The sequence below is a fragment of the Podarcis liolepis genome (assembly GCF_965112155.1).
Source record: "Podarcis liolepis genome assembly, chromosome: 2".
NCBI classification, from domain to species: Eukaryota; Metazoa; Chordata; class Lepidosauria; order Squamata; family Lacertidae; genus Podarcis; species Podarcis liolepis.
Genome location: NC_139555.1, coordinates 59,424,223 through 59,568,401, shown reverse-complemented (window position 1 = coordinate 59,568,401; position 144,179 = coordinate 59,424,223). Strand labels below are relative to the sequence as shown.

Below are 144,179 nucleotides of genomic sequence, written 5' to 3'. Positions count from 1 at the left end.
AATCAAAGTACAGAAACTAAGTGAGAAAGTGATTTGGTCAGAAGCAGAACACCCTGTCTTGGAAATAGAATTGAAAGAGAAGTTGCTGAATTACAACATATTACTAAACTGAAAACTATGGAGAGACCTGGTCTGAATAGAGATATTGGATTCTTGTCTCATTACACATGCTAAAGCTATTTTTGGTCATCTGCATACTATCCCTTGCTTGCCTTTAGGACTAATGGCAGTCGTTAACAGTCACCAACAGGTTTACCATACCCATTGAGTCAATCACCCATCTTTTACTACCCTTCTGAGAAATACCCCACCCCACCCTCCCACTGTATATAAGGGTCTGGTGACTTCTGCTTCAGTGTATCTGAAGAAGTGTGCATGCACATGAAAGCTTATACCCAGAACAAACTTAGTTGGTCTCTAAGGGGCCACTGGACAATTTTAATTTATTTATTTATTTGGCCTAGTTGGGTTCATGATTTGTTCAGATCTGATGCATACATTCAGGAGGGAGTGGCCATGCTACCAGATGTGGGATGTTGAAAAAACATCAGCTCAGGAAGCAGGGAAAATCTTCCTCTCTCCTTGATATGAATCCCCACAAAAACACTCTTAGTCTTCTCCCATTAAAACCTGAGATAAATTAAAACCCATTAAAACCCTGATTCTGCCATCCTACGTGGTACCTTTTTTCTTTTCTTTCTTTGAGGATAGGTGTGGAGTAGTGGATTTCTTGTGAAAAAGTTTGATAATAAAACTGTTGTAGAGTCTATATCCCAGATTTCATCTCTAAATGTATTTAGTCATTTTAAGGTTTTTTTAATGGCTACTGTATAACAACATTCTAAATAAGGCTATTAAAGTAACATTTAATGTTGGAAGGAAAATAAGCTCTGCACAATGCTTGCATTTATGCACAGTATTTTCATCCGACAAATGAGCTGTAACAACATATTGGTTTACCAAGGAGCCTGCACAATTAAAATACAAAGTGTCTGTTGCTTTTTCCTACATAGAGGGTCCAGCTATGGAAAACTATCAGATATAAGGAGCTTTGTAAAATTATATTGGAAATGGAAAACCTCTTCTCATATTCAGGGAATTTTGATAAAAAATATGCCATATCTGAAAATAGCCACATTTGAAGACTAAAAGACATTGTAAGAGAAGTACAGTGGCCTGCTGCCGCCGCGCCACCAGAGCACAATTTCTGTTTTCATCCTGAAGCAAAGTTCGTAACCTGAAGCACTATTTCTGGGTTAGCGGAGTCTGTAACCTGAAGTGTATGTAACCTGAAGCGTATGTAACTTGAGGTACCACTGTACTGTTGCTGTCACTTTGTATCTTTTTGATTTGCAACATTTAATACAAATGAAACAGAATCATGATGGCTTTTCCCCATCATACCTAACACCATTAGCCAGTCGGGGGCAGTGAGATGCATGTTGCAATGACGTCACATCACCAGTTTTTGGCATTAGAGTGCTGGCAGCTTCACCTCTCTTATTGGCTCTCAGAATTTGGTTGTCATATCTCTGGTGTACAGAAAAATGTCTGCATGCATAATGATCCATTCCTATTGCACTACTGACTCCCTAAATTGGCCGTGATTTCACCAAACCTTCAGGACATGTAGACCCCATTTATTTAATTAAGCATGAACTTCTCTTTTGAAATCTATGAGCCATGGAAGTACAGAATGCTTAGCTGGATCAAAGATGTGCAACATGTCGGCAACATTTATGATAAGCAATTTGCTTTCAGAACCTCCTGGAGAAGCAGCATCTTGGACATTGGATCTTTAGTGGGGGATTAGATGGAAAGGGGGAAATTGATGCTCAATAATTTCCCTTGCTCATTTTCTTCCCAGAAAAGAGGGGATATGTTCTGCAAAGGAATGGAATTTGCAGAGAAGATTGGTATGGAAGGAAAAAGCATAATGGTCAATGTATATGGACCCAAATGGTGAATAGCTGAGCTATATTGTATGTTGCTAGCTTTAAGGATATTGGGTTTTCTCTCTTTAATTTTTGCTTTTATAAGCATTCTAATCATATAGGTTGCAGTGTGGAGTGTACCTGTTCAGCATTCCTGGAAGCCAGCCTTGCCCTTTTTCCAAAATACTCCGTTCCATTCCCTACCAACCTATTCCATGGTCACTGAGCATCCTTAGCTCTTTTAGGTTCCCTGCTTACTCATTTTCCTTCAAAGCATTTTTGCACTTTTGCAAACCTTGACCTGCTAATACCCCCCTCTTTTTACTGTGCTTGAAAGGTGCCATTTTGGCTACATAAAGGTCCTCACTCTGAGAATGATGTCGCTGTTTAGTATATAGGATGTAACTTGTTGACAACTGAGGATGTAACTCTGTGTTATATGTTCTTGGATTTTTCTAGTCCAAGAAAGTCAATTTCCTTAAATGCCACAACAACTTCACATTCAAAAATCCATCCTCAGTACAGAAGAGTTCCTGGTCCACAGAAATCCTAATGTGAACCTTCCTTTTTATTTCATCTCCTTGTATACAGCACTCACTGATACAATCTAGACAACACTCCCATCACATAAAAGCACTTTTTGTTTTAGGCTATAAAGCTTCTCTGCCACATTGCTGTTGTGACAAGTGTGATGGATGTTCAGCACCTTTAATCCCAAGGGTTTCCCCTCCTTTAACCAATTTCTGCTCTCACCTGTCAATGGAGTTTGTTGATTTGTTGCAAATACAGAATATATAAAGCAGCTTGTTTCAGGCTGTCCAGTTCAGCTCAGGGACTGAACCCCAAATCTGAATAGGCAATACTTTGTGTCTCACCCATTCACTATTGGGGGGGGGGACAAGTTTAACTTTTTAGTCTTCTTTTTGATAGAATTAAATGAAAGTTGCAACTATAGTGGTTCCTCCTGAGTTGATAACACCTGCCAAATTATAGACAAATAGGTTCAGAAGGCTTTGTCTGGGTACTTCAAAAACTTGATTTTTCAAAAATGGACTGTGCATCACTTTATAAACTTATTTTGACAGTCTTGGATGAAAGTGGCAAGCATGATGTGATTAATCACATCACAAGTGCAGTGGTATTCCAGCCTTGGCGAGCTACAAAGGTGAGTCCTGTTTTCAGGGCACACTATGACAATGGGTGAAGTTGCTCACTATAGAGAACTGTGGGGGAAGGAAGTGCTTCCCTTTGTTGCCTAGGCAACAGGGGTGCCATTTCCCTTTGTTTCCACAACATAGAGTACCGTATTTTTTGCTCTATAAGATTCACTTTTTCCCTCCTAAAAATTAAGGGGGAAATGTGTGTGTGTGTTATGGAGCGAATGCAGGCTGCTCAGCTATTACAGAAGCCAGAACAGCAAGAGGGACTGCTGCTTTCACTGCGCAGCAATCCCTCTTGCTGTTCTGGCTTCTGAGATTCAGAATATATTTTTTTCTTGTTTTCCTCCTCCAAAAACTAGGTGCGTCTTGTGGTCTGGTGTGTCTTATAGAGCGAAAAATACGGTAGGTGTTTCGAACCTCAGGCCCAGAGAACTAATATGTCCTCTCTTCCTGGCCCTTTGAACACTCCCTAGGCCACTGTCCTTGCTGTTGCCTGGCTTGAATGTATCATTGAACTCATAACTTCTCTTGTTTTCTGGGTGGAGGACAGAGAGAGATGTATGAAAAGCCAATACAAAGGTAAAACTTGTATTCATTGCTCTACTTATCTTTGCCTTTGGATCCATTTATCACCAGCATGTGGCCCCTGGAAAGTTGCCCAGAAGGGTATGGGCTGGCAAAGGGTTTCCCACTCCTGGCATAGAATCAGAAGTTGAATAAGTTACTTAGGCAATTTTGGAACAAACCGCTTTGGAAGGACTAGATCATTCTGGCTGCAAACAGCCACAATAAGACATACTAGGCTGCTGCATTTCATGATCCACAAACCCCTCATGTCATCCATCACATTTCTAAAATTTTTTGTTGTTGTTTACATACAATATAAATTACGCAGTTGGATAGTTATACTTAATTTAACTTTAAACCGGCTTTAGAAACATATTGTGAGTTAGAAGCCCCCCCTCTTTCTTCTGAAATATGTATGAAATTAATGCAATCAGCGAGAAGTGAGAAACTCTTTGCATGCTCAGGGGCATGCATCTTCAAAAGTAACTCTGAAAACCGGTTCTGGGTCTCAGCATGTGCTCAAATGAATCTCTGATGTTTACACACTTTAATATATAAATGGTCTTGGAATTTCTTTGTCTAGTATTCCTGTACCGTATACTCCATTGTAAATTTGAGATTTGAAAATAAGTGCCATAACAAGGCATGCCCCCAGGGAAAGTTCCCCCTCTATTTTAGGCCCTAGACATTATTTTTGTCATGCAGATTTCACACTCCACACTTTGAACTCACACCATTTCCCCCCCTTGTTGAACACCAGAGTTGACTCACAGTAACCGCGATTTGTGTCACCACCAGCAGACATATTTAGATGAAAGGAAAGGTGAAGAATTAATTCTTTTCCTTTCCTTCTGACTGCAGTGCTGAAAGCACAAAGGTAAACTGCCAAGACTGCAATCCAGCTCTGTTAAAAGTCATAGGAGTTTTGTCACTGGTATTACTGGGAGGTGGATCACATCAGTAATCTATATCCCATATTTTCATTCTGCCAAGTTTGAGGAAGCACTTGAGAGGTTATTATTATTAGCAATGTTGACAGTAACAGGTGTGCTCATTTCACTTTGGAACAGGACAAATACTAGAAGGCAAGCAAAGGGCATGTGTGGATCAATCAGCCAGTCAACCAGTACTTAGTGTTCTGTAATCAGGTTTTTCCAGATAAAGCTGTTTTGAAGCCAGTATTTTATGGATAAAGAAAAATTCACAGGAAAAACAACAACTGTACAGGTGGACTCTTTCAAAACTGCAGTGATCTTGAGTCTGGTTTTGGAGACCCCTGGAGCAGTTGTCCTGGAGGGCTTCAGCATTCACACTGAGTCTGCCTTTAATGACTATCTCCATTTGGTACCAGTCCAATTTACAGAGCAAGACACATACTCAATTTACTCTTTACCTCAGCGTGTGAGATGGATGGTCTGGAGATAAGGGGACATTGACATAACTCCAATGTTAAAGTCAGGCCAGCCTCTGGAGAGACAGTGAAGAGAACAATAATGGATGATGCATTCCATTAGAAAGTAGAAAGTGGATTGTGGCTGAAATCCTAATCCCGCTTAGCTGGGAGTAAGTCTCCTTGAATTCAGTCTGATTTATTTCTGGGTAGACATGGTCAGAATGGCAGTCTTAGTGCATATGTTTGGCAACAAACAACATTTCAGAAACCAGAAAAGCAAAGAGGCACCTGCATACGTCCATAAATATGCAAAGCAATTTACATATTTATTTCTCTATTTATGTATAATATGTGCATGTTAAAAATAATTAATTGTGGAGAACTAAGGTAAATAGCTTTCAAAGCAAGGGCTTGATAGTCCATTTTCAACAGATTCCTCCTCTGACATCCCTACCAGAGAGGGTTTATTTCTGCTTTATATGCCACAGAGGAAGAAGGAGAGGATGATGTAGGACAGAAGATGTGGTAGGTCGACACCTGTGTGACAGATTTGGAGCATAGCTAAAGGTTTACAGAAAGAAGTGGAATGCAGAGGTTCTTCTCAATGCTACCCTGTGATGAACTGGACTCAGACACTACATTTGTTGGCTTCTGGGAGCCTACTGTCAAAAATCTTCTCTGGAGGGTTAGTATACCTGTTATGGTGTTAAGAGATGGGACTGGGGGTTAGAGTGAGAAGCTCTGTTAGGAACCATTGCTTGATTTAAGTCCCTTTTGTACAGTCTGGATCCAACCCTATGCACAACCACTGGCCCTGGTCCTGAGTTCTTATGAATCAGAGCTGAGAACACAGTGAGCCTTGTGTTTATTAGTGATTTGATAAACAGTGCACTGATCCTGGGAAACTCTAATTTAAAAAAACAACAACATCCTGGCTGGGAGGTTTATGAGTCTTGGGGGCTATCCCATTTAACAATAGTCTCGTTCAAAATGATATTGGTAAGGTGCCATATTGCTTCCTATCTGAACATTTATTGCATCAGGAGGAAATCCAAGAAGTTATAATCATTCATCTCTTTGTAAACATAATATATATTATCTGTAACTTGTGATAAAGGCAGAAATGGCCTTCAGGCACCACATTTCCTCCTGTGCTCCTTTCAACTTGTAGCAAACAACCCATAAAGCTTTCATTGCTGTAATCTTGCAAGCATGAGGCCATCTGCCGTTCTATTCCCAGAACATGTGATTTGCTGAAACATATAGTAATCTTAAATATTAACAATCAAGAGCGTTGCTGTTTTCCAGTGTGTCCACAATGCAATATCCTGTTATATACAGGTCTTCAGGAGGGAATGGGACTTTCTCTGACCAATTATATCTCTAATAATCAAAAAGAGGTGGGTGTAATTGTGATTATTGGATTGGCGTCACATTTTAAATGCAGTGTAATGTTTGCATTTATGTTATTTACTGTCTTACGTGTAATTTTAAATTACATTGTGCATTAATATATGTGGAATTGTTTTTTGGGGGGAAGAGTAATTATGTTAATGGTATTTTTGTAAAACAAAATAAAAAAATATGTTGTAAATAGTTGGAGTAATAGCCAACATTAGTTATACCCAGAGCAGAAACATTAAAATCAATGGACTAGACAGTACTCAATGCCCTCATTTTGTTAGCACAAGCATAAATCTTTGTGCTAATTAAACAAGAGCCTTAGTACTTCTTTGTGTACATAGCAATATTATTATTAATAATATTGCTTGGTTAATAATGGGTATGAATAATATGTGCTTCTTAAACATTGGGCTGTTCAAAATTATAGCAACCTATGCATCATACATATTCTACTGCATATGCCGAACTGATTTTACAGCAGCTTCTATAAAATTCTATAAAATAAGCCCTCCTCCCTATGTTGAAGCCATAGCCAAAAAACCTGGCCCTTAGGCAATATAAAATGCTCAGTATCCTTTGTACTTTCCAATTCTCATGGATTAACATGCCTTATTGTTCATTACATGCTGCTGTTGTCATTGTTGTCCAGTCTTAACCTGCTGTTTTAGAGAACTAGTGGATCAGTGCTAACTTTGCCTGGAGATTATTGAAGTGACGACATCACTCCAGTCATGACAGAATGTAGGTTGGCTTTTGTGGGGGTTGCTGTACCAGCTCCAGGCAGGTGGGGATGGGGACAACAAATGGTTTGGTGTAAGCTATGATGGATCCATAGACAGTCAAGGTCCAGCTCCTGCATCCCAAGAGCATCCCATTTTGGGGGTCCTGAGCCAGGCAACTACCACCAATGGGAGGAACATCAGCACCAGCTGGTTTGGGTGGAGGTCAGGCCTTTGCTGCAGTGGAGCCCTCCTCTCAGTGGCACTCCTCTCTGCCAGCACAGATGGTCTACACTTCATCCTAACCACTAACCCCAGGTATCAACATTGGTGGGTTGAAAGTGTAGCCCAGGGCTGTGTATTCACATGTAGTCTGAAGGAGCATTTCCACCCTCATCCAAGGCCCAGTATACCTGACGGAGCGTCTCCACCCCCATTGTTCTGCCTGGACACTGAGATCCACCGCCAAGGGCATTCTGGTGGTTCCCTCAGTGTGAGAAGCCAAGTTACAGGGAACCAGGCAGAAGGCCTTCTCGGTAGTGGCGCGCGCCCTGTGGAACGCCCTCCCATCAGATGTCAAAGAGATAAACAACTATCTGACATTTAGAAGACATCTGAAGGCAGCCCTCTTTAGGGAAGTTTTTAATGACTGATGTTTTAATGTATTTTTAATCTTTGTTGGAAGCCGCCCAAAGTTTCTGGGGAAACCCAGCCAGATGGGCGGGGTATGTATGTATGTATAAATTATTGTTGTTGTTGTTGTTGTTGTTGTTGTTGTTGTTGTTGTTGTTGTTGTTGTTGCCTGATTATCCCACAATAGGCCAAGCTTTACACTGGGTACAATGAAAATATCAGGCACAACACTACAGAGATGTTAGGATAACTTGCAACCTCACTGGTATTCTGAAGATCTTGAATAAGATACATACTGTTTCTTCAGCTTTTTTGATAAATTGCAGCACTGTGGAACTGTGCCTTTGTCAAGGAAATGGATTTCCTAGCCATTTCAACACTGAAGAATTAAAATGGGAGTCAAGGAGTTGAACCCTAGTAAGTTATCCTCAGAACAGATACATTGAAATTAATGGGCCTAAGTTAGTTGTGACCATTAATTTTAATGGGTCTAACCTGAGTATGACCGATACTGGAAATAATCCAGAGACATGCAAGCTTAATTTATAAAATTGTGACACTGTCTAATGGACTTTAGTTGGGTCATGTTATGTATAGAGGTGATCAAACTGAAATCCAATAGACAGTGCCACATTTTTACAACAATAATAATTGATTCATTATTCTTGTAATGTAGGCGTAATATAGAAGAAGGTTAGTTAAGTGTAATGTTGCAGATACTTCTCTAGTATATAATGCAACAATGACATTCCTGTGTTACCATTTCCATCTTTCAGACCAGCTCTGGTTTATTTTATTTTTTAACAAAACTTATAGACAACATTTTATTGCAGTGCACCAATTGTATATTTCTATTTTATGCTTAGAAATCAAAACAGGGAAAAAGGAACGTTCCATCAATTTGTCATGTCTTTACAAACTGCATGTTTTGCATATCTTTATCTCCTCTTCTGTCCTTGTCCTTGTTTCCTGTCGATATTTAAATTGTAAGCTTTGGGAGAGTTATATTTCTTCTCTGGAAAGCTCTTAGTTTATTTTAAGTAGGGCTGTGCCAAAAGCAATTTTTGTGACTATTTTCATTTAAGGAATTTTTCAGGGATGGGTGTAAAACAGGAATGAAAGTGTTCGCCTCAATCAGAAAGCATTGCCCTGAATAGGCATCATTTGAGGTTCTGTGATTGTCTAGGATCATCCATGCGACTAGGACAGGAAACATTGCCCTGTATCTCAGTCAGGTTTTTCGCCCTCAGTGATGTCAGCTTGAAGCCAAATCTGATGGGCCACAAAGCTTTCTCCCACCAGAACATCTGTGATTGTCAGAGACACCATAATGGCTGCTATGTGATCCTGATTGATTGGGTCACTAAGACTAAACTAGTTGTTTAAAAAACATAGAGGTAGATGGGGAAAGAAATGGTGGTAAGTAGAATTGAAAATGGTGAATAGTCTCACTAATTAAGGGGGATTTGGAGAAATGTTTATTCAGCCCTCCCCCCCCCAAAAAAGCACTAGTTTCATCCTGGAAATGGAAATGGGTGAACATTTGGCACAACCCACATTTTAAGTGTGATACAAATAAATAAATAATCATCTACATGTTTAAAATCTCTTACTCACAACCCCCTGCCAGTTCAATACACAGAAAATATAATGCATGGAATAATCAGGCCCTTAGCAGTTTTATATATGAAAGTTGGAAGATATAGGAAGAAGACACCAAGTATTCTATTAGAATAGGATGTCAGATGCAAAAGATGATAGGGCTTCTGTACCTTTAATAATTGTGCAGAACAGGTAATTTCATCACTTCTAGCCTCCACAACACCTTCTGAAATTTCGTCTTCTACACCACTATTAAAGGTGCAGGAACCCTGTCTTCTTCTACATCTATTCAAGATTCAGGAGAATGCATGCAGCATAGCATTTGTGGAGCATTGAAGCTCTGGAACTGCCCCCATCATATCCAATTCCTCTCCAAGATCAAGATCAAGCTCTGGGTTTGGGAGGGGAATGATTTTAAAAGCTGAAGCAAACACTGGCAATTATAGAGCACAACTTGGTTGCCACTGCCTGTGATATCGTCAAGACACTTCCTTACACAATGGCTAGAACAGGTTTACTATTTTTACTTGAGAAATAAAATAAAATGAAGGATGAATATGGTGCTTTGAATGGATCTCAGAAGTCAGGAAACATTGGCAAAACTGATGGCTGACCCAGGGTTAGCCTAGACAGAAGATACACCTGTTTTGTAGATGATAATCCTGGAAGAAAGCCATGCTCATCCCAAACTACTTCTATTCAAATATTACATCAGTTTCTTTAAGTTAGGGAGAGAAGCTTGCTTAAATAGATTGAAGGAGGAAATGAGGGTTTCTTAACTTGGTGCTATAGGTTGGCAGACTGATTGTAAGCATTAACCTTGGCTTGAAACTATCATCTTTCAGCTGTTGTATACCAACACCACTTTAGGCCTGGGTGCAGTTGGTGGTTGTAGCAAAGACAGCAATCACTACCAATGTGCTTCAAGCTACGATTTAATTTATATGGAGGATGCAAGATCTGAAACCAGAAAGGGGAAAAGAAAGCAAATGAATGAGAAAAATAAGCAGAATTGGGTGTCCTAATCGGCAGCAAAAGAGAGTGCACTTCAAAGGCTATGCAAATGTTACACCAAGAGCTTGACTGAAGTGCATTTGGAATGGTGAGTACTTTTTGCGCATATTTTTTATTATTACTGTAAATATTGGCGCTACAACCTCTGGCGTATTCCTCTGCTTCAAAATTAACTCTGATGTGTAGACTGAGGTAAATCTGAAAGTGTTTCTATCTCAAAGTCTCTCTAGCTATTAGTTTTGTGAAACAATAACATGGGCATCCTGTAGTGATGGCACAGAATTTCAACGTTGCTTGTATCTTAATGAGATAACAACGTTGCTTGTATCTTAATGACTTAGTCAAAGGCATATACAGGACATTAATCAATAATAATAATAATAATAATAAATAAATTATATCCTGCCCTCCCCTGCCGATACCGGGCTCAGAGAGGCTAACAACCGTAAAGTAACACAGCATTCTAAAATCAATTCATTATAAAATCAGTTCAAATGAAATTAATGGCAACCATTGGGCTAGAGTTTTGTGAGGATTACCAAAGAAGGGGTCAGGCTATGCCTTGGCCAAAGGCATGGTGGAACAGCTCTGTCTTGCAGGCCCTGCAGAAAGACGTCAAATCCCGCAGGGCCCTAGTCTCTTGTGAGACTATGTTTCCAGAGGTTTCATTTATTTCAATGAAGAAAGAAGTGGCAGGGTGGCAAAAAGCTCATGAAACAATCACAAGAGTGGTCAAGAAACCCAAACAGGGTTTTTTTTTTTTTGGGCAGAGAAAAAGGCCTGTGCTAAGCTGACCAGAGGCAGGACAGATCTGGAAAGTTGAGGGTGTTTAGACCATGTGACTTTAGCGAGTCATCTTTGTTTTTTCTATACAAATAATTTAGAAACATTTTTCAAACTGAAGTTGAACTCTCTGTCTTTTCTTGCTGCTGTATGAGAAAGCACATGAATCTGACCTTTGAAGAGTTTGTATATTTCCATGCTTTACTTTACTGCATGTTTTGTGATCCTAAATCTCTGCTGGGGTTATCTTGCCAAAGAGTTCTTGCCCCAAACCTGGATCTCGGCATCCAGTAAATTCTCATTTTATCACACCATATCTTTGTTCTTTTAACTAAAATACAAAAACCAATACCTGATTCAAATTTATTTCTAAGCATTCTTGAAAAGACTTCTGAGGATTCTTGAAAACACTTTCTCTAGTTTCACTCAAGCGCATTCTGATTTGAGTTTTCCTATTGCTAGCGGCAGCTGATGCAGAGCTGATGAAACTGAAGGAAGACGAAGGACAATGCGATGTGCAAATTGCTGAGGATGCTGGCAGGCACGCAAGGACTTACGATACTCAGAAAGCAGAAAGCAGAAGACAATGTAGGAATTGTTTCAGTTCTGGAGAATGGTCTCACTAGGGAAGCCACCTGGCACTTTTGTGGATGCCATTTTGGTGAAGAACTTTTTTTATTCTCCCAGACTTTTATAACATTTTAGGCCACTGTAAAAGTTTTATCTTCTGTGTTTTATTATGTTTGCCTTGCTGTTCTGTTGTTCTGATATTTATTGATTATATGAGGTTCATGATATTGCATCTTTTATTGTGACTCATCCTAGGAGCTCTTGTTGGGGGAGGGAAGGAGGGAGGGAAGGAAGGAAGGAAGGTGTAAAATGGCAATATAGTGTTCAGTATACAGTGTTGCTCCCATTGCTCGGACCCTGCTCCTGCCAACCTAGCAGTTCAAAAGCACATCAAAGTGCAAGTAGATAAATAGGTACCGCTCTGGCGGGAAGGTAAACGGCGTTTCCGTGCACTGCTCTGGTTCGCCAGAAGTGGCTTAGTCATGCTGGCCACACGACCCGGAAGCTGTACGCCGGCTCCCTCGGCCAATAAAGCGAGATGAGCGCCGCAACCCCAGAGTCGGTCACAACTGGACCTAAGGGTCAGGGGTCCCTTTACCTTTACCTTTATACAATGTTAGTACAGTGTGTAGTTGAGGATATTGAGAAGACACATGCTGTGTGTATACAGAACAGCCCAGGTTTAATCCCTGAGAACTTCAGCCAAAGAGTCTCTGGTAATAGTACAAAGATGCCAGGGATTAATGCCAATTAGGGCATGGATAGACTAATGGTCTGTATCAGTATATGGTGGCTTTATTGATTCAAATGTAAACAGTGGGTTTTATACAATGGGACAGGTTTGAGGTTGTGACTGGTGATCATGAATAGCACATGAAGTGGAAATAGATGTGCTGGCGTGTAAAATTCTACTGTCTGTTGCTGGATAGAATAGCATTGTGCTCTCAGTATTTCCGGGAATTACCTAGACTTTAAACTCTGTTGTCAGTCAAACTCTTATAGAGGCCTTAAGGGTCATTATATTGACACAAAAGGCATCTTTGCAGTCCCCCCTGACCTTGCTCATTGCAAAAGTCCTATGGTGTCAGTGCAGAACAATTGTAGCTGACTTAATGAGAGTGCATGTTATAAAGTACAACCACTAAGCTTGTTTTTCTATTTCACTTCTGGAGCATCTTAAGTAGATGTGTGCATTTGATTTTATCCTTACAGGGTTATTAATTACACAAAGGAAGTTCACCTTTAGTGCCAGCTTGCTTTAACAGATAACACTGACATCACCTCGGGAATGCATACATGAATCCACTTTGAATAAATTGAATCTTGCTGGTCTGGAACTTTTTACAGTAAATTGCAGGAGGAGGGAAGAAACCTACGGAGACAAAACTTGATGGGATAAATAAATAAATTCTCACCAACGTAACGTGTGCAACCTTTTTCATAGCTTTCACAAACAGTGAATTTCAAACACATCTATAATCTTTGAGAATTCTTGGCGAACTGGTGAGGTCCCTGCAAACTGGAAGTGGACTAATGTTCTCCCCACCTTCAGAAAGTGGAAAAATGAAGACCTAGGTAACTACCAACCAGTCAGCTTGATGTAGTCATGGCTAGGATTCAATCCATACAAATAGTATTTGGGATTTAAAATAATGAGCTATGCCTATAATGGTGCGGACTGTAATTAGACTGTATCTGTTCTCCCCTGCACTCCCCTTCCTTGTCCCATGTCCTCTTCACTCTTGCAATCTCTTCCTGACTTCCAGCCTTTGTCTGCCCCACCTCTCTTCTGCTGTTCTGCTTTGATCCTGCAAAAAGTTGGTTTATCATCTCACCTGCTTATGTTTGACATCAAGCTGTTGTTGAAAGCTAATTGTCTGTGCCCTTGTCTAGCAACTTGTGATGTGCTAACTCAGTTAGCCATGTTTGTGCAAGCTCTCCCTCCCTCCCTCTTCCTCATACAACAATGTAACTCTCATACCCAGCAGTAGCATCAGACTGAGATAGGACAGCTGATGGAACTAGGCAGGGTTAGCACAGGAAAGAAAATGAAGACCAAGGACAAAGAGTGGAGATGGAAAAGTGCTAAGGCTAAGCTTCATCCAGGACTGTCACTAGACATTTTGCTGTCTCAATGGAGCAGCAAATGGTGTCCCCATCTCAAGCTGCCTAGTATCAGCTGTGAAGTGAAGGGGTGGAACAGCAGCAGTGTTGTTCTAATGATGGCAATGTGCTCACTGGGGTGGGTCAAGACATGGTGATGGCAAGATTGCAGGAGCTCTGGTTTGGTGGCAGTGGGATGAGAACAATGCTGCAAGACCACCACCACTGTCAGTCCAGACTTCAGTCACCCTCTCTGGCAAGTGCAAACAAGAATGGCCCTGTGTCCTGCCAATTGGTCTTCCTCTCTGAGGCATGGTAGGCAGCTGCCCAAGGCTTGGCTCTGTTGGCCTACTTTCACCTGTGGTGGCAGTTCTGCTCTCTGAGAAGCGCAAGTGTCCTTGCTGTTGAGGGTGACTTGCAAGCTTGGTTGAATCCACAGCTCAGGCAAATCTATCCTAGGCCTTGTGTTGCCTTCCTTTCTAGACTACATCAGTAGGTTGACAATGATGCCCCGAGGCTGCTAGTAGATATGGGCTAGATAGCAGCAGATACACCACAAGCACAACATACTTAGTATTTCATAATTATTATGCCTTGTCTATATTCTGACAGATGCTGTGCATTCTGGGAAGTCACACTGACGCCTTGTTGATATATTTTTGGAAAAGAATTAGTGCCCACATGACTGCACTCGAATGACAGTCCCATTAGGCTGAGTTGAAGGGAAGCTGTTCCAGGAGTGGGACTTTTACCAATACTGTTAAGTAGATATTCATGATGGGGAAAATAATAAAAATGGAAACTAATGTGCCAAATTAAATCTGAGAGGCAGACATGCTGAGGAGCAAAAAAAGAGAGGGCATTCAACGATATTTATTTTTCTACCCATTCTTTACATTTATGTAGATGCATTTCTTTAATTGAAACAACAATGTTTACTCTGGGAAGAAGTAACTCTTGACCCACTTTTTATATTCCAAGTAGGAGCAATTTGCAAATGGTAAATCTTCCAGCATCAGCATGTGGTTGCATGGAATGAGTGTTTTATTTCTCTAGCACTTTGTATGATTAGGAGCAGGGAGAGCGGGTGTCTCTCTCTCCCCCCCCCCCCTCCGATTAAGGGCTGAGATCACTGCAGCCACGGCTTGCAAAAGGACTGTGCCACCATTTTTTATTATTATTATAAAACAAATCCTTGAAACCACTAAAACAACAGAGTCCCCAAACCCAAGAGAACGACAGCAACAGCCAGCATTACGTAAGCTACCAGATCATATTTATCCACTCAACAGCCAAGACCCTTCCTTCAAATAAATATTTTTACACATGTAAACCATAAGAGAGTTAGTCAAATGACTCAACTTCCTTTGATAAAGGGTGCCATGGCATGGACAGGAAGTATCACCACTGAGGAAGCCTTGGAGTCCACATAGACCAGCTTTTACTTTACATTCTAACTCCTTCTTACTCAATTTCATATCCTGCTGAGCAGAACTAAGTGTCTCAATCTAGTATGGGGGATTTGTGAGTGGAAACAGTTTTCTAAGGGTTGCATCAATGAGCAGTGAACATATGAGCATTGAAAGAAGGGAAAGGTAGTGATGACACAGTGCATAGAGAGGAGCATCGTTTAAGCAGGACTCTCGAGGACGTCTTTTAAATCCGAGGAACATACAAACATAGTTCTAGGGCCTTCTCGGTAGTGGCGCCTTCCCTGTGGAACACCCTCCCACCAGATGTCAAAGAGAACAACAACTACCAGGCTTTTAGAAGACATCTGAAGGCAGCCCTGTTTCGGGAAGCTTTTAATGTTTGATGTATTATAGCATTTTAATATTCTTTTGGAAGCTGCCCAGAGTGGCTGGGGAGGCCCAGCCAGATGGGCGGGGTATAAATAATAAATTATTATTATTATTATTATTATTATTATTGGAACATAAGTGCAGTGTGTGTGTGTGTGTGTGTGTGTGTGTGTTATAAATAGTCATAGTCACAGATGTGTAGGATTAGGGGCAGCAGGTCTATATCACTTACCTGTCACTTAACTGTCAACACTTACCTGTCAACAAACTGCAATGAATTCAGTGTTGGGCTAGCTATGGTTAGGATTGCACTGTTATAAGAATATCAACATTTACAGTGGTATGACCATTTCCCAACCAAAAATATCCTAAAACTTAAAACTAACACACACACACACAGAGAGAGAGAGAGAGAGAGAGAGAGAGAGAACACTCATTTTGATAGAGAGGAATAACAAAAACACATCCCATCAGGAATTGATAAACTGTTATTGGGGTATTACTATGAAGAGCAACAGGCAAAAGACACAGCAAAATGGATTCACAATCTCTGGATGCCTATAACTTTTGATATATGAGAATTTAACTGGATGTCTGGTGTGTGTTTTTCTCTTTGTCTTGAAAGACAACTGTGCAGATGGTACATAACTCAAGGTACTCTTTGAAAAGTAATAATCTCTTAGAGTATCGTATGTTCCAAGTGCAATAGAGAAACAGGTGCCTACTTTCATACGTGAGGCACTTGCAAATTTGCACCATTGAGAATTAGTAAGCAATCCTTGAAGCTAAATTACTGAACACATATATTTTGAAGTGTAAATCTTTGTTTTAGCATAAACTGTGTTCAGGCATTTGCGGGCAGGGAAGGGCACAAAAACCCCACCCCTAAGGTTCCTTGGCTAAAAGGCTTTGCGTCAGAGAGTTTTAAGCATGCTTAATTGACTGTGCTTAGAAACCCTTCCACAAGGGGGACCTTGTCTTATTGGGGTTTCTGAACAATCAAACATGCTTGAACTCCTCTTTGTGCTAATTGCACAAAGGTCTGAGGAGCAATCTCTGTACCAGAGGAGACCAGCCTATTACAGCTAATGGGGCACTGCCCCCCACAAATCCCAGTCTGCTTTAAGGCAGCTCCTATCTGCCTGCCACCTTGGTTCTCACTTACAACAAGCCAAGGAGGTAGAACTACCTACCAGCTTCCTCCTCCTAAGTGTTAGTGTTCCCCCTTGTAGAACTCAGCCAGAAGACGACGAGGAACAATAGAATTTGTTGGCTTTGTTTGTCATTTACAGTTGGTCTCCTCACCTTCCATCCTACCAGTTCCTATAGGAACCAGCCCCCACTGCTATGAACCAAGGAATGTTGGGGGCGGAGTTTGCATCCCTGCCCTGTTTCAGGTTTTACAGCTCACATGTTCAGGCAAATAGTCATTGCTCAGTGACAAAGATTCGCAACTCTAGGTAAGCATGGAATAATCTGTATGGACTCTGGAAAGCTGCTGTCAATGAGTGTCAGCAATAATGAGATAGATAGATGGATAGATGATAGATAGATAGATAGATAGATAGATAGATAGATAGATGATCCAGCTCATTATAAAGCAGTTTCCTATATCTGTACCTAATAAAAAGAAACAAAACACTGTACTAACGCATTATTGTGAACTATAATCTTACATGAGCATTGCCTGGGGGTGGGGTTTCAGGCATGGGGAGCCAGATCTTTATCTCCCCCTTACCCCCATGGGCCACCTTTGACAAGTGATGTCATAAAGACATCATGTGATTGACAGATGGATTGCCCCATCCACCTTGCTGCTGTGCCTGACCCAAGCAGGACTGAACTCCCTGCACGTCAATTGATTTTGGCAATCAAGCAAGCAAGTGAAAAGCGTGACAATTAAAAAAGAACCTTATTAAAGCATGAAAATAAAAACCAAGAAATAATGTGTAGCCTCCACGCAAACAAATCAGGATAACCAATAGATAAAGAAAGGACATAGTATAACCTCCAGGCAGGCTTTGTGTAAAATCAGAATAATAGACAGATCATCTGAAGGAGTCATGTACCTTTCTGTGTGATTTGCAGGTTTGAACACTGGGTTCCAGTTTTCCTCGAAATTCATCCACTCCCTACTATTACGGCTCATTGGTATCATTTGCCATCAATGGAAAGATTTTCAGAAAACCGTTTGCTAAAATGCATACATTTTTGAAAGTAAAAAAGGAAAGAAAAAAGAAAGAATGGCTATGGAATGTCAATCAACTTTATTGTGTGCTGCAGGCTGCTTGAAGCTCATAAAATATATTTTTCTCTGTCTTTTGCTCAGCAGAGCAGGAGCTGGAGTTGTAGTGGGAAGTCTTCAATGAACAGTAAGTAGAAGAAAGTACGTAGTTTCCCCTTAAAATTATAGCAGATGTGCTGTAGGCCACTTGAACAAAGGGGGAAGCTGACGATTAAAAGATAAAGCAGATCAGAAAGCTCTGTAAAAGGAATGCGTAGCAAAAGAAATGAACTTTTGTAGACTGCCAGTTCAAGAGTTCTATTTATTACTCAGGCTTAGTTGAGCAAACACCCGCAGCTTATTATCCAGAGCTCATGTGTACATGGGAGTCCTGCTGTGGGACAAGAAAGAAAATCTGGCAGATTGGGGGTACTTTTATTTAATTAATGAAATAAGATATAACAGAATTTTAAAAAGGGAAATACAGTTAATGTCATTTGTACACTTTGAAAAGAATCCACTAATTACGAAACAAATATTCAGTAACAGTCTACCTACCCTGCTAGATTACAAACATCCCATTCAGGAAGAACCCTTATTGAGGAACTAACTCCTAACTTCTGTCTGTTACTTTGTTTTCGAAGGGCCCTGTCCTCCAAGTGTTTTGGACCACAGCTCCCATCATGCCTGACCATTGCCTATGCCAGCAGAAGTTGATGGGAGTTGTAGTCCAACATTTCTGGATGCGATGCCACCTGGTTGGGGAAGGCTATTCTAGATGTTGAATGGAAACATTTTAACCAGAGTCACAGTTTGGTATTAAGAGAGACAGTGTAGCGTGTAGTGCTAAGAGCAGGGGTAGCCAACGTAGTGCCTTCTAGAAGTTGTTGGGGTCATCAGCCCTAACAAACATGGTCAGTGTTTAGGGGTGATGAGGGCTGTAGAAGAAGAAGAGAAGAGTTTGGATTTGATATCCCGCCTTTCACTCCCCTTCAGGAGTCTCAAAGCGGCTAACATTCTCCTTTTCCTGCCTCCCCCGCAACAAACACTCTGTGAGGTGAGTGGGGCTGAGAGACTTCAAAGAAGTGTGACTGGCCCAAGGTCACCCAGCAGCTGCATGTGGAGGAGCGGAGACACGAACCCGGTTTCCCAGATTACGTGACTACCGCTCTTAACCACTACACCACACTGGCTCTCAACAACATCTGGAAAACAGCATTTTGGCTACTCACAGGTTAGAGGGGGGAGGACTTTAGTTCTTGCCCTGCCATGAAGCTCACTACACGACCTCAGGTCAGTCTCTCTCACACACAACCTAACCTCCCTAACAGGACTGTTCTGATTATAAAATGGAGGCGGAAAAGCCTTTTATGTTGCCTTCAGTACTTTGAAGAAAATGTGGTGTGTATTCATAAATGCCTGTATGTATAAATAAGGTGGTCAGTATTATCTCTGAATTTAGATGTTTTACACAAGGTTATGGCATGCTAACCCACCCAGGCATGATCTCAACAGCCTAAATGTTAGGAATTCATTATACCATCACCTCAGCCTTGCAATGAGAAAATACGCTCCAGATATGTAATATACTCTTTAAGTGTATAATCAAAGAGGAACCCAAATGAGGGAACAAAAAGTCGCCAAGGGACCCAAGTGACTGGAGATTTTAGAAACATATTAGAAGAGATTGTTGGGAACATGGCATAACATCTGATGAGAAAAGGCAATGGAGGGAAAGAACACGAAGGGAAATGAAAAAGAATTCGAAGGTAAATTAATATATGCCCAAGAGAAAGAATAACCATCTGGCAATCTGTGTATTGCATCTGCTTTTGAGGGGAAGAAAGGGGAAATATTATCTGGGTAAAATGAAAAAAAATGTGATTTTGACTTGTATATGTGGATATCATTATGCAATAGTAGCACATAGTGGAATTGAGCAGTGGTTTTGTTCTTCCAACATTAGCAACAGTAATACTTTTTAAAAATCTTTATAATAATAATAATAATAATTTAATAATTTATTATTTATACCCTGCCAACCTAGCAGTTCCTGCCAACCCAGCAGTTCAAAAGCACGTCAAAGTGCAAGTAGATAAATAGGTACCGCTCCGGTGGGAAGGTAAACGGCGTTTCCGTGCGCTGCTCTGGTTCACCAGAAGCGGCTTAGTCATGCTGGCCACATGACCCGGAAGCTGTCTGCGGACAAACGCCGGCCTATAGAGCGAGATGAGCGCGCAACCCCAGAGTCGGTCACGACTGGACCTAATGGTCAGGGGTCCCTTTACCTTTACTACCCTGCCCATCTGGCTGGGTTTCCCAGCACATACACCAATTTCAGAAGAGAGACTGGTAATTTATATCCCAACTAACTTTTCTACTTTCTTTGGCGATCACTTGCAGCCAAGTAAGATTGTCTTCCATGAACCTGGTCTTAACAGTGTGTCCATAAGTGACTGTGGAGGCCAATTCTGGATCCACACCTCCTTCCACAGTGGGGACATATAGGTTTCCGGGTGGGAGTTGACCATGATGAGGGTTTGTCAAATGTGCCTTCCTCTTAGCTGGTTTCTCCCTTTCATCCTGAGTTTGAGCATTTTCAAAGTCCATGACATCTTTGGTAAAGGTTGTTCTCCAACTGGAGCGCTCGCAGGCCAGTGTTTCCCAGTTGTCTGTGTTTATACTACTTTTTTCCAATTTGCCTTGAGACAGTCTTTAAACCTCTTTTGCCGATCACAAGCATTATGCTTTCCATTTTTAAAGTTCAGAATAGAGTAGTTCCTTTGGAAGACAATAATCAGACATCCACACAACATGACCAGTTCAACGAAGTAGATGTTGAAAAATCATTGCTTTGACACTGCTGATCTTTGTTTTCCAGTACACAGGCGTTAGTTTGCCTGTCTTCCTAAGTGATATGTAGCATTTTTTGGAGACACTGGTGATGGAATCCTTCAAGGAGTTGGAGACGGCATTTATAAGTGGTCCATGTTTCACAAGCATACAGTAAGGTTTGTAGTACCATACCTTTGTAAACAAGCATTTTGGTTTCCCTGCAAATGTCCTGGTCCTCAAACACTTTGTGCTTCAATCGGGAGAAAGCTGCACTCACATTTTTCTTGAATTAGATTTGTGGTGCTGCAGAGGGGTTGCTTTGTGCTTATTGGTGCAGCACTTCGGATTTTGAGCAATAGGCCAAGGTTTTTGTAAACTTCTGCGAAGATATTTAAGATGGTTTCGAGGTCATCCTCGGAGTGTGCACACACCACGTCGTCATCAGCATACAGAAGCTCTACGATGGAGGTTATAGTAACCTTACTCTTTGCTTCCAGCCTACTCAAATTAAAGAGCTTTCCATCTGTTTGATATATGATTTCTACTCCTGCGGGGAGTTTCCCTTCAACAATGTGTAGGATCATGGCAATGAAAATAATAGAGTTGGAGCAATAACACACCTGATCCTACTGTGAATAGATCACTTTGAGAGCCATTGTTATCTGTGATTGTTGCTGTTGTTATCATGGAGGAGCGAAAGGATCTTCACAAATTTATCTGGGCAGCCGATTTTCAGAAGGACAGTCCACAGGGCATTACAATTTACAGTATCAAAGACCTTAGTCAGGTCAATAAATGCCATATACAGGGGTTGGTTTTGTTATCTGCATTTTTCTTGAAGCTGTTGAGCAGTGAAAAGCATGTCCACTGTCCCCCTGGAAGGTCAAAAACCATTTTGGGATTCAGGAAGGGTAGCCGCGGATATGGTTATGAGACAGTTTGCTAAGATCCTTGCAAGAATTTTGTTGGCTGTAGCTAATAAAGAGATGCGTCAAGCATTTCCACAATCCACTCAATCGCCTTTTTAAAAAACAGTTGATAATTTTGGCATCCCTAAAGTCTGCTGGGATCTCCTCTCTCCCCCAGGTTTTTTCGGTGAGCTTGTGAAATTGTTGTGTAAATTCAATTCCGCCCACTTTGAAGACTTCGGCAGGTATCCCATCAGGTCCACTGACTTGGTTTATTTTTCATTTGGTTACACAACTCTCTCAGATTTGGAGATACTACAAGCTCATCTCTAATTTGTTTTTGCAGAGTTTGTCAGATGACTTCAGCATCTATGGGGGAGTTGCAGTTAAAGAGATGCTGGTAATGTTCTTTCCAGCGCAGTTTGTCAGATGACTTCAGCATCTATGGGGGAGTTGCAGTTAAAGAGATGCTGGTAATGTTCTTTCCAGCGCAATGCAATAGCTTCTTTATCTTTTGGAAGTGTGGTACCGTCTGTTGAGCATAGGGGGAACATACCATGATTTATTGGCCCATAGATGGTCTTTGTGGCTTTAAAGAAACTCTATGCATCATGAGTGTCGGCCAAGTGCTGGATCTCTTGAGCTTTTTTTAATCCCCCAGGTGTTCTGCTCTGAGATTGGGGTGGTGTGTAATGATATAAATTATGCAAAATACTGGTATTTCCTACACAAAAATTATCATTCATTTCAGCTCATTGTGACTATAAATGGAATATTATTCCTAAAGGAAATCCCCCAAGTGCACTAGAGCACATACTGATCGAATGCTACATTTTCATAATATAAAATATGGTTTGAAGAAGATCCTAATATGACAAAAATAAATTCATCTAATTTTTTTAGCATTTTGTGTGCCTACAAAAAAAATCTATTAGCATATAAATTACTCTCCATCTGATATGTGTTAATAGTAAAAACTGAATTTTCAGGCCTGTGATTCAGACAAGGCAGCCATAACTCATTCTAGAGTTAGTGGGTGATCTTCCCTCGCAGACTAAGAGAACATTGGCATCAGGAACACTGAGTGCCTACCTGCCCTGATTAATAATAATAATAAACTTTCTGGGAATCTCCAGCAGTACTAAGGATAAAAGTAATCATTACCATCTAACCATTAGATTATTTATTTATTTATTTATATAAAAGTATCTATAGATTATGATAATTATATGGAAGGATTTTTTGTTTTTTTTATACGATAGAAAGGTAACAGTGTAATCACCCCTAAAATCTGCTCTGATGGGTTTAGGAACCCTGTAGAGCAACTTTTTTGGGATATGCAGGGGGCTGGAGGGGGGGGGAGAAACCAAAAGCCCTGTGGATTTCTGTCAGGTAAGCAGGTAGACATCATTTGATGTTCATATTGTGTTATGTATTTTAACCATTGATTGAATGGATAATGTCCTATCACATTATGCTGTGCATGGCCCTGACCTCCTACCGGTGGCATGTTGATACATAAATATGATACATAAGCCCCATTGTATGCAAATGTCTGGGCAGACATAGGATCAGACTGCCAAACATGCAATGTTACTGCTTTGTTCAGCATCCTCAGATTACATGGTGCTTTACAGAAAGCATCATAGCCACAAAACACGCACACAAAGACAAGTGACAGGGAGTTATAGTGCATAAGCAGAACGTTAGCTTGGTTTTTGCTGATAAACTAATAATTAACTAATTATAATAAATGCCTTCTTAGTTTATTATGAGGTTATCAGCAAAAAAAAATATACGCCACTGCCAACTTTTGGCAGTCCTCAGATTACAGCCTTCATCACTTTCCACACATGGTGGCTTGAAGCAAATGTAACTGTTGTTGCATTTAGAAGCTAAACATTTGTAATACACATAAATAAAATTTGGTCAACCCATCACATTAGCAAAATAAGACATCATATCTGTTGCACATCACAGCATTTAAACATGGAGCTAAAGACAATACACAAGAATGGATACAGAAGGCTCTACTTATGGGGCACTTCCACTGGAGGAAGGGTGGAGGTGATTTAATTTAAACAATTCAACCTACCTCCTGCAGTCACTAGTGCCCCCTGAAAAGTTTCTTGGGAGCACTGAGCTTCCCTCCAGAACAACTCTGGAGGTGGTGCTGAGGGGTGGAGGGCAAGCCACTGTATTGCATCATGAAAGGAAGGAGGAGTTCTGTTCACAGAGGGGTGACTCTGGATCCAACTCAATGAAATTGGCCTTTTCTAGAGTACAGATGCAACACACCATGCACTAGTTCCAGATATGTACATATTTTAAAATATTACCTTCCGCCATAACAACCTCTGGTGAGATGCTGGTGGTAATGCTTTCCCCTTGGTACACTGCTAGCGATCCTTCTTGGATTTGCTATAGCCTTCACTTTTATATTATACTACTGGAATGCCTAAGCTGCCCACCAAAACAAAATTCCCATTGCATTGGGGTTGGGGACAGCGGGAGCAGGAGAGAGATTGGAGGAATCCTAACACTTTGTAAAAATGCACTGAGCTTGAAAATGTGCTGTTGGTTCTAGGATGAGTCCTAGAAACTGACAATGAAAACATATTGTTAGTCAATTAAATCATTGAGGGACACACAGAATGTAGAGAAAGAGCCATGATACTGATGATTCTTGAAAAGTTGCCATTTAAAGTCTTGTCATCTTTTTGTGGCTCTGCTTTGCTTGAAAGAGTCCCTGATTCTTTGCCTTCCTCCCCTTCAGTATTACAGCATACTAAGTAGCCACTGTTATGAAGAGGAGATTGTGTTCTGCATATAAACTCATGGAAGCCCTTAAATCCTCAGAGGATTAGATGTGTGAAGGCAAGCATACCTTTAGAAGGATATTGGTTACTCCGCTAAATCAATTTCCCTATAATGAGGAATAGGCTTACAAGGTTATTTAATAGGTTGACAAGACAAAGGAGATTAGGAAACGGGAATATGTGGTCAGGTAGTTTTATGTTGATAAAGGAGAGGGATGGGAAAGGGAAATTATACAGGTGTGAATTGGACTTTGTGGAATGTGGTCTCCTAGAAAGACAGATATGGGTGTTTCAACATCAAAGTCTGGAGACAACAATTGGAGCCAGCTCTGAGGTTTGGGGTGGGATTACGGTTAAGATTACTCTCTTTTTTTTGCTCCTGTGAGGCTTGGAGTTGAACGACCAGAGAGGAGTGTGGCTCATCTCTAGCTTTTGCCTTTGCAGCCTAAACTATCCTGTTGGGCAAAGTAAAAAAGAAAGAAATGAAAATTGCTGTGAAAGGTTCGGATACTCGAGATAATCATTAAATGCAGCTTGTATGGGAGGCGTGAGTGCTGTAAAGCCACAGATGGCTGCCAAAGTATCATTTCATACCAGGTATTTTCCTTTGATGTTCCTGTGACGCTTAACAGGAATGTTTCCCTGCATGCCTATTTTATTTCCCAGGCAAAACAAAACAAAACAGCTGTAAGGGATCGTTCTGGACTGAATGAGGGGGAACTTTTTTTTTTAATTACATTATATAATAATTGAAAACAGAGGAGTGTAGATGGGTATAGACGCTGCACACATAGAGCAGGTCTGGGTCAGGCGAGTAGGATGGGAGGGAGGGTAAGCTCTCTCACTGCCAAAGCAGCCAGCAAAAGAGCAAGAAGAGAAGGAAACCACACATCAGCCAGGCACGGTTAAATCCCTAAGGTTCCCTGGGAAATTTCCTCCGTCGAGCGAAGGTGGTAGCAATGTTGCAGTTTATCCGTAGCTCAGCGTACTATTGCTGCACGAGGGACAGAGCCGCTCAACCTTGCAGCTTCTGCCTCTGAAGGGTCCCACTTGCCCAGATTAAATAACATTTTCAGCACCACGGACAGAGATTCGCCGACCTGAGTGACAAGCATGGAGCTCGCTGAGCCTGCCGTTCAACCTTGGACTCCAGACATCTAGAGGGGAAAGGATCCCACGCCTCGGATGATAAATGTAAGATGGGGGATGCTTTTCTATAAGGCATAGGGGATGGGTCTGTGCTGCTGTCGCTTTTTAAGGTGAAATGCAACTTGAATCAGTTTTTAATTATTGCCCAAGGAAATATTTCCTGGTGCCTTCTAAAGTGCAAATTCTCTCTCTCATAAAGGAATCTTGTGAGCCCTTTGTCTGAATGAAACCTAACTTTGTGTAGATTAACAATGCAGATTTATTCTCAATAGAACACAAAAGGGTAATTTGACACTTCTTAGCAATGTCTGGCTGTTTCCTTGCTTCTTCAATGTGGGCTTTTACTTCTAAAATAAAATCAGTGCTAGGTACACTGGATAAGGAGAGATGATGTGGTGCTATCCATAACCTTAGGGCTGGAGAAAAGTGCAGTTCTGCAGATCTTATTTTAATTGTATTTCCTTCAAACTTTTGGAAAAGGAAATTGTTAGTTAATTAATCTGATGTTGACTAGTAAAAACGGGTTTACAGAAACATTTATTGTGAATATTAAGGATATTTAGAGAGGCTGATATAATGCCAAAATTATGCTGCCATCTACTGGAAAAAGATAATTCCTGTGACTATTATAAAAAAGTAAAATGTTTGAATAAACACTATTTGTACTCTGATAGTTTGCAAACTTGGAGGATTTTCAGGGGAAAATATATTTTCCAAGTCCAGTTTCACACAGAACTCAGTTTCTGTAGATTTAGCATTACTTTCAGGAAGTCTTACTATAGCAGCTTAATTAAAATTGGTCACTTGGGGGGACAAAGGGAATTGTTACATTAGCTTCAATGTTAAAGAAGACAAGACTCTACATTTTCAACAAAAAATAATAATCCTAGTAGTATAGATAGTATTTTGCTATATGTTTAAATGAGTAGTTTAAATTCCGTATCTGGGTTCTTTCTTATTCTCAGTTCTAATTTTTAAAACTGGAATTTAATTTTAAAAAACTTTTAAAAAATTAGCAGATGGGTAAGATTTGAAATGACAGGAAAATAAAAACAAATGATCCAACTGAAATAATTTATCTTGAAATTTCTATATAAAGCTTGGATCTCAAATAGGATCCATTTATGAAAACCTAAGATCAAGTCTTACGCTGTCAGAGCACATCATTAATTAAACCAAGGAGGAGAGCAAAGCAAACTGAAATAAATGGGCAGCTATAACCTTCAATGAAATGAGGCAGAAATCTTGGAAGAGTTGCAATAGTTTGCACAGGAACAAGAATTGCTTGAACAGTGGCTTCTGGATATTGCTATTTGTATAGCATTTCAGAATAACAACATACTGCTAAGTTGATACTACTATTTTTGTTAGTGGGGCTTATGCAGTACATGAATCCACCTACACCCTGGAAGTAATAGAATGTGCACAGTTACAGAGTGCAAAGCACCTTATATGCTTACATGGTTATTCATGGCAAATTATGAAGGCCTATAGCAAAGTGCTGTTGACTCTGCACCCACAACTCATTGGCATGATGATAACTTAATAGCAGTAAGTGTCCGAAAGCTTCAGTTCCAAATGATATCTCTTATAAAAATCAAGGGCAAATGAAAGAGCATGTAAAAGTGATGCATAATAGTAGTCAGGATAATTCTCTATTGATTCAATGTACAATGTGAATCCTAATCATGTGGTTTTTGAAGGCTTCATTGTAAAGAGTGGAAGGCTTAAAAAGGGGAAAGGGGTATGAAGAATAGAAAGTTGCTCTCAAATAGTTTATGGGGAATAAGGCCAGGTGTAACATGAACAAGCTCAAAGATGCTTCTCAACTAGGGTTGAAGCATGAAGTAAAACCTCAGTTATTCATTGCCGAAGAATGAGAATAAGTATCTGCCAGGCAAACTGTAGGTAGGTCAAAAAAGGGGAGGACTGAAATGAAATTAATGGGTTTCTGATAGCAAGTATGACATAGATTAATTTGTGAATCTTATCTTATTTCCTATGTACATAGACTTTGGTGAATATCCATCAGTGACATTTGTCCAAGGACTGATGAGTCCTGCAAAGTCAATGAATATGAAACAGCCACATATTTGCTACTGGCTTTCTTCCAAAATTCCTATGCTTTCATTAGAGGCATTGCCTTCACAAGTGAAGGAGGCCCAAGCAAAGTTATCATGATGGACTACTTTAAATAGACATATATGCCTATGTTCTTCATGATGGATAATTGCTAGACAAATGAAACAGGACGTACACTGTTCTGCAGGATTTACTGATAAGCTGACCCTAGGCCCAATTGCCAATATTTGTGTGCATGTCTGAAAGTACTTACACTGAATCGTATTCCTAGAAGCTATACAATATTGGAGGTACAAGAGTTAGAATGGCTGTTGAGACACCTGGAAGGCAATGGGCTAGGGTTGCTAGAATGCTTGGCAGCCTTGTTCTTCTCTCTTCTCTCCATACCATTTTCACTCACCACCACATACATGCACTTTTCTCCCCCCCCCCCCCATATTTCTACCTCCACACAGCTGTGTCCCTGGGATCTCTTGGGGCTAGTCCATGAGGACCTATTTAATAGAAACTGAATGATATTTGACATTGTAGCGCAATGACAAGAGCTATGATACTTGTGTGCAAATTATACACTTTCGGTGAAAAAATAGGTACCAATGTGCTGCTTTTTGCTTTTGTGGATATGTAAGCTCCTTGGGTTCTGTGTGAAGCAGAGAAATGTAGAATTTACATTTTTTTCACTCTTTTGCACATACATCAGCAGAAGGGACAACCAAAAATGATGATTTTGTCCCACATGCGTACAGGTTTGTCCTACATGCTGGTCAATGCAATATCCCTTTTACTACTACACTCTTTTCTTTTTTAAAATAGTTGCGCCGTGTCTCTGTGACACTCTAGGAAATGAAGATGGTGGCAGTAACAGCAGGGGGTTGGTGGACTGATGGAGAAAGCAGGGCAGGAGCAGCAGAGCTGAAAAAGTGGCGCAGCACATTCCCTCCCCACCCCCAAAAGGGACCCTTGTATAGAGATTTTAGTCATTTTCAAGTCATTTTCAAGAAGTGTCAGTGAGATCTAATATACAACAGGCCAATCTGGATCATGTGCTTTGGGTCTCTCTCAAAATCCCATCATTTTGGCAACAAGCAGAAGGGGAAGATAAACCAACCCCTATAAGCTGATCTTGCTATCACCTTGTTCTAAGATTATATTCATGCAGTTTTGGTCCATGCAAAATGATGCTGAAAAGGGGAACTCTGGAGGTGCTTTGTGGCCAAACAATCTATAGTTTTTAGAGTTCTTGAAGTGTAAATAAGTTTCATCAATAAAGATGTGACTGGACATCAGGTTGGACAACAAAAATGAAAAATTATATACACTAGGCATGAAACTTTGGTTATGCATGATCAGATCTGGAACAAATATTTAGAATAAGTGGCATGTGGTGGAAACAAACACATGTCTGCTCAGAAACAATCCCTGTTGAGTCCAACCAAGGAAGTATGTAGAGTCCCTGTTCATTTCCCTCTTTTATTTTCATTTAATAGGTTTAGGGATAAGGATTGGCACAGCATCTATGATCTTACTTTATATTTATAATTGTTTTAGTATGCTATCAATTTGAAAACTAATTACATTTACAAATTGCTAAAGATGATTAGTTCATTCAGGTATAAAAAAAATTATTGGGGGAATTATGCACATGCAAATGTCATTGAAATCAGTTGGTCAAAGGCATGCATAATTTGGCACAATATTGTAGTCTGTATATGCTAACTTTACATCTATGGATGTGGGTTCTCTGTAGGAGAATAGGAGATGAACATGAACACTCAGAATGGATTAACAGTTAATCCCTCTTCCCAGGGAGCTCTGGGAATTGTAGTTCCGGGAGGGGAATGGGGTCTGCTCACAGCACCCTTAATAAACTACAACTCCCATGATTCTTAGGGGAAGCCATGGCAATTTAAAGTGGTGTCATAGTGCTTTAAATGGATGGTGTGAATGTGGCCTAACTTAAGTCTTCGGTTTCAATTGGTCTGTTCTTAGTAGAACTAACGCTGAATATAGCCCTATGATCTCTTCACATGGAAACTCCTCACTTGTGAATAACTTTGACCTAAAGGTAAAGGGACCCCTGACCATTAAGTCCAGTCGTGACCAACTCTGGGACTGCGGCGCTCATCTCGTTTTATTGGCTGAGGGAGCCAGCGTACAGCTTCCGTGTCATGTGGCCAGCAGGACTAAGCCACTTCTGGCGAACCAGAGCAGCGCATGGAAATGCCGTTTACCTTCCCGCTGGAGCGGTACCTATTTATCTGCTTGCACTTTGATGTGCTTTCGAACTGTTAGGTTGGCAGGAGCAGGGACCGAGCAACAGGAGCTCACCCTGTCGCGGGGATTCGAACCGCCGACCTTCTAATCGGCAAGTCCTAGTCTCTGTGGTTTAACCCACAGCGCCACCCACGTCCCAACTTTGACCTAGGCAAAGCTAATAAAAAAGTCAGATTGTAATCAGTGGGCTTTATGATCCTATGCAGCAAGGGAGATTCACATCTTGTGTGAAAGACTGTACATTGTGACTGCTATGTAGTCCTCAGTGTACCTGAGAAATGGAGCTGATATTATTCTAGCAACAAAATATGACTAGAGCAGGATTGGGAGAGTACTGTTTATCACAATATTGTTCACCAGTGCCATCAAATGTCAATACACCATTCCTAGAAAAGTACCCTATCTTAATTGCTGTGTCTGATGAGATTGATCACTAGCAGCCTTCATAAAATATGCAAATACAGTGTAATTTAAATGCAAAGCACCATTAAACAAAAATGTTAAGATAGGTGCAATCAAGTCACAATTAGTTGTTTTTTTAAAAGAATGCATCATGCTCACTCTATACATATGATTAGTTCCCAAACCAGGGCAAAGCAAGAACTTAAAAACAAAAAAACATAATAGCATGCAGATCTCCTGTCACTGACTTTACAGTTTGCCCTGTTAATCTCCAGTCATAATTCAAAGGCAACTCAAATATATTTTAATAGAACATGAATTGATGGCTAAACATTATGCCTGGAAGTGTTCAAAGTTAAGAAAATCATTTTCTTTTGAAGGCTCCCCCCCCCCTTAGCTAGAGCTGGAGCCATAATTCATTCATCTCTGTAGTTGGGCTACACTACATACTGTGATAGCATAAATCTTTGCATGTTTTCGTGGAGTCAGCAGGAAGTCCCATAGCATCCAATGGGATTTAATCACCTGTGTGTTTTGGTCAGGTTTTTAGCCTGAATGTTCAATTTCAATAACAATTTTGCTTGAATTATTTTAGCTTCATGTTGCCTTACCACACTAAGGCGACAGATGTTTTGTATGGCAAATGCTTAGAAATGTAAGGAAGAACTGTAGAAAAATAAATAAATGTGGTAAATATCACAGCTATGTACCAGGCATGTGGCACCATGTGAGTGCATAAGCAGTGAAGTCAGAGAGAAAGGCAATGCATTACATAATCTTCTGTATATACCTGCCAAATTGAGATGACATTTGATGCATTCCATGAAGTTGAGTCTAGTCCAGAAAGCTTTATACCTTATTCTAATGTTGAAGAAGTGGATCTTTTTAATTTTTTATGATAAAGGCAATATTCATTTGTGGATAGTCTTTTTATGGGGTCACATGCTGGCTGTCAGTGGAGCAAAAGTCAGGAATAAGGCGAAGCCAAAACCAAAAATGGCTGGCTTCATCCAATTTCTCTCTCTTTTTGCCTTCTCTGTCTTTCTTTTCACCCAGCAAAACTCCAGAGCGGGGACAGGTTGATTGCTCTTGACAGAGGTCTGAATTGAACACTTGCAGGGGGGGTTTGTTGGTAGGCTGAGGGCCTGAGGTTGCCCATCCATGATTTAATAAATATATTGGTCTTGAAGGTACCACAAGGCTCTTGGTTGCAAGAGCAGCCAGTACAGCATGGTGCTGTCCCAACAATGGCAATGCTGCCGCCATTTTCCTTGATGAGGTGCAACAGGGCAATGGTGAGGTTGAGTCTGCCCAGGTGCACTGGGAGACCAATCCAGCACTCTCACCAGTGCACCTGGGCAGCCCCAACCCAACCATTGCCCTGCCCCCCTTCAGCTAAGTGTTGCCAATCAGGAGAATGGCTCTGCAGTATACAACTGCCCCACGCCTGCAGCCCTGCTCTTCTGCTTTAGTGTGCAGACATTGTGGGGATATAGCCTAATGTGGGATTTCTCCTTGTAGAGTGTAGAAAGCTATCAATAAGTAATACAAAACCTGAAAAGTGATAAGCAATTGCAAGATAGTGGACTTAGTCCTTATTGACTTATTTTTACCATAACTTTTGCTTGTCTGCTTTTCCCCACTTCATTTCAGTCAAACTTTTTCTCAGCTCCCATGAAAGTCACCTATTTAAGAAATTACCCCTTTGACAGGATGGTTTCCATACATTCTGCTCCAGCAATCTCCTTGTTTGGGATCATATGTAGGTTTCTCCCTAAGCTCTGGGGCTGTCATTTGCTTTTCTATGTAGTTCCCAACAACCAGAGCTTCCCACATGTCTGCAGCCACACAAAATAAGCCTGCAACCTTATTCAGGTCCTGTGTACCTTCTCATTGCAGGAGGTCCAGGAGGCCCTTGTCACTGAGTCCCCTGCTGAAGTCTGGGCCCTTGGCACATGCCCAGCCATGCTGGTTCTTGGCTCCAGCTCTGTTCAAGTCCACACCTGGCCATTGTTTCATTAAAAGCTCACCACCACTTTTACTCCTCGTCATTCAGTTAGGTCTCTTTTGAATCTGTTTGGCTTTGTTGTTCATCCTTTGTGATTTGGAAAGCTACAGAAATGTTCTAAACAGCCAACTCATCTGACAAGTAATTGGAACTGAGCCTCCCAATGCTTTGAAAAAGTTAGCCATAAATATTGGCATTTAATTCTCAATGGGAAATGGCTGTGCTGATGGCAAAAATAAATTTCGCTGCTATCAAATTCCTCCCTCCCTACCCCTCCCACCTCTGTTGACCTGGTTTAACAATAAATGTGATTATGGAAAGTAATTAATATGTCTGGACCCTTTGGGGGTGGGTGCTGAGCACACCTACTTGTTTATATCTCTTTGACACTGTCTACAATGGACCAGACCATAAGTTAGACTTGCCATACGTCAGGAAAATTCCTGACATGTCCTGGTTTTCGGGTGTAAAAATGGTGTCAGGGCTAATTTTGCTGAATAGTCAAAATGTCAGGAAAAAACCCAGATGTATGGTAATTGACTATTCTATCAGCTTCCAGGGAGCTGTGTGTCTGAAATAATCCCATAGCACAAGATAGATATTCTAAACCATCCTGGTTGTGGTGTGTTCTTGGTTTTTTAAAGAATTAAATTATATCAAGCATTTAGAAGTAAATAATTCCCTTTTTCCTAGACATCAAACCTATGATCCTATGTTCACTGAGGGCATCCCAGAGACTGTAAGATCTCCTGACATGCTCCAGTAATTTAGGACAAAGTACTTCAGCCTCAGAGCTGGTTTGGTTTATTTCTCTCCCACTTGAATTAATCAGAGGGAAGGGTGTGTGTGTGTGTGTGTGTGTGTGTGTGTGTTTAAAATGGAACAGGAGGTATCAGTCTCACCCAACGTCATCTCCGCTCTACCAGCATGGACCTAGCATGACACAGAGAAGAGGTAGCTCATTCATATTGGTTCTCTATCCACTTTCCTGTGATAGATAGAGGAAAAATAAATACTAAAATAATATAAAGCAGATATTCTCTCTCATTTGCAAAAGAATTTCGCCCGATGATTACTATTGCAATTCCAGGATTCCACTGGAGCTGCCTAGCCATTTATCATCTAAATCACACTTGAGCACTAAGTGAACACCTGCATTTTGATGTGATGTTTCAGAGATCCCTAGGGATTCTCCAGGAAGGAAATCTTCTTAATAGGTGACCTTTGGCAATCTTTGGTTTTAAATTGTGACATGAGATCTCAGCGGAGAATATACGTTCAGATGTAGGAATCTATTAGGGAGATTAATGACTTCAGAGAAGCGACGTGGCTTATATATTACTATTACAGTTTCAGTTTTCAAACAATATATTGTAAAACTGCTGAGAACCTGGAAAAGAATGTTGCCATGAATTATTGAATCTTGTGCCCTTCTTTCATCAGTACTTAATTGCCCCTGGAATGATTCCAAGTAGTATTGAATTATTGACCATACAATTTACTGTGGTGAATTCCACTTTGTGTGAGCCTTTGAAGGTGTCATCCAAAATGCAAACATTATTTTTTGACTTTATTGAGCTCTGAATCCAAATCCCAAGTTTCTATGTAATTAAAGTGTGCTGTGATAGTAAAATTCTGCTTAAAAAGGAAAATCTCAGTGAAACAAACCCAGATATATGCCTGATCCTTTAATGACCACTTCATAACTTTGGATGATGCAACAACAATCACATCTGTACTTCACCCTATATGTATGACCAATATTCATTACAGGTCAGTATATTAAGATATAGGTAAATCCTTTTAAAACATGCCATGTTGACATGTTTTTGTGTGCCTGCTTTAGAAGAAACTTTATGATTTAAAATAATGGATATGATCCAGTTGAAGTTAAGCTCAAACTAGATGTTACTTTAATTGCATAGTTAGTAGTTACAACATGAAATTATTATTTTTATTTTAAAGTTGGACAGGGTGGACCATTTTTCACAGGAACTGTAGTGCTTGAGGAGGAGAGGTTTAACACAGCCTTCCTTAACTCTGCTCTCAAAAATATCCCACCGTCCCCCAGAAATTAACCTTAAATGAAATCTCCAATTGGTGCCAACTAAACTAATTCTACTTTCAGTCTCAGAAACCTTTAAGTTCCTTGGGTTGCTTAGAGTAGACCCACTGAAATGAATAGACCTAAGTTATGCTCATTAATTCCAAGGGGTTTATTCTGACTATGACAAACATGTGTTTCAATAGCAGAGTTAAGTACCTAAGACTTTCTGCTTGACTCTTTTATGGATATCAATGGGAAATAAAAGTCAGATCAAGCACAAGGTAATCAATAGATGGATAGCAGACAGACAGCATTCGCCTTTTAGAAATCTACTATATTCTGTTCTTTCCCCCCAGGCTTGAAACACCACATATCTGAAAATCATGCATCGACGGCACACCACCCTCCGGGAGAAAGGGCGGAGGCAGGCCACCCGAGGCCCAGCCTACATGTTCAATGAGAAAGGCACCAGCTTGACACCTGAGGAAGAGCGCTTCTTGGATTCAGCAGAATATGGGAACATCCCGGTGGTACGGAAAATGCTGGAGGAATCCAAAACTTTGAACTTCAACTGTGTTGATTACATGGGACAAAATGCTCTGCAGCTGGCAGTGGGCAATGAACACCTGGAAGTCACTGAACTCCTTCTGAAGAAGGAGAACCTGGCTCGCGTTGGGGATGCACTCTTGTTAGCCATCAGCAAAGGATATGTGCGTATTGTGGAAGCAATATTGAACCACCCGGCCTTTGCACAAGGACAACGTCTCACTCTCAGCCCCCTCGAGCAAGAGCTACGAGACGATGATTTTTACGCTTATGATGAAGATGGAACGCGCTTTTCCCATGACATTACTCCTATCATACTTGCTGCTCATTGCCAGGAATATGAAATTGTTCATATATTGCTACTGAAAGGGGCACGGATAGAAAGGCCCCACGACTACTTCTGTAAGTGCAATGAATGCTTTGAGAAGCAAAGGAAAGATTCGTTCAGTCATTCGCGATCGAGGATGAATGCCTACAAAGGATTAGCAAGTGCTGCTTATTTGGCTCTTTCTAGTGAAGACCCTGTTCTTACCGCTTTAGAGCTAAGCAACGAACTGGCAAGACTAGCCAACATTGAGACAGAATTTAAGGTAATACAAGATGAAAATCTTTTCTCCCCCTCCAACACACACACACACAGATATCATAGAGTTTACAAAGAAAATGTAAGACCAAACTAAACTACCGTATTTTTCCATGTATAAGACTAGGTTCCCCCCCCCCAAAAAAAAATATGTCCAAAATTTGGGGGTGTCTTATACATGGATAGATCTTCCCCTATTTTCTTAAATTGGAGTCCCCAAAATTAAGGGGCATCTTATACATGGGGGCGTCTTATAGACGGAAAAATACTGTATATGTTAAATGTATGTTTTTAAAATGTCTGCATTTTGTTTTTCAAATTGCAGCCATGATGTTGGGGGTGGATTAGGATCAGAACCATGGTAGGCAGGGGAGGGAAATGATCTGTTCCTCACGTGCTGAGATCCCAGTGAAAATCCCTCCCCAAACAGCTCTTCATCCTTAGAAGAGAGATGCTATTAATGTCGAAGTGGCAAATTCAGAGGCGTGTAGGACGGCACCATGGAGGGAAAGGGTTAAAATTATTTTCATACACACATGCACACACGCACACACTATGGTTGCATCTCTGCTTGGGCTCTTGCAGCTTCTATTTGATAAACAAAACATGCGACACCTTAAATGCATACACACATTTAAGGTATCTCCTGGTCTGACCATTTGAGAAAGCACATGTATCAATGACTGGCAGGACTCCAAGGAATGTGTGGCAGAGGCAGTGGGGTCAGAGGCTGGTCCAGGGGAAGCGAGTAGTGATTTGTGCAGTTTTGTGCCTCTTGAAAGGCAGCAGCCAGGGCTGGAGGAATGGGAAGAGTCTGAGCAGTCAGTGACAGAAGAGGAGGTGCAGGACACAAGGCTGGGGCTGGAGGACAGGGAAAAGTTGTAGCAGCTGGAGCCAAGGGAAGAAGCGCAGAAGTGGATGAAGAGATGCACCTGAGGGGGGGGGTGGAATCCCATCCATCCCTTTCCCTGCTGTCCCCCAGGACCAGGAGGGGCTTAAAGAGAAAGGCCCAGCAGCAACTTCCACGATGGTTGCTTGCGTGCATCCTGTCAGATGAAGGTACTTAAGTTTAGACAGAGGCATGGTCAAGTTGTTGCCCCAGAAGTCCAGCTTGGAGCACAAGCCTGGTGAGGGGATGCCATCTATTTAGTTGTCGGAAGTGTGTGTGTTCCGTGCATCTTAAGAGTTATCGTAAATGTGCGCTTTGTCAATAAAGAATTAAGCTACCAGCTATTTGTCCTCCCTGGGCTTAGCTGGCTCAGGATAACATTCTAGAAGTTGTTATAAAGAAATCTTATTTCAGACTAGATTGATGGTTTTAGATGTATGGATGAAAGAAGCATGAATCAATTTGATTTGGGTCACTCATGTAACAATGATCACCAGAATGTGGAAACGAGAACCCTTCTTCGTTCTGCTTGGCAGGTTGTTAGAATCTGTGGATGTTTCCATTCCATGCCAGCTTTGCCTACACTTAAAATCATGGCTCTGTTCCATCCTATAATTTTGGCCAGGGACCAATGGATGAGGCCAATGCATTTCAAAATGTAAATGGAAAAAATATCTCCCCCATCCCTATTAGAACCCAACGTATTTTCACATTTGAACCAAATCCTGAAAAGCTAGTTTCAAACATAGTATCTCAAATCTTACTGGAAAAGTCGTTGACGTTATTCATGCTTCTGTTAAGAAGTATAGAGTTCTAGCTATGGTTTCTTGGAGGGTGCTTGAAATGGTCATAGTCTGATGCTTAATCCCCATCGATCTAGTATCCTGTTCCCAAATGTCTGTCTTTGGGAATGTAGTCGTTTCAGTTTCAGAAGTACCATGATGCCATACCTTCCAAGCTCTCTATCAGTTTTGCTTTTGGGTTCCTGAGAGACTGTGCACACTCCAGCCCTTCCATTCAATGGGTACATTGGCTCTGGTGATACCTGGAATCAGGTACCATCAATAGGTTGCCCTCTGTAGGTATCAGAAATCCTACAGTCATGGTGCGTACTACTTAGTTCCTTCACCCGCTTTTCCCTGCCACTGAAATTCACCTGCTGCCTTTAAACAAACAAACAGAAAACCCTGATATGGTTCCTCTGCACATTAAGTCTTTGCAAAAGTGTTTGGGGCCGGGAGAACAGCTCTGAAAAAGAAAAGAAAAAGCCCTTTCTTTTTTGAGTGTGTCAAGATGTCAGCACCACTGATGGATTGGTTCCAACCTCTGTGACTTCAGTACCTGGGAGTTTGGAAGGAAGGGGGATAAGACAGAAAATGGTCCTGACCACTGCTAGAGGCAAGAATCAATATGACAGCTGTATTGCCTTCATTTTGAAAAGGAAACCACCAAGTATCTAGAATTGTTAATTGAAGTAGGAATAGCATTTGCTTTGAATGCACCCATATTTCTGTTAGCATGCCTCTGGCTGCCAGAGGTGTTTTAAAGATTAATAATCAATCCAGATAAGAAATGAGTTTCAGAAAGTGTGTAATCATCAAAAACAGGGGTCTGAATTGCAAGGAATTCTACAGTTATATGTGGTGGACATGTTGACTGCTCATAGGGAAAATAACAGTAAAATATATTATGCAATAGACATTCACCTCAAATTAGATATTGATTACCCAGCCATGTTTCTTCTAATGAGCATAGGTGTTAATCCCATCAATACTTAATTGAGAAATCAGTATTTGATACAGTGTAGGATTTCCAGCTAGAACTATTTCCATGAATACTATTGCTATTTATTTATTTCTAATATTTTTATATATTATTAATAATATATTAACAAACAGATTATTAACCATTACTATATTTATTAATACTTTATTTGTTTAGTAATATATTACTCACTGCCAAAATACACTTCTAAACATTTTTTAAAAAACACCAACTGCACAAAACTATTGAAATACATAACAATTAAAATACACCATAAAACAAAAATGAAAGAAGTAGACAGAGAGAAGCCATGTATGCAAAATATAATGGAAAGATTTTGAAAGACTGATTCTCTAAGCAAGAAGACTTTGAGAAATAGTCGCTTTATTGATTCTTTTCTAACTAGTTGTCAGCCTAAGATATACGGAATAATGATTCATTTTGCCTTTGCTTATGGATTTGGGCCAGGGTTCATCTTGAGTGAGTTGACGGTCAATGTTCTGACCAATAAACACTACCAGGGAGGGCATTTTTAAAATAAAAAATATCCCATATATCACCTTCTTAAACATCCTTAGAGAACAGTCAGCAACAAACTTTGAGTTCTCTTGCTCTAAAATGTTACAGATCAGTCTTCAGCAATTGATGGGCACCTTACAACAATATGATTGTAAGGACATAACATCACCCCTGAATGGAGCCATAGCAGGGAAAGATAAGCCTGCCCGTAGAATATTCAATATCAAATTTGTTTTAAAATCCCACATCTGATAATCTAAAAGACAGATTTCAGATGCATGTGGATATTCACCGATTCACATGAGCACACCCAAAACAGATATCTCCTTGCTTCGTGAATTTTCAGACCAGCCAGGACAGTTGTCTCGTCTTTTTCCACTGCTGCAGTAACTGGCTAGTATAGCTGAAAGGCCTGAGGATCAGGTCCCTCAGGTTATCTATGGACTTAGGATCCAATGGACCCAAAGTTTTCAGGGCATCTAGGATGGCCATGTATCCCAATTTACAGAGGGAAACTTTCTAATTCAAAGGGCTATGGTTATTTTTAAAAGCATCATTCAGATTTTAATTGTTATTTTAAAGCATCAGACAGAATTGTCTTAATTTCTGTAAGTGAATTCTTCTTGAAGTTCTGATCAAACTCACAGTGAGACTTAAGATCAAATAAACAATTTTAGAATGATGTGGTGCACTTCCAATTACTGTACAAGTTCAGAAAGTCAAGTAAACATGTTCTCATAGACACCAAGGTTACAGTCCATGAAATGCAGTTCCTCCTACACATATCCCACTGAAATGAATTAAGTTTTGATTTAGGAGAGGTTGAACCCTAAACATAACATTTAGAAATACATAATTACTTTGACCTGTGTGTCACAATATCATTCGGCAGGTGCATTTCAGAGCAGCTGACTGCCATGTAGCAAATTAAAATTATACAGCAACTTGGTAAAAAATGCAGGCATTTGTTCTCTGATTCACCTTAGAAATGCCTTGTTCTATTTAATTTAAGAGCAGCAAATTCTCATCTTTAACCAGAAAAGACATATTCCATTCTCAGGTACAAGCCTCCTTGTCTCAATAATCAACAGAGTTCCTGAATATGTTTCTTTCATGAGTAAGTTGATTACATATTCTGTAAGAGCCTGGAAATTTGTCACTGAGGAGTAAGAGACACAATTTGACCCAATGCAAGTGGTATAAATTGTCACCTTCATATGAAAGAATATGCAGATTTCCTTCACTCCCCTCCAACAGGTAACACCTGCAAGCAAGCAGGAAGCTCATTTCGTAAATAAGGAAGTGAAATAAACAAGAGCATTAAGTATAAAATGGCTGGATGCTCATTGATCATCTCTTCAGGTGACCATATTTTTAGCAAGCGTTCTGACGGCAATGCCCTTGTAAATAATGTCATACAAAATGTCAAACCTTAGTGCTTCTAAATGAAAACCCAGAAATAAACTACACAATGCCGAACAGAAATTGAATCATGCATTCTTCTTATTTCTGAGCGGCAATATGCCTCTCCTTGTTTGTTACCTACCTAAATCTATTATCGTGCTGAGTACAGGGCCTTCCCCTTACGCAAGCGGCATTCGGTTTCAAGATCACGTTGAGTCCTTGTGATAAAGAAAGCAACATCCATAGCATTCCATTTAGTAATCTAAATTCAATTACAGAATTGCACAGAGGAACAGGATGCGGTTCCACCAGTCAGAAATGTTATTATAAGATTTCAAGTCACACTCATTAGTACGTGCTACTCCTCCAAACCCATGCCAGCAGAGTGGAGTCCACACTGTTTATAAATGCCACCATCAGGAATGTATGCTAGCATAACCTCATAAGCAGCTCTTGATCTTAATTAAATTTAGGATGCAATCCTAACTTTACTTCCCTGGGAGTAAGATACACTGAATACCGAGTAGATGAGTTTAGGATTGTGCTGTTAGTTGAACCTCAAGTGGCTTTCGCCTTCTGAAGTCTCCAACCTCCTTTTTCTATCGTGGCTGTTAATACATGGTCCAAAATTCTTTACAATGCAGTTTTAGTGTTCATAAAGTGAGCTAAACCCTTATGTCAGGCAATGTGTGACAGTAATAGTCTCAGCAAGGCAGGGTCAGAGGAATAGTGAGCAGAAACAGGCATGCACGATAAATAAGCATTGAATGCCAGCCACATTTACGTTGATTTATTTCTTAATAAAATTTCTTTTGCACTCTTCACCATAAGGACTCAAGTTACAACAATAAAACATACAACTATGTAGATGAAGAGCAATAGCAGAACAAGGGATTTACACAGAAGCAGAACATAGTTCGCCTTGATCACATGACCTCCTAAGATTCTGCCCATGTGGATTGGCTAGCTGGCTTCCATGTGGTGGTCTGCTAAGTAAGGTCCTACAGCCTGACACCCAAGGCTTTTAAGTGAACTCCCACTGTGCTTAACAGGTTATGTGGTGTACCTTCATCATCCATTGCATGCAAGGGCCTAGATATCTAGTGATATCTGTGGGATTTGGGCAGATGAACTATGAGGAGGATTGCAATCCTTTGTGTTTTCAAAGTTTTTAGACTGCAGAATGGCTTCACTGACTTTAACAAGATTACTTGAGAGCAAATGATTTTATGATCGGAACCAAACTCCCTGGTGGCTGGAAATATTGGTTTGAGGAAAAATAGACTATGGGTAAATTGTAGGCTTCCTGGAGGTATTTAATTATATACTGTGTATTGCTTCCAAGAGAGCTTCCACAAGCTGACAATAAAAAACACCCCCAAAAACCTGAAGTTGTCTCAGCAGGCCAGCTAATGAAATGGGGATATAGAGAGAATTCAATAAATATTATGTCCAGGTAATGGGGATACATAGAGAATTCAATAAATATTATGTCCAGGTAATTTGTAAGAACCATTCAGCGAAACAGTTTTGTAATATAAAGGCAAACTAAGGTAGCTCATTATGACAACCAAGGAGATACAGGGAGCACTATGGCAAAACTTCTGTCAGCACAAGCAATTAAGCTTGTCAGATGGAAGACCCCTTTCTCCTTTCCCTGTGTGTTGTGTTCTGGAGGTTGGTTGGGGTTATTTGCAGGGAAGAGAGAGGGGAAAGCCTTGTTGCACTCCTGTCTATTGATTCTTAAAATTTCTTTCTTCTGCCTACAATAGAAATGCATCACATTTTAAACTCTGTGAAACCTATTATGCTGCCCTTTGCCGCCACCTAATATATTGTGGTCAGCTGGCCATTTTAGCCAGCGCTTCTCAACCTTGGGTCCACAGGTATTGTTGTACTACTAATCCCTTCACCCCTGACCATTGGCTAAGGCTGGGTGTGATAGAGGTTTAGTCTGACAACATCTGAGGACCCAAGGTTGAAGAACATCGTTCTTGGAAGAGTTGTTGGGCTGCAAGCTGGTATGGAAAAGCCATCTGCTGCTGTAAGCACAAATGGGGCAGGCTTTCAATTCTTTTCTTTACAATTAAAAATAAAATAAATGTTAGGAAGCTCTGTGAAGCGAAGAAAGGATGTATTCTTAAAAGGCTTTGTGCCACAAGCAGAGCGGAACCACAGAATGTCAATGAGTTGAGCTCTGCTTATTAAACCTTTGCATTGCTTGTGATTGGGTGATTGGGGGGGGGGAGAGAATTTTACTTTTCTTTTCATTGCTCCTTATTGATTACTCTGCATTCTTTTTCCTAGAACTTCCTCTGAGCACAGTTCAGCCCAGATAGCAAATATACTTTACATGTTCTGGTTCTAGACTGCCTTGCCCCACCATTCTGGCACCACTGTCTTCTAGTCTAGTTCTCTACCTGTTCATCTTTTGGCACCTGAGTGAACAGCCTCTTGGAACTGGCCTCACCATTTCTCTCCAAAGTTGTGCCTCCCCCCCCCCAAGACCCCACCTCCACACCTTACTGTGCAGTAAAGGTAAAGGGACCCCTGACAATTAGGTCCAGTCGTGACCGACTCTGGGGTTGCGGCACTCATCTCGCTTTATAGGTTGAAGGAGCCGGCGTACAGCTTCCGGGTCATGTGGCCAGCATGAGTAAGCCGCTTCTGGCGAACCAGAGCAGCGCATGGAAACGCCGTTTACCTTCCCGCCGGAGCGGTGCCTATTTATCTACTTGCACTTTGAGGTGCTTTTGAACTGCTAGGTGGGCAGGAGCTGGGACTGAGCAGCGGGAGCTCACCCCGTCATGGGGATTCGAACCACCGACTTTCTGATCAGCAAGTTCTAGGTTCTGTGGTTTAACCCACAGCGCCACCTGCAGTATCTAGGTACAAATCTTGCAAATGTTGCAAGTAGGGTAATAATATTACCTCTTTCTCTCCAATTTTGCTAGTTATTGACAACTTTTTTATTATTCTGGCAGGCTTTTTGCTATACACAGTAAATACTGGTTTTTATGTTTCAGCTATTGAACCTACCTCTTAAGTAGGTCGATTTATATTTCTTTTTATTAAACTGTACTTTTTAAACATTGGAAGTTGGTCTTAGTGGTGGTTTTGCACCAGAAGAATGGGGATAAAAAATATTTTACATTTTAAAAAATGGATATTCGAACATTCCCCTCAATTCTGGATCACTAACCAGCTTGCAACAGCTATGAAAGGTACACCTAGGCCAAGTGCATATATTTATTATTTATTTTCTATTATTCTGTTGCCCATATTTGAACTGAATATACTTTTGTGGTATAAGTGCAACTATCATAGTTTGGGTTGAATCCAACATCTTTCCATCTCATTTTGAGACAAAGGTCCCTCCCCTTTGTTTTAAGATGGTGTGAGGAACCTCTGTTGCTGGACCTCAGGGATCATTAAAATTGTAGTTCAACATCTGGACTACTACAGATGCTCCTGTGCCTGTATAATATGAAATACAGCTATCCTTAGTAGGGTTGCCATAAAGTGAAACTGGATATTTTTGAGCTATTTCTGAGGTAAATTGGCAAAAACAACACTCCCGACCCTATATACAGTATATGTACCTATTTATCTACTTGCACTGGTGTGCTTTTGAACTGCTAGGTTGGCAGAAGCTAGGACAGAGCAACGGGAGCTCACCACTGTCGAGTGGATTCGAACCACGACCTTCAGATCAGCAAGTCCAAGAGGCTCAGTGGTTTAGACCACAGCACCATCTGCTGCGGTGGGAAGGTAATTGGCATTTCTGTGCACTCTGCCACTCGTCATGGTGTCCCGTTGTGCCAGATGAGGTTTAGTCATACTGGCCGCATGACCCAGAAAGTTGTCTGTGGACAAATGGCAGCTCCCTCGGCCTGAAAAGCGAGATGAGCGCCGCAACCCCATAGTCACCTTTGACTGGACTTAACCATCCAGGGGTAATTTACCTTTTACCTTACAGTATATGTAAGTGTCATAGAATTCAGCATGCTTATTGCTGATTACCAATTTGTTTCCAGGCCCAATACAAGAAGTGCTCATGTTAGTATTTAAAGCCCTAACAACCAACACCCCAAATATCTGACAGAGCCACCATGGGATCTCTAGGTGAATGAAAAGAAATCTAATCTAATCAATAATAATAATCTTCATAAACTTTTCCATTGTGGGAGGTCATTATACCAAAGACTGTCACCTTACCCTACTCCATTGTAAGGAACAACCTCCCTAAGGCCCCATTAAGTTCCTGAGTCCTCAGCCACCTGTTTTCTTCTCCCACAATGTCTTCAGAAGCTTCTGCCTCCCACTCTTCTGTCTTCTGGAATGGATATTGATTTGCAAATGTGAACACCCCTGAGGTATGACTTTCCCCAGAAAAACTAGGCAGACCACATTTTTTACATGCATATGATTTCCACCCACTATGGGGAAAAATATGTGCCTAATTATTGATTCTCCATGACACACTGAAAGAGAGGTGAATAATTTGCAGGAAAATGAATCTTGCATATAAATTTAAAGAATGTGGATTTGATTGAAGCTGAGATACTTTCACATATCATTCAGCAAATATGCTATTTAATATTGCACAAAAACATTTCCTGCAGTAATTGATTTCCTACATGCTTCCGTGTGCTGTTTTACTCACTGGTCAAATGCTGTCTGGGAAGCAAACACTCTGTCAATGTATATAAATTAGCTGTGTCTTAATTATTACAGTCCTCAGCAATATAGGGATATGTGCAAAATTCAAGGGCAAGCATTATTCTGCATTATGGCAAAATTCATTTTCTGAAAACGTGATATTTCTGTACTTCGACCAAGCCAGGAAGGCAGGAAGAGAAGTGGAGAAGAAGCAGACTCTAAATTCCAGGCGGCCATACCACGCTAAATGCTTTCTGATATGGAAAGTTCAGATTTTGTCAGAGAAATGGTATAATTGTGGGAGAAGGGGAGAAATTGTCAGGCTGGACCTTTCTGTCTGTTGGGACCTGTAACACCTACCTTAGCAGGCAACAGCTCTTAGGATTTCAGGCTGAGGTATTTTTCAGCAATCTGAGAGCCTTTTTGTGTGAATCTGGGATATTATGTATGTAGAGACTGTGCTCTACCACTAATCTATGATGATGGATTTCCTTTTCTTTCATTATAAGGTTTGGCTCAGATTAGTTATTAAGCTGAGAATAGGACTGTAAATCTCGGCTCGTTCATATAGTTAATTCAACCCCTGTCTTGACATTTCTCATCAATGCATATCCATACCTTCTGCTTTCTGTCTTAGAGTAATATCTGTTGAATGTCCAGTTCAAGTAAAGAGCAGAATGCTCATTCTAACCCACCATGAATGCTTGATAGCAACCTTTAGAGCATAGGTGGGGATCCTGTAGCTCTTTGGATGTTGCTAGACTACAACTCCCATTATCCTTGAATCCGCTGTCCGTGGTGAGTGGAGCTGATGGGAGCTGGAGTCTGGAGGGCTGCAAGTTCCCCTGTTTTAGAGATTGCTTCCACTTGGGTCCTGCCACCTTTGGCTCCGCAGTGACCAAGGTAACATTTCACTAGAATGAATGGAACCTAAAGCTGGCATAAATACATTTTTGAAAATGATGATTGAAGGGGTAAAGGAAGCTTTTCCTGAAGCCTCCCCAAATGATTCACAAGTGGAGCCAAACACCTGGTGCAGCACATAAGAAAAAAATAGATTTATTTATGCCTCTGAAGTTATGTCTTTTCCTAATCATATGAGAAAGTTGTCATTTTCTCCTGAACTTATTCATCCCCAGGTGTACAGTTTACTGAGCCCATAAGCAAACTACACAATCTTCCAGACTCCTGATCTAATGCTAATGTATAACATACCCGTATACTCTTCCCTTCTATAAGGTAAAGGGTTAAAAGAAGGAACTGAACATGTGAAGGTCAAAAATTGTTACAAGGGAAAGCTCTGAAACATAGAGAGGGAGTGTGGGGCGGAGGACATGTTTATAGAAGACTTCTTTATGCGTATGCATTCTAACTAATGGTAACAAAAATAAAGAACACTTTTCAATGAGCCTTCGTGCAATTTTACTTCAATCCACCTGGCCATGGGAGGCATGTTAAAGTGATTTTTCCTGCCAATATATACCAGATGTTTTATCAGTGCACAGTTTAATAACCTAATTTTGTCAGTATGAGTTCCTTGGCTGAGGGATGTTCGTTTTTGAGTGCGACAGATACTTACTGGAACACTTCATTTTACCACTGAGGCTCAAGCACTTTTGCTGTACAAAACCTTGTTACAAAACTGTTCAATGCATTCAGACTTTTTATATTGGTTGTGGTATGGAGGTGGGGCAGAATACACCACAAACTTTCTGCAAAAGTCTTGTACTGAGAAAGATCAGTAGCACATAACTGAAAATGTTCATTAAAGCTATGGTAGCATAGTTCTTAAAATCAATGTAGTCTACGGGTTAAGAATCTCTGACTACCTGGGAGACCCAGATTAAAATCCTCTCTCTGCAATGAAGCTCACTGGTTGATTTGGGGTTCAATCATTATCTCTTGGCTTATTGTACTTCACAGGCTTGTTGTGAGGATAAAATGGGAGGGTGAATTGTGTGTGCTGCCTTGGGCTATGTAGAGATAAGGCAAGATATAAATGTAACCGTTAAATGAAATATAGGATTTATGAATACAAAATGTTGAAGTAAAAATATGTAAAGATGAATGTCCATACCAGTTTGTATGGGGTGAAATGGGGTGGCATTTCTGTAGCTTCATCCATTTCATTTTCTAACACAGAGGCACCTCATAGTGGTTGTACCTTATGGAAGTGCTGAGATAGAACATATTACAAATTGTCAGCTTACAGAAAATCCCAAAGCAATTCACTGTTATTTAAAAGCAGAAACAAAATGGGTAGACTTATAGTTGCTACCAACTTCATAAAAGCAGGTGAGGCTGTGCATTGCTGAACATTGGAGGCGGCCTGAAATACAGAATGGTTGAAGAAAATTGGGAAATTGTTTTACAGTACTGACAAAACATAAATAGAATTTAAGAGCCACACACAACATGCAATATAATAACTCATATTGGAAAGTAGTTATTTGCTTTGAATTCAGGAAAATATTCAGCTTTGTTTATTCTTTATTTCTATGCTTTAAAAACCGGCCCCCTTTTATAGGATACAATGGCAAGCTACCGGTATGTGTTGGGCACGACTTGCTTAGCAAACCACTCTTATTTTAGGATCTTTACGTCATAAACAGATGAGCACATTTGTAGACCTTTGTCAATGAAAGACCATCTTGACTTTTATTCTGTTTGAATTACTTACTTGGTTTCTAAAACTTTGTACTCCTACTCAGCCACAAAGCTCACAACGATGACCTTGGCAGATCACTGTAACCTTGTAGGGTTGTGAGGAAGATAAACTGGAGCCCCCCACTTTGAGGTCCTTGGTTGAAAGGTGGGATAAGAATGTGAGATAGGTGCAAAAAATGCCATGGGAAATGTAGAAGCCATGAGAATTACATTTCCCATACTTTATGGCAGGCATCCCCAAACTCGGCCCTCCAGATGTTTGGGGACTACAATTCCCATCATCCCTGACCACTGGTCCTGTTAGCTAGGGGTGGTGGGAGTTGTAGTCCCAAAACATCTGGAAGGTCGAGTTTGGGGATGCCTGCTTTATGGCATCTTCAGATCCTGCTGCAAGCATGCCCAGCAGTGTCCTTGACACCAGGAACTATGGGTTACGTCTTGCCATGATTGCTGATATCCCTCATAGGCAAATTTCTTTGGCTTTCAGCAGTGGGGGTACCTGAGAATCTATTTAACATGCTGTTACCATCTTAGAGAGTGCTCCAGGGCAGGAGTGGGGCACATTTCCTGGGGAGGCTTGCTGTGGTCCTGGAGTGGGTCGGGAGTCTTTTTTAGCCCAGTGAATCTTGCTGGGACAGAATGCAGTTTGCTAAGGATAAGGATAATTTGTGGGTTCTCCCCCATCTTGTACTTTGGGTCCAACCTGAGAGAAATGCATGAAATAAACAAGATTTCATGTGCTCGATATATTGGACATGATGTACTGAAAGCAGTTATTAAAATCTCACCCAACTACCATGGTCAGAGATGGAGAAGGGAGAGAGAGACAGGGGGAGGGAGAGAGAGATTTCTGAAATGCATTTTACCAAATCTTGCAAATCAATAACTTTCTCTTAATGTAGATTCTTTTTTACAGATTAAAAAAGAAAAATAATTGTTTGTCTCTCAGCAGACATTGCCTTGCAAATAAATGTCATGTAGCTGGAGGGTGATTCAGAAAAAGAAACTGCTCTGTTTTAGCAGACATTTTTATGTGAGAAATATTGTGCTTTTTATTTCCTGGAGAGTTGAGTATTGGCACAAATAGCATGGCTGGGCGCAGCAATTGATTGCTGGCTGCTCTCTGTGTTAACTCTTCCCCCCCTGTGCACTTGGGTGGCTGGTGGTTTTCCATCTGCTTTCCAATTTGCTTTACTGCTCCCACCAAGATAGAAGAACATCCTTGCCACACTTAGGCTTGAATAAGGCTTCCTTCAGTGAATGGTATCTTAATGCTGAGGCATAATAGGCACCAATTTCACTCACTACAGAGCCTAGCAACCACAGGTAATAGCTTGGGATGAAACGTTTTCCTGAGAGTTTTGAGGTACTTTGCAATGGTGGGTTATCTAGCAGAGAGATGTATCAATTGAATGCAGGACTCGTGAAGTGAAGGTCTTCTTTGACTTTGATCCTACTGTCACTCTTGAGCTAATTCAGACTGAAATCCTATACTCAGTTATCCAGGAGTAAATCCCATTGAACTTTGCGGAGTGTGCATATAGGATTCTACTGTCAGGCAGTTAAAGGGGGTTTGCATAAAGTAGGAGTAGCTCGCCCATGACACTCCAGAAGTTGTTAGCCTCTCTTTAGCCCCAGCTGGTATGGCCAATAGTCAGGAATGAAGTGAGGTATAGTCCACCAGCATCAGGAGAGCCAAAGTTTAGGCACCTTGACATAAGGTTTATACTGTTTGGGGAAGAACACTTGAGGCAAGGGAGCTGGTGGTTTACATAAGCAACTACAGCACATGATTTGTCATAACTTGATTGCTGGATATTTGATAGATTAGCTATCTATCAAGAATGCTTGATAGTGTTTGAGACAATGTGAAATGATGGTGAGGTTCTTTTGTGGCATTTGATCTGTATGTCTTTGTTTAGTAGGCAGGCAGTGGGCTGCCCAGTGAGAAGCCAATGCTGGTGGGAGTCTCCTCAAGGGGGAAACACCACAAGGTTTTAGCCTTGGGTGTCTCCCCTTCTGGGATGCCACTGAAGCCAAGGACAGCACCAACATGACTGTGGTGGGTCGGTGGTGGAAGGGCCCTGAGTGCGAGGCAGGGTAGTGAAGTTATTCCAGGGTAAGAGTCTGGGACAGAGAAGGAAAGTTCCCAGGTGAGAGCTGGGTGAATCTGTCCTTTTCTGCGAGGGGTAGAAATTAAGAGCTTCATAATTGTGTTCTTTTGCACGGCTTTTGTACTTTAGATATCCTGCTGCTGATTTTCCAGTCCCTACTTTTAAACTATGACCATTGGATATATATTATAATTGTACCTGAGATTATTAGGTAATAACTCATGTTATGAGAATCTGCATTTTATCAAGTTTTTATTAGTAGAATTGTGTTTCTATAACTGGCTTATTTTTGTATTTATTTTTGTATTGCATAGATATGGTGTTGTATATTGGCATTTTTTGTTATGTTCTATGTTGCCAACTGCCCTATGGTCTTTTACTTAAGGGTGCTTTATAAATTTAATTATTAGTAATAGTACTAATAATCATTATTTCAGCCCACTGGGTTTCACACTCATGAGATACCTATGTTCTGTGGGTTCCTGACTCTCAGTCTCCATTCATGTCCCTATGATTGGGTTGATTAGGGTACTTTTCATAGCAAGATGCCATGAGACTTGCCATTTTTGTTGGGAGGAAATATCTTGAAAGGCACACTTTACTCATAAGGCTACAGTGGATTGTCTTTTTTTCTCCTCCTCATCTGACTTATGTAGTCTCCATGCTAATACTCAAATTCTTTTCCATGGCTGGGGTCTGTGTGATGGACAATCATGATGATGGTTTAAGCATGATTATTATATTAAAGGTAAAGGTAAAGGTACCCCTGCCCGTACGGGCCAGTCGTGACCGACTCTAGGGTTGCACGCTCATCTTGCTCATGAGGCCGGGAGCCGTCGCCGTCCAAAGACACTTCCGCGTCACGTGGCCAGCGTGAAGAAGCTGCTCTGGCGAGCCAGCACCAGCACAGCACACGGAAACGCCGCTTACCTTCCCGCTATAAAGCGGTACCTATTTATCTACTTGCACTTAGGGGTGCTTTCAAACTGCTAGGTGGGCAGGAGCTGGGACCGAAAGACGGGAGCTCACCCCGCCGCGGAGATTCGAACTGCCAACCTTACGATCAGCAAGTCCTAGGCACTGAGGTTTTACCCACAGCGCCACCCGTGTCCCAGATTATTATATTACCTGTTGTGAAATTGTGGTTGCCAAAAATTCTTGATTTACTACATCACCTGGAGTAGTAAATTTCATCTGATCCCTTCATTATACACCTTTAGGTGCCAGGCAAAAGCGTTCCTCTTTAACCAGGCCTTTGACTAATTGACATCTGATGCCCTTTCAGATGTGTTGTGGAAGGGGGTTGTATTGAGTTGTCTTTGTTCTTATTTTTATTATGTATCTTGTGTTTTTTATATTGTAATTTTGGATTGGGAACCACCCTGAGATCTATTGGTATAGGGTGGTTTACAAATTCTCATCATCATAATCTAACTCCTGTATTCCAGAATCTTCACTATCTAGCCATTGATTGGTGGCCACTATTTATGGACCTATAGAATCCCAATTGACTTTGGCTGGAGACCGCAATATCTGTTAGGGCTGTCACATGCGGGATGGAGCAAGCATGTTTTCTCCTGCTCCAGAAGCTAGGACCCAAACCAATGGATTCGACTTACAGGATAGGAGATTCTGAGTAAGAGCTGTTTTACAGTAGAACAGACTCCCATGAGAGGTGTGGACTCTCCTTCCTTGGAGCTTTTTAAGCAGAGTTTTGCCATGTATGATTTAGTTGAGATTCCTGTATTGCAGGGAATTGGACTAGAAGAGTCTCAGGGTCCCTGATGACTCTACAGTTTTATGATTCTGTGGATCATTACCCCAAGCCCTAAAGATGAGATGGGCTATACTTCAAGTACTGCCTATAGGTTGATAGAGTGCTATTCTTTGAGCATATACAAGTTTCTGAAGAACAAGTTATAAATGCATTGCAGGTCTTGTATACATCACAGCCACACAGATCAACATGTTAAGCTGCAGCACTAGAGCCAGTGTGGTGTAGTGGTTAAGAGCGATAGACTTGTAATCTGGTGAACTGGGTTCACGTCTCCGCTCCTCCACATGCAGCTGCTGGGTGACCTTGGGCCAGTCACACTTCTCTGAAGTCTCTTAGCCCCACTCACCTCACAGAGTGTTTGTTGTGGGGGAGGAAGGGACAGGAGAATGTTAGCCGCTTTGAGACTCCTGAAGGGGAGTGATAAAGCGGGATATCAAATCCAAACTCTTCTTCTCTTCTTCTTCTTCACTACACTGTGGGCAATGCCATTATGTTGTAGGCACTTGAATGAAAGGAGCTTGAATGGCCACAAAAACATAATCCCTTATCAGAAATTAATTGTACTTTATATAGAACGAGAGGTCTTTTGTTTAGATGCCACTGTTAAAAAGTCAGATACTAAATCAGGAATTTAATCGCCATTTAATCATGAAGGGAAAAGAAAAGTGCACATTCGTTTTCTGTGCTCAGTCCTTCCCAATGAGCTGCACACGTTCTCTTCCTTCCAGACTGTGACGATGGACAGATTTCCTTGTGTCAGTAAGATCACGCTCATTTCTTTCCTCAGCTTCATACTCTGAAGTATTCTAGAAGGCAGAGCAAAGGAGTATGATGCTAGAAGAACGCTCCCCGTGTCATCCTGCTCATGCAGGACAGATGGAAGGATAAGTTCACGAGGGCCTTGGGGAACAGTGCTCAGCTGCAGGCTTTCCTGAAAATGTAGATATGAGCAGCACATGGTTCCCTGTGTGCCTATTGCCAGATGCCCGCAAAAGCACAAGGCAAAGGAAGAATATGGGACATTGCCCATCACTTCCAATTGGATGGAGCTACTCTGCTAAGCTGTGGCTCTTGGGTTTGCAGCCCTAGTGACTACCTCTCAAAGCAAACAAAATATTGGAGCAGAAGCAGATGAGCCTCTTTTGCAAAGAAAAAAAAGTTGAGTTCTTAGATAAAGAACTCCGTATGCTTAGTTGATTTCTGCTCCTTGACTGGACTTTATCCTATAAACCTAATGCACATGTATTATTCTTTAAAAAAAAAAAGCTAATTGGCAAAGTAATAAATAGCAACCAATCAAAATAGCAGGACCCACTGGTTCATGAAATCCTCTTCCGTGCTCTAAAATGTCAATGCATTCCCAACAGATCTCTTTCCAATTTTTGACTGAAAAAATCTCCAAGGAATGAAATTGTACAGGCCTCATGGGACCTGTATGGCATGGCTGAACTTTTCTTACAACATAGGTAAAGGTAAAGGGACCCCTGACCATTAGGTCCAGTCATGACCGACTCTGGGGTTGCGGCGCTCATCTCGTTTTATTGGCCAAGGGAGCCGGTGTACAGCTTCCAGGTCATGTGGCCAGCATGACTAAGCCGCTTCTGGCGAACCAGAGCAGCACACGGAAATGCTGTTTACCTTCCCACCGGAGCGGTACCTATTTATCTACTTGCACTTTGACATGCTTTTGAAGTGCTAGGTTGGCAGGCGCTGGGACCGAGCAACGGGAGCTCACCCTGTCGTGGGAATTCGAACCGCTGACCTTCTGATTGGCAAGTCCTAGGCTCTGTGGTTTAACCCACAGTGCCACCCGAGTCCCAGCGCCACCTGCATCCCCACGTTTCTTACAACATGGTGCCCTCCAAATGATCATGGACTCCATCTCCAGTCAGAGTGGTCAATAGTGGGGGTTGTTAGGAGTCACAGCACAGCAAAATCTGGAGGGCATCATGGTGGCTACCTCTGCATTACAGTTACAAAGTACCGTATTTTTTGCACCATAACACTCACTTTTTTCCTCCTAAAAAGTAAGGGGAAATGTCTGTGTGTGTTATGGAGGAAATGCCTACGGGTGGCATGCCTACGGATTTTCCTCCTCTAAAAACTACGTGCGTGTTATGGTCGGGTGCGTGTTATAGAGCGAAAAATACGGTATTTTCTGGTTACAGATAGGTAGCCGTGTTGGTCTGCTATAGTCAAAATAAAAAAAATCCTTCCAGTAGCACCTTAAAGACCAACAGGTTGGTCTTTAAGGTGCTACTGGAAGGAAAGTTTTTTCTGACATGCAAACTATTGCCCACAGAACTACAGCCTTCATGCTGAACTGATAGTCACAAATAATGCCTAGAATACATTTCTACATTCCAAAAAGAAATGAAGTATCTGAGTTTGCAGGCAATGTCTCAGGGTGATGAAAGCTGAGTACAAACAACAGTGGGCTGTGAGTATGTTGGGAATTAAGGAGATAGTCTTATTTTAAACACAACTTTCTTGGTTTAACTTGGGAAACTGCTTGACCTAGGACAAAAAGCAATGTATTTTGCAGTACAGCGTGGTACTATTGAATTTCTTGGAAGGCCTTTCTAAGAGAACAGTTGAACCTAGAGACTGTGGGGCCTCCTCCCTTGACAGTTGATGAAAAAGCTGCTACTGCTTCTTCATGGCAAGAAGGATTTGGAGCAAATCCCCATTTAGAATTGTTCTTTGCTATGAATCTGATTTTGGCTAATTAGACTGTTGCTGTCCACTGTAAGTGTTGAGTAAGGTTGTCTGAAATGTTCCCATCCAAGCTTGCATCACAGAGCGGTGAAAAGTCTCCATCCAAATCTTCCCCAGGGTATACTCTGTTTAGGAGAACATTGCTGAGCCCTTGCGTGCTGTAGTCTCCCTGGCTATGAAGTCATGTCAATATTGAAATTGTCACTGCAACCAGGCAAGGGGTGGCATTGGTCATGAAGAGTGAGGGAATTGTATATCTTCATGATGTCACCTGGATACACTGAAGGCAGGGAAGCTGCACTCTATCATCACACAATATTCTTTGGCTTCATTTTCAAAAGGTGCAAAGGATGCCCGTTACTGTTTGGCAGCAGAGGTGTACCTCGGGTCCCTTGCACCTTTGACAAAGAGCTGTATCAGTGGCCCCCTGAAAAATCACTTTACCACAATAGCCACATTAGAAATCACTACATTTTACACAACCCAATTGAGGGTGAGGTGAGGAGGAAGCAGGGGTGTACGAAGGAGGGGAGGCCAAGGGGGCGGTCCACCCCACGTACCACTTTGGGGGGTGACAAGATGGCCCGCTGCCTCCCCCCAGCTGTAGAGCGGCCGAGGCTGTGTGTGCAGTCAGTATGGGCGCCGCTCGTGCGGTGACCATACTGCTGCTGCTTGCGCACGGCGTCCATACTGGCATCCGTATGGGCTTCTGCACATGCGCAGTCCATAGGGACGTCGCACAAGTGCCACCAGGCAGTTCACCCCACCCCTTGGCGTCCCGCCCCGGGTGCCTGAGAGGGTTCCTCCGCCAATGGGAGGAAGGGTAAAAAATAATAATCACACTTCTTTGTGCCATGGTATGATATGGATGGACAGCTTTTGATCTCACCACAACAGTGGTGGTGCATTTCCACACACACATACATCATATAATCCATACTCTCTAGTGGTCTACCTTCATACTGGCTTTCCATTTTTCCTACTGCTCAGCTCCCAGTTCTTGTCTAAACCAGCAACTTTACTCAGATTTCTGGGGTGATTTTTGTGCCCCCTATGGGGGCCAGTTTCACCAACCCCTAGGTACATCCCTGTTTGGCAGTGAACTAAGTACACAGTCAGAGTCAGGTCGCCTATTCAGGAGGGAGAAATAAGCTGCCTCAGGTGCAGTGGTGGGGGGGGGGGTAAATTTGGTTCAGTTCACATTTAAAGACGAACCTACCTAACTCACACTTCCTAGAGAAATACTCAAACTGAAATGCAACCCTCTTTCAAAATCCATGCTTCTCCAAATTTTTGTTCTCCAGTCAACTGGTGTGCACAACAAGGCACATACTAGGGTAAAAGTGTGCATTAAAATGAATATTATGGTAAAAATAACATACCTGGGCTGGATCTATACAGATGAAACACTACAGAAAGAAACATAAGAGCTCATTATTGAAAATCCCATTGGCAACAGATTATTGCTCTACAGCACCATCTGGTGCCACATGTTTATAATGCAGTTATAACAATGTATTTGACTAGTGTAGCTGAGTCCCAAGATGCATCATATAAACTACCTGCCCAACATACTATATACAAATGTGTAGTAGGATAAACTTGTATTAAAATATTGGTGAATTCCCATGAGGACTTTTAAAAAATGCTAGCTGATGTGAAAACATGAAAAATTTAAGTTAAACTTGGAAAAGGGAGAATCAGAAATAAATGAAAACTGACATATTCAGGTGGCACCATAAGTGGAAGATGAAGGCAGGTACTGGTGTCTGAGTGGTGCAACCAGTCTTTTTTTTAAAATGTCGAGCCTAGTAGGGTGCAGCGGAAACTGTGTTATTTTGGCTCTTCTTTCCGACAGCAAAATGTCATGAGCTGGCACCCATGCCTAATTTAATTGTAAGTGTATAGCTTAGCTCTATTGAACTCATTTAAATACTGATTGTGTTTTATTTACTCCGACCTATATCAGTGAAACATCAATACTGTCAAGCCAGTGAACTACTCTTTTGAGCTCTGTATATTTTTCCCAGTGGAAAAACGGGATGCTATTTCAGACCCTGAAAATTCGATACAGAGATGAAATGTTTTGTTACAGCTATAAATATATCACCAGCTATATCAGGATTGGAATAAAACTAATCATTTTTTTCTTGAAAGTCTAAGGACTGTGTGTTCTCTTAAGAGCTGAGCTGTATATGAAGGGCCTTTTTTCTCCATGCAGGGTTCAGGGACTGGAGGCTATGAAATTAAAATGGTCACTTTTGAGAGCAAAATTCATTGCAGAAAAATATATATCAGCATAGTTTAGAGAACCATTTGCTGCCTAGTGCGTCATTTGCTTCTGCTGCGGTCTCAGGCAAGAAGTAGACTTCTTTAGAATTGAGAAAGGGAGGCCAATAATTGGACTTATTTCCCAGGCAAGTGTGTATAGGATTGCATCCTTAGTTGCATATTGAAATCCAAGGATGGCATATACTTGCCATCACATTAATTTAAGTGGTGTAGTGTCTGATCACACAATTCACACACTGAACTTTTAAGTGCCTTCTACAACTGACCACTAGTATATGCAATATGGTGGCACATGTGTTGTGGGAACATTTTCAGTACAGTCAAACTTTGGTCGTCAAACGTAGTCTGTTCTGGAATCCTGTTCAGCTTCTGAAATGTTCAAAAACCAAGACGCGGCTTCCAATTGGCTGCAGGAGCTTCCTGCACTCGAGCGGAAGCCACGTCAGATGTTCAGCTTCTGAAAAAACGTTCAAAAACTGGAACACTTCCTTCCGGGTTTGTGGTGTTCAGGAGCTGAAACGCTCCAAAACAGAGGTGTTTTGGAATCGAGGTTTGACTGTACCACTACCAGTTTTGCTCTGAACTTGACTTCACGCATGTCTACTCTTATTTTGATCCTGTGATGGTCTGACTCAACTGCCACAGATCAAATACTATAAATATTTTTCATGTCACACAACATTTTCCTTTATGGAAGCAGTTCATGGCTGCAACTCAGATTCAAAGGTATCTCATCATGAAATATGGGCTAAATATGTTCGCATAGGTGCATGTGTGAATCATCTGGAATGACAAATCATGTAATGACTACCTACCTTTGACCTTCCTGATGTTGTTGGGCTACAACGTTAATCTCCCCTGACCATTGGCCATGCTGGCTGGGGCTGACTGGGTGTAAGTCAGGTTCCCCATCCCTGAGCTACTGTTAAGTTGGAGAGTCATATATTATCCTGCAAACTTATCCACAATTCCTATTAAATCACTGTGCTTCTATAACTCAGGTGAATCATTAATCTTTTTCTCTAGGCATTTATTCACAAGAAGCACACTTTTCTTTTCTTTTTAAAGAAAGGTGGATATTCCTATGTATCTTGAAAACAACCCAGGAAGTCCTGACAGTTAGCAGAATGGATGATACAAGGCCCCAAGGGAACAACACCCGCTTTGTGCTCTTTTAATGGTATAATGTGCATGAGATGCAAAATGAATTATGCTCAATGAATGTGGAGATTTGTTCGATCTTTGCATAGCGGAGTGCTTGCCTAATGCACTCTACACAGCTTAAGCTTGATATCCAGAGACTCTGTTGTTTATCGGCTAAAAACAGGTGTTTTAGCATAAACACACAAATATGCTTGGAGATATCTATAAGAGAGAAAAGCATTCTAATTAGCTGGAGAATCAAAGGCATGCGGATTAGTTGTGATGTGGAATTGAAAGCCAATTCAGATTAGAGTGGTGTGGTGACAAACACCTTAACAACTGAGAAGTGGCTTTCATTATAAAACTGCCTCATAAACCTCAAGATATTTCTCTCTCTTGTGTGCAGAAGAATGGTGAGGTGTTGAATATGTTAAAAAATTGAACAGAATTAGCGACATTTTAGAATGTAGTTTTGCTTTTTGTTTGAAGCTTATAGGAGCTAAAAAAAACCTCCTACTATTTTAGGACGCTTATATTTAGAACAGCCAGGTTCTTTTCAGAGGTTGCTGGGCTCCCATTAGCCCCAGTTAGCGTGGGTAATGGTCCAGCTTGGTAGGAGTTGCAGAACAACAACATATCAAGGACAGCTGCTTAAGGGAGGATTGGCTTAGAAGGCACGTCACCTGCTCTGCATCTCAATAGACACCAGGGGAGGGCACAGAATGCATGAAATCACACAAAACTAAATACAGACCATAAACCACATTTAAACAATTAAACTAAATCAACAAAGCAGCTTAACTTATCACCAAAAACTAATAATTAATATGCTAAAATGCTGAAAATGCCTAGGCAAAACAAGGAAGTCTTTATGCAGCACCAAAATGATAAAAGTGCTTCTAAAGAGATTTTAATAATAAACTAGGCACCACCCTAGGAACCTCCATTGAAGGGTGATCTAAAAAGAAAGGATGAATGAAGGACTATCAGAAGTTCACCTGGAGCCATCTTAATAGCATTTTCAGTTCCAGGGAAATACTTTTCTATTCATCTAATTTATCTAATCCCTTATGGTTCACGGTCTTGGCCTTTTGGTATTAAATTGTGTCTTTAAAAGTGTTTTAACTGGATTTCAGGGTTTTTTTTGTTTTTTAAATAAATTGTTACAATATAAAACACTAAAAACTATATGTTAATGTATTCTGTTTTGTGAGCTGCCCAAAGAGCTTCTTTTTTAGGGTGGTTCTATAAATATAGTACTGTAAACAAATACAGTGGTACCTTGGGTTACAGACGCTTCAGGTTACAGACGCTTCAGGTTACAGACTCCGCTAACCCAGAAATAGTACCTCAGGTTAAGGACTTTGCTTTAGGATGAGAACAGAAATTGCACGGTGGCGGCGTGGTGGCAGCAGGAGGCCCCATTAGCTAAAGTGGTACCTCCGGTTAAAAACAGTTTCAGGTTAAGAACGGACCTCCAGAACGAATTAAGTTCTTAACCCAAAGTACCACTGTACATAAATGTACCTACAAGAAAAGCTATATTTTCTTCTCTTGGCTTTCTCCTGCTTAGGCAGGCAGGAAGAACAGGACCTTCAAATTATCTATAAAATTGGGAGGAACAAGTTTCTCCAATCTGCTTTGCATTCAGCACGTTCAAAGTAGATACAGAGAATACATATGGAGAATATAGTTTCAACAGTTGTCAGCAGTATTTTCAAATGATCTCAGAAACACTGAGAAATATAATTAAAATGCAAATTAAGGCTGGAAATATGGAAGGGGAAAGTACGAGTCTTCTTTTTCTGCCACTGGGACAGCTGGTCTATTTACATTTCAATATTTTCTGTAAAGTGAAACTAGGGCTGTTACCTGAACCCAGTGGTTGCCATACCCACCAAAAAAGTTGGGTGCATCTGAGAGTGCATGTTGGTCACACAGAGTAACTTGTGGTCATTGCAGCCAATGAAAGGTCCAACAGCAGGCCTCCTCATCACTGGCAAATAAGCCTGATGCAGGTAAGCAGTTGCTGGTTGTGATTGCCTGAAGAGGGACCTTGAGCTGCATCCGTTCACCAGTCTCTGTTCAGTGTCTCCTAATTCAGGTCCTCCATCATGGAGGGCATGTGTTGCGGTGAGATCACTAGAAACTGCCTCCCTGTTGTGGGGCGGGACCATTTGGATGGCCACAATGCCCCATGATGCTGAGGCAGAAATTTGGTCAGTTGGGTTGGCTATTGGCTGCTGAGGGGCTACTTAAGTTGCTGAACGTTGCTTTCTTGCGACGTGCAGCGGATCACCCGCCCTCCTCTCCCTATAATTAGGGTTGTTCTTATGGCCTTGCTATGCCTGTCTAGGGGTTGTCTGTTTTGGAGCAGGGGCCCGGTAAGAATTTTGCCATTTGGCTGATTGGCTGGTGCCACTTGGTTTTTGCCTACCGTGTAGCAAATGTCACAACTTTGTAAGGTTGGCGGTTAGGCATTTGGTTCAGTGTTTTGGGGAGGGGACGTGGTTGGCTGTGTCTGCCCCTCCATCGCTGCTGCTAGGGAATTCCATTAAAGGAATCCAGGGGCTCACCTTGCTTTTGTCAGAACCCTGTCAAGGGGCTAGGGCCACGCCAGAGCCCCTGGGAGCATCTGGGGTGAGCTGTGAGATCGAAGGAGTTCTGGCTCCCCCAGGATGCTTTCCCTTACTGACATATAGTGGTGCCCAGTGTCAGTCCTGTTCCTGCCACCGTGCAGGTTCATGTAGTCTGGAACCAATGCCTAAGCAACCACTCACATGCTGTAATCAAAAAAGTTGTTGCCAAAATTTAATGCCACTAACATTAAACTAAAATCTGTGTCTATGGTGTCTTCATTTTGGGGGTAGTTTTGTGGGTCTTCACACGCAATTATAGAGAAGCAGAAAGATAGGAACATTCCATTTTGACATCATCACTATGTCCTGGAACAATTCAATGCAGGGAACGTCAAAATAATTGGCGGCTCATAGGTGCCCACTATGGATTGTGTCAGTGCTGGTACACCATCACAGTAAGCCCACTGGGTGGATGAGCTATGGCAATTTGCCCAGCCTCTGTGCACCCTGGAACAAGCCCTGTTAGCAAATGGTAATTGGAGTGCGATTTCCTGCCAAGAATTCTGGTGGTGGGTGCTCACCAACTAACCTATCCCTTTCCTATTTTTGTCTGGAGGTTGGGGGCATAACAGAAAAGACAAGACTTAGAGTGGTAGAAAGCAAACCTCGATCTAAGTCAATCTGGCAGCTGTCTGCATAATTGAACTTCCCTGCTTTGAATAGTTGTCCTACCCCACCTAAAAGTTAGCAAGTATTTTCACCCCATCTATCTTGAATATCATGGCTTGCTCTTGCTCTCCAGCCTGCTAGACTTCACAAATGACCCTCAAAGTTGAAGGTAGATATTCATGTAACAAAAATTATCAGTGCTCTCCCAATCTCTTGTCTTATGCAGAGCAGTTTTTTACTCTTGCCCATTCTCCTGCAGGCAGACTCAGTACTTGACTGCTTTCCAAACATATGGCAACTCCTAGGCAAAATAAATAAGTGGAAGGAAATCCAATTTGGCCAAGCGTACTACACATATTTCATCTTAAGGCAGTTTGGCAAATATTTATAAGCACTTGAGATATTTGAAACGATGTGTTTCTTTGGAAAACTGGCAAGGAAGTCAAGATAAACGTTTTTTCTTTCTTTCTTGCACTGGCATTCAGGGGTGCCTTTAGAGCCAGAAAATGGGACACAGGTCTGGGAGGCCTCGGCCAACCCCACAAAAAAATCACATTCCATCAGTAACTGCCACCCACAATGTCATTTTTTTTTATTTTAAGAGAGTGTGCGTGTTGCCAAGCAAAGATCCAGACAGTCGCACCTACCATCTTTGGATCCCATGTGGGATGCTGGGAGGTGAAAATGGCTGTCTAAAGCTTTCCTCTGCAGCATGCCTGCTCAAAACAGAAATACATTGTGACCAGTAACTGCTATCACACCACCTGGTAAGACCAACTAGTGCAAAGGAAGGAGAAGGTCTGTATTTATTTATTCAAAAGTATTTGCAGGGGTAGTTGGGTCAGAACTTGACAACCTATGTGAAACTTTAGGAAGAAAGCAACAGGACCTGCTCATTTCTTCTTGCATGCTACCCGGTAAGCCAAACGCATGCATTCAGTGGCGTAGCGTGGGGGGTGCAGGGGGGGCCGGCCGCACCGGGCGCAACATCTGGGGGTTAGGGTTAGGGGGCGCAAATCCACGGGTTAGGGGCGCAAATTACTTGCCTTGCCCCGGGTGCTGACAACCCACGCTACGCCACTGCATGCATTGACTCTTCCTTGTGAGGTCCTGAGCACAAACGACCATAAAATGCTTTCTGTATTGGAAAAGAGAGCCCCCCAGTCTCAGATGAGTCCAAAATCAGTAGAAATGAAGACTGCTTCCATGCTTAGATTTCCTTGCTGAGTTGGACCAATGACACTTTAAAATCCTAAGTCCTGCCACTGCCTGGGGGTTAACTCAACAAACCAAGGAGGATAGAATTATTATGGGTGACTACTGCTGTGAATTTCACCCCCCCCCCCAATTGCTCTTCTTATGTAAAGGAAGTGCATATCACACTGACTCCACACTTAAAAATTGCTGCCTGCAGATTTCCGCAGATTCATGTCTAGTCAGTGGAACACACAAAAAAAGAGAACCTGTGACTGGCAAAGTGTACGCACTCCTTTCTAATCTAATGCTGGGGTGTACGAATCTTACTCCCAACCTCCCACTGCTAGAGCTCTGCCACATCTCAGAAGAAAGCAGCTGTCAAGAGCAAGTGTGCCATTTTTCTCTCACTGTTTCCACTGACAGCCTCTCAATCCATTAAGTTATCTCGTTTTTTTAAGAAGCTGTTTTTCTTTCATTAATTAGCCAAGGTAGGCTGGCTGCTCTCATTGTATTCCTTCTAACCGATATTAAGTAGCAACGTTCCTTCAGCTCCTTCTGAATCGAGAAAATGTGTGCGGCTTTGAACAGATGTAAAGGCATTACAGAGTTCATTTAGAACATAATCAGCAGATAATTACAAGGTACTCAGCTAAATTGCAATGAATGGCAAGTGCCAGTCGCTTTCTCCAAACACCAAAATTAGGCGTTTTTATCTCCACATGCAAAAGGGGGTCAAAAGGAGCAGGAAATGACTAATTTGAAAACCTTTTATTATGGCTGAGTTTTGTAAAATTGATATTGTACATTTTGTGCAAGAAAACAATGCTCTGATTGTTTCTGCTGTGTGTATCCTGTTCTATAGTAAATAATAGTAATCAGAAGCATTGTAAGTTTTCCTCCAGTTAGTCCAAAACATACACCACCTAACCTCAGCTTCTGCTGGACTTGAAGCACATACAGTTCTGAATCTTCATAAAAACTATCAGTGTGTTTTGATGTGTCTGTTTTCAAAACATAACATGGCTTTATATTTTTATTTTTTTTAAAGGATAAAGCCATTTTTTAATAAGGATAAAGCCATTGCTCCTCTATTGCAGAATCCTAGGTGGATGGCCTGTTTATCTGTGGCACCTGGCAAACACTTATTCAGCCTGCAATCTCGGTCTTAGAAGTGAATTTAAGTTGAATTTAAGGCTTCCACATTATTTTTGTCCTCTCCCCATCCCCTCCCCTCCTGCCTCTGCAACCTCACAATTGGCAGCATGTCAGGACCCCACTTCATTATAGAACGACTCACCTAATTTCTGTGATTGTAAGTTGATTTGTCTGGCAGGCAGACTCGCCCAGAACTTAAGTAACTTTTTACGCATTTCCATCAGACCTGAATTGCTGACTTAGGCTTCAAGCCTAATGCCACTTACTTGAGAGTAATCCCCACTGAATTCAACAGGACTTGCTTCTGAGGAGGCATAGTTAAGATTATACTGTTAGTTAGTACTTTGCACTCAAAATGATGGTCTTTGTTACATTTTTATCATGCCCTTCCTTACAGAAACTCAGAGCTGTTCACATCCTCTATTTTATCCTCACAACAACCCTCTGAGGTAGGTTAGGATGACAGAGAGCAACTAGCGCAAAGATGCCAAGTGAACTTCAGGGCCAACACTACCATTAGGCAGGGTGAGGGGGCCGCTTTAGGTGGCAGGTGATGGGAGGCAGGGAGCGCTGGTGAAATAAGATTCAGCGACCAATCTACTCAGCTTCTGTAAGCAAAATGTCTATCTTGTCCTTTGCATCCAGCAGCAAAATGTCTTGGGGTGGCCCTGTGTGGCTGAACAAGGATTTGAACCTGGGTCTCCACTCTATTTACTACGCACACTGGCTAAGAGCAGCACGGTTTCTGCCACCATAATGGTTTCCTGCAGATCATGCAGAGTATGCATAAAGCTTCTACTCACTTGGTTCAGATACATTATGCGATCCTTGTGATGCGCTATATGTATTATTTGCATTCACATCAGCAGAAACACCTCTGTGGCTTTACAATATCCATGCCTGCTTGTTTCATGTAATGTTGTCCTAAGCTGTATTTTCAGATGTTACTTAAGAAGCTGGGGGCCTGAGTGGCTTGCAGGGTCTTAAGGCTGATCTCTTGGATGGCATAACAACACTTTGTTCCTTGGCACTTTTCTGTCTCACATGCCCTTTCGTGATCTTTATCAACTCTCCCTGCAGAAATACTGTCAAATTTAATAAACCACTCAGCATTATGTATAAAGCTGGATGCTCTAAGAAATGTAGGAAAGGGAAGATGCTCTGAGCTACTTCACATTACTCCTAGTCAAATGATGCAAACATGTGGCTTCGAGTGATATTTTGAAATCCTGTGAGTTTATAAATAGAGAAATCTTTTAGCATCTATCAACATTCTCACACCCCATTTTCCATGATAATTAATGATTGGCTTAATGTTCAGGGCTGTCATCCCAGGCAAATAGAACTAGGTCCTGCTGTGCCAATGCAAAGTTATAGCCTGGTGCCATTGCTTCCAAGAGACTCAGGGTTTTGCATTGTACAATGGATCCCTCCACAGCAGTGGGTTTCAAATGTGCCAAATGGGAAGGAATGGGGACAAATCGGGAGGGGTTTATTCCACCATCCTTGTGGTATTTTGGTCACCACAGAGGCTCAGGAGACTCAGAGCCTCTTCAAAGGAGGTCTGCTACTCCCCAGCTTCTCCCCAGCAATGCCTATGAAAATGGCCCAGATTAAGCTACTTCCTGTTTGCTGCTCTGTTTTCAGGGCACTCCTGCTGCAGTTCTAGAATCCCAGTGGTTTGGGTAGCTCTCAAAGGATGACTCTCATGGAGCTGTAGGCCTTTATTCATTATTATGTTCATTGATGCAGAACATCAGTGGATTATAAACCAAGAAATTCAGCACTGGAGGGTCAAATGCCTAACAGATATTATACTGTTCCTGGTGACACACAACTTGGCATTCTGGGGATATTCAGATAAGCACTTTTCATATAACAATGGAATTTTTCTGCGGCTTGTACAGCTGCTTGGCAAGTATGATGAGGTAATGGGTGAGCATTTGCGGTGTGCATCTCCAAAGGCGCATAATGATCACTTCTGTGGGAAAACCATTGAGAATCAACTGATAGTCTTTATGGCCAAGGAAGTGTCAGAGAACATAGAGAGCAGGCTGTTCATAGCCAAGTATTACTCTGTCATACTAGTTTGCACACCGGATATAAATCCCTTTAAGATTTGTTGACAAAGGTGGGTGCTAAAGGTTTCTGTAAAGGAATATTTCATAGAATTCAGAACAATGCATGAATTAACCGAAGAAGGGCTTATGGACCTTTTTCTAAAGAAACTTGAGGAAAACAATATTAAGGTTAAGGGCTACCACAACCAAAGTTATATAATGGTACCCATATGATAGGACAAAAAAGGGTGCCCAGGCAACAACTGCTTACACTGAACTGACAAGCTACTCCATGGCTGTCATTGTCTCAGTCTATTAGTTTCAGATGCAGCCTCATCATCAAAGGAGTCTATTGCCCCTTTCTTTGTGCTATTCTCTGCCTCTGTTCAGTGGAGCCAGATACTGAAAGCCAGTGATCACCGTAAAAGAGCCTGCAGAAGCCCTTGATGTTGATGCCGCTATCAAAGAACCACCATGTAAGCACTGAAAAAAGAGGAAATGTGAATACGAGGGTCAGACTCACAATGAGGAGTGTGTTCAGAAGAAATCTTCAAATGAGAGTTCTTCTACACATTTGTCAACATTACTCACGTTTCAGTTGAGCAGCTTGACTATATGGGTGATGCATCGGGATTCTTGTGCAAACTTGAGAAGCTACCAGAAGAGACACTTACCAGCCACTGTATGGATTTCTACAGAGCCCTCACCAACCACTCCAACATCAATAGTGCAGGTGTTTATATCAAGCTAGACCATCTGCACCACATTCTACCTCCCACAATAGGCTCACTACAAGGTGTTCTGCATTGCACAACCATGGAGCTCAGCTTGGTGCCCTTCCCTTATCTCAGTTTGGTGCTCAGACACTTGTTTTTGCCACCCTAGCTCAATGCAAACATGGAGCTGAATGCAAACATCCTAGCACAATTTGGAGGGGAACACAGCCAAAGAGCTCAGATTGGCACCACCCCTCCTTCTGTCTAATTCTCCAACCCAGGGATAGGATCTCCAGAGGTTGCTGGACTTGAATTAGCCCCAACCAAGCTGTCCAATGTTTTAGGGATAAAGGGAGCTGTAATCCAACAACATCCATAGGTACGCAGGCTCCCCATCCCTGTTACACAACATGGGTTGCCACCATCTTCATCCTAAATTTCTGCAAATAATCTCAATGAAAAACACCAAGCAGAAGGAAGCAGGGTACATAACTGTGAATTTAGATACTAGCAACAACAACAAAAATATACCCAGTCTCAGCACAAGGAAATACAAAACAGATTTATTAGGAATGGTATCCTCTGAAAGTCTCCAAAGACTTCCAAAGAATCCAGAAAAGTGTAAGGAAAAGCAACTCATGACCTCATCAACAAACAGGTTTCGCTGTCTTAGGTTTTGGTTGATTGCTTAATTATGTGAGCCTCTGAATTTAATTAACTCATCAAAGCTAATTTGAAAAGATCTCTCGAGGCTGTGAGAGCTTATATTGTGACTGCCATTTGTATTTGCTGGTTTGGGACCATCTATCAGGGTTTTGTCATTGCGTCAACATTAACTTTAATCTTGTTTGAATGTCATTGTGTTTACTCAGTCTCCAGTTTGGGGCTTTATATCCCCATGTGCACTGATTGCTCATAAGCAGATTACTTATAGGGAGGGGGCACCTGGTCTGAATGGTCACATGTGGCGAAGGGGGTGTGCTCTGTGTCCTTACCACTGAGCATCATGAGGCAGCAGCAGAGGCAGGGGTCACCTTATGCTAGAGTGTGGCTGCTGACTGGTCACTAACACAAAATGGCCTGGCAGGGAACATCTGGCCAGTCACAAGCCACATATCTATGTTGTGATGATCCAAACACTTCGCTGCTTCTGTTGATTGGATTATCAACTATGACGAGAGAGGAGAGGGAGAGAGAGAGAATTACTTAGATTCAGTGTGCGACTCTGCAAAACAACTGCCTTTGCAAGAGAATTCTGTTCAGCGCCTTTATGCCTGAATAACCATTTAGGAGATAATTTTTTTTAATAAAAATGAACAGTACAATCCTCTATGAGAAGTAAGCCCTGCTGTGTGCAATGGGACTTATTTGCCGACAACTGTGTATAGGATAGCATTGAAGCCTATTCTCTCAAAGGACTCTTGTGTAGAATCTTTACTGTACATTGTCATGCCATTCTGATAATCTGAACCCCACTAGGATTACCTTTGTTCTCACATTCTTTTATTTTCACCAAATGATTTTTTTTTTTTGCTACCGTGCAGAAGTTGGAGGGCCACCTGTCATGGATGATGCTTTAGCTGAGATTCCTGCATTGCAGGGAGTTGGACTAGATGACCCTCAGGGTCCCTTCCGGCTCTTCATTTTTATGAGTCTATGCAACTGTTTTATTTGAATTAACCATTTGTATCATGCTCTAAAACAATGCTGACTATTGTGATTGCTAGTCATAAACAGGAAACCTTTGTCATTTGCAATATAGAAGACTTTACATTTGCAGAACAGAATTGAGACTAGCACATATTGAAGAGACAGTTTGACCTTTCCACAAGATTGTTCTTTAACACCTGTCACCTATTTGGGCAATTTTGATTCTCGCTACATTCTCTATTTCTGTATGCAGATTGTCTTGTATAATAATTATGTGCTTTGTATTTGTTGCAATCATAGTTTGGAACAAGAGGGAAGCCTGGCTGTGACTTGTTTGCATAACTCTTTCACTGCCTACTTTTTGGAAAAAAATGAATCAAAGTATCGTGCAATGAAGAATTGATTCATAGGATCAAACTTTTTTATTATATACACTGTTAATAGTTTACCACTGCTCTTGGTAAAATATTTGTATCTTCTAGAAGAAAACATAGTGGTAGATATCTGTGTGTCTGCAGAAGCAAACATTCCTTGTCCTTTCAAGTAATTTCAGGTACAGAATGTTGCTTTCTCAAAACAGATAGGTAGCCGTGTTGGTCTGCCATAGTCAAAATAAAAAAATTCCTTCCAGTAGCACCTTAAAGACCAACTAAGTTAGTTCTTGGTATGAGCTTTTGTGTGCATGCACACTTCTTCACACTTCTTGAAGAAGTGTGCATGCACACGAAAGCTCATACCAAGAACTAACTTAGTTGGTCTTTAAGGTGCTACTGGAAGGAATTTTTTTATTTTTGCTTTCTCAAAAGTACAAGATCATGTAAACTACAGATGACAAATCGAACACATTTACCAGAGTGTACCGCTTCATGCTGCAAGGGTCATAAGCTAATGCTTAACACCCTGCCCCCTGCTCATTAATAGGGATGCCACCCTTAATAGACCTACTAGGGAAAAATATGTTCTTACAAGTCACATTATTGTGGCCTTTGTGCTGCTAATGCATACAAGTGTTTCACAACATTCATACAAAATCATTCTTACCAAAAGGCCATCTCATATTCCCACCCCTCACCCCCGTGTAAATAAGGTTTGCAGTTTCTATGGATATTTTTACTCATTGGATTTTCTGCAGAAACAGTGGGTTTTATCCAAGACTGCTGTTCCACTCACACAGCAGAAATCCACTTGTGCAATGGAGCTTGCACCTCGTCTCTCCTGCAGCCTCCACCAGACTCTCAAAATTTGTTCCAGAGGGATGGGGGACAAATAGGGAGCATGAGCGAGGGAGGGCCCACTGCATGAGTGTGAGCTGCTCACGCAGTGCATACCTCCAACATTTCTCCGATGAAGATAGGGATGGCCCATTCCATAATGATAATTTTACTATTTATACCCCACACATCTTACTGGGTTGCCCCAGCCACTCTCGGCAGCTTCCAAGATATATAAAAACATAAATAAAACATTAAAAATCTTCCCTATACCAGATTGCCTTCAGACGGTTCGGGGGTCGGATAACTCCACACCCTCCAACATTTCTCAGATGAAAATAAGGATATCCTAAGGAAAAGTGGGACATTCCTGGGCTGGCTTCTCTTAATCAGGGACGTCCCTGGAAAATAGGGACACTTGGAGGGTCTGGCAGTGTTGGATACAACCCAATGAATCCAGTTTAAATGGGGAAATAATGCGGGTGGCATTTTGGTGAGCAGGGTCAATGCTGGCAGGGGCTGATTGAAGTTGTAGAGCATTGTAGGAGCCTCTCAAACATCTGGAGGTCACTAGGTTGGTGACAGCTGTGCTTCTGGGAGTCTTCTGAACCTAAGACAAAACTTTTCAGGGGCCCAGGGGACTACAGTACAGTAGTGAGACAGGAAGAACCCCGTTCATGTGTCCTCATGCAAGTCCTTCATTAGATGACACACATTACATTTGTACACAGGTATATTGTGGCCTTCAAGATGTAGGTGACTGTAGAACCAAGTAAATTCATGCTGCAATGTTTAAAACGTTTGTTTTTCTCTGTTTCATTAGAATGATTATAGGAAGTTATCTATGCAATGCAAGGATTTTGTGGTGGGTGTGCTGGATCTCTGCAGGGACACAGAAGAAGTGGAGGCTATTCTGAATGGAGATGTGAACATGCAAACATGGACTGAGCATCATCGCCCAAGTCTGAGCAGAATCAAGCTGGCCATTAAATACGAGGTCAAAAAGGTAAGCATCCCATCAGCTGCTTTGTTGTTGTCTTTTTCCTTTTTCTTTTTGAAAGCCAAATACAAACTGATAAACTAATGGAATTACTGTATGAGTTTCAGTTCAAAGCACACACATGCAAAACTGAAGTGGAAACTGAAAGCAACGTTGGCAAATACGGAAGAGCGAGGGGCAGTAGGGGAGAGTAATAGCCATGAAAGTGTGTGCCGCTGAACCCTGGAGCAGGTAAATGCCTGGCTTTTGGCATTTACTTTCTTCTTTCACAACAGGGGTGACCTGAGTCTTCTGTGTTTGATCCTTGGGACTCTCATCTGACCATGGCACAACCCCCAGTTCCCTGATTTGAGCCCTTCTTGAGCATTTTTGCGCGGCTAGAATGTGTCCTTCAACTCTGATAATGCTTACACTTGCCTGAACAGAGATAGAGGGGCGAGTGTGAAGAAACAAGCATTCTGTAAATTATAAATTCACCTTTATTGCCCTGCCCACTTTTGCCTCTGGCACCACCCACCAGAAGATTGCCCAGGAAAGAATGCAACCCTTGGAAGGAAAAATCTCTCTCCCCCCCCCCCCCCATTATATATAAGGCCAAGACCTATAGAGTACAGTGAAGAATCAGCCTAACATTACAGGCAGAGTATTAGTATTTTTAAAAATATGGATTGGAGGGAATTCACCCAATGGGGCTTTCTTCCCTCTGCACTCCCTGAACTTGACTGGGTGGAGTCAGGCACTGGTGGAGGAAGAGGAGTGCGGGGGGAGTGCACTGCCCCCGGCAGCATGATCCTGACAGGGTGCCATCGCAGCTGCCCCCCCCCCCCGGCTGCCTGCACTGGGCACCCCGCCCCCACAGGTGTTGCGCCCCGGCCCCCATCTGCTCTCCGCTCCGCCCCGGTGCCGGAGCATGAAGCTCCACTACTGGAGTCAGGAAAGCCCCCCAAATAGCATGTGGTGGGAGCAGTGGCGTAGCGTGGGTTGTCAGCACCTGGGGCAAGGCAAGTAATTTGCGCCCCCTAACCCGTGGATTTGCCCCCCCTAACCTGTGGATTTGTGCCCCCTAACCCTAACCCCCAGATGTTGCGCCCGGTGCGACCGGCCCCCCCTGCACCCCCCACGCTACGCCACTGGGTGGGAGGAGAGGAGGGATCATTCTGTTTGGCAAGTGGAAATGCTTCCACAGATGGAATGTTCATCCTAGCGTGATGTTGAATTTGACCCTTACAGTGGTACCTTGGGTTACAGAAGCTTCAGGTTACATACGATTCAGGTTACAGGTGCCACTAACCCAGAAATAGTACCTCGGGTTAAGAACTTTGCTTCAGGATGAGAACAGAAATCGTGGTCCGGTGGCGTGGCAGCAGCGGGAGGCCCCATTAGCTAAAGTGGCACCGCAGGTTAAGAACAGTTTCAGGTTAAGAACGGACCTTCGGAACTAATTAAGTTCTTAACCCAAGGTACCACTGTATTAATTAAATCTACATATATGTATACAATGCCAAGCCTGATCTAGGCTGCTTGATGAATTTGATTTTCGTGAATTCTGGCCCAAATGAACCAGGGGAACTCTATTACCCATCACCTTTCTTCACACGTTCCAAATGTTCTGACATAGATCATGGTTTGAGAACTATGGGAAAATGTGCATTTTGAGAGAAAATGTGTTTATAGTACATATTTGATTTTGCAATTAATTTAATTAAGAGATTAATGCAGAAATAAGGTAGAACAAGCTTATGGGGATTCAGATTGCAAATCAGATTGCAAAACTGATTGAATTGCCCATCCCTGGCCTAAATGAATGGATTCACCTTGCTTCCTAAGTGTGAGAAAATCTCTTTCAGTTCAATGCTGCATTGCTTTGGGGCCTAAGTACTAGCTATGATGTGGTCCATTTGCCACATTATGCTTCTGGCTTCCTAGACTGTATAGATTTGGCAGAGGAGAAAGGGATCACCACTTCATTTCTCAGAATACAATTGTTTGCGAATAATTTTATCTGTCTGAAACTGGCAGAGAGAGGGGAGGGAGGAGAAATGGAAAGAAATAGATGGATGATGCAAGAAAACTTGCTTTGTTTTAGAGTCAAGTCACCTGGTATGTTAAGCACACTTTTTTCTATATATAAAAAAACATTCTTTGTGCTGTCTGTTTTTTTCAAAAACTAGAAAAGGAAGAAAGCAGCTGTGTGTAGGGACCCAGTTCAGATCAAGATGGTAGTGCAGTGGGGAAATAATAATTTAACCCTTTCTGTGCTGGGCAAATAACAATTTGGTGTGAATTTTGGCATGAAATAATTGGTTAGGAAGGGTTAATCCTGTCCTCTCTCTCCCCCTCCCCTTCCTACCATTATCCCAGTCTGAATTGGGCTACCAGGTGAGTGCTTTTTCTGGAAAAAAGGAAAGCAGCCAGCAATTTAATGTATAGCTTGACCCCTAGCAGGATATTTTTTTTATTGTGGACTAGTGCTATGTGAATGAAAGCCTGGCATTTTTCACCTAGGAAGCTTCCCTCATTTATTTATTTTTGAATGCTTGCCCAATTTATTCTCCATCTTTCAAGGGAACCAAAAAATCCATTAGAACTTTGTCCTTGTGAAACGGCCACAGCGTTATTTTGCCTCTGCTAAAAGGGAAAACTGTGAGTAAAAGTGGCCAAGAGAGGGAAAGCAACAGCCTGTTAAAAGCATGGGAAATTACTTTGTTCTAGTCAGGGCATTATCAATGGTTCTCCGTTGTGAGCATGTGCTATGCAAATTGATAATTTCTTTCTTTCCTGGGCCTGGGTGGTTCAGATTAATTATTTGTACAATGTACTGTGATGGAAATTGGGATACTGTAAGTGGACTGTAGAGATGTTCCAAATTTTGTAGCTAACATCTGTTCCCTCCTTTTCCTCCAACTCCCACCACCTGCTTAGTTCTGCCTCTCGACAGCTGTGGCCAGAGACGGTCTCTTCCTGTTATCAAAGCAATTAGTTCAGACTCTAATACTGCAGGGTCCTCCATTTTAATTCTCCCAGAGAGATCCTGCATTTATCCATCATCCCCATTGTTGGATTTGAGGTAGTGTTTCTTTGAAACGTCGGCAGGGAGAGGGGATGGAGGGGGTTGGGGAAATGAACGAACCGGGATTCACAAGTACTGGCGCCGCAGTGTGATATTTGCAAAAATAGGAAGAAATTCCCCACGCTCATTAAATTCTGATGAACATTTACTAGGGAGGACAGTAACTCAGTGGCTGAGTACATCATTTGCATGCAGAAGGTCCCATCTTCAATCCTTGGCATTTCCCATTGAAAGGATCAGATAGCAGATGATGCAAATGATCCACTGCTTGAGGGCCCATCACAACATGATGGTTTTTAGAAATGCAGATAGCATCTGCAGGAGGGCACCAGTAATTAAGTAATTAAGCATGAGCAGGGATTTTAACCCTTTCCTCCGCTGCCACTCTCCTGAGGAAAATCCATCCCCTGAATTTGCTTTGGGAAGAGCTCCCCCATAAGGCACCATTGGAGGTGCCCCTGCCAATTCAAATGGCAGCTTCAGAAAAGTGATTTTCCTCAGGACAACAGCAAAGGAGACAAGAAGGGGACAAGAAGATTAAACTCTCTCTCTATGCCTGCTCTGATCTTGATTTAACCACTCCTTTTGCAAGTCCTAGACATTCAGAGGAAATGGGTGGATTAGAAAGAGGGCTGCTGGGTGAAGGGAGTAGATAGGAGAATGTGTTCCAAGACAAATAATTCAATTCTTCTTATTAATTTTCAAACTATTGTGCAGGTAGCAATCATTAAAAGTTGTCCTGAGTCCACCCCTTGCTGCAGCATTTTTTATGGGTAGCAAATCACTTATAGGAATCACACTGCTTCAGTTCGGAACCCTTTAAGAAACTAACTGGAAGTTTCATAGCCATAACTCTGTCAAAGTGTTTTGACTGTTTTTAATGTTGGTTTCACTTTGTGAGTTGCTTTTGTGTCACTTTTTGTGCGGAAAGTTGTTATTATTGTTTTATTTATTAACTGTATGGAGATACTCTGCATTACTTCCTGCATGGATGCTGATACCTTTTTAAAGGTTATGTACTGGGCGTGTAAGGACTTTAATGCCCAAAGCACATTCTCAGGAACTTGAACAACCCATTACATAATAAAAAAATTCCTTCCAGTAGCACCTTAAAGACCAACTAAGTTACCTGAAGTATCTGAAGAAGTGTGCATGCACACGAAAGCTCATACCAAGAACTAACTTAGTTGGTCTTTAAGGTGCTACTAGAAGGAATTTTTTTATTTTGACTATGGCAGACCAACACGGCTACCTATCTGTAACTGAACCGATTACATGTGAGCTGCCATTATATAGCAATGCTTTCTCCCAGATGATTCATCCCATCGCAGAACTGTACCTGGGTGCTCGCATATTGAGGCTTCACACACTCAGCTCAGCATCCATCACCTTCTGGATTACTTTCACTGTTGTTTCAACATTGCAGGATGCTCTGGAAAGTGGCCCAGATTACAGGAGTTTTGGCTTGTGTGTTTTCCTAGACGGCCAGTTGGAAGCACATTACTCTAGCTAATACACTTTTTTAGATGGCTGGTTGCTCTGCCTAATGAGCAGTGGCAATCACTGCTGGTTTTAAAAGCAAAGCTGACTCAGAGAAGGAACTGTGGGATAGGCTTGCAAAAATAGTGACTAAACCTTAAGAGATATGCAAATTGGATTGGATCATATCTTAAGCTAAGCAAATTGCACAGCACCACTCCAACTAAAACAGGGCCTGTTTTTTGGCATATTTGTCTCACACTTTTCCAATGCAGAGACTTTATCTTTTCCCTTTGGACTGGTCTTCTATATAATTGCCTACATAGCTCACAGTATGTTGGCTGATGCCTTGCAACCAAACAGTGATGCAGTGGCCATGCTCCCAGTGGTGAGAAAATTCAGTATATGAATAGGCTGGCCATCAAAAGAAGACTAACTTTATTGCAGAAGTGTTTGGGGAATGAGGGTGAATGAGAAGTATCCATTTGTGGGCACTTTCTCCTCCATCTGAACATTGACAAGAACTTCCTATAGGCAGAGAAATGGGGGCCCAATGTAAAGACTGAATGAATGCCCTTTAGTCTGGCCCCAATGCATTTGGGTGCTCTTACTGCATGCTGTCAAATGGACTGCCTGGTGATGGACAGAAAAACCACCGGAGATATAGAGAGAGTCACATAAAGCAGTCCTTGTATATTACTGTCCTATTCTGAAAAGGATCTGAATGACTGCTTGCCTGAATACACCAACCCTTCCGCCCTCAATATCAAAGTCTCTCTATCTAGCTTAGATAAGGAAAAATAGTATCAAATTTCATTCAGGATAAATATAAATTAATTTGGAAAAAAATGCATTTGATTTTCAATTCAAGACTAAGTAGTATCTGATTCAAAACTTCCACAAAGGCATTTGTGTAACTGCAGCAAGAGAGAAAGTAAGACACTTGACTGATGTGAAATTCAACCAAACAAGATATTTCTCTTGCCACAACTGCTACTGTCTGCTTACCAGAAACTCTTGGGGCCATTGATATTTTCCACACATTTCAACCAGCCCTTAGTCTTATTTATTTAATTTATCTTAAATTTTCTAAACTCTGTCTTCATTCAAAACATGGCTTCTGGGGCAGTGTACACAGAAATCAAATATCAATAAAATATTCCATTTTCTAAAACATATCTGTACCTTCACTGGTTCAGCAGCCAGAATTTCAGGCTCAGCCTAAGTATTTTTTTTTTAATATTCCACAGGTCTCATGCTCCTGTTCAATAGTTTTCTTTTTCTTCAAGAAATATAAACTTGTTATGTTGCAAACATCACTTAGTCTCATTATTTTATCTTAATTTATTAGTTTGCTGGAACTAATTCAGCGAAAGGGAAATCCTCACTGTCCAAATGCCAGATCATAGGTAGCCCATATTTGACTGAGTGGATATTTCTCTTCTTCTGCAGATGTGAATAGAGCTGCACAATGTAGCTTAGAGCTACCTGAATACTCCACTAGCTCATACAAATCTGTCATCCTGAATTTCCATGGGAACCAATCTATTTAATATTCCAGCCACAGTCTGCATTGATTCATATCTTGTGTTGTCCCATTCATTCCATTGCATATTTTCACAAATGTTCTTAAGGACTCCAGAGGCTTTCAGGGATATCAAAAGAAATGTCATAATTAAGTCAGCTGGCATAAATAAATAATGCCGTTTAATAAACTGTATTGCTTATGGTGATAAACATCACCTCAACCCAGCATGGATAAAATACCTGTTGAAGCCAGGTTTTATACATAGATCATGTTCTGGATTTGGGGTGACAACAAGCTAAGTCATAGTTAGAGAAAACACACTGAAATCCATGAACTTGCTATTTAAGTCGATTGATTTCCACAGATCTACTCTGAGTATGGCTAATATTTGATGCTAATCTGTGTCTTCAGTGTGCAAAAGCAGCATGCATGTGTGCTCTTGCTTGTTGTCGTTTAGTCGTTTAGTCGTGTCCTACTCTTCGTGACCCCATGGACCAGAGCATGCCAGGCACTTCTGTCTTCCACTGCCTCCCGCAGTTTGCTCAAACTCATGCTGGTAGCTTCAAGAACACTGTCCAACCACCTCGTCCTCTGTCGTCCCCTTCTCCTTGTGCCCTCCATCTTTCCCAACATCAGGGTCTTTTCCAGGGAGTCTTCTCTTCTCATGAGGTGGCCAAAGTATTGGAGCCTCAGCTTCAGGATCTGTCCTTCCAGTGAGCACTAAAGGCTGATTTCCTTCAGAATGGATACATTTGATCTTCTTGCAGTCCATGGGACTCTCAAGAGTCCTCCAACACCATAATTCAAAAGCATCAATTCTTCGGCGATCAGCCTTCTTTATGGTCCAGCTTTCACTTCCATACATCACTACTGCTCTTGGAAACCAGGTCAATTTGCTTATTTATTTCTATGGGGCATTTCTACCCCACCTTTTACTCAAAAAGGCTGTCGGAGCAATTTGCAAAATCTTGTACTATCACTGCTGATCACACTTCATTGAATATAGCGTGTCAAATCTATGTGCCTCTTCTCCACATTTCACAGGAAATTGCCAAACACCATTGGTCCCACTAACTCAGTGAACTAGGTTATCATGTGTCTATCTATCTATCTATCTAATCTGTTTATCTATGGTGATATCCAATTATGCTCATTTGCAAGTGGAACAGATTTCTGTGTAAAGGACAAAAGTTATTTCCCCTCTTATTCCCCTCTTCTCTCCCCTATCCCCCTTCTAATATCCCCTTTCAAAGGAGAAAAGGAACAGGAAAAGTAGGTGGCAAGGCCACTCCCAGAATTTCCTTAAGAACAGCTGCGACTGGATTCCATAATCAGTGTGTACACTAAATTTATGGAAGATTCTATTCAGTGAGAGTTTCTCGTATTTGAAATTCAAATTTCAATGACTCACGCGACTTCTTTTTTTTTGCCATTATGCATTCCATGGGCATAATGAGTTTGTGATGTACGAGTGGTCTTAACAACCTGTGTGTGCAAACCCATTGCCAGGTTTAAGGCTGAGCTGCAAGCTCTTACTGGTGTAAGCAGTAGATTAAGCAACCATCCAGTGCTTCATCTGAGTAATGCACGAAAATGTCCAATGGCATTATTTTATTCACAGAAGGCTTTTGGATCCAGGAGAGAAGAACAGAAGGGCTGGAATCAACATCACTGATTCACCCTTCCTGCTGCAGCTCCATTTGTTTCCCCCCAAAAAAAAATCTGCCTCAAAGGGTTGGGGAACAGAACAACATCATCAGAGGTGCCAGAGGCAGCTCAAGAAATGGGAAAGTGGGGGCTTCTCTGATCTAGTGGGGATTCTTTTTACCTACTCTAGATGTAGAACTACTCTAGAACACATATAAAGTAGGGTCCCTTTCTCTCCTCCCTTCCATTCACAGAATAACAGCTATGTGTAGTTTGTACCTTACCTCTTTTATTATATAACTTTTATTATACCTCTTTTATTATATAACATTCTAGCCTGCTTAGTCGTTAACGCTTCCTCCAGCAAAAGCTGTCTGATCCCCGCAGCACTGCTAAGAAAGAGGCCTTTAAAGCTGATGGTATTCCATTGATAATCATTGAATTAAAGATCCTCTAAGATTCCCATTCCCCCTCCCCCTCCCCTTCTAAGCTTCAGAGCATTTTGGAGTTACTTAGGCTTCATTTCAAGATTTTCCCTACAGCCACTGGCAATCAGTTGCAGTCAACTGTTGCATGCTGTGCAGTGAAAACATCCTCTGCAAGATCAAGAGAGCAACTCAGTGTGATGCATTAAAGAGGAAGTTGGGCTGGAAAACCATCTGTGCATTAGTCTTCCTGCGTGCAAAGGTCTGGCTAACCATGATTGATATCTGTCTATTAGGGGTGTGCAATGGACTCAGACAAATCTCAAATCCTGAGGCAAAACAGCATGGGTGGCTTGCCAGAGGTGAAGTATGATGTCCGTGAGGTAGCACAAAACAAAGTAGAACTTTGTGGCACTTCAGTCATGTATACATTTAAAATAATGCTGCAGACAAGCATTTGGTAAAGGCGAATAACAATGTTTCTAAGCCTGCCACAATGCCAAGGTAAAGTGAGAGAGCTGTACTTGACTGACAAGTCAAGCTTGTAATTTTCACCCAGAAGGTGAAATATCAGTTGCTTACAAAATACTAAAGGAGACAAAATAATTCATTTTCCACCTACGCCAAGTCTTAAATGGATGCCTCTACATGAAAATCAACTGAAGCTATCCTGAAATCTGGCAGAAATTCATGCCATTAGGAGGGGCACCCTTGTTGGCAAATTCCACCCAATTCCACACACAAATTCCAATGCTGTAGAAGTTTAATTAAAACAAAATGCAAAGCACAAAGGCTTCTGAAACTATTAACCTATAATTTGGCAGGCCATATCCACACTGGATGAGTTAGTAGTCCTGTAGATTTTTTTCACTTCTGTCAAAGGGGGGAAAAGCTTTAAAAAATTCCCAGTGGTGGAATTGTGGAAATGAAGTGGACTTGGATGAATCCCAAGCTGAAGAACTTGCTATGAGGTGCTTTGGACCTACACAAGCCATTTTCCAAAGCATCAAATTGTGGTCTGAACTCAGTCTTGTGGCAAGTTGCATACTCTTGTTAACTATCCTCTCTATCTAATTACACACCTGTTGAGGCTGGAAAAATATGATATAAAAGTAAACTGTTAGAGGGTTTTTTACAATCAAGTAGCATATAAATTTTGTTAAATAAAAAATTTTTAAATCTAAAGGCTGCAATATTGAAGTCCACGGAACTCATTTCTGTGTCAACATGCATAGAATTGTACTGGATGCTGCTGTTTTGTAATATTTCTATAATTTGAGGCTCTGCATTCTGCGTGGCTTCCAACAGCCTTGAATTTCAAAAGATTAGAGGAAAACAAGAGAGTGGCATTCTGTTTTGTTTTTAGTATTTTAATCTTCTGAAAACACTAAGAGGGGCTTGACACAAAGTGTGTTCAAATCAGCAGAAACTGTTCTACTTACGTCAGTACTCATCCCCTCCCCCCACCATGACCATATTTGTTTATTCCATAGATATCTGCTTGCTGTAGGAGCTTATTAGCATCTCTTTATTACCCACTTTATCAAATTCTTGGAAAACAAAGTAGGTTTACTGGTGAGTGTTCTGTGCTTTATAATTTTAGCACTCTAAATGATAGTGGAGAATCCCACATATAAAAGAATCAGTATTATATATTTCATAGAATGCACACACACACACACACACACACACACACACACACACACACTCAGCTTGCTTCACTTGCCATTCCCACTACTCTCTCACCAACCCTCTGCCCCCTAAGCCCCACCCATTCCCCTTACTCTTACTCCTTACTCCTCATCAAAGCCCCTCCTTACTCCTTGCCCAAGCCCCCTCCTGTATGCCCCTCCCCTTACTACTTGTCAATCTCAACAGCTCACATGTGCCACCACAGTGCCCTTGTTGCTCATAGGCAGGCAGGTGGCGCTGTGGTCTAAACCACTGAGCCTTTTGGGCTTGCCAATCAGAAGGTCTGTGGTTCGAATCCCTGCAACAGGGTGAGCTCCCGTTGCTCTGTCCCAGCTCCTGTCAACCTAGCAGTTTGAAAGCACACCAGTGCAAGTAGATAAATAGGTACTGCTGTGGCAGGAAGGTAAACAGCGTTTCCGTGCATTCTCACTTCTGTCACGGTGTTCCGTTGCACCAGAAACGGTTTAGTCATACTGGCCACATGAGCCGGAAAGCTGTCTGTGGACGAACACTGGCTCCCTTGGCCTGAAAGCGAGATGAGCGCCACAACCCCATAGTCACCTCTGACTGGACTTAACGTTCCAGGGGTCCTTTACCTTGTTGCTTAAACTGCCCCACTGTAAGCCCTGCTCACTCACCCCACAAGCTACTTGTCTCCATTGCTTTCCTCACCCTGCAGCCTGTCACCAGCATTACAACAGACCAGTGTGTAAACACACATATGCACACACATTTCCAATAACCACGCCTCAGATTAACATCATTGGCTATGATACAGCCATTGTACTACTATATATATATAGAGAGAGAGAGAGAGAGAGAGAGAGAGACTCAAGGCGGGCTCTGATTATTTCCCACATATTCAGTAATAGTATATAGATAAGCAAAGGTTTAAAAAAACAAAGTCCAAGCTATGAATTATTATTTTGCTTTTGTCAGAATGCAAGTACATCCGGTACTATAGTGAGTAGATGAAGTATCATGAAATATGGTCTCTATCTTTATAAAACACCAAGGGAAAAACATCACAAATATCACTAAAATAAACAATCTGACCTTTGTGGAAGGAATCTGTACTTTCAGCTTGCCTTTTCATGCAGCCGTAACTGCAAAAAACCCTTGGGACTGTGGGTACATCTTATCTGTACAGATAAGAAAGTGATTTTTGTTGTTGTTGTTCTTGTCAAGGAGTAGCACAGGGGCAGCTTTTTATACACACCCTCAAAAGTTGCTTTGCATCAGATAATGGAAACAGAAGAAATAGCCCACAAGGAACTTCAAACAATCCTCCCCCCAAAGGCCTACCTCCCACATTCTAGCCCTACTTGAGTGTTCTACTCATGGATCAGAAGAACACACATGGGGCTGTGATGAGTAGCCCCTCCTAATGGCATGTGTGTGTGTGCAGTGCAGACATCTGACAGAAAGGCGATCTGGAATGTGGTCTTGAACCCCTGGTTGCCCAGGGTTCTGGATCATGTGTTCTGCATGCATGGAGTCTCCCTCCCTCCCTTCAGATGCTTGTACTGTACATCAGACGTCAGGCCAGGAGGGTTAGTCAGTAGAGCTTCTGGCTAGCATTTAACTGTGACTGGAATGCCGCCCCACAAGGGGCATTCTTTCAGCAATGAGAGGTGTGGTTTCAGCTGTTCCAGTTCTCAATAGGCAAGCTTTAAACTCTCTCATTGAAAGCAATGAGCAATTGGGCTCCTGGGCAGAGAGGGGGCATGTGAACAATTATAGGGTGGAGAAGAGAGGCCAACTCAGGACACCTTGACTGGAGGCAGTGGTGGCAGCTGCCTTCTTCCTTATCTTTAAACTGGATTTGGATTGGACAGCTCTTCAAACAGAGAGCTACATTCTGTATAGCACAGGTCCAATAAAACAAGTCCAGAGTCTTAAAATTCTTAACAGCAGCACTACCCAAGCCCCATCCCACTCCCTCAAAAAAAACTTAAAAAAAACTGGAGCCAGCATAAAATCAATGGTGGTGGGGATGATTATATCATTTATTGGATTTCCTTCCAGACTGGGTTACAGCAAAATAAAAATGCAAGATTAAAATCAGTTAAACACATTATGGAATACCTTGGATTTATGTTGTAAGTATGAAAGGCGCAAGCCATTTTGTAATGAAAATGTGTTTTCCCCTCCCCAGCACTTTTCGTTTAATATAGCCCAGTATGAAGCCAGTAGTCTTCCTTGGGAGGTGAACCATTCATCACCTTCATTCGAGACGTCAAGTGCACCTCTTTCTATGCCACCAAATTGCAGCTCTCGAGAGCCCAGCTCCAGCTTCCCACAGCTGCCAGTACAATTCTTTGCTCACCACGAAAGGCACAGCACCTCTCTCAGTTTAATTAACAGCTAGGCACATAAATTGGTTTTGGGGAGAGAAAAAATTAATAAAATTTAAACAGTTCTCCAGATGGCTTTGCAAATTCTATTTAAAATACAGAGCTGATTCAGGAAACGTCCCCCCTCCCATAATTTCATTATTAATAAGTAAGATTGGCAAGATGCTCCAAGCGGACGACTGCCTGCTCCATTAAATTTGGATTTTTCACTGCATTGGTCACACAGTCAAGATGCTTGAACCTCCCCCATCCTGCGTGGAAGCCTCTTTCCTCCCCTCCTCTCTCAGCATGTTGGAGGACTGGCTCATTTATTGGGTGGGGAGGGTGTTTAGTCACTTCTGCTTCAGTCTCTTAGCTCAGTTTGCATGACAGGAAGAGATAGCTACAAAAGTGAAAGAAAATACAGTGGTACCTCAGGCTTAATTCGTTCCGGAGGTCCGTTCTTAACCTGAAACTATTCTTAACCTGAAGCACCACTTTAGCTAATGGGGCCTCCCGCTGGGGCTGCACCACTGGAGCACGAATTCTGTTCTCATCCTGAAGCAAAGTTCTTAACCCGAGGTACTGTTTCTGGGTTAGCGGAGTCTGTAACCTGAAGCGTCTGTAACCTGAAGCGTATGTAACCCGAGGTACCACTGTACAGTGGCCAAGGAGAGGCCAGACATACAAAAAGAAATCAGTTCTCTGTGAAACAGAATAGCTGCAGCCAGGAGGGTAAATAAGCTGAAGGAAGCAAATTCAGGTATCTTGTAAAGATAAACAGAAGACATTAGAAAAACATCAACTAATAAATAGCAGTAACATCTTCTTATGTACCATTCTGCTCTCAGAGGGGCCAGCAAAATGCCTATAGGAAGCCCACAAGCGTGTCATGAATACAACAGCATTCTCCCCACTCATGACCCCAGAAACTGATATTCTGAGGCATACTGCCTTCGATACTGGATGTTGTACACAGCCATCTTGGCTAGCATCTGACCCAATACATAAATAATGAGAAAAGGGCAAAAATGAGTAATTTGGGAACAAATGCCCACACCCTTCTGTTTAGGCTCCAATTGGCAGGCAAAGTTCAGATGCTACAAAGTGCAGAAGTCCGTTCCTCTCATTTTCTTCACAGAACAAGGACCCAACAGAGGCAGGTTTAGGAGTTCAGTCGCATTGAGTGCAGAGCCTCGGGTGCCAGCAGGGGCACTGCAACTATTATTTAGAATGGAGCATGAAAGGTGCTGAATTTTGGCATTGCTCTGAGCCTTAGTTGATCCTGTTCCAAGATCTCGGGGTTCATGTGATCCGGCCCTAATACCAGCTCATTTAAGTAACTGCCGCACAGTTAAAACTTTTCAACTTTCAATACAACTGTATTGTAATTTGCTTGCATAACTATGCACCCTTTGTGCTTTCTTGCCTAGATACCTATCTTTTCAGAGTCGACATAAATCATCACAATCATCCTTACTGGCATGGGTATCTCATTTAGCATGTTATTCACATGTGATTCATTTTATTTGAATTCTTAAGCTTCCTTTTTGCTCACTGCCCATACAAGGGTTCCATGCCTTATAGGGAAGAGAGAAAGCTATTGAAATAAAATGGCAACCTAGACAGACCACAGATAAAAAAATTGATTACTAAAGTTAAAAGGATTAATGAAACCAATTAGTGGCTCTTGCGGAGTGTGTGACCTGGGCTGCTCCCAATTTAGTCTACATATATTTCTCCAGGAGCAGCAAACCCTTTAGAGTATGTTCTTTTCATACTGTGATGCTAAATTAATGTGAATGCAAAAAACAGAAGGGAAACATTCTGGCATTAAGAGTTAATGGAGGGTGAGATTCCAGATCTTGTATATTTACCTAACTCAGGGTCAAACATAAAGATGGGCAAACCAGGCAAATATCTGAGGCACTGTGTATATTTGGAGAACCACAACCCTGTCATGGACTACCCTCTCAGCTATTGCTTTATTTCTGTAAGCATTTCTGACTTTCTCTAAGCAATTTGTATATTAATATCTTGGTCCATAGCCCCCAAAACAATTTATAAAAGCAATGTCAACACAAAATTAATGAAAAGTAGCATAAAGCCATATGCCAACAAAAAATCAGTAAACAACACTAAGAACCAGCAAGCAGAAGACAAAAAGTAATCTTTTAAGAAGTAAAACCATGGAATCTTAAAAGCTGGGGAGAACACAAGGGGCTTCACCTAGCACCCCAAAACTTTGAAAGTGGAGAGAGAGCACTCCATAGCAGTGCCACTCAAGTTATTCATCCTCATTTCTTTTGCTAACAACACTAAACTGGATGGTCACACTGGTGTGAATATTCAGCAGGAGGAGGGTATAATGCAAAAATGTAAAACATTTCTGCCTGTTCAACAGGTAGTGTATATGAGTGTGGGTGATTGTGATATCAATTCATTCATTTATTTGTCTGTTTGTAAAATGCCCCACCTTTCCTCTCAAGGGACCTTAGGATGGCAAACAACAAAGTAGCAAACAATGCAATTAAAAATAAAATAAATTGCATTTTATATACATGTAAACATTTTAAGAATTGTATCACATTGTTCATTTTTGCCATAAAAGGGAAAACAGAATGAAGTAGAATGCTTCAGGAAAGTATGTGGGTTCATTTTTCACTAGCCTCCAAGAATGTTCTGGAACTTGGTAAAACCTCACGGAACCTTCCAGACTTTCTCAGAACAGCATTTTCCTTGAACCTCCTGGAATGCCTTCGCCATGCCCTCCATGTTATGTAAGGGCAAGGCATTGCTAGTCAGTCAGTAAAATGAAGTCATACAAAAATGAAGTTCAGAGCTCAGCTGCAGCATTTTGAACTTTGTTCGCTTGCTGTTTTATTGACTAAAAATGAAACTGGCCAATCGTTGGATCTCACTGGGGTCGTGCTTCACTGAGTGGGGGCAAAGACAAGAAAAGTAACCCACTGAACTGATGAACTGTGGTTAACATTCTTAAGGTGAGGCCAACTGTGGCATTGTCCAATGTTTGTGCACAGATCCTTTTCTTGATGCTAGCACCTATCAGTTTCTCTTAAAATTCAAAAGCTCTTATAAACCTAGAGGAAACTTTTGTTTATATTTGCTTGTGAAGGTTATGAATTAAAACAGACTGACAACTCCAAGCATGCAAAATTTGCCATCTTCTATGAAAGGGATAAATAATGGGCTCAGGCTGTGTGGGGGCTACAAAGACAAGAAAAACATCCGGTATTCAGAAGCTGGACAACAGGGAGCAAAAAGCAAACAAGTCTGTGTGAGATGGTGGCTTAAAGTTGTGGAACACTTTTGACATAACCTGCTGGTGCACTATGCCTGCAGAGAGAAAGGAAGATGAGAAATGTGCTCTCTTTCTTGATGTGCCAAAGCAAGGCCAACCATATTTAACCCTATTCTCTACAGCATACAGTCTGCAGTTTTCAACCATGACAGCTTTGTACAATAAAATGCTGCTTGCTCATAGTTATGGTGCATGTGCATAGGATTGTAGCCAAAGTGGTTGACTTCCTTCCTTTCTTTTTGCAACAAGGTCTTCACCATAAGATGAAGACTTTCATTTTGATGTTTTCCTTATAGTGTTCCTTTGTATGCTTGCATTCTAAATAAGCCATTAACAGCCTCTTTTCACATTTTCATGATGTCAGTTTCTAGGAAAGGGAAATAGCTAAATAAAGTAATTATTTGAAGACCCTATAGTTAATACTGCTCAGTTTTGCAACAGGTTACTGACTCATTCTTTAAAAAGGAGAAAACAATGGGGAAAGGGGTTGACTGCCAGAGCCTAAATTTGTTAAACTTTTCAGTCCCTTCTAATTTTATTCCAGTCTAGCAAACTTGTTTTGTGAAGAAAATATGTTTCCATGAATTTTAATAAACATAGATAGGACAAAAATCCCTTCTCACTTTCCATTTCATAGTTGTTTTTGCTTTAGCTGTTCCTACATACTACTGGTGTTGAAGTAGATTAAAATATATGATGAATTATAACAGAACCAGTCTTAGAGTACCTTGCTGCCAAATGCAATCAATTATTTTTCTATTACAATAATTATTGGAACATGCAGCATGTTGAGAATAGCTTGTACTCTCAAATTCAGTTAGCAATGACTAGGGGCCTCCAATTTAATGAAGCCCTGCAACTATAAATAGATGTGCCTATTCTACTGTGATTCACTGCAGTTGTTGGTATGCTTACCATTCATGTCAGTTAATAATAGGTACCTGCTTGCCTGGGTTTGGCCACATTTCTTTTTGGTCCTCTGCTCTCAGTGCTCTAGCAGCAGGGAAGGGAAGAAGGATTTATTGGGATGAATGAGTTTCAGGCAGATGGGAGGAGGTTTCAATCCACAAAATCAAAAGGCTTTCACATTTGTCAGAGAAAAGCTCTCAGTTTCAATTTCTCCTGGTTTTTCATTCTCCCAAACTTTTCAACATCAGTTTGCAGCTTTGTTTTGTTGTTTTTAAAAAGCCGTCATGAAAATTTATCAGCATTTGGATGCAAATTTCTCCCAATTTACACATTTTTAGATGCCATTTCACCTAATACACACATTTTTGCAAAGCAATTTTCCCAGCTATAATGCATTTTTGTGTGTTGTTTTCAGTAATATGTGGGGGGAGGGGGTTTAACACAATGCCCTGGTCTATGTATTTGTGTACACATTACTTGGCTGGAGAAGTACATTGCAGAATTTGGAGAAGTATGAATTTCAAAGGAGGGCAGCATTTTGGTTCACAAATTGTTTCAGAAAGTATGCATTAGGTAGGATCACCTACCTAAGTGCAAACAGAATTGAATTTATCATTTATCCATACCCAACACACCCCAGCCCAGCTGCAGAACTTCCCCCAATCCTGAAGCTGGCATAGTTAATTCACCCTGATCACCACCATTGATGGGAGGCAAATTAAGAAGGGGGGGTGGAGAGAGAGAGATACTTGACATAAAAATAAATAAATTCAAATGTGCTCCACTTGTTTTTAATGTTCATTTTATAAGTCACTTTCAGTTTCACTTTTGGGGAGGAAAAATAGTTCATTGTTATTATTACTATTAATTCAGGAACATTTGAAGGCCCAAATGCAGCCCACACTGGCCATATTCCAGCGCAGGTAGTTTGTCTCTTCCTTGATGTCCCTTCCAGCTTAATATTCTGCTGCTCCATCAGCTGTCGGTGAGTCTGTCATCTGGATGCTACCTTTATCAGACAGTCACAGTTATGTCCAGGTTCAGAGATAATCATTCCTTTGAAATCAGTGCCTAAAACTCTATTGATTTTTATGGAACTCAATCATATACCCACAAGAGTCTATAATCATTTGAAACCTCACACCATAAATGCTACTATTTTATTTTTCTACCAATGTACTACTTATAGCCGGCTGCAATAAATTCACAAGTTATATTTGCTGTTGTTCTCTGGTGTTCAGTGTCTTTTTCTCCCCCTGAGATATCATTTATATAGAGATGTGTCATACTATCCCTGGGGCTTGTGTCTCTGAATACTTTTTCCTTTTAAAAAAAGAATTCCTCTTGAAGAGCCTTAATCTCCTTTTGCTTTCTCACAAAATGCAATAAACTATGATAATAACATTTTCTTTATCTCTCCTTTTCATTATCTTTATCTTTAATCATGTCGAAAGATTATTAGCAGTCAGTCACATTATATGTTGTGCAGAGATGGAGTCACTCTGGGGTAAAATATGTAAAAGGAAGAAGCTTTATCTCTTCTAATAAAAACTCCTTTGCGAAGCTGTGGTGGATATGTCATTAGGAAACCATGCTTTGATACCAGGCAATTTCATTTGTGTTCAGCTAGATTGAAGCATGATCCCAACTTTATGGAAGAAAGAATTAAGAAGTATATACCTTCTGAATGTCAGCAAAAATTATATCCCCTGGGCTCATGTATCTCATATGTTATGCATATCACTGGACAAGTGAGCTGTCATTTATTTCTGACAGAATCTGTGAACAGCTTAATGGCTTGGTGTTATGAGGGGAGAACTTGACATTATCAGGGCAAAATTGTGGTTCCATTTGCAGAGGTAACAAGATCAGGGAGCAAACCTTTTGGGGAGCACTGGGGGAAATGCTGGCCCTCAAGGCCATTTCTGCCTTGCCCCGCATTCACTGAAGAGCAGGGAGTGTTTTTCCAGTTAAGTGACATTTGAGTAAACTTACCTGGAGCATCAAGCCCCATGAGTGGCAGAGACAGACTGAAATGTTTCATTGGTGGTTACAACAACCACTGGAGGCAATTGCCTCCAGAAGGTTCTCTGTTAGAATAAGAGTAGCAGAGAGCAGTGCCTCTCTATTGACCTGTGATGGGTGGACAGGTTTTACATGAAAATGGTGTTGTTGTTTTTTGCCATGGTGGCTCTCATTATTTTTTGCTACCGTTGCATTAATTAGGGTGTGCCTGATTCTTCTCCTGCATTCTGCTAGTATTTAGGGTGGACTTGTCCCCATTAACAACATTGACTGGTGGAGTCATATAAATGGGGTGGGTGGGTGTGGGAGAGAGAGAGAGAAAGAGATCCCTTGCTTATTGATTTAATCTTTGTGAATTTGGTATAGAACTATTTTTTCCTGTGCATTGACTATGCAGCTCTGTTAGCTGATTGCAGCATTTTTATTAATTGTTTGTATTTTTCATAATATTGTGTTTGTATGATGCGATTAGTTAGCCTGGGCTTTCTTTTTGAGGGAAAACCCCATAATTTAAAACATTAACAAAGATGATGGTGACCTAGGCTCACTGCCAGCCAGATATGGAGTCTAAAAGAGAGGTGATTTGCAGAGTCAGATTTGCAGACAGAATCAGCCGGCAAGGACAGGGTTAAGCACCACACTTACCTGTTGAGTCTTCACTGCGGGTACCCTCCAACCCCTACAACCTAGCTGGAAATCTTGTATTTCCTTCCTTGATTAAATAAGACACTCATTTAGATTCCAGCTTCCAGCAAAGGAATACCAGGTAATCAATAAATAACAGCACTAAAAAAAATCAACAAATATTTCAATAATCATTTCCACTGGACCAAATGTGGTCCAATTCCTGTGGGAAAGCACTAGCCCAACTGATTGTTAGCTAGTCACCAGCCTTATGCTGCTAGACAGTTTGCCCTGGCTACTTAAGATTAAGTAATCTCTTTCAACCCTATTACATAATAACTATTCTGTTGCATTGTTCTATATTGTTATATATGTCATGCTCTGTTTTAATGACATTCACAGTTCTCCAGCTGTAGATATACACCCTCAGCTTGCTTTCGCAGCTCAAATTAGACAATATTTAATGATTCCTAAATGTGAGATGTCATATCCCTCTAGGAGGAGTTTTAACATTTAAACTAATAAGCAGTTCGTTTGCTTTGTTCAAAACATTTTGGACTCTAACTGCCTTTGGCATTGGTTTGATTAAAAGCTGATTTAATTGTCTGCATTGTGCCTACAAGAAAAATGAAAAGCACGCAGAGGTTTTTTATGATGGTTTTTCTTCCAGCAAAGAAAATGAAAATATGGTGGGGGACAAAAGGGGTACAGTTATGTGCACGCTGACATCAGCACCATACTCTGAAGTTCCAATGAAAATATTAGACAAAGAGATACTAGGGACCAATGCCAAGGCCTGGTCACCTGTGGTTTCAAGTCTCCCACTCTGCTCTCATTTGTCCCCTAACTCTTGTCCCACCCAACCTATGTGTTGGGAAGAAAAACATAATCCAAAGAATATATACTGCCATAGGAACCCAAAGAGTAGACAGAGCTGCAAGTACACAGCAACTATTATATTCTGTGTGGGAAATAAGGGGTATATATTTTACATGCCTGCAAAAAATAGGTGCTGGTGGATGTAGGAGGGAGTATGTAGACTGCTCCCATTCAATTCTGATTACAGTGGTACCTTGGTTCTCAAAAGCCTTGGTACTCAAACTACTTGGAACCCAAACACTGCAAACCCAGAAGTTAAGTGTTCCATTTTGCGAACTTCTCGGAAGCCGAATTTTGAGTGTTACGCTTCCGTTTTGAGTGCCGCACTTCCGTTTTGAGTGTTACGCTGAGATCTGTCTGTTATTGCTCTCTTTTTTGCGTTTTTGCTTTTGCAGCTCTTTTTTATTTTGTTTTTGTGGCTGTGTGGAACCCAGTTCAGCTACTGATTGATTGATTGATTGATTGTGTGACTGCAGTACATTGTTTATTGCTTTCATTTTATGGATCAATGATCTGGTTAGATAGTAAAATTCATGTTAAATTGCTGTTTTAGGGGTTGTTTTTAAAAGTCTGGAATAGATCGTTCCATTTTGCATTAGTTTCTATGGGAAAGCATGCCTTGGTTTTGGAATGCTTTGGTTTTGGAACGGACTTCCAGAACGGTTTAAGCTTGAGAACCAAGGTACCACTGTATTTGCTTCATAACCTGCTGGATATACCAGTTTCACCACAAACTGGTGCAAATGGCATAGTGAAACCAGAGGTGCAACACGCATGATGAACTGCTTTCTGTGAATGTCTCACTAAATTGGAGCTGCCTCTTATAATTTGATTTCAAGTGCCACCAATGTAATTGTGTATTTGTGTCAACGAGGGCCCCATTCCTGCCCCTCTCCACCTGGCCCAGGGTGGGGCCTGACAGGCCTCATAAGGACTGCTGTGACTGCTGTCCAGCAAGGACTGGGGTATTTCGGGAAAAGTTTTGTTGGGAGTTTTTGCTGTTGTTGCTGATATCACTGATATTAACTTTTTGTAGCTTTATTTTTATGCGGAAATTGTTCAGTTTGGTTATGTAGTTTTTAATGTGTTTTATTTATTTTTCTGACTACTTTGCTGTATTTGCAATTAGGTAAATCTTTTCATATTGCAAGCCACCTTGAGCATTGTTTTAACTGTGGAGAGGCGGCATACAAATAAAATGATGATGATTATGTTCAGACAAGGATGCAATGTTCTTTCTACCACAGCATTGTAGACTTTCACAAGCTTCTTAGAAGGCAGCAATATGAGCTCAGAATAAAAACAATAGACCTCTGTCCATCTTTTACTAGATATTCTCCAAGTCCTCCTTATTGTAAGCCCCGGAAGTGGTCACAAAAGGACAAGGTTCTAGGCATGCCAGTAGTAACCATAGCAAGGCAGGACTCTAGACACCTTCCAGCCCTTCAAATTCTGTTCATATCCTGCAGATCTATTAGCAAAATTTATGAGCAGTTTTGGGACTTCCATGGGAATGAATCTGTGCATTCTCTGCTTACAGGCTATGCTGCTCTTTTGAGTTGATTACTGGTAGAAATTAAGAGGAGGAGCAGGAGCAGTAGTAGTAGGGTTTTAATTTATTACCTGTCTATAACCCTGAGCTCCCAGCATGGGTTACAACTTAGAGTGACTTAAAATCACAAAAATATGGTGGGTAAAGAGACTTGTATTCAGCTTGCCCTGAAAAGTATATTATGAAGATGCCAGATGCAGAAAGTGCATCTCTTATCACACTAGACTATGGAGCCATCAATAACATTGAAAGTGGATTCAGGAAACAAAAAAGGAAAGGCATTCATAAGTAATGAAATTTCTGATTTTTACTACAGCAATATGGAGTGATGGCCATTAGTCTAGATGCTTCTCTACAAAGCTTTCTAAGATAACTTCCTTAACATTAGCATTCACACCAGACTTCTTCAGCGAAGCACTACAAGAGATGTTTTAGTGTGTTTTGAAAGCTGAACACAGCAGGATTGCAGCTGAGAATACAGTCATAATGGGAATACTTTAGTACTTGTGTTTTTTTTAGACTGTGGGTTTTTGAACGGTGAATATATCCTGAGATGGCAACTTAAACTGTTGCTATTGATACTGATCACTGTTGGATATAAGAGACGAATCTGCAGAGATAATGGGTGTGCTTTCAAGTCAGTGTAGATGTTGCATATGTTCCAAATGGATTATTGACAACAGATTTGTTTTTTTAAAGAACTCATTGGATTTTCTGCAAAAAGAGTTTATCAGACTTAAAATGGGGGGTGAAGGTGACTAGCAATTTGTTGCTAACAGTGCTATGTGGATGCTGCAAAAAAACTTGCATGGATGAGGAATACTGTTCCACAATAAATTCCTGTCTGGAAGTACCTTAGATTTAAACTTTTGGAACAAGCAATGTTTTGTCTGATAAGACATAGATGATGAGTGTTGCATGAATGGGCCTAATCTCTCTGTTTTCCAGGGATTTGTTCTCTGCCATTGCTACAAGCTTTGAATGTTTAAAAGGGGCTCTGTTTCTCTGTACATTTACAGCTTCATCACCCCTGTGGTCAGGGGACTCATGCTATTTTCTTGATCAGCTCTTATATTCTTCAGGCAATGCTTACATTCATTTTTCCTCTTGCAGTTTGTTGCCCATCCGAACTGTCAGCAGCAGTTGCTCACCATGTGGTATGAAAACCTCTCAGGCTTACGCCAGCAGTCCATTGCTGTGAAATTCTTGGCTGTTTTCGGAGTCTCCATCGGCCTTCCATTCCTTGCCATAGCATATTGGATCGCTCCCTGCAGCAAGGTACAGATTGGTTAAGGTGCATGTTTGTTTATCATTACTTACACACTGTAAATTCCTGTGGGGCTTGATACCAAGGCAGATGCTTAACTAAGACCACAAACAAATATTGACATCCCGGTTGCAAGAGGGCTAGAAGAAAGTCTCAAGGGTTTCCTGTGGGGTGACAAAGGGATAGGAAGAAACCAGCCAGGCAGTTCCGAAATTGTTTTGAAATTTGTTCCCCAAAGTGCTAGAGATGAGAAGGAGAAGGATGCTATTTAGAGACAGGTGGGGAAAGCACAAATAAAAATAGGAAATAAGGGATGGCATAATGGACCTGGGTGGCGCTGTGGGTTAAACCACAGAGCCTAGGACTTGGCAATCGGAAGGTCGTCAGTTTGAATCCCCATGACAGGGTGAGCTTCTGTTGCTCGGTCCCTGCTCCTGCCCACCTAGCAGTTCGAAAGCACATAAAAGTGCAAGTAGATAAATAGGTACTGCTCCGGCGGGAAGGTAAAAGGCATTTCCGTGCGCTGCTCTGGTTCGCCAGAAGCGGCTTAGTCATGCTGGCCACATGACCCGGAAGCTGTACGCCGGCTCCATCAGCCAATAAAGCGAGATGAGCACCGTAACCCCAGAGTCGGCCATGACTGGACCTAATGGTCAGGGGTCCCTTTACCTTTACCTAATGCCAATTTTACTAGTTATTAGGGGTCATGTGTGGATGCAGTTTTAGAAGAATCAGCTAAGAAACCTTGCTCCTGTTGTTACTACTACATGCACATCCCCGTCAGCCGGGTAGCCCAACAACAAGATGACTGCAGGTTTCCTATCTGTCCCTTAGGCCTAATGACTGCTATCAACCCAAGCTGCCACATGCAGTACATTTAAGGGAACTGACACATGAAGAAGGTGACACTGTAAGGCACTGTAGGTGACATGCTGCCCTCCAGATGTTATTGGAATACAACTTGCAGGATCCCTGATCATGAGGTTAATGGGAGCAGTGGCGAACTTTGGACTCTTAAATTTCAGTGGCACCCTGTGTTATGCTAAAATTCAATGCCCCCATGTGCCTCTCACACTCTGTTCCACAGCATTGTTTTGGTGCCTCCTGCAGGGCAGTGCCCAGCGGTACCACAAAACCGCCTCTGATGGGAATTGGAGCCAAACTGCATCTGGAAGGCAACGTTTTCAGTGTCATAATCACCTAGGCATGGTTTGCATTTAACAAAATGAAAAAAACAGAGACAAAAACCAGACAGTAACTGAAATCAAGGCAGTAACTGAAACCTGCTAAGCCACTCATGTCCAAGCACCAGCTGAACAGATATCAGTTAGAGAGATATCCAAAATATTAGGTTTTGGGAAAGGGAGAAGTGTTGGGATGATTCTGAAGGTCTGAGGTTCTGCATTATTTATCTTCCTACAAATTATATTTTTATGAAGTTTTGAAAGCTGTCATTCCAAGGACGATTTCCACAGCTTTCATCAGACTAACAAAGAAAATAAAATATTGATGCAGCCCTGATCGAACATGGAATTTTTGACATCACTGGAGAAGAGCAGTTATATTAAAAAGAGTTTCTATGCAACCTTATTTCCGTGGCAATGCATGCAGTACTTTGATTGTGTGATGTACACCTGGGTCTCTGTTGGTGTAGGCTGCAATCCAGTGTCTACTTACCTACAATTCCCACTGAAGTCGGTGGGCATTCTGAGTAAACATGTATCAGATTCCACAAATCCAGAGATGTGCTGCTTCTGCATACAGCTGCTTAGACAAATAGTATCAATGTTATCTCCACCAACACCACATACACACAAAAAGTCATTAGGACAAAGCAGCAGTTCTTCCCTATATTGTTGTAGGTAGATACTGCAGAACAAATGTTATGAAATAAGAAGCCAGAGTACCTTGGCTAGAATAAATTCTAAGCACTGGATTGACTTTTCACAATTAGTGTTCACACTGCAATTATCGTCATCGTACCCTCTCAATACTAAAGCCAAATGGTCCCATGCCTATCATTTTGGAAGGGAAATATTCAAAAAAAATAAGGTAGTGGACTGCATACTAGAGGCACACCCCAGGTATGTGAAAGTGCATTCATTTGTAAATTAAATGTTTTTTTTAAAAAAAAACCTGCACAACAAACAGCTTAACTTAGTGCCATCCAGAGCCCAAAGCAGGCATAGGCAAACTCAGCCCTCCTGATGTTTTGGGACTACAAATCCCATCATCCCTAGCTAACAGGACCAGTGGTCAGGGATGATGGGAATTGTAGTCTCAAAACATCTGGAGGGCCGAGTTTGCCTATGCCTGGCCTAAAGGATCCTGACAGCATCTAAGCTACAGAATGTTAAGAGTATCATTTGGGAGCAAAGGAATATGAGGAAGTAGAATGAGCCTGCTTGAGCCCCCAACAACAGCTTGTAATATCTACAAAGTAGGTATTAGGACAGGGAGATGAGGTTAAAAAAAGCAAAACTACTTTTCCTCCCTGCACTAAATGGGGAGGTTTCAATTGTGGCTATTAAAAGGGTGCGCGCGTGCACACACACACACATATATAATAAAATATCCAATAACGTAAAAACAAAACCACAAAATGCAGTAAACCACTGTCAAAATAAAAATAGTTAAGATAGGACCTGAAAAGTCTAGAAAGCTGAAAAATGTAAAACCAAAACAAAGCACCATAGTTATACCCATTCTAGAAAGATTATTCATCCAAAGGCCTTCTTAGTCTTAATTTAAACAGGTGCCTAAAGGCAGATAACATTGGGGCTTGGTAGATCTCAGTGAGTTGGGGTATTTTCCAAGTTTTGTTCTGCAGGGAGAAAGGGATGTACGTTAGTTTGGGGGATCCTTCAGGATTTTCACTGCCAGCAGGGTTGAAATGAGAGGAAAGGTGTTTTTTTAATATTAACCAGCCTATACGTAATATAAAATTCTCAAAAACTTTCCTCAGGACAATATTTTCTGTACTCAATATGAGAATATCCATCCATAGGTGTTTGGACCTTTATGCTGAGTTGTTTATGCAAAAATGTGCTTCAAATTATATCAACACTTCATGAACTTGCTATGTTAGTATTGTGGAAGCTAAGTTTCAGGTCTGGCAAAAATATTTGTGTGTGCTTTAAGCTTTAAAAGAGATGTTCTGGCTTCAAAGAATCCTTTGTTTATATGATTAAAGTGAATATAGAAGCACTATGGAAATATTGGGATAAAGATAATAGATTTTGATCTCACATTTGGAGAAAACCATTTAAGTCTTTATGAAGTCCCCTAGGTTTTTCAGAAGTGTGACAAGTTTGTAAATTTGTTTGTAGTCTTTTCTTTCTTTCTCTCTTTCTTCTTTCTTTAAAGATAATATTTCTCTCTTGAACAATTACTGGTACATTATTGCAAGAGTTTATTGGCAAAGTTGAAACTTTAAAATGTTGAAACTTCATAGTGAAAACTTGTTACAATGTGGTGGAGTGGGCAAGGGCCAAAGTAGATTAAACAGCTATGAATCAATTTGTTTTAACCTAGATATGCCCTCACTCACATATGTCCTTTGTCTTCAGCTGGGACAGACACTCCGGAGCCCCTTCATGAAGTTTGTGGCGCACGCCGTTTCTTTCACCATTTTCCTTGGACTCTTAGTAGTGAACGCCTCGGACCGATTTGAAGGAGTCAAGCTGCTACCCAATGAAACTGCCATGGATCATCCCAAACAAATATTTAGGGTAAAAACAACACAGTTCTCATGGACAGAAATGCTCATCATGAAATGGGTTCTAGGTAAGTGGAAATGCAATCACCTATTGTTCTCGTAGGCACAGGTCAAGGGGACACAGACCGATGGCAGTGAAGAGCAGAGAGAAAAGTCAGGGCTAAAAGCTGGAGCTCAGGGATGCCTCTGAAAGGGGCCTTCTCTGTGGAATCTTTCATCCCCTGACAGTAACATTACATCAGAGGTACCTAAGTGGTGCCCTGCAGATGTTGTCAAGCTACAGCTACCACTCTCTTTGATCATTGGCCTAACTGGAGCTAATTGGAGTTGGGCTAATGGGAGTTGGAGGCCAATAGCATCTAGGAGGGGCACAGATTCCCCATCCTTGGTGTTTTAAAAAAGACTATTGCCAACAGGAATTATGAGGAAGGCATGAAGATCCAGTGGTGAGGCTGTTGGCTAAAGAAGTGAATTGGTATCTGCCTTGTGTGTGTCCGTGTGAAGATTTTGGTACCCTGCTCATAATCAGAGAAATCTTTATCACTACTGCTCCAGGCACTCTGGAATAATGTTGGATTTTATTCATTTATTTATTTTTATCCGACTTTCTAGAAGAGTGTCATTTGATTTTCTCATTTAAATTGCTTCTAGGAAGTTATACCATTCTGTTTAATAGCTTGCCAATTCTGATACAGCTTTATGAATGTTTTCAAGGGCTGATAACAAACAGTGTAGCTCAGCTCAGTTGCATTTGTTTTGAGCAGTGCTTGAAGTCCCATGGGGGAGAAAACATTTGCCTACATGATTGACTGCCCTCTCTCTTGCTATCCATTGGTAAGCAAATTATCTTGGAACTCAAACACTAAGACTGTCTCTACTTTTTCCAAACAGCCTTGGTGGTCCTGTATAACACACCTGATCTTTCCAAGCCAAATTGTGCCAATGCGTGGATCTTATAATTCCCCAGTGAATTATATGGCAGTCTGAGAAAATCAGTAAGATCATAGCCGGCAGCATTGACATGAGAGAACAAAGTTTACATGGGAGAACAATGCACAAAACCCCTCAGAAGCTGCTTTACTGGGTGCTGTTTCACTTTCTTAGGCTGAAGGTCAAACCACTTGTGATGTGTCTCATAGTTTACTCTGCCATGCTTGGTTTATTTTTTATAAATAAATAGCAGATGTGATATGGGGAAGCCCAAACTGGATTAAGTCCACTGTGTATTGGCAGGAGGTATAGCTCTTTGCCCCTGCAATGGACCCAATCAGAATCTACCCTCCTTAAAATAATAATAATAATAATAATAATAATAATAATAATAATAATAATAATAATACCCCGCCCGTCCAGCAGGGTTTCCTCAGCCATTCTGGGCAGCTCCCAACAGTATATTAAAAACACAATAAAACATCAAACATTAAAAACTTCCCCAAACAAGGCTGCCTTCAGTTATCTTCTAAAAGTCAGATTTCCTTGACATCTGATAGAAGGGCGTTCCACAGGGCGGGCACCATAACCAAGAAGGCCCTCTGCCTGGTTCCCTGTAACCTCACTTCTCGCAGTGAAGGAACTGCCAGAAGGCCCTCGGAGCTGGAGCTCAGTGTCCGGGCTGAACAATAGGGGGTGGAGATGCTCCTTCAGGTATACTGGGCTGAGGCTGTTTATACACCTGCTGTTAGCAATGAGAGAAAAGGTCCCATTGAGAATAGCAAGTACTGGGTGCCTCCTTAGGAAAATAGGAATTGGCCTCGTACTTAGACCATCTAACTCAGTATTATGCACAGAGACTAGCAGTGGCTCTCCAGAATTTCAAATCTGGGTTTCTCTCAGAGCTCCCTGGCAATGCTGGGGATTGAACCAGGGATGTTCCGCATGCAAAGCAGATGCTCTACTACTCTGCTCTGCTGTGTGGCCACTAACCAATATGACTATGTTCCCCCTCAACTGTTGGAGGCAGCATGCTTCTGAATCCCAGTTACTGGAAACTGCAGGAAGGGAGGACTGCAGCACTCAGGACCTGCTTGCATACCTGAATTGAATTTCTACACCTGCTGCGCCACAACTGACATGGCAGTGGGTGGGCCCATGTTTTTTTCCTGGGTTGCCCCAGGCTGACATGGTTCTGTGAAACTAAGGAACCCTCCCATGCAGAGGTGCTCCAAATTCTACCTGGAAGATTTGGAGTGGAGTTCTTTTTGTCAGAAGCTGATACCATCCTTCAGACAATGGAATCTCCTGGCTCTGAGCCTGCTCATTTTCAGTGCAAATAAAGATATGCAATCTTTGTGCATCCCAAATGAAAGTGCGTTAAACAACAGTTGTGTGGGATATTAGATTTGGGAAAGTGAATAAGCGACAAGCTGTAAAAAATTCATGAATGACAGTATGAATTATTTATTTTTTTAAAATCATATTGAAATGCCTCCCAGGAGATCTGTATTTTGAGAAAAGAATAACAGGTGCATGACAAGTGAAGAAAATTCAGGATATTTGTCCTCTCCGCCCACCCCCAAGATATCTTCCGTTTTCACTACTGTTCTCTGAGAATAACTGCCCACAACCTGTTCAAGCTCTCTCTGCAGCCTAGATAAAGAATATAACATTTTACATCTTGCTACAATTTTTTTCTGGTTTCCCCCCAATTATTTTCTCAATTACATCACAAATGAAACCTCACTCAGTCAGGATGATGGTATTTGGAATTAAGCAGAGTGAACTGAATTTCAATGGAAAAAACTGCATTTGATGTGAAAACTGGTCTTGCGACATTAACAATTCTTCATAGCTGAGTTTTGGGTGGAAAATAATGAATTACTACAAGATTTCTCTTGGTTGCTATTGGTGTAGCATAGTGGCTATGAGCCACCTTTTGCTCCACACTTTCTATTCACAGGTTCACACTTTAAAGCTCCATGTCTGAGCACTTCTTCTTTTTTACCTGCCTCTTTCCTCAGGAAAACCCATGCTTTGACCCAAAATCCGAATAAACAGCAATCTGGGTTTTCTGAGGATTGCCATTTACTCTGACTCAGCAGTATAGACTAGGCTTTTGTGGGTAAAATGCCAGGGCAAAAACAACAACCCAAGTGATCAGACATGGCATTTTAAAGCGTGGACCTGTGTCTAGAAATGTGACACAAAAGGAAGTCTGGATGAGCCCTAAGCTACAAATCAGGAGGTCCTTGGTTTGACTTTTGCTTCTGCCATGAACTCACTAGGCGGCCTTAGGCCAGACACCACCACTTAACTTAGCATTGCCATACGTCCGGATTTTCCTGGACACGTCCAGGATTCCAATGACGGAATTAGCGTGTGGGAGGAATTTGGGGAAATCAGCAAAATGTCCAGATTTTTACTTCTTGAAATATCGCAACCCTATTTTAACTTCTCTTACAGGGTTATTGTGGGGATTGCAACTATCAAATGTACATGAAGTGCTTTGAGGACTTGGCAGAACTATTGTTGTTGGTGTTGGTTGTGATTTATTATACTGAGAGTCAGTGAATATTCGGAAGGACAGCTATAAGAGAACATAGATTGCTCTGGCCACTAAGTTTTTGCATTCCAGGAGGGACCACATTTTGGGTGGAGCTGAAGAAATGCTGCCTTTGCTGTGTTGCTCAGGGGAGAGAGGCAGAGAGACAGTGTTTTTGCAAGTTTAATGCAACATCTGGTGCCTGGGCATGGCTGAGGATTTTGAGGGACACACCTTTGCCAACCTTGCTGATGACATGATGCCAAGTTTGTCTGCCCTCCCCTCAGGTATGATATGGTCCGAATGCAAAGAAATCTGGGAAGAAGGCCCCCGGGAATACGTCATGCATCTTTGGAACCTGTTGGATTTTGGGATGCTTTCGATCTTTGTAGCTTCTTTCACTGCCAGATTCATGGCTTTTCTCAAGGCATCAGAAGCACAACAATACGTGGACCTGTACGTTCCCGTTGATGACCTCAGTAATGTCACCCTTCCTCCTCAGGTTGCCTACTTCACATATGGTAAGAGAGGGTTGTTACTTAATACGTTTTTGTTGCTCCGGCTCAGGCAGAAGCCGCAAAGTTCTTCTCCTGAAGGTCAGGGAATGTTTGCAAATTATTCATTAAATGTGTCCAGTTGAGCCAGTTTGTTAAAACAACTAATACAGAATCAGACAAGTCTGCTCTTAAATGAAATTCCAGATTTGTGTGGAGATCAAACCGAATGCAGTTGTATGAACAACCTCAAGGCCGCACAGGAGAAGAACCTCTGCATTGTCGAGGTTCACCGTACAAAAGGTAACCTACAGATGAAGGGATCTGCTTTGTGTTCCCAAAGAAAAAGAGACCGAGCGAACGAGACATTCACAGCTTGATAATATGTATGTACATTTAGCAGGTGAAACTCCTGGGGAAGCGATGGCATATGACTCACTGCTAGGGTAGGACCCCTTAGTATTTCTCCAAGGGGAAAAAGGAAAAGAAACATTCGGCTAAAGTTATCACTGACTGCCAGCAGCTCCTTAGTAAAAGGGCACGAGGTTAAAAAAAATAAAAATCAAAGTTTTGTCTGGTCTGATGACAGATGGCAATTTCCCGAATCAGGTTTTGCAAAACTAAAATCCCAATTCAAAGCACCATTCCCACACTGTGAGCTTGTTGTCAAAATGCATTGAGACAGATTCCTCCAGATGAGGAAATACAAGTGAGGTCAAAACTGAATGATCAGTGTCCCACATGCATTTGGAAACCCAGCAGCATGTCTGCGCTGTAAAGGTGATGGTGGTGATTTGCAGGCAAAAGCATGCAGGTGCAAAGAGGGGGTGCTTAACCTTTATCTTTTCCCTGCTTTCCAAGCTGTTTTCCCTGTCTGATATCAAATATGCATGCAGAGCTTTCATGGGGGGGGGGAGCATGGGGGGGGGTTGCAGGGGAAAGTGGAGGGTTAAGCACTACACCCCTCAGTCTTTGCTTCTCCCTTGCAAATTGTGTCTGTAGTGCCTCCTTAAATGTAAGGGGTGATTTGTGTGCAGAAGTCCTTGGTTTTGCCTGATCTCAACCTCCTATATTCCAATATACATCTTTGGAATGCACAGCAGAATCTGTTTGGGCCTCTAGAGTTTTGGATTTTGATGTGTTAATGTAATTTGTCAACAATTGTAGAAACAGGATTGTAGCTGTTTCAGGACTAGGTCACCAAAAGTAGACTGAAATGTTTTTTCTTCTGTCACACAAAGTTGCCATAATTTTGAGCCATACATCTTCTGGGCTCTGTTGATACAGTTGCCTGGAAAAAAACCTGCAGAACAGCGAAGCCAGGAAAGAATAACAGTATTCAGATGTAATGTGGCACAATGTACTTTTATTGAATTTAGAAGAGCAACGCTGATTTCTTATAACACCCGGATGCAGAACACTTGGAAATAATTTACATTTTCTCTAAGAAAATGTGTCAGGATAAACTTTGTGCACACACATAGTAAAGCAGTTACTAATCAGGACATGCATATGGATTATATTCTTTTTTGACACTGCTAGACCATTTTACCTTTCTGCTATTACATATTGTGGGGTAAGTGCTCCCTCTTGTGGAACAACTGTGTAATCAGCATTATTCTGAAGTACAAAGTGAACCAGCAAGAAAGGATTTTCCTGTAATGTAATTCACAGAATTCTACACAAAAATGGAAATACTAAAATATCAAACTAGTTATCATAAAAGTAGACATTCAGACAAGGGCCTGTCAAAGACTTGAAATTTCTGCCTATTATTTCTCTTTTTAGTTATTTGTGTGTCTGTCTGTTTATAATACCTCAGAGTCAGCATCTTTGTTCTGAATAATCATAGTATTGGATGGCTGAGTTTCCTCATTTCTTTTTGTAAACATATTTGCTAAATTTAAGTGAAAGGAAAAAAGGAAAAGACAACAGAAGCCTCTAAATACTACACTAGAAAGGAAAAAGATAATATAAATTGGAATGCAATGGTACCCCGAGTTATAAATGACTCAGGTTACAAACGCTTCAGGTTACAAACTCTGCTAACCCAGAAGAGTTACCTCAAGTTGAGAACTTTGCCCCAGGATGAGAACAGAAATTGCGCACTGGCGGCGCAGCAGGAAGCCCCATTAGCGAAAGCGCGCCTCAGGTTAAGAACGGTTTCGGGTTAAGAACGGACCTCCGGAACGAATTAAGTTCATAACTACTTACCACTGTAAGTTATAGGTGGAATGTCATCTGCAATGTTTTTTCATTCTGGTAGCTGATAAAAAGAGCCCATCCTTTCTCTCTGCTTCTAACCTAGTGGCTGATCTGCTGTGCTTTCCCTGTATCCCTGGTCTGGGGCCATCCCTACCATTAGGCAGTGTGACATGATTGATTCATGTGGCAGATGTTGGGAGCAATGGTGGCAGCACCCTGACTGTTCCTCCTGATCTCCACCACTCCTGCCACCTAGTCCTTGGTGATAAGGCAATATATCCCATAGCCCCCCCCCCAAAAAAAACCACCTTAACCTTCTGCCTTAAGTATGATGGAGGACACTATCCCATTGTCAGTGTTGGAGTAAGTTTCAGTTGCCAGTAAATCTGTAGAATGGGGTGGGGAGTACCATCTTGTCCTTTGCCTCAAACAGCAAGATGTCTTGGGGCAGCCCAGGCCGGCCCTGGTAGTGCACATTTGTCACATCCCTGACTGCCATTGGCATGCCTGCTATAGAGAGTGCTGAGTTAGACAGACTAGTGGTGTGCCTGGGTTAGTGCAAGGCAATATCTTGTGTTCTCATATATACTTTTAGACATCTGCTGCACCTTGATCCTCTGAAATGTGATGCTAGTTAATGATGATGATGATGATGATGATGATGATGATGATGCTTTTATTATTTGTACTCGGCCCCTATGATGGGTCACTGCAGCCACTATGGACAACTTCCAACAAAACATAAAAACACAATGAGACATCAAGCATTAAAAACTTCCCTATAGAGGGTGGCCTTCAGAAGTCTTCTAGTTTAATGGTTATTCTTGGGTGTGCCTCTGCTTTGGCCGAAACCCACTATTTTGTTCTAGAAGTCTTGCAGATGAACTACTGCAGTAATGAAAGGTAATAGAAGAAACTGGGAGGGTAAAGTGAAGTGGGTAAGAAGGGAAGACAGTAACATCTAGGAAATCCCTAGGAAACCCGTGGTGAAAGAAAGCATACCCTGGGTCTTCCTCCTGTAATGTACAGGGTCCTCTCAGCCACCCCTTGAACCTTAGCTCTGTTCACATTAATAATATATATCACCTCTTGTGTTTCATTTTAGCCAGGAGCAAGTGGCTTCCCTCAGATCCTCAGATCATATCAGAAGGACTATATGCAATTGCAGTGGTACTCAGCTTCTCCCGGATTGCATACATCCTCCCTGCCAATGAAAGTTTTGGTCCTCTCCAGATCTCTTTGGGAAGGACTGTGAAAGACATCTTCAAATTCATGGTTATTTTCATCATGGTGTTTCTCGCCTTCATGATTGGAATGTTCAACCTTTACTCCTACTACCTTGGGGCAAAATATAACCCAGCATTCACGACGTGAGTATCTCGGCAAGACATTTTGTGATGCAACTGGCTTTCTCTCCAGATTGCCTTTGTATATGTTCTATACAGATTGCATAAAATTACATGCCAGTTTGATAGAACAAGCGTTGAACTATGCTGTGTAATAATTAGAAGTAGTAAAATAGACTTTATGCAAAAGTGCCACATTTAAGAACTTGAGTACTGTTTAGTTTGGTGGCTGATCAATGCAGATGACACATCACACCCTTTGCTTTAAACAGTGCTATTTTTCTAGAAAAAATAGGTGCCGGAACTCACCATGAACTCCTTCCTTGTTCCCTTAGAATGGCAGTGGCACCATTATGAGAGGTGCCAGAACTGAGTTCTGGTGAGTTCTAGCTGGAAAAAAGCCCTGGCTTTAAGTATGATGCTTAGGAAAGGTTGGATGAAACCACTGATTTGCTATGTTTGCCCCTCTCTTCCCCAAGCCATTTCTCTTCACTTGTCTTCTGTGTTGTTGTTGTTGTAGTAGTAGTAGTAGTAGTAGTTGTAGTTACTTCAACTTTTTCCCTGATGGGACTCAAGACGGCTTACAGATAAAAGCAAGAACTGCTAAAAACATAAGGAAAAAACTATAATTGAAAAACAATTAAACATAGCTAGGATTAAAACTATATACATATATAAAATTTGGTTTAAACATACAATTAATTACAGTAAAAACAGCATAGCAGCAGCCCTTTCATTAAAAGCAGCCAGTTCCCAAAAGCCTGTTAGAACAGGGAAATCTTCACCTGCCAGTGGAAGGACAACAAGGAGATAGCTTTCTCTAGGAAGGAATTTCTCAAGTCTGGGGGCAGCTACTAAAAAGGCCCTCTCCTCCCATGTCCCCACTAAGCATGCATGTGAGGGTCACAGGATCAAGAGAAGGGCCTGCCCCAAAGATCTCAAAGCCCAGGCAGGTTCTTATAAGGGAATACAATCTTTCAGATAGCTTGTACCTAAGCTGTGTAGGGTGCTATGCAGCTTTGAGTAGCTGAATCACGAGACTTATCAGTAAACATTCTCTAATATTCTCTTTTTGAACCCCAGACAATCCTGGCAGTTGAGGAATCCTTAGGGACTTTGCACCTCAAGGTTTTCCATATGCTGATGATACAGGGATGAGTGTTATCAGTGTATTGAACACATTGTTCTACAACTTTCGTGAGAGCCAACATCTGAAGCAGGAGTGGGCATTAAAAAACAACAACAACTGTTTAAAAAGCCCTAGATTTGAGGCTATTCGGACTTGACCTCTGCTGTTTCCATATTCATTATGCCATCCAATGCTATGTGCTATTTGGATACCATCTTAACAATATACATGAATATAAAACTTTGTAGCTCAGTCAAGCAGAATGAATCATCCAGTTTTCAACTGTCTGTATGTCCTTAATTCTGCTCTCAAGTGCACACATCCTTTGACAGATGTTGGAAGTGAAAAATAGTATCTAATCCTGTAATTAAAGGCTGTGGCCTAAAGAAGCTGTACAAGATAGCAGATTTCAGGTTGCAACTGTCAGTATTTCACTTCTTAGTGCTCCAATTCATCATTTTTTAAAAAAGATAAATGCAATTTACATTTGAATTTATGCTGAATTAAATTCCTTGTCTTTGAGAGATTAAATGTAAAGGAAGGCAGCGGTCACTGTCACATGGCTGCAAGTAATAATCCTATTTTACACATTTCCATTAGTGATGATGCCCATTTTGGAAACAAGGAGAATGAAATTCCCCAGTCTGGAAATCGCAAGTTCATGACAAGCTGGGCACAAGTTGCCTTTGAATTCCCACCCTGGCTCACAGTTTCAAGTGTGCGAGGATCGTAATCTCAGAGTGTGCTCAGAAATAATATGACTTGTTTCCCGATTTTATGGGAAAGAATCCATTCTAATGCCCATTCCAAATCACAAGTGGAGGTCTGACTTGTCAACTTGCTTTGCTGTGGTGGCATAAGGTGGAAAGCAGGCTGTCTAAAGCAGGGGTCAGCAAACTTTTTCAGCCATGGGCCCGTCCACTGTCCCTCAGACCTTGTGGGGGGCTGGACTATATTTTGAAGGGGGGGGAATGAATGAATTCCTCTGCCCCACAAATAACCAGAGATGCATTTTAAATAAAGGCACACATTCTACTCATGTAAAAACACACTGATTCCTGAACCATCCATGGGCTGGATTTAGAAGGTGATTGGGCCGGATCTGACCCCCGGGCCTTAGTTTGCCTACCCATGGTCTAAAGGGTTAGTGTGGGGTGATCAATGAGGTCGAGGATGGTGGTGGCAAGGTCTAGGGTAAAGTTGGCAGTGTCTAGGGGGTAGAATACGTGCCAAGGGTGAGTGAAGCAAGCAAAGGTGCAGCCCCTAGTATATAGCTATAGGGAGGAACTAACTTAAAGACCTTGAGCTGTGGGCTAGTCACTGACGGAGGAAGAGGGGGGCGGGGAGCGCACTGCCCCTGGCACCAAAATCCCGGTGGGGTGCCATCACAGCTGGGGCCCCCTTGCTGGGTGCCACGCCCCCAGGACGTGTCCGCCTGCTTTTCGCCCACCACTGGGGCTAGTTAACAGCAGAATTGCTTGAGCAAGAGATGATTCTCATGTCAGATTGCTGTAGCACCAAAACATCCCCAATACATCAGCTGAAAGCCTGTCAGAAAAAGCATGTGGGCAAGATCTTTTGAGGCTGCACCATTTATTATCCCTGCACATAGAAATGTAGCATGTTTTGGAGAAAGCTTAGATTGCCACAGAGAATGTGTCTCAAATACTGAGACGGGCTCAGTCCCACGATCTTACACACCCCTTGCATTCTGGATAGGCCAGACATTAGGCCTACAACACTTAAATTTTTAAGGCAAAAATATTCATCTGGAAAGACACCTTAATGCTTTTTTCAGACAGGAGAGAAATTATGCAGGAGAGATTTACATAAGTGATGTGTCCTCCTGGAAATAAGCCTCATGCTTACTGAAACAAGGAGAAGTCAGCACGCAGCTCAACTGTCTGCCACATTTTTTTTCCTGCATGGTTTTAATGTCACATATTACTATGTGGTGTTAATTCTTTGTTTGATGAAAGATCGTAATATCCTCTGTTGAGCTTGTGATGTGTAGTAATGGAAAAATCCCATCTCCCTCCGGAGACAGATATATGTAGATGACAATATAGTAAGGCAGATTGTGTGTATTGCAGCAAGAGGGAAGCAGCCAGCAGGCTTCAGACTCGGCTTGCAGCTTTAATTCACTGGATAAATTTGAATCATTCACTTCACTTCCCCCATTCTGCAGTTTATCCTTCTGCAAAGTGGATAAATACCTGTTCAGTACTGAAGAAGGAGGGTATCTGATCACTACCACGGTGCCAAATATAACAGGTTCGATCCAGACTCAGCCATGCTTAGAACAGACCCACTGAAATCGACGGGACTTAAGTTCGCAAACTCAGCTGCCATTGATTTCAGTGGGTTTACTCTAAGCATGGCTTGTGGAGCAATCAAAACTTCTTGCTGCCATGTGGAACCACCACCACCACAACAACCTGGCCAATCACAGTAGCAGCAGCAGAGGGGGAGGCAGGTATCAGTGGATCCCTAGGATGCTGGTCAGACCTACTTCCTGCTGAGTCAGAAAGGGAGAAGGTAGTGGGATCAAAGCTGGGTTAGGTGGGGGAAGGGGAAGTCAATGTGACAGGGTGAAGCCTATAGCAGGGACAGACAAACTCTGAGCCCCTGGCCTGTGTCACTATAGAAAGTAGGCTCCATATGAATGTGCCTCCATAGAAACAATAGAAAACCTTGAACTGGATCTCAGGAAGATCAAAGACCAAAAATCCAGCAACCAAAACCATTCCTTTCTGACATCTAGTAGTTTATGTGGATGACAGCTTTGGGATGGAAGAGCATTTTTAAACTAATAGCTTTTTTAATTGAATTTTCAAAAGGGAAACAAAAGCAAATACAGTCAAACAATACAAAATAATTCCTAATAAATCAAAATGTTGTGGTCTGTGCACACATGTAAGGGGCAGGAGGGGAAGGAAGGGAAGGACATCTGGTGGTCCAGACCAACCTGGTGCTCAGACAGTCAAATAAATAGTTTTGTCTAAAGGGAACCAGGCGGAGGGCCTTCTCAGTAGTGGCACCCGCCCTGTGGAACGCCCTCCCATCAGATGTCCAAGAGATAAACAACTATCTGACGTTTAGAAGACGTCTGAAGGCAGCCCTGTTTAGGGAAGTTTTGAATGACTGATGTTTTAATGTATTTTTAATCTTTTGTTGGAAGCCGCCCAGAGTGGCTAGGGAAACCCAGCCAGATGGGAGGGGTAGAAATAATAAATTATTATATTATTATTATTATAAAGAGTCCATGTATCACATAAATTCCCATCTTTCTTGTGCTTGAGGTCAACTTCTCATATGCTGCAGTTGTGTCACGTCCTCAGTCTGCTGTCCAGCTGGGGTACTGGTGGTAGACTTCTCCATGTTAATGTCCACCTGCCTCACAAAGTGCTACAACTCAAACAATGGGTTTCCCACCACCTCAGAAGGGCTACAAATCATCAGTTGTTTTATTATTATTATTATTATTATTATTATTATTATTATTAGTGCCAAGAAGTGGCTGGGGGAAGAGATGTGAGGGCTCTTTATTATTATTTTTTTACCTCAAGTGCCAAAATAATTTGGCAGGCTTTGGACAGTAAGCACTTTGACATGGGAAGAGGGTGCCATTTTCTGTTCTACCTCATTCACTTAATATGTATTGGACCATTGTGGTCACAGACTCACAATGCCTGCATAACAATGAGACTTTCAAGGGAAATATGGCAGCATTCCAAAACAGAGGTTAATGCTTATGTTGTGAGGAAAAATAGCAGTTTTGACACTAATATATTAACATTGCTGGGAGGACCTGAAAAAATAGTGGCACCCTTCCAAATTAAAATAAAAGGTTAATAGAGGGATACTGCTGGGGTCAAGGTTTTTTATTTCAGTTGGCTAAGTGATTTAGATGACAACCTTCAAACATTTATAAAAGGTATTATTACTGGGAAATGTTCTGCTTAATGGAAGAACAGAAGCCATGCCTCTGCTTATATGAACAACAGTTTTACAGTTCTTTATATGTAGTTTTCAAAACCCTTTAACTGTTAAAAGGAAAAGCAGTGTAAGAATGCAACAATACTGATTAGTTTAGCTCATTTGCTGTAGAGTAATGCCAAGCAACAGGTGTGATGCTTACCTGTGTATAGGAAGATATACAAAAGTAAGTGTGGATGTCTCCATTTATCTGGGTAAGCAAAAGGCATCATCACAGTTCAAGCAAGCAAAATCACTTGAGGATATGGAACAAGGCCAGTGAGCTGTGTGGTCCAGTGAAAGGTGTGCTATGGTGAGAGTCCAGAAAGTAAGATTGTCCCAGATGGCCACATTTAGGGCAGGGGCCTGAGGATTCTCACCCCTCGTTAGATCTTATCAGTGATTCACGAGTCTCCTCAGAACACCATGTGGGGAGAGGGGTGGGCATATCGTTCCATCAGAAATGAATTCCTCACGTAGTGTACATGTTTTAAACAAACAAAATTAAATAAAAGAACCGACCCTTGGCTATGCAGCTTGTGTTCTTATGCATAAGGTAAGATTTGAGGGGGGGGGAGTGTTTAGTTCACATTTAAACACAGAGCCTAGGGCTTGCCAATCAGAAGGTCGGCTTTTCAAATCCCTGTACGGGGTGATCTCCCGTTGCTCGGTCCCTGCTCCTGCCCACCTAGCAGTTCGAAAGCATGTCAAGTGCAAGTAGATAAATAGATACCACTCCAGCGGGAAGGTAAACGGCGTTTGTGTGAGCTGCTCTGGTTCACCAGAAGTGGCTTAGTCATGCTGGCCACATGACCCGGAAGCTGTGGACAAACGCTGGCTCCCTCAGCCTATAGAGCGAGATGAGCGCCACAACCCCAGAGTCATCTGCGACTGGACCTAACAATCAGGGGTACCTTCACCTTTTAACCAGTGATCCATGGAGGATTTAGTGAATTGCCAATAGAAATATTGAAACCCTGTATGGATTCATAGTCCGGGTCCAGACTAAAATTGGAAATAGGAAAATCAGCCAATGTAAGGGTGTGATATTGTTCCTCAGTGCTCTTAGCCTCTTAGTACATCATGTATCTTTATCGCCTCAGAGGATATTGCCTAGTTGTACATGCAGCTCCTGTGATCACATGGAGACAAGGTATCTATGGAGGACTAAAGACTCTTTTTTTGTCTTTAGGGTAGAAGAAAGTTTTAAAACCTTATTCTGGTCCATATTTGGTTTGTCTGAGGTAATATCAGTGGTGCTGAAGTACGACCACAAGTTTATTGAGAACATTGGATATGTGCTCTATGGAGTTTATAACGTCACCATGGTGGTTGTGCTCCTCAACATGTTAATAGCCATGATCAACAATTCCTATCAGGAAATTGAGGTAAGGTACATCAAATGTGATGATGTAGCAAATTTAATTGGTGACTATATATTATGAAAAGGAAGATCATCTCTTTTTCTCACTTGGTCATTTATTTTATTTTTATTTATTAAATTTCTATCCCACTCTTCCTCCCAAAGGAGCCCAGTTCCATCACTGTGGCCTTTGCTCTCTCTAAGGGCAAAATCCATCTCTACCCAGTGGGTTTCCTCTATTTAATTTGCAAATGATTTCAAGATCACTTGAGGAAACATTTCTGTGTACAGTATTTCTAATCTGGGTTTGGATGATGGAGCACAATATGGCTAAAGCTGCCCCCAGCCTACTAACCATAAAATAGGATGGTTGTTTGCTGCTACCTCTTTGTAATGTAGTTATATCTGAATGCCTGTGAAACACAACATTACACCAGAAGAGAGGTTTTAAAAAGCTCAGTAAGCATACTGCATTTATCATGGTGCAGATTTAAGAATGGACTGTCAGCAGGTGCCACATTCTCTTACTGACACTGATAGCTTTTTGGTTTTCACTCAGCAAACAATAATTAATCTGGAGATCCGAAGGTACAAGTGGAAAAACAGAAGAAAGATGCCATTTAGATCAAAACAGGCAGTGCTCACCTTGAATTGCCCTCCCACAATTGTTATTTGTGTCTCGGCTCCTTTGACAGTCATGTAGCAGTGAATTTTTTAAACTGAGAAATGAACTTGTTTGCACATCCTACATCTGAAAAAGAACCACATTATAGGAATAAGGCCATATCAAGAAAGAAAGAAAAGGCCTGATTATAATCCTACCAGAAGGGATGAGAAGTGCTATGTGAGAATTAGTAGTGGATCAAATGCCAAAGAATTGGATATTTCTGTAGTACATTTGATTCATGGCTAATTGCAAAAGGAAGTTATAAGCAGCATTTCTGCAGACGGTTGACTTCAGGACAAAACATTTTGGCACCTGTGCAAGATCAAAATGGAAAGAGCACTTTTTAAAGCATCTTTTCAAGACTGTTCTAGTAACAATGAGCTTACCTATCCAGGAGCCTGTGTGTTCTGTTTAAAGTTTGGGAAAGGTCTGGGTTGCAAGCCAGACTTTAATTTACAGGGCTGAGGAGCAACAATTTCTTCTTTATCCCAGAATTCCTAGGTGTATGACCTGACATCTGTAGTTCCTGGGAGGGACTAATTCAGCTTGCAATTTCCATCTGGGACTGAGTCTATAAACAACCTCATGCCTCCAAGATAAGCCTAGGTTTTGTACATCCCACCCTCCCTTATTTATTTAAAAGCATGTACAGACTGCTTAGTATTTCTTTTTTAATCTTGCCAGAGGAAGACGTCTGGAGAATCAAAAGCTTGCTGCACTTTTGTGGCATTTTGGTTGGTCCCAACAAATGTATTGCCCATCTGTGGAATGATATAGACTGAGTTGTCTTCTGAAATGGTAACATTGCCACCTTTTAAAAAGCAACCCTCGCTTTGTTCCTTTTGCAGGAGGATGCAGATGTGGAATGGAAGTTTGCACGTGCCAAGCTTTGGCTTTCATATTTTGACGAGGGAAGGACTCTACCTGCTCCTTTTAACCTAGTGCCAAGCCCTAAGTCGTTTTATTATCTCATAATGAGAATTAAAATGTGCCTCATAAAACTCTGCAAATCCAAGGCCAAAAACTGTGAAAATGATCTCGAGATGGGCATGCTGAATTCCAAGCTAAGGGTATGTCCTTTTATTTCTAACAAAAGTTGCGGGTAGGGGATTGTTCATTCATCCCTTCATTTAATCATTTTGTTTAAACCAGTGTTCTTCAACCTTGAGTCCCCAGATGTTGCTGGATGACAGCTCTCATTGTCATCAGATAGCTTAGCCAATGGTCATTGTTTGATAGAAGTCCACCAAGAACTGAAGCTGAAGAACACTCCTTTAAAAATGTGGCAGCCAACCTTTATGGAAATGTGTCACAATATGAGAGAGCATCACTCTAGTGCAGATGTTTTTGGCCTAGAACTCCCATGATCCCTAGCTTGCAGGACCAGTGGTCGGGGATGATGGGAATTGTAGTCTCAAAACAGCTGGAGGGCTGAGTTTGAGGAAGCCTGCTCTAGCACCTGCTAAAGCTAAAATACATCCACAGTCTCCCTGTGCATTGGTGTGGCTTGTGTTTGCTCTGCAGAGTCATAGAAAAGGCAATAGTGCAGCAAGGAGAACAGGCAGCAAAGGTGAAGGACCCCTGTATGGTTAGGTTAGGTCAAAGGTGGCTATGGGGTGCGGCACACATCTCGCTTCAGGCCGAGGGAGCCGGCATTTGTCCACAGACAGCTTTCCTGGTCATGTGGCTATAGCCAGATGCATCAGCTGCTATTCAAGAATGTTATCCTATTGCTGGTTCTTTGTCCAGAGTTTATGAAGCTGGAGGTGGAGTGGGGGGGGGGTAGGGACAAAACTTCCAACTGGTGCTTGAACAAGAGAATTTTATTACAATGATGTGACCCCCGCATCTCAATGTATAGTTTTTCTCAGCAGCAAAATAATCATGGCACTCTCCCCCCCCCAAAAAAAAATTTGACTGCAGGTGTTCACTCAGACCATGACTTTCAAAACCTCATAGGCTTTGAACCTGCACAGCCTTCCCCAGGGGTTCGATGAAGAAAACTTGCAAATAATTACAGTAATATCAGTTACATAGAAACTGCTCTTTTTAGTGATGAATTAGCTCCTTCTGGCTTAATTTGGAACTGGCCTTGGCAAACTGAGCTATTTTCCAAAAGAAAGTCAGTTCTCTCTCCACACCCTGCTGACCAATTCCAGATTCAAAAACCCTCTCAGACTGATGTCACTGAGAATGAAGCAAGGTTTCCAGTTGTGTCTCTCAATCCATTCCACAACCTCCATGAAATGTTGAGTCCTGCTCCGCTGCTCCTTCCTTTTTCCAGAACGTTCCTAACAGAGGCAGCCAGGTCTGTTTCTATAGATGGGTGCTTGTCTTCCCTGCTCTTTTGTTTCCTCCATCCGTCCTGTGCATTGAATGCTTCTACAGCAGTGTCCCAGGTGCAAAAAATAATAATCCTAGGGAATGTAGCTCTCTAAGCCATCTAAATCTTTTTTTTTATTTTATTTTATTTTATTATTAATTGACATCCAAGGATATCATACACAATCTTAAATACACGTACAAAGAAAAGCTAACACTAATAATAATAACAACCTTAAATAATTATACCGTTAAATATTGATTTAAACTTGTACTTATACGTGCTCTTTTCTTATACTTTCTAACTAAACAAAAATAAACCAAAGTAAAATCCAATAAACTAAACTAAGTCAAAATACACTTCCAGTCATTTCCCGATGTAAGTTACATTTACAACATTGAATGTACTTATACTTCTTACCTTACTCGTAATATATTTTCTAATACTTTCTTGTAAAATATTGTACCATTTCTCCCAATTTAATAATGTTTAATTTACACAAGGGTCATTCAAACATTGCCATAGAAGTTATGTCGTTATTATATTTTTGTAGGTATTTCTTGAACATATCCCATTTTTGCGTGAATGATTGTTTTGTATTTCCCCTTAATCTATTTGTCAAATGAGCCATTTCTCCATAGTCTAGTAACTTATTCTTCCATTCCCTTACTGTTGGTACTTTTCCCACTTTCCACTTTGATGCAATTAATAACCAGGCAGTGGCTGTCGACTAAGCCATCTAAATCAACAGTATGGGCTGTGGTATCCTGGATAACTATGTTTTCCAAACTATCTGGTTCCTGAGATGTTGCTGAAATATTTTAGGCTATAGGTGCTGGGGCCTGGGGCCCTCCAGAGGCTGTTGGACTCCAGCTCCCATCAGCCCCAGTCAGCATGACAAATAGTCAGGGGTGATGGGAGTTGTAGTTGAGCAACAACGGGAGGACCACAGGTTTCCTGCTCCTGTTCTAGGGTATGAAGCGAGCAACTTTGTTCCCCCTGAACACAGCAGTTGTATCTGAAGGGTGTTCTTCACCCTTATCAACTGAAAAGATCATCTGGAGGGGTGAGAAACACGACCATATCCACTGTAGCGTTGTTGTTTTGAAGTTTTATTACAACAGTAGGTTCCTTAATAAAGCTTCGGGAACCACTATGTATGGGAAAGGAACTAGGAAGAGAAATTTGGATACACACCAAAGAATATGTGACATCTCAACCAAGTAAGCAGCAGAGCATCTCAAGCTCCATTGTACAAAAAGAACAAAATATGGTAGGGATAGATTACCATTTCTGTAATTTTCTGTTTCTGATGCATGAGGAGAACGCTGCATATTTAAAGAGCTTTATAGATCCTTCAGAGCATAATCAGCTGAAAAAGTGGCTTCAAAGGATTTTCAAGCTCCTTTCCAAGGCCATACAATCAGCGGAAACAGTGATTTTTCCAAGTGTGTTTCAGAGAACTGAATTCCTCAGTGAGAAAATCAATAATGAAGGGCAAGCTTCCTTGAAAGTCAGCTCAACCCTCCCCCCACTGATTTCCTCCTGTGTTGCAGAGCCATAGGGACCGCTGGATATATTCTGGGAAATCCCCCACCCGTATCACCGAGTGGCCCAATAGAATTGTTGCTAGCAGTTTGTGGGAAATAACTAGGCATCCTACACATGTCCCAGAACCCTCTGCATCTACAGACAGGGACTGTTGTAGGAAGTAAATTCGTAAACCTCATAATTTCTGTGCTGAAATAAGTGGTTGCACTTTGTCCCTGCTCCACTACACTACTGGTTGTACTGGGCATATATATATATATATAGAGAGAGAGAGAGAGAGAGAGAATTTTTCACTAGGTGTTTCATGAAGCAGAAAGCCCCAACTATTTAGCATTCTGGGCTGTTAAGCAGCAATCTGTCTAACGAAGGAAAGGTCAGCAGCCAGCCAGCAGCATAATAATGCACACTGGGTGGGAAGGAAAAAACAGATGAGAGGACATAATCAAATACCTTATTTAGTTCTGGTAGAACTGAAAAGGAATTTGCAGCAGGTCAGCAGAAGGTGGTGGAGCAGAACACCTGAATGTGCAAATCTCCAGGGTAGTTATGGGATGGAACAAGAGGGATCCTTTCATTCCTAGGTGCAGCCAACTGTGATACCAATTCTGGAATAACCCTTTGCTTTATGAATTTCACCCATCTGTAAAGTACCTTACGTAATCTACTTAAACCTCCATCTTAATATACATCCTTGAAGTAAAGAAAAGTCACAAAGGCAGAGAGAAAATGGGTTTTTCTCTTTTTCATTTTCACTTCATCCCATTATCTACAATAAATCACCACCATCAAAAAAGGGAGATGCACCAGTTTGATGAGGCTAGACTACTGCCAGCACATAACTCCTGTGCTTAAAAGCTTGCACTGGCTGCCCATATGTTCCTGGGCCAGGTCCAAGGTTCTCATATTAATTTAGAAAGCCCTTAACAACTTGTGTCCAGGATCTCCCAAGGGCCACCTGTTCCCTTATATCCCTGCCCAATCACAGAGATCTTCAGGTCCAAGCCTGTGGAACTCCTGCCTGACTGAGATTTGACAGGCATCCGCTTTCCTGAATTTCAAGCACACAACAAATAATTTCTTATTACACCGGGCATTTTAAAGTAGTGTTTTGTTTCTTGGGTGAATTTTACTTGTTCTTATTCTTTGTATACCGCTTAGAAATTCTCAATATTAAGCAGCATATAAATACCCAAAATAATAAACAAACCAACACCAGCCCAGAAACTTTGTAACAACAGTTGTCTATTGTGGGGCCTAGGGGCTGATGCTGATGAAACACATTATTTCTCTGGAATATGGCCCCACAGCCCCTTACTGAGCATGTTTCTCCTTCACACAATTCATATGCGAAGGGGGGCAGTGTGGGTAGGTAAAGATTTAAGATTTCAATTGTACAAGGCCACAATGAGTGGGTGAATGTTTTCCAACACCATTCTATTGAAATCTACACTGATGTCCCTACAATCGTTAAACAGTGGGTTGTATGAGAAATTTTGTATGTCTGAAGAGTTCATACATCATTTAAACACTAGGACCAGATTCTATTTTCACAAAGTGCTATGTATTCAACAGTTTCTCATCTACTGTAAAAGTGTGAATTGCCAGAAGCACATAGAAAAAGGAAGCTAAGTCATCTGGAATATGAGACCTTGTCTTCGGATGTAATAATATCGGGTCGTTTCTTTGCACAATGCAGCTCACCCCTTGCAAGGTGTTATTAGCCATCCTTTTCTTAGAACTTCCCTTCTACTGCTTTCATAAGAACATTTCTTCATTGGTGATGTACTCTACATTTGTACATTTCAGAAAGTCCGTTTCGAGTCCAGTACTCAAAATTCAGACTTTACTGTGAAGAATGCCTACAACAAGCCCACAAGATACCAGGTAATGGCAATGCAAAAAAAGAAAGGTGTGGCATAGAAAAAGATAAATATGTCAGAAGAGGTTCTGCTTACATGTTTGTGGTCTACACTTTGATCCTACACATGTCCACTTAGAAGGAAACCAATCTTTAGCCATTTCCAGAGAGATAGTCACATCAGTTTCTTGAAAAATAAACAATCAAAGGGTCTTCTGACATCTTAAGTAATTTATTATGGGATATGTTTTAGTAGACTTCATAAGTGGGATAGAGTCAATGAAAGCTTATGCCATAACAAATGTGTTACTCGAAACAAAATAAAAAAAATTCTTTCCAGTAGCACCGTAGAGACCAACTAAGTTTGTTATTGGTATGAGCTTTTGTGTGCATGCACATCTGGTATCTGAAGAAGTGTGCATGAACACGAAAGCTCATACCAATAACAAACTTAGTTGGTCTCTAAGGTGCTACTGGAAGGATTTTTTAAATTTTGTTTCAACTATGGCAGACCAACACGGCTACCTCCTTGTAACTAAATGTATTACTCTTTAAGCTTTAACATACCCTTCCTTCCTAGTAACTATGCCTAAGATCTCGACCGTAGTAATTTGTAGATGACCTTCATTCATAAAAAGGCACAAAAGTCAACTTAAAGACCATTCCAAGGCAATGCAGACTATATTATACTTTATGGTGTACAAGTACTAGCAGCAGATATGACACCCTCCGTTATAGAGGTGACCATTCATTTAATATCAAGCTCATGTAACTCTCTGTTTAATTCCCACAATACAACAAATCAAACAAAATCTTTAAATGTTAGGTTGCACAGTACCATTCAAAACACACCTCAGGTATATTAGTTACATAATACGTTAAAACAAAGAAAGAAAGGATTGCAGTGTTTTATTTTGGAAATTGCACAGAAGAAGCAATCTACATATCTCTTTTGATATTAATAAGAGAATCACTTCCGCAAGCTCTCATTCACATCACTGTTTTGTCCTTTATATAACGTTAAATGTTTTGGATTTGTTCTGATCTGTTTGTAGCCTCTGGTGTATTAACTGAAGTTCAGTGGATTGTGTTGCAAAGCAATAATTAGGATGGAAATGATAGAATAACAATCTAGACCCATTGCTAAATAAACTGCTTTTGTTGCAAGATTTGCAGAAGTTTACCAGAACAATCCTAACCCCTGATTCATGCTGCAGGTAATGAGTTAGGATGCATCAGTGTTCCTCTGCAGCATTCTGCTAGGGGGTCTCTAGTAATGCCTGATTAGAATTGCTCCTTTCCTTCGGATAGAATTGCCCTTACAGTGCATTTAACTACTGGAGTTGAGTGGGACCAGCCCTGCCACCCTCGAAAATAAAGTGAGGGGAAGAAAAATAGATGCCACAAACCATTTTTAGACCTTGCTGATGCTCATCTTGCTACTAGCATAAGATTGCTTTTTAAAGGATTAGACAAATTCATGGGGGAAGTGGGTATCATTGATTATTTGGTGCGATAGCAAAATGGAACCTCTATGTGATCAAAGGCAAAATATCAGAAGCTTCCCAAGGTGTGTCTGTCTGGTCAATATTTGAAATGCAAGGATGCTGGACTAAAGGGACCTTTGCATCAAGGCTCTTGTGGGTCTCTCACTTCTAGCCTTATAATTTACGCATCTGCATGAGGCTTTGGTCAATCATAGTGGAAAGTGATGCATGGCTTTCTACCAGTGCCAGCTATTAAGTCATTTACCATTCTGGCTCCAGATGGTCTTGAACAGATAATGAATGTATTTTTCAAGGAAAACTCCTAAAAGCCAAGCCAGAATTTTGAGTTGTGAGGGTAAAGCTTGAGAAAGACAGAACTGACGTGCTTGTGGGCCAAACCAGGATGGCAGGCCATGTGGCTGGCAGTCAGGAGTGGATATTTGGCAACTGGAATCTTCACTAAATCAGGTCCAAGGATGAAGTTTCACAAGATCAGGTTGGGAACATCACTGCAAGCAGAAAAAAATGGAGTTGGAAGACAGCACCTTGAAAAACAGAGAGCGTATGGGACAGATTTAAGGGAAGTGAATGCGGAAGAAAGTTCCAGTTTAATTGCTTTGTGCAAAAGATGGAGCACTGATGGATCCAGGAACATCACTGAAGGGGGAATGGTTGGAGCGGCAGTGCTGCCTTCCATACAGACGTACTACTGCTGCTCACTAGCTCAGGGCAAGGTGAGTCAAGGTGATGCCAAGATTGCTGGAAGTCTGAGATGGCCTTCACACACATCCCATGCACTACTGCTGGATGGATCAAAAGTCCACCTACAGGTGCCAGTGGGAAGCCCATCAACAAGATATGAAGGTAGTCACCCTACCTTCTGTTGCTCCCCAAGCATTCAGTGGTATAATGTCATTGAACCTGGAGCTTTTATACAACCATCATGACTAGCAGGCATTGGGAGACCTATCTTCCCTGGGAAGAATCTCCCCCCCCCAAAAAAAAAATCACCCTTCTGCAATGGCCCCTTACAACTTTTTTTCCTCGCCATCTGTCCTTCCAAACATATTTAAAATTGTTGGCAAGGAGCAGAATATACATGTGATAATGGGTGAGAGTGGAAAGGGTTAAGGACTCTCTTCCGTCCATCAGTTCTCCCTGCCATTGTCCTCAACCCATTGCCTTATGTGAGGTAGGGAGGGGACAATCCCAGTCCAACCCCCTTGTACCTACAAACATTTGAAGCTACAGACTGGTGTTGCACTTGTGAGCTTTGCCAGCTTAGTGTAAAAAGGTAAAGGGACCCCTGACCATTAGGTTCAGTCGTGACCAACTCTGGGGTTGCGGCACTCATCTCGCTTTATTGGCTGAGGGAGCCGGCGTACAGCTTCTGGGTCATGTGGCCAGCAGAGCAGCGCACGGAAACACCGAACCAGAGCAGCACACGGAAACACCATTTACCTTCCCGCCAGAGCGGTACCTATTTATCTACTTGCACTTTGACGTCCTTTCAAACTGCTAGGTTGGCAGGAGCAGGGACCCAGCAACGGGAGCTCACCCCGTCGCGGGGATTTGAACCGCTGACCTTCTGATTGGCAAGTCCTAGGCTCTGTGGTTTAACCCACAGCGCCACCCGTGTCCTATCCAGCTTAGTGTACTTCTGGGCAAAACAAAGAATATGTGAAGATGAGCTAAGTGGTACCAGATATTTAAGAGAAGCAAAATAGCAAATGCTTGCAGGAAGCAGATAGACATGCAGTAACTGTACAGAACAGGCAGTTCATCCAACAGCTGCATTTCATAGTTTAGGGTCAAACCTAGAATGGTGACCCACAAATTGTATCGGGATACACACTATCCTTACATTCACAAACAGATGTTGAATGTTTTTTGACCATATTCTACTCTGCTAAAAGAGTTCAAACACACTTTTTTGGAGGGGGGGAACAGTCACCCTCCCTTGTTCTCTTGAGTTCAATCTCCACGCTAAGTGTATCTGATTTGAAACACACACACACACACACACACCACGCAAAAGGTTTAAAACAATGAATTCAGCCCAAACTAAAAAAGCCATGACACCTTCTGCATGAATGATGTTAACCTCAGAGTAATTGTGCAGTATAAATTACTCTTTTCAAAAGGGAGTAATTATAGTACATGGTAGGTGAAGACCCACCTAAGAGTACTGAAGCCAGAGACATTGTTGTTGTTGTTGTTGTTGTTGTTGTTATCCCTGAAAAGAGACAGCTGCAATAACATTCTTTGCTTTTTATAATGCTCTCACCAGGCTCGGTTCCAAAAGATACATTATTTAAAATGTCAAGATTCTGCCCAGAGGAAGAATAACAAAGTAATAATAATAGGAAGCAAAACACACTGGACAAGCATACTTAGACAAAAGAGAGAACAAACAGCAGCGATCAATTCTGTTGTCTGGCCAGTAATTATTTTCAGCTACAACGGGATAGTGTAATGTAATTACCAATATGACTCCCTGCTCAGTTCTGTCTAGTTAGCTTTTTAAAGTGATGCATCTCTGCCATGTGGAAGTTAATGAAAGTACAGAAATACAGGCGCTGTGATACCAAGGTGGGAACAGTAATAAGAGGATCGCAGAATGTGGTTGCACTCGAATGATCTCTTGATAATAACCCACATGCTATTGTGTGTATCTATATATCCATAAGTTACTTTGGTGTTTGATGTTTTAATATTTCAAGCTGTTTAATGTGAAATATTGAAGTAATATGTTCTTTCCTCCCCTGTGGGTTTGTATCGGAGCCAGTATGAAATATGGACAATACAACAAAACATGAGAAAAAGCCACATATAGTCTGCCTTTCCCCCATGTTCTCCATTTTCCTCTCTTTCCTAGAACAGACAGCCCTGTAGGGATTTGCTTAAACCTTAAAGAACAGCAAATTCTGTCCCTGAATAGGGTTATGCTTAAAAATCTTGAGCAAATAGCTGCATCATTCATTGCTCTCAGTCTATGACTTTAGTTTTCCTTCCTTGCACTCTTTTTCACATGTCAATTCCTCTTAGTTTATCCACGAGTTATAAAGAAGATTCCATTTTGGAGCAGTTTTTCCAGGTGAACCCTGTTGAAAAGGAGTTTCACAAGAGCAGCTGTGCTATAGAGAAGGAGGAGGATTGATAAATAAATGCATAAACACAACAGGCTCCTATGGGCTGCTGGATGATCATTCCGTTTATTTCTAATCAAAGGGAACTAATTAACTTTGGGAATTTCTTTGCACTTTTGAATGAGAGCTTGGAGGAAGTATCCTCTGCATCCCAGCTAAGGGAAAACCATTGGCACTTGGGACTTTGAACATTCAGGACCATCTTCTGGGATCACATTTGGAATAGCATCTCTTTGTCTCCACTTATATAGAACAAATACTACAAAAATGCCGGTGCCCTCACTTCCAAAGGAAAACAAACCTGCCTAATAGATAACGGTCATCTGCTTTGAGATAATAGTCTATAGACACCTCCCATCCCCACTTGCCTCCAGCACCCCTCTTTTTTGCCCTCAGGTACAAATCCAGCTAGTGGGCTGAAAAAGATTGTCCTCTTCTGCTAGACACATTTGGCAATATTTATTAGGGTTAATTTAATCAGTTAAATTATTCGATGAAATTTTTTTAATCAACTATAAAGATGCCACTGATTAATCTGGGAGCATATTCTTTTTTATATATTTTAAAAATGCAAGTGCTTATAAAAGTGTCATGTGACAAACACCATCTTAAATGAAGGATGCCCTTCTGTGTGAGCCAGAATGGACAGTTTGTCTTATCGACATATCAGTTTACTTGTAATCTATGCTCCACAAATATTGTGTTACTATTAGATGGCTATTTAAACAGAAAGCTCATATCTTCTGCTTCTTATTTTGATTAGTGCTACATAGATTAAAATGCAGAATTGTGTTGTACCAAAAAAAATGTGTTCCGCATGTACTACAGTTACACCTATACATGACATTTCCAGAAAACTGCTGTCAGAATTATGATCTTTACAACTATGTTGTGACAATCTTTTAGCTAATGGAATAGTTTGTGGAGTGGACCCCAAAAGGTGCTAGGTTATCTGGTGGATCTAGTGAATGGGAATAATAACCGTGTACTTACAATTTCAGTTGAAGACTGCAAGTCAATATGTAAAACATCTAGAAGTTTGAAGATTACCCATGAAAACAAGGGTGCTGTACGTGTGACTATGCTGGTTGATAACCCAAGAAAGAGAAATTAACTTAACTGATCAAAGCCTACAATAATTTGTTGTTTCAGAATTACAAATACTGCTAAACACATGCAAGGAAAGCCAGATATGGTTTTATTTAAAATAGTCAATATTTATTTATTTAAAGTGTTAGTTCAATGGACACAGTAAATACTCTATGATCTCAATATCAACCGCATGATTAAATACAACTAGTATTTGTAGTAAATGAAATTCCAGGCATTCAACTCTTATTGGGGAATGTTGCAAATACTGTGGTAAAAGGTGTGTTAGGTTGCTGTGAATGACAAGGAGATGGTGGCATTTCTGCATGCTGATTCCTTGTTTTCCTGCCCCACACCCCACTTCGTAGCCTCCTCCTTTAAAAGTAATACTTCCTTTGGGATTCAGTTATTTCCCCACTTTCCCAAAACTTGTTCCTCAATTTATGTTTTCTCAGGTGGCAACACTTCTTCCCAATGGATTCTACCATCATGGTCATCTCCAGCACATAGTATGTGTATTGTACCTCATGTATTCTTCCAGAAGTACCGTAACCCTGTCTCTCTTCTACATTGCCACATTGCATAATATATCTCCATTTATTATGCAAACTGTATATGCATGGTATATACAGGTTTCACTCTTTTTATTGGTTCCAAGTATTTTGTCTCTATATTTGGCTGAACAAGGACAGGTTTGTTTTTTCAAATAGATTTCCTGGTAGTTCATGTTTTTTCTTACCTTCAAAGAAGAACATATGTTGAAACAATTTCACTGTAATGCCAAATCATTGTTGATTCACACATAATATATATGAGCAGGAATAGTAAGACTGCGGGTATAGGCAGAAGACAGGCAACACTCCTCCTATGAACTTCCTTAGGTTGACTTACCTTAGTATCCAAGCTATAGTGGGCAATCACATGTTGACAGTGATGGCTACCTGTCAATAGATGGGGAGAGGGGGCTACTAGTAATCTATCTTTAAACTCCCAAGAAATTAATGGCACTCTCTAAACTGTGTTTCTGTGTTTGAAGCTGGAACACTATGCATGCAATCACAGCAGAATACTTTTAGGGTATCAGGGGTATCCAGAAATATGGGGGTATCCAGAAATATGGGGATTGCCTTTGTTAGATTGGGGTAGTTGTTTTGAAACACAAGACTTATATTTCATCGGAAACGTTAGGCAAAGAAATAGCTGGAGAACAAGGCGAATTGTAGATTGTTGTTCTGAAGTATTTGCCTCTGGCAGGAAGGGATGGATATTCCTGCAGGTGACAATCTTCATAGATCCCCCCCCCCCTCCCAATCGCTGCTGAGATTTTGGCATTAATACTTTTTCATTTTTGTTCATTTCCCATCATTCAAAGACGCTCATGGGAATTATGTCACAGCTGTGTGGTACAAGAAACTTGCAAACTGAGGAAGTCACAGGGACCCTTTATAAAATACCTTTTATTTTATTTTATTTTATTTTATTTATTAGATTTATATGCCACCCATCACAAAATGATCTCAGGGTTGTTCACAAGATAATGCAATCAATGAATGGGTGCAATCAGTTTTTAGCCTGCTGGAGATGAGGCCCCCACATTGCACCAGGCAGTCATGAGCAAAGTAAATAATCTGTAGCACTGAAGATGAGTTACCCCAAATATTTGGGGTGGCACGTCTTGGATTATGAGATGAAAGTGGAGATGCTTGGAGGAGAAGGGTCAAGAAATCAAATTGTTAATTAATCATTCATTTCCCATTGATTCTAGGGAGGAGAGTTGCAATTGGACCTTAGTCCCCTATTAAAAGAATTGAGACCTAAAAGAGCTTAGCTTTGGATGGACCATGCCCATATCTTAAAAGAAATGCAGGCTGCTTTCTCCAAAATTGTGCCAATAACCCGAGTAAATAAGTTGAGATTTAGGTGTGGCATCCTGTTATACCAGACACAAAACTTCAAAATAATGTTGCCAATCCATAAAGTGATTGATTCCATACGCTTATGGCACTTATGGACATAGCCAAACTTACAGTTTGGAAGGAGAAGGGAGAGAATTTTATGTAGCATTGGAGGCTATACTATTGCAGGGGTAGGAGAACTGTTACTATGACTTAGCCTGTCGAAGGCCCACATATCCTGAGCATTAAGAAAATGAAGGTACCTAATTTCTGGGGCCGCAACCCTATAATTAGGTTGAATATTTTAAACCGAGGGCAAGGTTTAGTGGCTAGACTTGAAAGTAACGAAAACACTTTACATTTTGAAACTATTTGGTTTTGAAGTACCTTCTCAAGAGAAAAGGAAAAGGGGAAATCATGAAGCAGCTTTCTGAATGATATTTTCTGAGTGATGTATAGTATATGGATTTAAATTTAATCAATTAAATGACTAGCTGTCAAAGGAGAATGAAAGTGCTCAACTAAAACTTGCAGCATGGGACAGGTATATTAATATCATTTCTCTACAAAATATTCCTTTTAAAATTGGACCAACTCCTTTTGATTATGATTGTAATCCTACAATTTGCTGCCTCCCCTACTCCTTTACAAGGGTATAGTAATGCTATATACAGTCACTTGGAAGATAATCCCATTGAAGTCAATGGAGCTTCTGAGTAGACATGTATACGGCTGAACTGTTAATGGTATTATGGATTGCAAGCATATTCTACTTTGGAATAGTTACCATTGTGCTCTTTCAGGCTTTAATCCTAGTACCCAGATTGGACTCAGTGGGGCCTACCTCTTAGCAGATATGCATGAGATTGTTTTGCTGTCATTACAAGCTATGCCATTTATTGCTTCTGAATAACATTTTATTTTAATACAGTGGTACTTCTGGTTACGAACTTAATTTGTTCTGGAGGCCCGTTCTTAAGCTGAAACCGTTCTTATCCTGAGGCGTGCTTTTGCTGATGGGGCCTCCCGCAGGCTGCACGCGCACCTTTGGCACACAATTTCTGTTCGCATCCTGGGGCAAAGTTTGCAACCAGGAGCAGCTACTTCTGGGTTAGCGGAGCTCGTAACCTGAAGCGTTCAGAACCAGAGATACCGCTGCATATGGTTGTTGTTAATTTGTCTTTCTGTTGTCTTTGAAAGTGGAAAGACTATTTTTTTTCAAATATTAAATAATATATGCTTCTCTCACATTTTCTGTAAAGTCATTCTTGCCCATGTCTAATGCTTCTCTCGGCCATGTGGTGCTACTTCCTGTTTTCTCTTTGCAGGTTTTAATACTTGAATGAAGAGATTGCAAAATTAGGATTTCATGGAAGGCAACAGTATCTCCCTGATACAGTTGTGTGTAGTGTCTTTTGCCAAGTAAATTGATTCCCATTCCTTCATTTGAATCTACCCAGCATCTATGGCAAATCACACACAAATTATTGGCTCCCTGCTTTTTCTTTGGCTGATAATTTGTCAGGAATTTACTCTAGTGTTAGAAATGTGAAGATTACAATTCTTAAGTGGGACCTTCGTGGATGCAATAGACACAGTTCTTAAATTACTTACTCTGACATAATCCCATTGGCTTCAGTGGTAATACCATGAAAGTATTTATTTATTTAAGGAATGTAAATGCTGATTATATGTTGTGCGGAATGGTATAGGTCCTGCCACCTCTATGGATGCTCAGATAACAGTCCCAGTGTCATTAGGGCATATTAGCTAACAATTCTGTCTTCTTCTGGTCATGTTGTGCAGATGCCTGATTATTGTTTTCCAAAGCAACTACTCTATTCCAAACTTAAAAATGGAAAGCATAACCATTCTGACACGCAGATTGGATAAACATAAACAGTTAGCCAAATCTATAGCAAAATATGAACATAGGAAACTGCTTATACAAAGTGAATCTAACTTGATATACTAACTGGCAGTATCCCTTCAGAAAGGAGCCTTTCACATCTCTACCAAAAGATGCTGGTGGATTCATGTTGACATGTTTTACATATAAAGCATCTTTTCTACCGCTGAGCTACAGCCCTCCCCACATCTTTTTGGGTGGCAGAAGATATTGACATCACTATGTAGAAGCAACCAGGGAGGTGGCAGCAACTGTGCCAATCCAGAAAAGTATAAAAGCAGCATTCTTGATTTACACATACTGCTGTTCATCTTTCACATTTTATAATGGGAACACCTCATAGCAAGTGAATATATATTACAATTTTTTAAAAAATGAAGCTCAAACTTCTAGAACACAATTCAACAAAAGAGTTAGTTTGCCTATACTTCCTGGGTAGCATCTAGTTGTGTCCCTCCACTGACTGAAGGCTCTTTGATCCAGTGGAGACCTTCCACCTGCTCTTCCTTTTCATTTGTCCTACAGATTTTAGCAAATTTCACCATTTCTCCTACAGCCTCCTGTGCTACCTCCCATGATGCTTCAAAGGGCACACAAACCCCTGAAGTAAAGGGAGGAATGCAGGAGATTGGAGAGGGAAAGGGGAATTAATGAAAATTACCTCCTCCCTTTCTACTCACAGAAACTCCACTGAATCAAAGAAATTTTCATCAGTAGAAGACCACCACTGGATCCAACCCACTGAAATCAATGCTACTATGTACTGAAATGTGGCCATTGTATTGTACTGATGTGGTCAGATAACATCAATACACTAAACCTTTTAATTGAATTTTCAGAAAATAATGAAGAGACTTATTAAACGATATGTCCTAAAGGCTCAGGTGGATCGAGAGAATGATGAAGTTAATGAAGGCAAGTTCTTTTAAACTTACCATTATTGTTGTGAATCTTGTCAGAATCAGGAAAAGTTTTTACAGCTTTTGTAACAACACATTCACTTCCCAGTTGAATCTTGCATGAATCACTTTCTGAGGCGGCTTCTCTCATATACACAAAGGCAAAAATATGGTGCAAGGGGGAAATACGTTGCCTGAAATTCCTGACATCTCCGAAGTCTCCAAAGTACAACATTCCTGTCTTGTAGTTATTCTTTTTCTGCTGGAAATAGCAACAGGCTTGTGCTGCTTAGTTGTAGATGCCAAAGCTAATTCGTTTCCAGTGCATGAGAATACTCAGTTGTGATAAGTAGAGACAGATATTATTAAATCTGAAGGATATAATGTCCATTCTGGGCCCAACACACAGGATTCCCAACAAGAATGAGATCCATCAACTTCACATGTGAGTGCTGCTGTTTCCTAAAATTCAGCACCTCTGGGAAAGCTATGGATTTGACAGTACATCTTAACAATAGTTGGAATAAAGTTCATTGTGGTCAAATACTTCATCTACCCTTTTGAAGCAGACATCATAGAGTACTCACAGGGTCTCAACCCAGTTGGATCCTTGCATGCAGCATTAGATGTGTTCACCTATTCCATGACTACAGCTTTTCCACTCACAGGGAGAGAGGGAAGATCAGTGGCACAAAACTTCTGTACAAAAGCAGAATTTACAAGAGAGAGGAAGAATAATGTAAAGGGCAAATGAATTGCCGGTTGTTATCGTTATCCAGTCTGGTTAATAATAACTCTTCCCCCCTACCTTGTTGTTGTTTTTAGGAGAACTTAAGGAGATTAAGCAAGACATTTCTAGTCTCCGCTATGAGCTTCTCGAAGAAAAGTCACAAGCAACAGGAGAGTTGGCAAGTCTAATACAGCAGCTAAGTGACAAGTTTGGAAAGAGTTTAAATAAGGACATCTGAGGGCAGAAAAATGAAAAAAACACAACTTTTTTTAATTTCAACCAGCATTCTAAAGGAGCAAAAACTGTGCAAGAGAGGAGCATTGAAAACTGTATCTTTTGCAGATTATCAATTGTTTTATGGGGACTGTGCATTCGTTTGGTTTATTGGGTGAAGCCAATGATCAATTAATTCCTTTATGATATAAAGGTGACCTTTTCGTATAAAATCAAGCCTTTTGACATCAGATATAGATGCATAAACTTGAGAAGATAAGCTTGGTTGTTCTAGATACCCAAAGCAACTTTTGAAAACCGGAAACAAGCCAGGTCCTCCATTGCGATGTGTCAGCATATGTTGAATGGGGATCGGACACATCAGGAGGAAACAAGAGCGAAAGAAGGTGCCAAAAAAAGGTGTTTGACAAAACTGAGATATTTTACATGAGTGTCCCTACTGGGCTGGAAAGTCCTCAAGTTCAAATCTCACCCCAGGGCAGAGCTGCATTTTATCTTGGCAGACACAGGTTCCAAAACTCCTTATTTGCTGAGATAACATGACTGGTGCGGGAAGGTAAGTGTGTAGCTCTTCTGCACCCACCAATTCTCCTCTGCGCCATTTGTTTTTCTCCCCCCAGCAGGCGTTAGTTCAAGTTGAAGCCTGGGTTTAAGAGGGGAAATGGTATAAAACTACATGGAGTAGGGTGTGAATAAGAGAAGGGGGGAAAGGTGCAGTGCATTCAATGACTGCCAGTACTACCTAGACATTACCCTTCCATTGTAATGTAGCTCTGCCTTCTACCTGACCTCTGGCTGGCTGAGCTGCTACACCATACAGAGATGGAGTGGGGCGAGGCAGTAAGGCTGTGTAAATGCACCAGTGGAGCCAATCCTGCCAGCGTGTTTGCACCACAGTGACTTTGCCACCACTGTACCCTTCCCCATCTCCTGGGACACTGCAGCAGCTCAGCCAGACAGAGGCCAGGTGAGTAGCATAGCCTTAGCACCCATACACTGCTGCTCTTCAGTTGTATATGCATGCAGAATTGCCATTGACCTTCTATACTTTCCATGCAGGCAGGAAAGGGATGGTTCTGAACATGCCTCGTTGCTTATCTGTTTCCAGTCAACTCTTTCAATTGTGCCAAAAGGCGCTTTTTTCTCACCATAGCCCAATCAACTGAGAAACCATTTTTGCAATAAGTCCGCTCCCCCTTTCAGGTACGGTGGCATTGCGGGATGGCAGAGGCTCCTCCAAGGCCCCAACGAGGGAATCGCAGCATCGGAGCGCCATCCAGATAGGGGACAGGCACATGTGCCCCCTTATCAGAAGCCAGATCCTAGCCTGCATCCCAGATTGGCAAATGGGGATGCAGGCTTCGACACGGGCTAGGCCAGGGGGTGGAGCCAATGGAGTAGCAAGACTTCCCTCAGGTCCACTCCCTGGCCATTCAAACAGTCGTCACCTGGGGCCCTACCTACTTTTCCCTCCTTGGGTTGCAGTAAGGTTTCTACCCCAGCTGATAAAGGGCAGTGGAGAAGCAGTGGGTTTTGTTCCTGCTTCCTTCCTTTCACCTTTCTTTGTATCTGGGTGAAACTGGAGGGCAGCAGCAGCATCAGCGAGAGAATATCCCCTCGGCCAGTGAGCTTGCTGAGACTAAAGGACATGACAGCACAAGAGAAAGAGCTCCGTATCTTCATTTCACCCAGTTTCTGTAGGCTGTATCAACAGTGGTGCAACTATAGAAGGAAACAAAGGGCTTCTTGTTTGTACTGCCACCTGGCCCAGAGTAGCAAGTTGTATTGGAAGAGAAGCACCTGGGACATAGGGAAATGCTTTGACTTACATAACAAAGTCATGTGTCTATCATGGTGTGGAGTTTTGATTGGCCATGCACAGGGCCACTGGCCCAAGACATTTTGCTGCCGGAGGCAAAGATTGGGGTGTTTATTATTTCCCCAAAAGAGTTCAAGGTGGCATCCACACTTCTTCATTCCATTTTATCCTCACAACAACCCAGTGAAGTGGTTTAGGGTGAGAGATAGTAACTGGCCAAAACTCACCCAATGGGCTTCATGGCTGAGTGAGGATTTGAGTCTTTGCCTTGCAGAGACTAGTCCAGCACTCTAAGGTGTATATATCAAAAGTGATTTCAGTCAGCAATAGTTAATGTGGTGCCTTCCAGAAGCTTTGGACTGCAAATGAATAAATAAAAGCTCCCATTCATCCCAGTTAGCATGGCCGGTGGCCAGGGAAGATGGGTGTTGTAATTCAGATCTTCTGGAGGGCCCCTGGCCTACGTTATTCAGTTTGTCAAAGGGAAATGGTGAGTGTAACCCATACACACATACTCGGAAGTGAACTCTGTGAAACTTAGCGAGGCCAGCTTCAAAATCAACATGCCTACTATTGAGCGAGTCTTGAATAGAAAGCCATAGAATAAATGTGAGCTCGTGCAATTTGCCGTCAAAGAATCATAAATCAGCAGCACCTCTGATCGCATCATGATCCCCATCGGACATTCCAACAAAATGTGAAATTTCTTAGCAAAGCAGTTTGCTGCAATTTATTCACTTCAAAAGGTGGCATTATTATTTTTTTCCCCAAAATTAAATGTTTACAGTCCTCAGTAGTGGCATCTTCATACTGCACTCTTCCAAGTGGAAGTAAGTATTAACTAAACTACATTCTTGGAACTGGTAACTCAGCTGCTTGTTTCTTTGATGGCAGAAATATGATTTCAGCTGGCCAAAGCACACCTTGCTACTATATGGTACCAGAAAGCTGTACTATTTGTTTACAAGATGCACCTATACAATTACATTAGATTTCAGCTAATAATAATGATTAATAATAAGCAGAACCTGAAGGTGACCTGTGACCTGTTTTTAAGTGCCAGATGAGAACACAGATAGCCTAATAGATTAATAGCTATATTTGTTTAAAAAAATAAAAAATAAAAAATGTGTACTGTAGGCATAACTGTTTAGAGAGAGAGAGACAAAAAAAATCAAATAATGTATTTTTACCTTTAATAATTTTATCTTGTATACTGTAATATTTTTATCTAAAACAATGACGACAAAAATAAAATTACCTCAGAATATTTTCTTGTGCCTTGAGTGTGATATTGATAAAAACTTCATTTTTAATAAAAGCCAGCAGGTTCCAATTGTAGCACAAAAATCTAGCTTTTTATTAAACTACCTGGCACACTTGCTTGAACTCATGTTCTCACTCCTGTTTCAGTGATGTCAACACTGACTTGGTCATGTCCACAGAATGGAAGATGACAGGATCCCCAAGGATGCGCTCTGTGGGGAGCTGGCTTCAGGCACCAGGCCCGTTGGCAGACCAGTTCTGCTCTACAAAGATGTCTGCAAATGTGACATGAACGCTGGCAACATCAACCCCACCATTGTTTTGGAAAGTGCAAATTTGATAGATTTGCCTCCAAATGCACATGGAATCAAATTTATTTCCCTATCCTTACTTACAGCAAGGGTATCTGAAGAAGTGTGCATGCACACGAAAGCTTATACAGTGCTACCTCAGGTTACATACGCTTCAGGTTACAGGCTCCACTAACCCAGAAATATTACCTCAGGTTAAGAACTTTGCTTCAGGATGAGAGCAGAAATCGTGTAGCGGGGGCGCAGCGGCAGCAGGAGGCCCCATTAGCTAAAGTGGTGCTTCAGGTTAAGAACAGTTTCAGGTTAAGAACAGGACTCCAGAACGAAGTCCTGTTCTTAACCTGAGGTATCACTGTACCAAGAACAAACTTAGTTGGTCTCTAAGGTGCTACTGGGCAATTTTTTATTTTTTTAATATATTTTTACAGCAAGCGTGTGTTTCAATGAAGAATATATGCTTTGTCTCCAGTTTGCTAACACTAAACTGAAAAAAGGACAGACATTGGCTGGCTGTTGCTAGATTTTTATGGATCTGTGTTTAAGGGTTTGTTTACCCCCATCCCACCCCCAAAATGGGGAAGGGGGATTAAACCTATACAGTGACTTCTTTGTTTGCCCAGACTGAATGTGAAGATGCCAGTGCAGTTGTCAACATTCCACTACTTCTCGGGCCCAAATTTAGCATGGAATTTAAAAGCTCACTTTGGCAGATGTGCTAGATCAAAGCAGAGTGCTTAGGAAAGCATTTCACAAGAGCCCTGTTTGGGCATTCCTCCTCGTGCAACTGACAGTCGAGTGAGGGACGACAGCAGGGCCCTGACCCAACCAGCCCTGCCTCACACTATCCAGCACATTGGGGCACATGCCTGCAGTACTGTACCCGCTCTGCACTCATGATGTTGGACCCTGGTCTGAAATACAGGGGGGAATCAAAAGAGGAGGGTGTTGGAATCCAGCACTCCTGTGCTTGTGAATTTAAACCCTCTGAGCCTACCTTATAGAATTAGAAAACTGTAGAATTACCTGTACTTAATTGTTCTGTTTCTGCTACACATTATTATTGAAGCAATTTTTGAGGGGAGTATCTAAGAAACTGAAGGGTTCCAAATGCTTGGGGGGGGAAATAGGGGTTTATAACTACAATTTGAATGAGTTTAGGGGTGTTTTGGCTAAGAATGAAAGGTCAGCAACCCCACCCCCTCCATAAAAGAAAAATCACCCTGTTTGACTCTGTAAGCTACCCCACACTTTAATTTTTAGGGTAAGTCAAGGTAAGGGACGCGGGTGGTGCTGTGGGTTAAACCACAGAGCCTAGGACAGGGGTCTGCAACCCGCGGCTCCGGAGCCGCATGTGGCTCTTTTACATCTTTGCTGCGGCTCCGGGGCGGATACTAGCGAGGGGAGGAGGCGCATTGTGCGCCCCGACACTCCTCACTGTGGCGGGCGCTGTACTGGCTGTGACATCGTATGGGGGCAGTGCATGCGTTAGTCACGCACCGTCCCGACGTCACCTTCCCGCCCACTGTCAGATCGTGGCTCCGGAGATATATTTGTTTTAAATGTCGCAATGGTTTTGCGGCTCCCAGTTATTGTTTTTTCTTCGGAAACAGGTCCAAGTGGCTCTTTTTGTCTTAAAGGTTGCAGACCCCTGGCCTAGGACTTGGCGATCAGAAGGTTGGCGGTTCGAATCCCCGTGACGGAGTGAGCTCCCGTTGCTCAATCCATGCTCCTGCCAACCTAGCAGTTCAAAAGCACGTCAAAGTGCAAGTAGATAAACAGCGGGAAGGTAAACGGTGTTTCCGTGCACTGCTCTGGTTTGCCAGAAGTGGCTTAGTCATGCTGGCCACGACCTAGAAGCTGTACGCTGGCTCCCTCAGCCAATAAAGAGAGATGAGCACTGCAACCCCAGAGTCGTCCGCGACTGGACCTAATGGTCAGGGGTCCCTTTACCTAAGTCAAGGTAAACTTTTCATAAAGCTGTTGTTATTAAATGTATTTTAGTCATGGATTCCAGGCCCTGAAATACACGATGAAGGAGAAATCTTAGTGGTGTTTGCTGATGTGTGTAAGTTAAAAAAGAAACATTTCCATGACATTTGGCCTGAAGAGAAATGTACTGTGGCTTGATTAGAGCTTTTCAAGCATACAGACGTCCAAGACCAGGGCTATGTTTTAAACTTACGTGAATGATGAATGCCATTCAGTGTGCCAAATACGCCAGCCTAATCAAAAGATGTGGCAAACATTTAAGGGAGCATCAGGCGTTGCTAAAGCAACTGTAAACCATTGTTTACAGTTCTGCATAAAAAGGCAGAGGCAGGCATCACATGGGACTAAGAAGAGCCAGCAAATTTCTAGGGAAAATTTATGCTTCTCAAAATAAATAATAATATTCCATCTTCAAATAAGAACCATCACCCCATTAAACTGATTATCAGGAATATCAGGACGACCTTATGCATGCTTACTACTAGGAAGCAAAGCTGATGCTAATTCACAGCATCCCAAAGAAGGAGATTTTCTTGGCTGAGGAGATGCAGCCTGATAACAAGACTAATAAGGGAGGAAAGTGAATGTGTGTGTGTTTGTTTGTTTGACGGACACACAGAGAGAATGAGAATGTAGAAGTAAAGCACAAAGGACCCATTAAAATTTGTGGTGGAGAGACACACATCCAGGGCTTTTTTTCAGCTGGAACTCTCCAGAACTCATTTCTGCCAACCCCCAGGTGGGCACCATTGCTGTTATAAGAGAAAAAGGGAGGCGTTCATGGTAAGTTCCGGCACCCCTCTTTTTTCTAGAAAAATAGCACTGCACACCAAGGGTGTTGGAGTTCAAAAGCATATGGAGTGTCACAGGTTCATCACCCCAGATGATGAATGAAAATGCATGAATATCGGCCATATTGGCGGGGGCGGTGGTTGAAGAGTGTGTTATCACTGCCTTCTCTTGCTCTGATTGCAAACCTTAATAGAATGACAATCTGTTTGTACTCATTCCAAATGGGATTTGCCTCCTGTATCTACCCAATGGCTCTCCCTGCTGACCTGAATTCTAGGAATTGTGTGGGGCGGGGGTCCTCTTTTCAGCCTTACATCATTTAGCTGCCCATCCTGCCAAAGAAAGCAGAAAACGGGGGGGGGGGGTTGAACTCTATTGGGGGGGATCTGCACTTATCTCCTGAAGAAGACAGCTTTAGATGTGGATCTCCAATATTTGGATTTTTCAGATCACTGGCTGAGCCAACTTCCAGCAACTTCCATTTGGCAGGGTTTTTACTGCATCTCAGAGTATTGTCAAAGGCACATGTCATTCCTCCCAGATCAATCAAGAAACTTCCCAGATAGATGACACCATGGTGTGACATTATTTAGACTGAGAGCCAATTTCCTTCAATGCAGAATTAGTGTGGGTGGTCTGTCTTTTGTGTGTGACACGTCTTAGCAATACCTGACTCAGAAACTTGCTTTCCATGTTAGACAAAGGAAAGCACTGATCAAATACCGGGTGCTTCCTACAAAACTAGAAAGAAGTACGCTGACTTTTGACCATCATTGACTTGGAGTTCACAAACCTTTGGTTTGGGAGAACGTGTGGATTAGTAACTACCTTGACTTCTATGATGATTTCTTAAGATGGAATAAATAATGTCATGTTCAGGATCCAAATAACCAGACAACCAGTCTCTGGTGCAAAACCAAAGCAATACAAAATAAACACTCACAGAAAAGATTATTTTATCCAGCTGGGAAAGCCTGTTGGAAGAAAAATGTCTTCTGTTTTATTATTATGTTTCTGTGCTGTCAGATTACTTCTATTCTTGTACTCATATCATCATCATCATCTGATATAGTAGCACATTTAAATAAGAAAAGATCTGCCTGAAAACATAAGTAATCACCAGGTTGTCAATTCCGTGTATTTTCCATCTATTCTATCTCATAGCCTGCAGGCTGTGCTCACGAGTCAATAATCCAGCTCTGAGCAGCTAATGCTTCTATAGATGTTGTGGCTGTTCTGTGAAAGAGGAACACAAGCCACATCACACCAAATGCTTCATTCTACGCTGAACTCTTGTCAGGTTCCTCATAGGTTAATTAGGCACTATAGAAAACAAGCTTTAATGCACGAAGCAATAGTTATCTGACCACTAATTAGTAGCACTTTAGATGATCGCACAGTAAGTTGAAAAAATAATCAAGAATTGATTTTTGACATTTTCATTCCTCTCGTAGCTGCACCAGGCAGTTTCCTCATAATGGCAGGGGAGAATTTCTGAGAGCCTTTCAATGTGGGTCAAGTGGTGATGGGCAAAAAGAACAGTCATGAATGGTCCAGACTGCTGAAGGTAGGCTGTCATGGACTTGATCCGTGCTTGGGTGAGAGACCAGTATGTAGGAACCCTATGTAGGCAACCCTGTTTTCTAAGGGAATAGATAAACTTTTTATCTGATGACAAGAAGTAGCTTTTGTTCAGTGAACTTTAAATTATATCACATTCCATAGAATCATAGAGTTGTAGAGTTGGAATGCAACCCAGGGGTCATCTAGTCCAAGCCCCGGATCTTTTGCCCAATGTGGGGCTCAAACCCACAACCCTGAGATAAAGAGTCTCATGCTCTACTGACTGATCTTTCATTATCCTGAAAAGCAGCACTCAAATTATTGTAGGGTGGGGAGGGGATAGGGAGATATCTCACCCAAATCCATAAACCCTGTCCCATGATTCCTTGCAAGATGAATCACATTGTGGCCCCAATAGCCTTCAAAAACAGTAGGTAAGGGTGCCACCACAAAAAGTATAGGGGCAAATCTCCTGTAATTTGAGCATTGCTTTAAAAGCAATGAATTATTTTAAGTGTTTTAATTAGATATTTGTACACCACCCTGGAAAGGGCAGTATAGAATTTATTCAAAAACAAAGGCAGGAGTCCTGAGCCCTGGTAGCAAGAGGCTGAGTGTTTCGTTTCTCCATTACCCTCCCACCGGTTCCATCTTCAACTCATGATTCCCTCTCCCTCATTTATTCCCTCTCCAGGTTTAAAGAGAACCTTCCTGTTGGGAAAATGCTTTTCTATAGGATGATCACACAACAGGGAAGGAACTTGAGACGTTTTCATGAAGCAATCATTATCCGTCTTCTGCCTGGGCACTGGAGTTGAGAGTAGCTATTCCAGTCCCCAGAGGCTTCTCTTGATACTAACATAAATATGCCTGCAGCCAATAGGTTTTCTGATAACTAATAATAAAGTGTTCCAATGTGAACAGCGTCTGTTGAGGTTTCCGACCAAGCACCCAGAATATTCATTCCATTTCCCCTTCTGCCTTGGTTTTCTATCCCCCCACCCCCAAGAGACTCTCAGCAGTCTGTATAATTTATTACACCGCAATAAAAAGGTTAAGTTTTTAAGGCTCCACAAGACATAGACATTCAACTAACAAGTCCTACCAGCAGAAGCCTACACAAGGACTTCTGCTGGTGCAATGGGGCTGTTCTCCCCCATGCCTCCTGTGCCCCCAGCTGGCTTGTGGATGGGGTCAGGAGAACCCCTAGAACACAACATGGAGGAAGAGAGGTCAGATCATTCCATCAGGCAAGAAGAAATGCTTGTGTTGATGGAGTGATCTACTTAACACTATATTGACTTCCTCCTCAATATTCCATGGCCTTTGAGTATGGCCTCAGTTGGATAAAGCATGGTGCTGATCAGGGTCGGATTTAGGTTTGATGAGGCCCTAAGCTACCAAAGGCAATGGGGCCCTTTATATGTCCAGCTGTCCTTTGTCAACAACAAATGGTTGCTGTTTTTTGTGTTGAATATATGCTATATGGTAATTTATGGATCTAGTAGGTATCTAAAGCCATTTGCACATAACAAATAGGAGCCTACACAACACTGTATGTGTTGTATGTAGGTTTTATTTCATTTGTTTTTTTATCTTATATTTTGGAAATGTACATCCAGGTTTTTTTCTTTAATTTTTTGGGAGGCCCCCTAAGCTATAGCTTGTTTAGCTTATACTGTACATAAATCCGGCACTGGTGCTGATGGTGCCAAGGTTGCTGGTTCAATCCCCATATGGGACAGCTGCATATTCCTGCATTGCAGGGGGTTGGAGTAGATGATCCTCAGGGTCCCTGCCAATTATAAGATTCTATGATGGGGTTGCCCCTCTAGGGTTTCCTCTCCCCTGCCAATTTTTTTGAACTTCTACAAACTTTTCTTTCCAGCATGCTCATGTCTCCTTTTTGTTTCCCAGTGACCCTTTCCTGAGCTACATGGCTCTAAACACCTGTGGTGTTTTTATTTTTATTATTATTATTATTATTATTATTATTATTATTATTATTATTTGGGGCGGGGTGAGAGAAATGAAATATCCACAGCAGCAGCTGCAATGCTGCAGGCACTCTATTAACTAGAAATATCTATTTAAAAAAACCATTGTCATCCCTGGGGATCTAAGTCCCTTAATAAGCAAGGTTACGAGAGCTTTAGTTTCATTCCTTACTACCTGTGAACACTTAAAGATTGCAGCCCAGTGGAGCATCAACTATCATTAGAGCATGGGCAGTGACAGAACCTCTTAAACTGTCAGATTCCACAATGCAGTGGCCTTGGCAGGTGTTTGATAAGCTTATATTTAGGAACAGATGTAAGGTCATGCTGCACAACCATCTCGTGCATGGCAGCTTCTGTATGCATGACAGCAGCCGGAGCTGAGAGGCAGTTATCATGACCCATGAGGGCTGTGCTGATGAGCTATCTCCTGCCCACAGCCACCTTCAAACATGGTACTCAGGTGTGCTTCAAACATGGTACTCTCACCATGCCAGAGTTGCCATATGACTCTTGTCTAACTGAGCTTCCATCTGCATATCCCTGGACTCTCCTTTAGGCTGCTACTGGCTATGCAGACAGTCTTCTGGAATTTATCCCCACAGGACAAGAATGCTGTGGGGCACTTTAAAAAGTTAGTGTGTTGCGAAAGCTCTGAAAAGGCTCAATATGGAGGCCAAATGGCCGAAATATTGGGAAATTTTGGAACAAGAAGGAGACAAACTGAAATTGCAGAGTTTCGAGCAATTAAAAAACAAACTGAGAGATTGGCTTCATTATTATCAGATAATGGAGGCATATAATTTGGATAAGAAAATTGGCTTCCAGGTGGAAAAGTCAAAACTAGAAACAGAACTGTTAGAACCCAAAACTAAGAATATGTCAAGAATGTATAACTTGCTGTTGAAATTGAATACTCAGGATGAAACGGTGAAATCTACTATGATTAAATGGGCACAAGATGTTGGACATAATATTATGTTTGCTGACTGGGAACAGTTATGGACCACAGGTATGAAGTTTACGGCATGTAATGCCCTAAGAGAAAATATTATGAAAATGATATACAGGTGGTACACGACCCCAGTCAAGCTTGCAAAAATCTATCACTTGCCCGATAATAAATGTTGGAAATGTAAAGAAACTGAAGGTACATTCTTTCACCTTTGGTGGTCGTGCCCAAGGATCAAGGCTTTCTGGGAAATGATATATAACGAACTGAAAAAGGTATTTAAATATACCTTCTTGAAGAAACCAAAGGCCTTTCTTCTGGGCATCGTCGGCCAATTGGTGCCAAAGAAGGACAGAACTTTTTTTATGTACGCTACAACAGCAGCAAGAATACTCATTGCAAAGTATTGGAAGACACAAGATCTACCCACCTTGGAAGAATGGCAGATGAAGGTGATGGACTACATGGAATTGGCAGAAATGACCGGCAGATTCCGAGACCAGGGAGAAGAGTCGGTGGAAGAAGATTGGAAGAAATTTAAAGACTATCTACAGAAATATTGTAAAATTAATGAAGGATAGAATGATGTTGGATAGTAATTAAGGGGTTTCCAGCTGTAATGCTTTAAGAGAATATGAAAAAAGGGTTATAAATGGGTTAAAATCTAATGGTAAGGATTTGCTGAACCAATAATTTGAAGTGGAATACAAAAAAGGGAGGTATGAGGAGGTCCGGGAAATAAGTTGAAGGAAAATAAGTAATAGAAAATATGTGTGGTTTTTTTTAACTGTTTTTATTTTGTATTTTTCTTTTTTCTTTTTTATTTTTACTGTATTATTTAAAAAAAAACCTTAATAAATATCTTATTAAAAAATAAATAAAAAGTTAGTGTGTTGCATGCAGCAGCGGTGTATAAATTAATTTATTGTCCTCACATGAGGGAAGATGTCCTGTATGAATATAAAAATAAATATCACTTTTTTCCAATGAATCTGTTTGGAGTGGCAAATTTGGGGAAGATGTGAGTTATTAATTTAAGGAATTGATGTACACATTATGTATCTTGTCCCTCCCCCTTTTGTACCTTTTTGCACTATTATTTATATATTTCTGTATGTTAGCACGAAGGCCTGATGACAGCAGATCTTCAACATGAAAGAAGAGTCACGTTATATGTTTCTTCACAGATATTAGGAAACCGTCTGTGATAAAAAAGACATTTTGCTAAAGCCCTAAAAGGCTTCTATGTCATCCACAGAAACAAAAACAAAGAAAACATAGTGGCATGTTGACAGTTTTCACCTACATAAAAGAATGTCAGAAGATGAGAAAGAACAATATTGTCAGGGGTTTAGGAGCAGAGGCAAGGGCAAGGGAGGAAACAGAGAGCGAAGGGGAGGAGGCAGAAGAAAAGATGAGTGATGACGACGACCCGAGATCTCCGAGTCTTTCCAGTGAATCAGAGGATTCACAGAAAGGAGCACCAGTGGCCAGGGCAAGGGGGGAGTCTAGGGGGGCACCCCAGGAAGATAGAGCCAGAGGGGACTCAGAGGAGAGCAGTTGGAAATCGGGACCAGCGTCACCGCCAGAGAGCAGGGAAGAGGAAAGGAGCCAGGGGGCAAGCGCTGGCAGCTCACCACAGGAGGGAGGGCACGAGTCAGGAGTGGCCACACCTCCATCGGGGAGCGAAGAAACGGTTAAGCGGAAAGTGGAAGGTTGGGCGCGCGCGCCAAGTTCAAATGCAGAGGAAGGTGGCGCAGTAAGCAGCCCGGAAAGGGAGCCAGGTCCTAAAGCCCGGCGCAAGGAGACAGGAGGGTCCGGGGGGTCAGCGTCAGAAGAATCCCGGAAGGAAGAGACCCCGGGGGGTAGAGGGACCCAGAGGAGGACAGTCAGGCGGAAAAGGTGGAGCCGGGCTAGGATATTAAGTTGGTGCACACGGGGCGGAGACTCAGACGGAGCTTCGCCGATCTAGCTACTAGACGTAGAGTTGCGCGCAGCAGCGTGAGAATGGAAACTGTAACTCAATAAAGACTTTTACTTAATGATCGCTGGCTAGCGTGATCCTCTGTGAGCTAGGATCTTCAAGCAGCTCTGACAGTAAGCTCCGTCTCCTAATTGTGGGCATCTACAGCCTCGAGGAGGGGAGAGAAGCAGGTGCCTACTAGCGAGCTCACGAACGGCAGACGACATGACGGCTGAGCAGCAGATAGAGGAACTCAGAAAAGCAGTGTCACAACTGAATGCCGAGGCTCTCGCATCCAGGAAGAGAGAGGAGGAGGCAGCTGCCGCCTGCAGGGATCTCCAAGTCAGGTTAGACGTGCTGACAAAGCAGACACCCAGGCAGGAGGGAATTGGGTTGGCGAGACGAACAGGCGGTCTGGTCTCTCACTTCGATGGGAACCTGCAACAGTATCCCAACTTTAGAGCAGACGTACTGCGCACTGCAACTGCTGAATAAAGACTTTAGAGATGAGCAAGAGAAAGTGGGATTCATCATGTCCCATTTGCATGGGGATGCTAAAGTATGGCTGCGCAATTTATGGAGAGATAAGGATCCGGCGCTCCAAAATGCGGATGCCTTTATTAAAGCGATGGATGGGTGTTTTTTATCAAGCATTGACGTGGATCTTGCCCGGAAGGAGGTGCATGGACTAAGGCAAGGGAGGGCCAGCGTGAGGCAGTACCATGCCCGCTTTTTCGCTTTGGTCAGTGCCCTGGAATGGGACAGAGATTCGGCCCCTGTAAGAGACCTCTTTTGGGAGGGGCTGCACAGCTCGATTAAAGATGAGATCGCGAGGGGGGAGAGACCCCGGACCACCCAGGAGGTCGTTCAGAGGGCACTGGCAGTGGGGGTGCGGCTGGAAGAACGTCCGTGGAGCAGGGACGAAGGGCGTGGAGGGCACGAACCAGCCAGGGGCTCCTCCTTCCTTCCCAGAGAAGCAGCGTGTGCGCAATCCACGCCTCCGCCAGGAGGAGGAGTGGAACCTATGGAGGTTGGAGGTGCAAGGGCTCAGTCAGCAACCAGAGCCCTAGCACCGGCAGCAGTGAAAGCGAAGCCTCCTAGAGGGAACAGGAAGTGTTACGTCTGTGAGGAGCCAGGGCATATGGCGAAAGAGTGTCCCCAGAGGCTCCACAAGCTCACTGCAGCCTCAGCAATGGTGACTGCAGCAACGCAGCAAGGAGGACCACAGCAGGGAAACGACGCAGTCTGGCTGGAGGAAGAGGCCCTGGGGCCCAGCCAGACGTGTTAGTGACGCAGTCCCCAGAGATTTTACAGCCCGTGAACCCCCTCCCGCCCAAACCAGTAGTGAGGCTCACCGCATCTCTCCAGCTGCCCAATGGAATCACCATGGACGTGCCAATCACAGTTGACTCGGGCAGCAATGCGGACTTTATAGGGCAGGACTTTGTCGACAAACACGCTATACAGTTGCTGCCGGCCACACTGCCCCTGCAGGTTGTCACGGTGGATGGCAGGGAGTTGCTAGGGGGGCAAGTGGTGAAGCAGACGCCACCGATGGCGATGCGACTTGGGAATCACAAAGAAATCATCAGCTTCAATGTCACTCAACTATCGGATACGCCCATTGTATTGGGAATGAGTTGGCTGGACAAGCACAGCCCAACGCTGGCTTGGTACCAGAGGCAGCTGATCTTCGGCTCTTCCTTTTGTGCTGAACACTGCATCGTGCCCCGGCAGGAAGGAGAGGAAGAGGAGTCACAGCTGCTGCTAGGCACGCTGCAAGCGATTCCCCACAAGTACGCAGAATTTTTGGAAGTTTTCTGCGAGAAGGAGGCAGACAGGCTACCCCCTCACAGACCATATGACTGCAAAATTGACCTGCTGCCGGGGGCGGCGCTGCCTAAAGGGAAACTGTATTCCATGTCAGAGGACGAACTGCAGGAACTCAAAGAGTTCATAGATCATAATTTGGAGCGCGGTTTCATCCGAGAGTCCAAGGTAGCGGGGGGCAGTCCTGTATTCTTTGTTAAAAAGCGAGACACGCCCCCAAAAAGACTGGTAGTGGACTATCGCATTTTAAACAATGGGACCAAGCCATCGGACTTCCCCATGCCCCGAATCGACGACCTCCTCGCAAAGGTACGCAAGGGAAAAGTGTTCACCAAGTTAGACCTGCGAGGGGCGTACAACCTCATTCGCATGCGGGAGGGAGATGAGTGGAAGACGGCCATGTTCACGCCACTGGGTACCTACGAATATAGAGTTATGCCTTTTGGATTGCAAAATGGCTCCCACGTTTTTCAAGCTTTCATGCATCACGTGTTGGCGGGACTTCTCTACAAGACGTGCGTCTGTTTCTTAGATGACATCCTGATCTTTTCGGAATCGCAGCAGGAGCATGACGGACACGTCAAGGAAGTGCTGAGCAGGCTAAAGCAACATAGGCTCTACGCCAAGCTGGAGAAGTGCCAATTTGACGTGACGGAGGTGGATTTTCTGGGCTACAAGTTGTCTGACAAGGGGCTCGCCATGGACAGCGCCAAGGTTCGAGCGGTATTGGATTGGAAGAGTCCACGCAACCGGAAGGAGGTCCAACGGTTTGTCGGCTTTGCGAACTTCTATCGCAAGTTTATCAAGGGCTTCGCTATGCAGACAGCGGCCATCACAGACACGCTTAGCTCCAAGAAAAAGAAGTTCGTTTGGACAGAGCAGGCGGAGCAGTCCTTTCAGGCACTCAAGCGTCTCTTCGCGTCGGAAGAGCAGCTGCTTCACGTCAACCCCAGCAGGCCGATGAGGGTGGAGACAGACGCCTCGGACAGAGCCGTGGGGGCGGTCCTGCTGCAAAAGGACCCGCAGGGGGTGTGGCGACCGGGAGCGTTTTACTCCAGGAAGCTCAGCAAGTCCGAGCAGAACTACACCATCTGGGACAGGGAGTTGCTGGCCATTCATGCAGCGTTCAAAGCTTGGAGGCACTTCCTGATCGGCGCCAAGCACACGGTGCAGGTTTGCACGGACCACAAGAATCTGGAGCACTGGCGCACGGCACAGTTCCTAAACCAGAGGCAGATACGTTGGGCTGAGTTCTTTGCGAACTTCGACTTCCGCATAGAGTATGTCCCGGGGGACACCAACATCATGGCGGACGCTCTCTCCCGTAAGCCGCAGTATCTGGAGGACGCAACACCAGCAGCTGCCATGCACATCTTCGCACCAACAGTGTGGGCGTGCGCCGCGGCAACCGTGGACCTGGAGGCGGTGCGACGAGCGTTGCAGGATGACTCCTTCGCGCAAGCAAAGATGGCAGAGGTGCAAAGGGGCAAGGCAGCGGCCGACGGTTTCCAGCTACGAGATGGTTTGCTCATCCGTAAAGGGGCCATCTACGTGCCGGGAGATGACCTTCGCGCCAAGGTGCTGCAGCAGCTGCACGACGCGCCCACTGCCGGGCACTTCGGCAAGGAGAAGACGGTGGAATTAGTAGCCAGGGATTTCTGGTGGCCTGGAATGAGAGGGGAGGTCGCAGACT

The 144,179-nt window shown here is 41.9% G+C and overlaps 1 protein-coding gene across 2 annotated transcripts; it reads left to right on the top strand.

Annotated features, from left to right (window-relative positions):
• The first annotated feature begins 25,336 nt into the window (after positions 1-25,336).
• TRPC7 (transient receptor potential cation channel subfamily C member 7) lies at positions 25,337-129,048 on the top strand. Of its 2 annotated transcripts, XM_083488096.1 has the most exons (13): positions 25,337-25,664; positions 34,789-35,568; positions 69,571-69,753; positions 92,349-92,513; positions 96,072-96,288; positions 99,986-100,219; positions 103,503-103,767; positions 110,043-110,238; positions 111,729-111,950; positions 116,561-116,638; positions 122,793-122,846; positions 126,981-127,056; positions 127,866-129,048. In XM_083488096.1, the coding sequence occupies exons 2-13, from the start codon at positions 34,816-34,818 to the stop codon at positions 128,006-128,008; spliced, it is 2,586 nt and encodes an 861-aa protein (XP_083344222.1). In that variant the 5' UTR covers positions 25,337-25,664; positions 34,789-34,815; the 3' UTR covers positions 128,009-129,048. The 2 variants fall into 2 exon arrangements, with proteins under 2 accessions (XP_083344222.1, XP_083344223.1); XM_083488097.1 differs by lacking the exon at positions 111,729-111,950.
• Positions 129,049-144,179: the final 15,131 nt, after the last annotated feature.

What these genes read in the sequence shown, in the direction of transcription:
- TRPC7 (XM_083488096.1), top strand. Translation starts at nt 34,816, where the DNA reads ATGCATCGACGGCACACCACCCTCCGGGAGAAAGGGCGGAGGCAGGCC. An exon ending in TTAAATACGAGGTCAAAAAG is followed by an intron (nt 69,754 to 92,348) that starts GTAAGCATCCCA and finishes TTCCTCTTGCAG; the next exon opens with TTTGTTGCCCATCCGAACTG. An exon ending in ACAAGCCCACAAGATACCAG is followed by an intron (nt 116,639 to 122,792) that starts GTAATGGCAATG and finishes ATGTTTTCTCAG; the next exon opens with GTGGCAACACTTCTTCCCAA.